At 41.4% G+C, this 121,896-nt stretch overlaps 3 protein-coding genes and 1 long non-coding RNA gene across 12 annotated transcripts; 1 reads left to right on the forward strand and 3 right to left on the reverse strand.

Moving 5' to 3' along the window:
* Positions 1 to 14,478: 14,478 nt before the first annotated feature.
* On the reverse strand, positions 14,479 to 39,732 carry MRPL22 (mitochondrial ribosomal protein L22). The gene is made up of 7 exons (XM_008015112.3): positions 39,656 to 39,732; positions 39,529 to 39,577; positions 29,915 to 30,032; positions 25,038 to 25,103; positions 24,238 to 24,315; positions 21,373 to 21,442; positions 14,479 to 14,764 (listed from the first exon to the last, which is right to left on the reverse strand). Exons 1-7 carry the CDS (start codon positions 39,681 to 39,683, stop codon positions 14,553 to 14,555), a joined length of 621 nt encoding a protein of 206 aa, XP_008013303.1. The 5' UTR covers positions 39,684 to 39,732; the 3' UTR covers positions 14,479 to 14,552.
* A 2,111-nt stretch (positions 39,733 to 41,843) lies between these two features.
* On the forward strand, positions 41,844 to 91,345 carry GEMIN5 (gem nuclear organelle associated protein 5). 2 transcript variants are annotated; one of them, XM_008015111.3, is made up of 28 exons: positions 41,844 to 42,100; positions 42,887 to 43,047; positions 43,734 to 43,915; positions 47,511 to 47,662; positions 48,193 to 48,309; positions 49,664 to 49,796; positions 50,794 to 50,959; positions 52,267 to 52,479; positions 53,488 to 53,573; positions 56,809 to 56,891; positions 58,129 to 58,262; positions 60,224 to 60,297; positions 61,359 to 61,540; positions 66,164 to 66,303; positions 67,294 to 67,465; positions 71,047 to 71,274; positions 73,413 to 73,541; positions 74,246 to 74,368; positions 75,753 to 75,848; positions 76,253 to 76,390; positions 77,451 to 77,598; positions 79,542 to 79,661; positions 80,204 to 80,414; positions 82,843 to 83,094; positions 86,647 to 86,809; positions 87,425 to 87,926; positions 89,749 to 89,845; positions 90,448 to 91,345. In XM_008015111.3, exons 1-28 carry the CDS (start codon positions 41,935 to 41,937, stop codon positions 90,613 to 90,615), a joined length of 4,536 nt encoding a protein of 1,511 aa, XP_008013302.1. In that variant the 5' UTR covers positions 41,844 to 41,934; the 3' UTR covers positions 90,616 to 91,345. The 2 variants fall into 2 exon arrangements, with proteins under 2 accessions (XP_008013302.1, XP_008013301.1); XM_008015110.3 differs by having other exon boundaries at positions 41,845 to 42,100; positions 48,190 to 48,309.
* Positions 91,346 to 95,351: 4,006 nt separating this feature from the next.
* On the reverse strand, positions 95,352 to 100,456 carry LOC119626728 (uncharacterized). The gene is made up of 2 exons (XR_005242884.2): positions 100,250 to 100,456; positions 95,352 to 95,631 (listed from the first exon to the last, which is right to left on the reverse strand). It is a non-coding gene; the product is annotated as an uncharacterized lncRNA (long non-coding RNA).
* Positions 100,457 to 102,181: 1,725 nt separating this feature from the next.
* CNOT8 (CCR4-NOT transcription complex subunit 8) lies at positions 102,182 to 120,750 on the reverse strand. 8 transcript variants are annotated; one of them, XM_073010562.1, is made up of 8 exons: positions 120,107 to 120,265; positions 119,384 to 119,485; positions 115,468 to 115,656; positions 113,778 to 113,971; positions 108,325 to 108,486; positions 107,246 to 107,390; positions 106,487 to 106,597; positions 102,182 to 103,685 (listed from the first exon to the last, which is right to left on the reverse strand). In XM_073010562.1, the coding sequence occupies exons 3-8, from the start codon at positions 115,582 to 115,584 to the stop codon at positions 103,536 to 103,538; spliced, it is 879 nt and encodes a 292-aa protein (XP_072866663.1). In that variant the 5' UTR covers positions 115,585 to 115,656; positions 119,384 to 119,485; positions 120,107 to 120,265; the 3' UTR covers positions 102,182 to 103,535. The 8 variants fall into 8 exon arrangements, with proteins under 8 accessions (XP_072866663.1, XP_072866665.1, XP_008013298.1 ...); XM_073010564.1 differs by lacking the exons at positions 115,468 to 115,656; positions 119,384 to 119,485 and adding an exon at positions 120,733 to 120,750 and having other exon boundaries at positions 120,107 to 120,223; XM_008015107.3 differs by lacking the exons at positions 119,384 to 119,485; positions 120,107 to 120,265 and adding an exon at positions 120,337 to 120,688.
* Positions 120,751 to 121,896: the final 1,146 nt, after the last annotated feature.

The raw sequence follows: 121,896 nt of genomic DNA on the forward strand, positions 1-121,896 counted from the left end.
ACATAGACAGGCCTCTGGACAGCTATCTGAAACTGGCTCTATGTACACTATTCCATACGTTCTGTCATAACCACTTAATGTTGGTCATATACACTCAAAGGTCCTCTTGCAAAAGGGCCTCACTTTTCCTGAGATGGGGATAAGAGTGATGCTTGTCAAAGACAAGGTAATTGCTTCAGTTGTTTCCTGCAATGATATAAATCTGTTGACGAGTGCCACACAGCTGTTGCTGTTCCTTGGTTTTTAATGGCATGCTGCCTTCTGTATTAGTGAACAAATTCCTTGAAACAACATGAGATTGGCAATATAGATGGAATATCAAATTAGGACTATGGTTGCCAAGCACTCTGGAGCGGTCCTGATTCCCTACCTAAGCAGTAACAACAAAGCCCCCAGCTCCTTCCACAGTTCTTCCACCCTTCTGCAAGAGATGTTCCCCTAGGTAACACTCCAACAAACAGTACTTGGGTAATGACCAATGCTACAGTGATTATTATTGTTATTATGGACTCTCTTTTATTTTCATTTAATTAGTAATTATTTTAAATTACATGGCTGAAGAGCTGCTACAATGGGTGTTTCCTGGCAGTCAGTAGCTAATTCTCCATCAATGCAGAAATATGGGCTATTTTGAGTTCAGCCATTAGAGTCTATAGTGATGAACACCTCTCAGGGCCATATGGTGTAGTCTAAACCCAGTGTCTTTTCACAACAGTAGTTTTGCTTCTATTACCATTAAAGAGAAACATGTAAAAACTGTTCTCTCTAGACAGAGCTCTTATGCTGGCAGCCTCTTGAGTATCTGGGAGGAGGAAACCAAACAATTCTGCAACATAAATCAGTGTTCAGTCCTTTCTGTGTTCCCCCTCATGAATGCTAAAGTTCACAGCTAATATTTAATTGCCTATAAAATGCACACCCCTTCTGTTGGGGTTGATGCCTAACAAATCTGGCAGTAATGCAGGGGTGAAATCTCAAATCTGGGTGACTCATAACCTGGCAGTAATACAGAGGTGAAATTTGGATGGTAGGGTATGAACATGAAAAAGACTGGATAACACACTCTGTTTTTGCATTTTAAACATTTAGGGATAGTCCTATTTCTACAAATAAATTTGCTGTCTTCAAATCATTGACTCCAGAGAATGAGTAAGCTGAGCCTGGAACATCTTTTTAAGTCATAAAGTAAGGTAGTGCTCAATGATGGAGAAACATACAAAGGACACAGGAACTAATTTGAAGTGGCACCCACTGGCCAAATATGGGAAATTTTGACCATTAAAATAAATAATGACAGTAACAGATTACAATCCATTAAATAAAGCACGCATGAATCCATACCGATAAGAATAAATGAATAAATACATGAGAGGAGAAAGCTTTTCTTCATAGTAGAAAGACAACTAATAGATGAAGAAGGAATGATAACAGAAAATCAACATTTGGCAACCTCGTTGTAATAATTCAGTCAAGAAAAATCAATGGATGCTAAAACTCTAGTCAGTGAAAAGTTGATGAGGAAATAGATATCTACAGAGTCTCAAAGTCTCTCCTCACAAGATCCTTATTAATTACAAAGAGAGTAAAGAATAATTTTACAGTAGACACCTGGGAGATGCCAGCCTAATAAGTAATCGAGTGAAAAAACCAGCAACCAAATAGACAGCGTGTGCTACCCAGTGGGTTGCAATGAAAAAAATACAGCTCTGTGACATTCTTACCAAAATGCACACCCTAGGTCTAACCAGGAGGACACAGGACAAGACCAAATAGAGGAAGATTCTACAAAATGACTGGTCTATAATCTTCACCCATGTCTAGGCCACGAAAGCCAGGAAAAGGCTGAGGAACAATGCCAGGTTGGAAGAAACCAGAGAAAAGGACAACTGGCTGCAATGCTGATGAAACTTTGGATAGGATCCTTTGTCATCAGGAGTGTCACTGGGACTATTAGCAAAACTTTAATGGCACCTCTAGATGAAGGGTATGCCAAAGTTCTATATACTGTTCTTACAACTTGCCTAAGAGTTTGAAACTGTTTCAAAAGAAATCTTTTGTTTGTTTTTTTTTTTTTTGAGATAGAGTCTCTCTCTGTCACCCAGGCTAGAGTGCAGTGGCACAGTCTCAGCTCACTGCAACCACTGCCCCCACAGGTTCAAGCAATTCTCCTGCGTCAGCCTCCCAAGTAGCTGGGACTACAGGGGTGCACAACCACGCCCAGCTAATTTTTGTATTTTTAGTAGAGACAGGGTTTCGCCATGTTGGCCAGTCTGATCTCAAACTCCTGACCTCACATGATCCACCTGCCTTGGCCTCCCAAAGTGCTTGGATTACAGGCACGAGCCACCACACCCAGCCTCAAAAGAAATCATTTTTCTTTAAATGTGCTCTTCCAATTTCCTTGAAACAGGTAACCTTTCTATTTTTCTCTTTAATAGTGGTATGGCTGTAGGAAATAGCTGTTTTTCATTATTACAAGAAAAGCTGCATCAGCACAATAAAGAATGGCACCTGACACATGACCTCAGTCTTAGGGACACCAGGTGCTAGTGTGGGATGGGAAATGGGCGCTATTACTTTTCTCTATAAATCTGTTAGTAGTATCTCATTGTGTTAACTATGTGTATGCTGATAAAGACATACCCAAGACTGGGGAAAAAATAGAGGTTTAATTGGACTTAACAGTTTCACATGGCTGGGAAGGCCTCAGAATCATGGCAGGAGGCAAAAGGCACTTCTTACATGACAGTGGCAAGAGAAAAATGAGGAAGATGCAAAAGTGGAAACCCCCGATAAGACCATCAGATCTCATGAGAATTATTCACTACTACGAGAACAGTATGGGGGAAACCACCCCCATGATTTAATTATCTCCCACTAGGTCCCTCCCACAACACATGGGAATTATGGGAGTACAGTTCAAGAGGCGATTTGGGTGGGGACCCAGAGCCAAACCATATCACTATGTACATTTGTTACTTTGGTAAAAATTAAATTTCATTAATTTTCCAAATAAGCAGAGGTTAGGAATTTAAGCTTGCTTTTTTTTTTTTTTTTTGATACAGAGTCTTGCTCCGTCACCAGGCTCGAGTGCAGTGGCGCAATCTCAGCTGACTGCAACCTCCACCTCCCAAATTCAAGCAATTCCCCTGCCTCAGCCTCCCGAGTAGCTGGGACTACAGGTACCTGCCACCACGCCCAGCTAATTTTTTGTATTTTAGTAGAGACGGGGTTTCACCATGTTGGCCAGGATGGGCTTGATCTCCTGACCTTGTGATCCACCCACCTCGGCCTCCTGAAGTGCTAGGATTACAGGTGTGAGCCACCGCGCCCGGCCTAGGAATTTAGGCCTTCATGTGAAAAGATGCTCAACATCACTAATCACTAGGGAAACGCAAGTCAAAGCCACAGTGAAATACCATGTCACACCCTTTAGGATGGGTAGTATAAAAATATAAATAAATACAAAGCGTTGTTGAGATTGTGGAGGAACTGGAACCTTAGTGCATTGCTAGTGGGAATATTAAATGGTGCAGCCACCATGAAAACGGTATAGAGGTTCCTCAAAAAAATTAAACACAGAATTATCACATGACTCAGCAATTCCACTGCTGAGTAAATACTAAAAAGAAGTGAAAGCAGTGACTCAAAGAGGTATTTGCACACCCGTGCTCATAGCAGCAATATTCACAATAGCCAAAAGGCAGAAGCAGCCCAGGTGTCCATCGGCAGATGAATGGACAATGTGGTATATACATAAAATGGAATATTATTCAGCTTCAAGAAAGAAATTCTGGGCTGGGTGCAGTGGCTCACACCTGTAATCCCAACACTTTGGGAGGCTGAGGCAGGCAGATCACTTGAGGTCAGGAGTTCAAAACCTGCCTGGCCAACATGGTGAAAACCTATCTCTACTAAAAATACAAAAATGAGCTGGGCATGGTGGTGGGTACCTGTAATCCCAGCTACTCTCGAGGCAGAGGCAGGAGAATCGCTTGAACCCAGGAGGCAGAGGTTGCAGTGAGCCGAGATCATGCCACTGCACTCCAGCCTGGGTGACAGAGGGAGACTCTGCCTCAAAAAAAAAAAAATTCTGACACATGCCACAATATGGATGAATCTTGAAGACATTACACCAAATGAAATGAGCCAGTCACAAAAGGACAAATACTGTATAATTCCATTTATAACAGGTGCCTACAGTAGTCAAATACACAGAGACAGAAGTAGAATGGTGGTGGTCAGGGGTTCTTGGGAGGGGATATGAGGAGTTATTGTTTGATGGATACAGAGTTTCAGATGGGGAAGATTTAAAAGTTCTGGAAATGGATGGTGGTGATGGCCGCACAATGTAAATGTAGTTACTGCCATAGAACTATACACTTTAAAGTGGCTAAGATGGTATATTTTATGTGATGTATAGTTTACTATAATCTTTTTGAAAAAGAATTCAGACTTTGGAGTCACACAGAGGTTTAAATTCTGGCTCTGCTGCTTACTAGCTGTGTGACCTTAGATAAATTATTTAATTTCTTTGAACATTAGGTTTCTCATTTGTTAAATGGAAACAATATTCAAGTATTCAAGCCAACAAGAAAGGATTGTTATGAGGAGGCAGAGCATACATTTAGCAGAGTGCCAGGCACATAGTAGGCATCTGGTAATATTAGCAAGACTGTAAATGCCCAGAGACATGAAATAAGAGACCATAGGTATTCAGAGCTCATTTGGTATGGTTGAAGTATGTGGTAATGAGCATTGATGCTATAATGAAAAGCAGGTCTTCGTAAGACAAGAAGGTTAAACTTTATCCTGACACCTGTGGAAGGCCACTGGAGGGTTTTAACAGTGCAGAAAAATATTAGAAAAGAGGGCAGAGAGGGGAGTAAAAGTCAAGCCAAGGTTTTACGGACGTAGACGTCTATACTCTTCACTTAGTCACTTAGTCATGGGCTTGCAAATCCTCTCCATTAACACAGACAATCAACACTGTTGGCTTATGGGAAAACAAGTCATTAAGAGAAAAGCCGCATTGAACACTCTCACTTTGCACCATCTTATCAGAGCAGGGAACTTGGATATAAAGTAACTAGGCCGTGCGCGGCGGCTCACACCTGTAATCCCAGCACTTTGGGAGGCTGAGGTGGGTGGATCACCTGAGGTCAGGAGTTTGAGACCAGCCCGGCCAGAAATTAGATGGCTGTGGTGGTGCGCTCCTGCAGTCCCAGCTACTTAGGAGGCTGAGGCAGGATACTCACTTGAACCCGGGAGGTGGAGGTTGCAGTGAGCCAAGATCACGCCACTGCACTCCAGCCTGGGTAACAGAGCGAGATGAAAGAGAGAGAGAAAGAGAGAAAGAGGGGAAAGAAAGGAAAGAAAAAAAACTAGCCACATAGAAAGTAATAAAGTCAGTTGAGGCCTAAGCATAAACTCTAAGAGGCTTCTCTTTCCTTCTCTCCCACTTTAAATCACTGGGTGGAGGGTATAAGGGCTTCACTTGCTTCTGTGACTTTACCAAGACTTCCTATTGTGTTCTCTATGCCCTGCCTGTGCCAAGCTTTCTTCAGACTCTTAATATCTGTGATGAGCAGGGATGGGTCAGAAGACAGTTCTGCTCAGGTCACAACCTGCATATCCAAAGATGGCCTGCGCTACAATTTCATCATATTTCAACATTCTAATGTGGTCACATTTTCACCAGCATCCACTTAATGCCACTTAATCAGGTGCTTTCCCCTGGTTTTTCTCTCCACCTATAGAACGTAAGGTTTTATGTGAAAACTCAAGGTAATGACAGCTGCCAAAACGCACACATGTCTCCTGAGTTACCTGCATTCTTCCATTCCTGGGTCTGCTCACAACACTCAAAGTGATATTTATTTTTAAATTTATTATTTTTTTCTAAGTACCTAGGTAATATATATTTCACTTAGAAAACAACAAAAAATATAGAAAACCACAGAAAGTAAAATTAAAGCTTGCCTATAATCTTATCATCCAGATATATCTCTTAATACTCCTAAGGTGTTCATCTTTTTCTTTATGGCTTCTGCCTTTGCTTTATAAAAAGCGTTCTCCATCCCAAGTGAGATAAATTTCGCCCATATGTGTTCATTTTTTATTAAACATCTCATATCTGCAACTTAAGTTCTTTTAAACTGGCCTTGATTTTAAAAGTTCAGAGTCTATTAACTTGTGCTAAAGCATGCGGCTGCTTTAGCTGGCGAGCATTGGATAGGGAATGGAAAATTGAACTGAGAAATGGGAGTAATTGATCTTCACCAATGGACCCAGCCTCTCTGTGCCTAAATTCCCCTGTGTGTAAAAGTGCAGGAAATTACATTTGTACCCCAAATTTACTTTTTCCCTGCTTTAAAATACGGCATATACACAGAAGGCTGCACAGTGTCACGAACAATAATAAAACAAATGCCCACCAATCCACACATGGATTTTGACAACATTTAACAAGTTCCCTGATTTCTTCTAATCCACTTAAAAAGTGGTGGCCCCGGCTGGGCGCGGTGGCTCAGACCTGTAATCCCAGTACTTTGGGAAGCCAAGGCGGGTGGATCACGAGGTCAGGAGATCGAGACCATCCTGGCTAACATGGTGAAACCCCGTCTCTACTAAAAATACACAAAATTAGCCGGGCGTGGTGGCGGGCGCCTGTAGTCCCAGCTACTCGGGAGGCTGAGGCAGGAGAATGGCGTGAACCTGGGGGCGGAGCTTGCAGTGAGCCGAGATCGCGCCACCGCACTCCAGCCTGGACAACAGAGCGAGACTCCGTCTCAAAAAAAAAAAAAAGAAGTGGTGGTGGCCCCTCATGCTGTGCTCTGACAGAGTTAGTTTGCATAGCCCATCTCTCCTTGGAGGAACTTGTCTCTCTTTTAAATTAGCTTACTTGGTTGCCTCAGAAGCTATTCTTTCTCACGGGCTCAACAAAAGTAATGATTTTGTCATTTACCTGTCATTTTCATTGTTAGGGTGAGAGTGATGAGCTTTGCAGCTATATCCTAAGCAGAAGTGTAAGTATATTTCAATTCCACCTTTATCCTGTATCAAATCTATATACTAGAGCCTCTCTGGGAGGCTACATAAGAATCATGCTGCTTTAATAACAAACCTTTCTTTCTAGCAGTGTAAGTCACCCCTCAATCTTCCAAAAATTCTTCATCCCTTTATTAAGCTTCCCAGGTGACTTTAGAATTATATTGTCTAGTTAAAAAAATACTTTTGACATTTTTATGAGAATTGAAGTGGTTGAATTCTTGAGTTATGCCATTCAAGAATAGGTATGCCCTACCATTTATTTAAGTCTTCTTTCAAATCCCTCAGTAAAATTTTGCAGTTCTATTTCTATGGGTCCTGCCTACTTATTGTAAGTTTGTTTCTAGGTATTTTATATTTTAGTTTCAATTTTTAATACCTTTAAAAATTATCTTTTCTTTAGATTTGTTGATTTTGAAAGATAAGCATTAGCTAGGCACAGTGGCATGTGCCTGTAGTCCCAGCTACTTGGGAGGCTGAGATGGGAGGGTTTGAGCCCCAGAGCTTGAGCCTGGGCAACAGAAACAGTGAGACCCCTGTCTCTTAAAAAAAAAAAAAAAAATCTATCTATCTATCTATCTATCTATCTATCTATCTATATATATATATATATATATATTTGCATATTGGTTTTGTAACCAACTGCCTTATTGAACTCTACTTACTTCTAGTATTTTCTCTGTTGACATTGTTGGGTTGCTAGATAGGCAATTATATGTAAATAATAATTTGCCTCCTCCTTTCCAAAGATTTTTCTCTTATTTCATTTGTTTTACTGTTTTGGCTAAACTTTCAGAAAACATTAAATGATCACGGATAGTCAGCATACTTGTCTTGTACCTGAACTTAGCGGGAAACACCAGAGCTTCACTTTAAGTATGGTGATACCTGTGGCAGAAACAATAAATCAGCTTATTCAACAATTCCATTCTCTTGCATTTGAGAAAGAAGAGAAAAGAGCAGCCTTGACATTCAGAAGCTGGCCAGGCACTCACAGCAAGGCCATGCTGCCCTCTCTTGGACATAAACCATGTCACAGAATATCAAAGCCAGACAAAGTTGCTCTGGGATCATGATTCAGTAAGATAAGGCGAATCCACACCATCATTTTGTTGAAGCTCAGGCAAAAATAAGTTCACTGTGCCCCTCACAAAATAGCAAACATTCCTCTCTCTTGGCCAAAATGAGTAACTGTTAACTCTTTACCACTTACCCCCTTTTCACTCTCGTTTGTCCTCCCTATTGATAAAACTTGAGATAATCACAGAATTGCATCTGCTTTCTAACAGCATCCAATCTAGAAAGAAAATCTGCTTCCTTAGCCCCTCCACAAATCACCTAACCAATGCCCAAATCCTATAATAGGTTCTAACACCTCTTATTGAGACACCCCATAGCTCCCCATGGTGTATGTTTTCCCTCGCTGTACTCACCCAACTTGTTCAACTAGAGTTGTATTTGTGGTGGTCTCTGACTGCAGGACATTGGCATGCTTTAGAAAACTAAAAAGTACATTTCTGTACTTACAACTAAGGTTCATTCCTATAATATATGCCAGTCATTTATGCCCACACTGATTCAGAGATGGAAGAGAACAATGACAGGAGGTGGTCACAGAGTAGGAGATTACAGAGTCTGTTATACCCAGACAATACACAGGCATCTGGCCCTTTAGGAGCAGCTATGATGGAATCCTAGCCTTTCCACTAGAACGGTCCTATTGTGAGGAGGTATGGTTTTCCTCCTATGTCATCTGATTGCATTGTTTCTAGCTACGTGGCTTTAAAATCTAGTTCTTGGGCCACTTAGGAATTCTTTGAGTGATCCAATATTCTTTTAATAATTCATTTTTCCTACATTAGTCTTACAAGATGCTAGCATGGGATGCTTCTGCTTTAGCATGGTGTCTTCGACTGAGTTACCACTACAATAGGTATCAGGATGCCAAAATGATTGCGAGAGCATCACTTCCAACTCCCAGATATTACTCATCTTTCAGCCAATTCTAACCCACAACCCTACAGAGAAGGGGATTCTGAGAAATGTACTTCCAGGTTGGCTATAACAACAGCACATTCCTATGAAGGATTTTTTTTTTTTTTTAACTACATAGGATTCTTAATCTTCCTTGTATGCCCTTTTCCCACATCGAATTTTTTCATTTGTATTTGATTGAATTCATAGGTCATGTCCACTTTAATGATCCTTTTCCCCCCAAAGAATCAAGAGTTAGGAGTGTTCAATTATCAAGTAGCTTCAATTATATTTAAACCTTTTTTTAAAGGAACAAATTTCCAGTTCTAAGGCAGTATGAGTTTAAAAAGTTATCTATATAGTTTCTATTTGAAAGAATCTATTAAGGTTCCTTTATGATAACCATATAATCGATTTCATAAATTTTTACAGCGATTTAAAAAGGACTGGTATTTTCTGTAGGGTACAAAGTTTTTAATATTTATCACACCTATTACTGTGTAACAAACTACTTCAAATCTCAATGGCTTAAACAATAAGCAGTTACTATTGTTCATGACTCTGTAAGTCAGTTTATAGTGGGTTTTCTCATCTCAACTGGGCTCATTCATGCTTCTATAGTCAGTTTTACATAGGGTAGGCAGCTCTGTTGATGTAGGCTGGGCTCACTCACATGTTTAGGAGTTGGCTGGCTGTCAGTGGATGATTCATTGCTCTCTTCCATGTGGTCTCTAGTCCTCCAGCAGGTTAGCTTGGGCTTGTGGACATGGCAGAAGCAAAGGCCCAGGAAAAAAAGAGGAAGCAAACAAGACCTCTGAGGCCTAGACTGAAAACTGGAAAGCTGTCACTTCTGCTACTTTCTGTTGGCCAAAGAAATCACAAAGCCAGCCCAGATTCAAAGACTCCACCTCTTAATAAGAGGAGATACAAAGTCACATTGCAAACAGCACCGATATATGAAAAGAGTAAAGAACTGTGACCATTTAGGCCAGGCGCGGTGGCTCATGCTTGTAATCCCAGCACTTTGGGAGGCCAAGGTGGGCGGATCACCTGAGGTCAGGAGTTCGAGACCAGCCTCAACATGGAGAAACCCCATCTCTACCAAAAATACAAAATTAGCCAGGCGTGGTGGTGCATGCCTGTAATCCCAGCTACTCGGCAGGCTGAGGCAGAATTGCTTCAACCTGGGAGGTGGAGGTTGCAGTGAGCCGAGATCGCGCCATCACACTTCAGCCTGGGCAGCAAGAGTGAAACTCCGTCTCGGGGAAAAAAAAAAAAACAAAACCGTGACCATTTAGATAAACAGACAAATAGATAAATCATTTGAATCAGCATTTCTCATATTGGGGTCCACCGTGGACACATGGAATTTACAAATGCTCTTCAGAAGACGTACATTTTCTCAAATTGACTGCAAGTGTAAACAACCTTTGTAGGGTCATTTAACACTTTTTTCTTAAATTACACTTTGAAATTAATATTGCCATCCCTTCCTTTCCAAAGTAGAATTTGTATGAGCTTCCTTGGGCCATATGTGAAAATAATCATTCAAGTCCCTATTGGATAATTTTAAAAATTTTATTTTAGTACACAAGTATAATTCACCTACCAATATTTCCTTGCTTTCATTCAAAGTATTTGTAATAGGTTGGGTGAGTGGCTCACACCTATAACCCCAGCACTTTGGGAGGCCGAGGTGGGAGGATCACTCGAGCCCAGGAGTTTGAAACCAGTCAGGGCAACATGGCAAAACCCCATCTCTACAAAAAATACAAAAATTAGCCATGTGTGGTGGTGCAAGCCTTTTCTCCCAGCTACTTGGGAGGCTGAAGTGGGAGGATCACCTGAGCCTGGGAGGCTGAGGCTACAATGAGCCATGATCGTGTCACTGCACTCCAGCCTAGGCAACAGGTCAAGACCCTGTCCCTAAAACAGTAAGAATAAAATAAAATCCCCTAAGTTGACATTTGATATCATAGCTCTTTACTGATCCATATATTTGTTTTTACCCTTTCTCCTAATTGTATCTCTTTAAGTAAACTCCTAAAGAAGCAGTAACTATTTTTCAGAGCCCCCTGTCCCTCTGAATCCATTGACTCAGCACAATAATCACTTTCAAAGACTGATGTACAGTTGTCTTTCCCATCAGTGAGCTCCACAGGCAGGGGCCGTATTTACTCTGTTCACTGCCTGTATCTTCAGTACCAGGTATATAATAGTTGCCCAATAAATTACATCGAGTTGAAAAAACAAAAGTTGACCTTTTTTTTTTTTTTTTTAAATCTATCATGATTACTTTTTGAGAGGAGAGACGGGGTAATGACTGGGAGGGACAGGTAGGGGCTTCAGGATTGCTATTCATGTTCTATTTCTTGTCCTAATGGGGGTTATTTGTACATGTTCATAGCTGATCATAATTTTGTACCGTATACTTGCAATTGGTGTACTTTCTGAATGTGCTACACTCCAATGATGAAAATTTGGGTCTACAGTAATTCTTTGGAAAAGAAGGAAATTACAAGCATTCAGAGATTGCCATTAAAGAATAACAGATAATGGTTTCTGAATGTATTAGTCCATTTTCACATCAAGACTGTATTTAAAATACAGTATTTTAAATACAAGACTGTATTTTAAATACAAGACTGTATTTAAAAGTATTATAAAATACCCTAGACTGGGTAATTTATAAAGAAAAGACGTTTAATTGAGTCAAAGTTCCGCATGGCTGGGGAGGCCTCAGGAAACTTACAATCATGGCAGAGGGTGAAGTAGGCACATTTTACATGGCAGCAGGCAAGACAGCAGGTGAAGAGGGAACTTTCAAATACTTATAAAACCATCAGATCTCATGAGAACCCACTCATTATCACAAGAACAGCATGGGGTACACCACACCCATCATCAATCACCGTCATTAGGTAGGGATTACAGGTCCCTCCCTGGAAATATAGGGATTACAATTTGAGATGAGATTTGGGTGGGAACACAGAGCCAAACCGTATCACTGAACATGCAAAGTGAAACTTCAAGTGGGGACCACAATGTTTTCTAACATTGATGTTTCTAGAAAGTGCACTCTTAGCCATGAAAACTAGCCAGATGTCACAATGGGATTCACTGAGATAATGTATATAAAGTGCTTAAAATAGTACCAGGTACAGTCAGTGACACAGATTAGCTGTTATTACTTTTTCTAACATACTAGAAGCAGTTCCAAATGAAGGCTTAACCTGCGATCACAAGCAAATTTTCTTCATTACAATCCTATTTTTTCCTTACCTCTTTCAAAATAGCTTTTATAGCCTGACTGAAGCAGTGCCTTCCCTTACATAATTTATATTTATGATGTGCATGGCACCACCTGACTTATTTTAGTCACACCCAAGAAGTCACAAGTCCAAAACCAATTGTGGAGCATCCCCACCAAATGAGAGCCCAGTAACCTGGTGTGGTGATTCTCCAACATGCAAATCACTGGGGCATTTATTAAAAGTGCAAGTTCCATGGTTTCCCACACCAAAGCTTCTGATTCACTTAGTCTGAGAGTAGAGCCCAGGAACTTGCATTTTTAAACAAATTCTTCAAGTGATTCTAAAAAAGGTTGTCTACAGAGAACACTGAGTCTCTCATTTCATAAATGAATGAAATGAAAGCCAGCAAGGGAAGGGACATATCCAGTCTTCTTTCTGGCTACTGAGAATGCGCAGACTAGAATGAAGGTCACCTTTTAACATTCCAGTGTTATTTCCATGACTCCATGCTACAACAGCTTAGAACCCAGAATGAATCTGTCATAAACCTTGGTTTATTCCACTGACCCCTGATGCCTTTTTACCCATGCATTAGGTTAACTGGAGAGACACAAAAACCCAGCGGTATACTCATTAGGTATGCAGAACCAGGTACTTTAGAAACCTTTTTTTTTTTTTTTTTTTTTTTTTGAGACAGAGTCTCGCTCTGTCACCCAGGCTAGAGTGCAGTGGCGCGATCTCCGCTCACTGCAAGCTCCGCCTCCCGGGTTCACACCATTCTCCTGCCTCAGCCTCCCGAGTAGCTGGGACTACAGGTGCGCACCACCACGCCCAGCTAATCTTTTGTATTTTTAATAGAGAAGGGGTTTCACCGTGTTTGCCAGGATGATCTCGATGCCTGACCTTGTGATCCGCCCGCCTCGGCCTCCCAAAGTGCTAGAATTACAGGCGTGAGCCACCGCGCCCGGCTAGAAACCTACTTTAAATCATAGCTCTGATATTTACATGCTGTGTGACTTGTGATAGTTATTTGAATTCTGTGTGCTTCAGTTTCTTCCTTTGTAAAGTGGCAAAACAATACCTACATTTGCAGGATGTTGTGAAGAATTACGTAAAATACTAGCACAGACCTTGCAAATATTAAGTTCCCAGTAAACAGTAACTATTATTAATGCCACCTTAAAACATGGCACTAAAACTACATTCTTCATTCTCCTAGAGCCTATTCTCAAAGTGTAGTCCCCTACAACAGAATTACCTGGAAGTGTTTGTTTACAACATAGATTTCTGAAACCAGCCCCTCATAAGACCTAGTGAACTGAATCACTGGGGGTGGGGCCCAGAAGTCTGCATTAACAAGCAAGCATCCTCGATTCTTTTTTTGCATACAAAAGTTTGACAAACATTGGACTAGGGCTGTAGACAAAGAGTGCTTCTTCTCAATGAAGACGTGTATGAATGAGAGGGAAGTAGTGTTGAACACTCTAATTTGAAACTAACAATTTTCTGCTAATAAAAGGTTGAATGCCACCTACTGCCTCATTTTAGAATGCAATGCTGAGATTGGTTCAATTCCTCTCTCAGTAATTGAATTTACCCTGAAAAATAAATCAATCCTAAACAAGATATCCAAACAATATAAAGCACTGTTGGAAGAAGAAATAAAAACAAGCTTTACTTAACCAAAAGAAAATTTTCAAAGTTAAAGGTTTTTGGAGTTTTAGATTCGTATATCTAATAAACTCCTGTAGTTTCAAGTTACTGCTAAAACAGTAAAGGAAAATATAATTCTTGACTCACTCACCTGTGCCAACAGTGAAAGGAAAAACAGTACCACTGAAAGCCCTAAAATACTGTAATGAAACAACATGCAGCCACTCTAACTTCCCATGTTCCCAAGAGAAAATTAAGTGAAATAAAAACAATTTTCTTACCTCATAACACACTACTCAAGTCCAGTATCAAAACAGCCACCTGCAGAACACTAGTAGGAAAGTTAACATTCCCTTTCAAAGTTACTCAAAAAGCCTCTTGAAATATAGTTTGTTACTATGTTTAAAGCTGACTTGCCTTCCCAAGTTGCAAATGCATACAAATATGCCCAGAGGCTCAAAAGAAATGGGCAAAGCCTTATAAATATTCATATACAACTAGCAGTTATACACTGTTTCAATAATTCAATGAGAAATCATAAAAAGCATTTGTCTTCAATTTGTGTTTATTTTTAGAAAATAAATGGCAAAATATATACACTGTGGAGTCTGAATCTCCTCATCATAGAGTGTGAATGATGGTCCGGTTGCGAAGCTGCTGAATATACTCTTTGGCATGGTCAACTGCTGTCTTTGGTGGCTCAGGTGGAGGTGGGGGCCCTTCCACCAGCTTCACAAAATAATGGCAATAAACCCTCTCCATGATCCCAAAGTAACCTCTGCCATGGTAGCGGATGCGTTTCAGGCACTGGCCTCGTCCTGAGGTAGACTCAGCTAAACGGGAAGAAAAAGAGAATTACAGGAAATGAGTGTTATCCACAAGCCTGATCAGCTGAGCAATTTCTGTCCTTTCCTTGACTGGATTCTGAGATTACATGGGCTCACTGGTTGGCTATAGCAGGCTTGTCTCAAAACAACCATCTCCTGAACATTAAGGACCAGGCACTCTTCTAGTGTTGCAGAAGTAAGAGTGCACAAGACTGGCAAGGCCCCTGCCTCCAAGAAGTTTACATTCTGGAGAAGAAAAATGTAAAATAAAATAATTTCAGTTAGTGACAAGTGCTGTGAATAAATCAGAACCAGATGACAGATAATGGTGGGGTGTAGGGGACTTTAGACTGGTAGTGTCAAGAGGCATCCCTGAGAAAGAGACATTTGATCTAAGACCAGAATGAATCATCTATGTGAATATCTAGGGGCAGGGTATTCCAAGCAGAGGAAAAAGCAAGTGCAAAGGCCCAATGGTGGGAATGTACTTGGCTTGTTTTAGGAAAAGAAAGAAGACGAGCATGCTGAAGCATAGTAAGCAAGGGGAAGAGGGGCACAAACAAGGGAAAGAGATTAGAGATAAAGCCAGGTCAAGATTACACAGGGCGCTGTAGGCTCTGGCAAGGAGTTTTTTATTTTATTTTAATTGTGATGAGAAGCCACTGGAGTCAATGGCTCCCAAATGCTGGTTCTCTGACAAGCCACATCAGACTAACCTAGGGAATGTAATTAAAATGCAGATGCTGAGACTTCACCTCTGTAGATTCTAATTCAGTATATTTGGGGTGAGCCTTGGAAATTACATCCTGGGTAAACACGCATACCACAACTCTCCCCAGAAATTCTGATTCACAGCCAGTTTTAGGAACTCTGGCACAAATGCCCCCTCAGCTCCCCTCCCCACTTCTGTATATCAAAATTTGACCTTGAAAGTTTAAAGAAATCTTTTAAATAGTATGTAAGGGCCAGGCACGGTGGCTCACGCCTGTAATCTCAGCACTTTGGGAGGCCAAGGCGGACAGATCACCACAAGGTCAGGAGTTCAACCTTGGCCAACGTAGTGAAACCCCGTCTCTATTAAAAATACAAAAAATTAGCCAGGTATGGTGGTGGGCACCTGTAATCCTAGCTACTCAGGAGGATGAGGCAGGAGAATTGCTTGAACCCAGGAGGCGGAGGTTGCAGCGAGCCAAGATCCACCACTGCATACCAGCCCGGGCAACAGTGCAAGACTCCGTCTCAAAAAAAAAGAAAAAATTACTTAAGAAGAATTGTTCACCTGTTCACCCACAGTAACTCAAAGTAGTAGCCAATCACCTTCTACAATTTTCTGAATGTATTTAGTCAGCTACTTGTTTAGTTACTAAGCCTTTTAAAAAGGTAAAATCTACAGAATACATATTAAATTATCCATTTCAACACTCATCATTCATATACACCTACTGTGACATAACTTTATAAATATAGGGACTATACCAAAGTATGCACTTGACAACTCTCTAACTACAACGTCCTCTAGTGAAGTGGGTTTCAGCAGAAGCCTGCTAGCTTTGCCAAAGTGAAAGCCAAGAATGAAAGTGAAAACTGCCTAGGATCTAAGTGAGATAGGGAAAGACCTACTGCCCTTTTTTTAACTTCATTTAGTGGGCACTGAAAAAGTGAGTTTACAAATTTCCAGAGACAGCAGCATTACACAAATCACTTTATAAGAAAACACCATCACAGTGCGTCCCCTGGATCAACATGTCTACCAGAAACCTACAAATAAGAACAGTGAGACCAGAAAACTTCTAAAGAGCATTTGACAAATGTGATAGCTGCTTCTATCCCAAATCACTTCTCTATCCAGCTTGAGCACCAATTTCCAAATATTCAGTGGATCACTAGATCACAATGATCAATCCCATCAGGGTCTACATCGGCTCCCATTTCCCTTCTATCTCCCCAAAACACAAACTTACAGAGATCTGCACAAAAGCAGAAGCTCAATGCCTGCTAAATGTCAGTCATGATTCCATCTTAAAGCCATAAAAGATCACCTGCATATCTTAAAGCCATGACGCCATCATTTCTTTATGTCAAAACAAAAACATTAATTTTTCTAAAACATCCTAAGATTCTTTAATACACTGTAATGGAAATACCCAACACAGCCACCTGAGGTGTAAATGAAATCGGGACTTAGAGCATAGCTGCCAAACTGTTTTCTGGTTCCTCTCCTCCACTCTCCTCCACTAAGTCCATATTTAGGGGTTTCAAACTGCTTTTGTATATGGAACCATTTCAAGTAAAATAAAACAATATGTAGAAGCCTGATGTATAAAACACTATAATGCTGATCTGTTCTTATTGAAACATGGGTCAAGGAAGACCCAAAACTGTGCCATTCATTCACTCAACAAACATTTTTGAGTTCCTACTGGGTACCAGACTCTGTCCTGGGCTCCAAGGATATAGTGTGACCAAAATATCAAGGGTCCCACTCCTAGACACCCCACAGAGAACAATTTCAAAATTACCGCTTATCGTTAATAGTTTTAAAACACCATCTTAATAATGTAAATCTCTTACCCAAACCTCTTTGATATAGTTTGAACCAAATGCACAGCCTGCCGTGTTCAGTTCTCTGGAATAGAGGCCCAGTCTACCCTTCTCATTTTATCTACTCGAGGTCAAACTTCTACTTCCTTCACACTGCTCTCCTCATTGAACTACACTATTACTGCTTATTCAAACCTATGTACCTCTGCATGTATGGCTACCCCCCTTTAAAAATCTCCTCTTCTCCTGGACATTCCTCCAGACTCCCAAATGCCTATCTTCAAATGTCAATTTTTTCTAGAAAGTCTCCACAACTATTCTAACCCATATTGATCTTTTCTTGTCTACTCCAACAATACTATTTGTCTGTATTACTCTTTTTGGTCCCAAATCATATGCTGTCTTTATAAGCATCTGTGTTGCATCTGCAAAAGTCACCTCATCAACCAAACTTATACTCTTTTTGTATTGCCCCAAAAGTTCACAATCCATAGGAACAGAAATAATTTTGCAATACATCATCTGCTAATTAATTTCATTTTTTCAATACAGAGGTCTCTGGTAAATCTAATCAAATTCTGAAATAAGTTTCAAAGTTTTTCAAGTACATATAATACTAATGGTATACATGGTATTACTATAATTCAGAAGAACATTGTATGCATTCTTCCAAAGAAATACTACTGTCAAAGAACTACAAGTGTTAAATGTTTTAAAATGACACAAAAGATATAACATCACCTATTTAATGTGGATAGTATGCACACAGAAAGTACTCAAATATTTTTTGAATGAAAGAATACATTAAGATATCTCAAAAGTGAAGACAACCTGTGTTTTTCTATAGATAATGCCCAACAGGTGTAATGAATTTAAAATATTGCCAATATTTTCAGGCCAGGCGCAGTGGCTCATGCCTGTAATCCCAACATCCTGGGAGGCCAAGGCGGGTAGATCACCTGAGGTCAGGAGTTCAAGACCAGCCTGGCCAACATAGTGAAACCTCATCTGTACTAAAAATACAAAAATTAGCTGGGTGTGGTGACGCATGCCTGTAGTCCCAGCTACTTGGGAGGCTGAGGCACAAGAACTGCTTGAACCCTGGAGGCAGAGGTTGCAGTGGGCTGAGATTGCACCACTGCACTCTAGCCTGGGTACAGAGTGAGACTCCCTCTCAAAATAAATAAATACATAAATAAATAAGTATATATACACAGCAAATATTTCCTATTAGTAGTATTTAGGTAAATACAAATCTTGAAATTGTAACATTAGAAGCCCTCCCCTCCCACCTTCATCACTCTTAGCCAATAAGACTGATGTACAAGGTCAGTCATCACTTTCCCTAAAGTGATTCACTTTAGATGCCATGAATCACTAAGCAGAGACATTTTATTAGTCCATGTCCACTTGTTAAGGTCTATTCACAGTGTCATTAGTCATTGTTATAAGTTGGAAAGGGAAATGAACTTCCTAAATCTATGGTCATGCAACACCAGGTATTAGCTTTAGACCAATGACAGGCATTTGAAAGAATTACCATATAATGAGAACACATGCTATCAAAAAATTACTTTCTTTAAAATGCCTATACTTATTTCAGGGTACTGAAAGAACCATTGCTGAACCAAAATAGTAGCCAATAAGTAACTAGTCTTTCAAAACTCTAACAGAAGTGTATGGAATGAAATGTCTAGGCCTTTTCTAAGAACACAGTAAGATAAATTGGTTTCCCACATTTTATGGTTAAGAATCAATAGTTTATTAAACTATTGATTATTATTAAGCTGTTTATTAAATAAACAGCTTCCCAGGCCTCTCCACTGGGGTTTCAAGTCCAGCGGGTCTGTGCCAAGGCCTGGGAATCTGTATTTTAAATAACAACCTCAAGATGATTCTTAAGAAGCTTGACAAATAGAGAGATAAAATGTCTGACACATCATACTCTTCCTGAGGGTACTCATCTCTTTTGATTATGGAATTACGCATCAAAATACTTAGTGAATGAAAAATTTTAAAAATCATAATATAAATCCAAACTTATTAGCCCTACTTAAGTGATCAACACAGAAGTAGATGAAAAGAGAATACAGGTAAGGCAGAGATTTTTCAGCAGAAATATGCAAAAGAACTCTGGATTAAAGGGTCAGACAATGTGGCTTATGCCTGTAACCCCAACACTTTGGGAGGCTGAGGCAGCAGGACAGCTTGAAGCCAGGAGTTCAAGACCAGCACAGGCATCTAAGTGAGACCTCTATCTCTACAAAAAAATTTTAAATTAGCTAGGTGTGCTGGCACGTGCCTGTAGTCCCAGCTACTCAGGAGGCTGAGGCAGGAGGATGACTTGAGACCAGGCGTTCAAAGCTGCAGTGAGCTGTGATCACACCAATGGACTCCAGCCTGAGTGGTAGAGCAAGTCATCTCCAAAAATAAAGATAAAATAAAGGGCTATTTATCTAGGATTGGTTAAGCATGTTTTTGCTTAATGGCAACAATGGACCCTGCTCCTTCATTTGGAACAACAGGATTAAGCTCTTTATCCTATCTCTCTTTACTACAATTATTGAAAAGGATTTAAAGACGGTTATTGAAAAAGGCTTAAAGACAAATCGTATTTCATTTGTATCTGAAGTTCATTAGAAAGTCTATCAGCTAAGAATCTCATATTCCTGTGAAACTGCATAAAATTAATTAAATTTGATTTGATATTCTGAGTCAGAGCAGGAAAAATCACCAAGAGGTTTTTAAGCAAATGGTCTTGCTCCTCATCACTTCCAATGATTCCAAGCCCTCTCTAACATTATTTATTCATAATGCTCCCAGAAGAAAATGCTTATGATTAACTACTACGACCCTGCATCTTCTGAGTTGCCATTTTGATTTCCCTCTGCATCTCTGCATGTATCAGAATAAAATTATACAAGATTCAGCTTTCAAATAAAGCATTTCAACTGAAGATCAACTAATTTGAATTTCAGGAGGTGTGGTGGCCAGCATCAATTCCAGGTGAGTTGAACTGAGATTTTAACCTAACCAGCACAGAGGCTACGTGAAAAAGTAGAATTTAGATAAACATTTTTCACTCTAATTGTTGAAAAATTATAAAATACAACTAATTCACCCTGTAATGATTCAGCCCTTTCTGCTCCATCTGGAGAGTAGCTGTTCCCCATATCTTGAATTTAACATAGCTTTCAGCTAAATACTCCTTAGATATGTAGGTGTGGCAGATTGAGAAAATTTTGCTTCAACATCATCTTTGTTTGATTATAAAACTGCTGAGGTTAGGAGTAATTGCTGCTGTAGTGAGAAAAAAACAGTAACTCCAACCACTGCTCCACTTTCCCATGGTGCTGGGAGGAGGCAAGAGAGCTTTGTAATAAACATTAATCTCCTTCTCGGAAAAGAACTGTGTGAAGGTCTGCAGCAAAACAATTCCTTACATTTGTACAGAACATCATGCTTCCCAAAGCATTTTAACTTACATTAATTTAATCTGATGTGGAACAAGCATGTAAAAGCAGAGATAATGCTTCAGGATGTAGTAACAAGGGAACAAACATATCTGGGTCATCTGAGCCTTCTAAGGCCCCTTGGCTTTTACAGTTCAACAGATCTTCCATTTTGATAGTTGGAAGGTTAAATTACAGGACACCTTTATGGATTAGGTACCTGGCTTGGCACATTATAAATAAACATTTTTTAAATGCACCTGTGATTCTTTACCTCCTTCTGGTTGACAAACAACTTTAAAAATGTGTTACACTATTTGTTATAATATTACAATTAAAGTACCACTCTATGTACCAGTCTTGTTATCTATTATTTAATAATTATTAGCAATTGGTTTTATGATCTCAATCTCATTACAGAACAGGTAAAACAGTACAGTTATTGTCATTTACACTAAATTAAAATTGACATGCATACGGCTGAAGAATAAGCCATTACTAGCAATTTTCATTGACAAACCAAGTCCTGAGGAGCTAGGTATTAAAGACTGTTGTTAGATAAAAAATATGGCATTACTACTGGAAGACATTTTCTAATGCTAAGAATATTAAAAATCTTACCTATATATAAATTGGACCTGAATTCCACATTGTGGTCTCTCACTGCCATATCTTGTGCTTCTAAGAGAACCTTAAATAAGAAAAAGAAAAGCATTGAATTGGCTAACCCTGAAGTAAAATGGAATTAAGTTTCTCATCTCTCATGATCTCTGTACTATGACTGTTTATCACATGCTTCCATAGTCAATTTTAAAAAGAGAATATCAAATGATAAGAGTACAAAGGAGACGGGAGCTTTCCTTCCTTAGACCAAGAATTGTAAATGCACAGAACACAGCCCATCCTACTAAGTTTTAAATGACGTGTGTAAGCTATAAAGGAGATAGCGGCGCTTGTAGGCAGTACCCTTGGGAAGGAACATTACGTCTCTGAGTCAGAAACTTGTCAAAAAGTTCCCAAGCCAGATGCGGTGGCTCACACCTCCGTGATCCCAGCACTTCAGGAGGCCAAGATGGGCAGATCACATGAGGCCAGGAGTTTGGGACCAGCCTGGCCAACATGTCAAAACCCCGTTTCTACTAAAAATACAAAAATCAGCCAGGTGTGGTAGTACATACCTCTAATCCCAGGTACTTGGAAGGCTGAGGCTGGAGGATCACGTGAACCCAGGAGGTGGAGGTTGCAGTGAGCCAAGATTGCACCACTGCACTCCAGCCTGGGCAACAGAGATCCTATCTTAAAAAACAAACACAAAGTTCATGAAACTCAATAGCTTAATCTTACTGAGAAGTCTTAGCTGGGATGGTGGCTCATGCCTATAATACCAGCACTTTGGGAGGCTGAGGCAGGAGGATCGCTTGAGGCCAGGAGATCGAGACCAGCCCATCTCTACAAAAGTAAAAAAATTGCTGGACGTGGTGGCGCACACCTGCAGTTCCAGCTATTTGAGAAGCTGAAGGACGAAAATCCCTTGAGCTCAGGAAGTCAAAGCTGCAGTGAGCTGTGATCGTGCCACTATATTCCAGCCCTGGGCAATGGAGTGAAACTCTGCCTCCAAAAAAACAATAATCTAATTAAAAACTAGAATAAAATAAAAATTCTTAAACTTTGGATGCAGAGTAACCTTTAACATCAGACAAGTAGAGAAAATCACACTTGATATAGTAATTTCCTTGAAGAGGTTATCAAATTTACTCTCCATGGATATCGAATTAACTTCCTCCAGAACACATTTTTGTAAAAATACAAGAACACATTTTTGTAAAAATATGACAATTGGGCCAGGCGCAGTGGCTCTCCCCTGTAATCCCAGCACTTTGGGAGGCCGAGGTGGGCAGATCATGAGGTCAAGAGATGGAGACCATCCTGGCCCACATGGTGAAATCCCTTCTCTACTAAATATTCAAAAATATTAGCCAGGCGTGGTGGCGCACATCTGTAGTCCCAGCTACTCAGGAGGCTGAGGCAGGAGAATCACTTGAACCCAGGAGGTGCAGGTTACAGTGAGCCGAGATTTCGCCACTGTACTTCAGCCTGGGTGACAGGGCAAGACTCCGTCTCAAAAAAAAAAAAGACAATTGTCAGAAATAACAGAAACCAGATCAAAATTTTATGCCTTAAAAGATAAAGAATGTAGTACGTGGCTGGGTACACAATGAATACTTGTAAATGCATTCTGCATTGAATTAAATATAGCAAAATCATAGCATTACAAAGGAACCTTTTAGAAGTCTGAATCTATCAATCTCAACTATTTAACTATTACCACTAAACTGAAAGGTATGAACTGACTTTTGGTGAGAATTAACTGAATATATAGAAAATAATGCTGATATCCCCAGATGGTAAGGCACAATAATCAATACAACTTTTTGTAACAAGACTATTAAAAAAGAAAAATGGGCCGGACGCAGTGGCTCACACCTGTAATCACAGCACTTTGGGAGGCCGAGGTGGGCGCATCGCCTGAGGTCAGGAGTTCGAGACCAGCCTGGCCAACATGGTGAAATCCCATCTCTGCTAAAAATACAAAAGTATTACCTGGGTATGGTGGCGCACATGTATAGTCCCAGCTACTAGGGAGGCTGAGGCAGAAGAATCACTTGAACCCAGGAGGCGGAGATTGCAGTGAGTCGAGACCGCGCCACTGCACTCCAGCCTGTCCGACAGAGCTAGACTCCATCTCAAAAAAAAAAAAAAAGAAAAAGAAAAATATATATGTAATAAAAAAAGAATATTCATGTTCCTAGAATGAGTCACCACAATTACCGTCAGCACATTTATATCTAGTGAATTAGCTACATTTAGAGTTGGAAGGATCTTTAGGAGCCATCTAATCCAATCCCACATAGTTTAGGTGAGAAAAATAGAAACTGACTGGTTAAGTGTCTTGCCCACAGTCACAAGAAAAAGATCAGAGAAAATACTAGAGTCCAAGGCTCTTGAGTTCCAGTCCAGGGCTCTTTCCATTAAGTTACAAAATTATGTAGTTATAAAAATTCTCCTTTATAGGAAAAAAAAAAAAAATCTTTGAAAAAATATACCTTGAAGTTCAGCCTTGCTCCAAGAAATAAAGAATATATATACAAACACAGATACATGCACACAAGTATACACGTATATGTATACACATATATGCACCAAGCCCCAAATCATTAAAAATTAAGGTTCATCACATCATAAGCAGTAAAAACAGATAAATATCTGGTGGAAATAAAAGCATCTCAGGAAATAAACACCTAAAGCACACAACATTCCTAAGCATACATACATTTAATAAACTGAGCACCTTAAATCTGTATTATATAGAGTATGCATTTACAACAGAAAATGTATTCATAATTTAGGCTAAGCTTACTAATAATTGCAAAACAGCTGCATTCCCCAGTTCCCCATTCCCTACCATACCCAAACTTGTAAGTTTACCTCTTTAATTATTTTGGCCCCTTTTTTGTCACTGAATTCCAACTGAGCCAAAGCCTGGTCAATAGACATTCCTCGTATCTAGAATTAAAGGGTGAGAGACAAAAGAAAATAAATTAGTTTACAAAGTCAATGTTTCCTTTTCAATGAAAGCCTTACATGATTTGAGTAACTTCTAAAATCAGTGAATTGAACCCAAGCAAAAGAGAAGAAAACAAGTTTGAGAGGAGATACTATTCTCTAAATGATACTAAATGATACAAGTTTGAGAGGAGATACTATTCTCTAAAATGAAACAAACATTTTAACCATAAAACTGAGACTGTAATCGCTTCAAAAACATTAAAGGACAGCAAACATGACAGAGACCACAGGTTGGTAACGACTACGCTAGGCATTCAAGGCATCTCCTTCTCCTATAGGATAAATGTATTATATGCACATCTGATGCTTCTGTCTCCCCTCATCTATGAATTTCATTTCCTAGGGGAAAAAACATAAAACCAACTGTTTTAAAACAGGTTGAATCAAGTTTACAGATAAATAAGTAGGTTTCCTGGATTCTCTGGTTATAGCCAAACTCCTGATGCCTTTTAGTATCTATCCAATGTGATTTAGTTTCTCAGTAAAAGGTGAAAATTAAGGAAAACCATACATCTCTGAACAATCATTCTTTTGGTTACCTACCAATTGTATCATATTCCTCACAATTTTTATTTTTCAAATCCTGGGGTGAGGGTTGGAGAGGGGAACTCATAGCTTCTTTCCTAAATTATTATATGGTAATAGTCATTGTAGCTTACCAATTTTGCCAAATACCACATCTTGTCTTTGCTATATTTTATTTGTCTTCGACAGTGGTAGATTTCCTTACAAATAGGAAAACAAAGGACAGAAAGAACATTTTAGCAGGTTTATCACAAAATGGCAGTAACATATACTGTTATTAAAGTTTTTACTTTCTAGGCCTAAAGAAAATGCTGCCATAAGAAATAGAAACATTACTAAGAATTTAAAGATTATTTCCCCCTACATAAAGTTGTATTTTTCCAAAGTCTCACTATGTTAAAAGATTACTAAGGGAGAAATAGAAACTATACAATGGCTGGTTTGTGTCATCACTTGCAACATTTCTATCCAAAGAAATACTAAAAGATTTAAATTAAAGTATCTTGAAAACATTTAGCTGAATAAAAGAACAAAAGAAAAAGTACAAGAAGAAAAAGTTCAGTATTAATGAGGAGACAAATGGCAAAATGGACAAAATAAGTGTTTTCATGTGAAAAGCCAATATTCTAGGTGTTTGGTCAACAGCATAGGTTCTAGAATCAGACTGACTGGATTTGAATCCTAACTCCGTCATTTACTAGCTACATAATTTTGAGCAAGCTACTTAACCTCTCTCTAATTTTCCTCTTCTGTAAAATAAATAAAATGATAATTAGAGGGAAATAAAATAACCTATTCCAAGAAACCATTTTATAGTGCCTGGCACATGGTAACTTCTCAGTAAATGTTAGCTTTTATTATCTTCTATTTAAAGTGGTAGGTATGTCCTGTTTAATTACAATGTATAGTTCAAAAAGCACTTTTCGCTCATTATTTCATTTAGTCTAACTCTATGAGTTGAGAGATGAAACATTTTACATAAACTGAAAATCAGAGAAATCAAGTGACTTAAGACCACAGGTTTGCAAGAGACAAAGTTGGAACTCAAAGAACAGAGAAAGTATAATACACCTGATACAATGTCTAGCACATCTACTTTCAAAAGTTCCTCTACTGACTCTAAAACCCACTTTCTTTCCACTACTATACCAAACTGCCACTTAAAAAAAAAAAAATTAGAAAACATGTGTTATGGGAAACTGTAGCAAGGAGGTCTCAAAACTTTCTAACATTCTGACTCCTGCTGGACATTTTCAAATGCCTTAGAAAGAGCAGTTTTCTCAAGTGGCCATCTTTTAATATGTGGCAGATTTCAGCTGCAATAGAAGCAGACAGCCTGAAACTATAGCAATAGCCTAATTACATTTTCAGCAATAAAGTGTCCTGGGGAGACAGGGAAAGAACTGTCATGACTGATAATAATAATCTGCAAAAATTAATCCACTCAACAAAATCTTTTATATAGAAAAGACCCTTTAATTTGTGCATTCTTGTGGTGGGATACCTTTAAACCTTAATTTTGTATGATTACCTTCAAATTTTACACATATAAAAAATTGTAATCCTGACCAGAGGATGGCAAAAAGGAATGAAGTGTTTACAAGAAAGGCGAAAATTACTCAATCATCCTCTTCCAAAACTGAAAAAAAAACCTCAGCATTTACTTTGGGCAGGTGAAATGTCTAAGGGCACTTTCTAAAGAAAAACGAGACAAAGTCTCAGTACGTAAGTATCAAGCAAATAGATAAAGCAACAAAGTTGGAAGTCGGAAGGCCTAGTCATATATCTCTGCCATTAACTGACCTATAGAGCAAATTAGATAAAGTGAGGATAAGAAACGTGAAATAGTTATTCAAACGAAATAAATGTATGTCTAAATTATAAAATGTCTAAATTAATAACTTTTAAATAAATCAATTTATTTTTAAATGCATATAATAATTCAAATGAGGAAAAAGTGTTACCTAATAAAAGTTCTGGCCAGGCGCTGTGGCTCATGCCTGTAATCCCAGCACTTTGGGAGGCGGAGGCAGGCAGATCACTTGAGCCCAGGAGTTTGAGACCAGCCTGGGCAACATGACAAAAACTCATCTCTGCCAAAAATACAAAAATCAGCCGGAAGTGGTGGTACGTACCTGTGGTCCCAGCTACTCAGGAGGCTGAGGTGGGAAGATCTCTTCAGCCCAGGAGGTCAAGGCTATAGTGAGCCATGATTGCACAACTGCACTCTAGCCTGGGCAACAGAGTGAGACTCTGTCTCAAAAAAAAAGTTCTAGGCCAGCTGCAGTGGCTCACACCTGTAATCCCAACACTTTGGGAGGCCAAGGTGGGTGGATCACTTGATGCTAGGAGTTTGAGACCAGCCTGGACCACATAGAGAAAACCCATCTCTACTAAAAATACAAAATTAGCTGGGCATGGTGGCACACGCCTGTAACCCCAACTACTTGGGAGGCTGAGGCACAAGAATCGCTTGAGCCCAGAAGGTGGAGGCTGCAGCGAGCCGAGATCATGCTACTGCACTCCAGCTGGGCAACAGAGCTAGATCTTGTCTCAAAAAAAAAAAAAAAAAAAAAAAAAGTCTTATTAGAGCTTTATGAGATTCCGATTCACATTAATGTATTATTATCAGCATGTTGACTAATTCATAAATTAAAAATATGTCTCATATAGAAATGGTTGTTGGGGGAGTAAAGAAAAAGAGGAAAAATAAGAAATGGTAGCTCAAAGAGTTTTGACACAGTCTTGTTACACTTTTCATTTATTTAACATAGCTTTTTTCAAAGACACTGCAAAAGTAAACTGAAGCCCGAATTAACAATGTGTGACTATCATAAAGAAAGCCCTTTAATTTCTCTCTGGCTCATTTTCTTTATATGAAGCCCCATATAAGATAAAATCTACATAAGAATCTATATTCTTTGGAAATTGGTGCTAGCTAAACTACAAAGTTAGTCTTAAAAATATGAGGACTAGCCTAAAACAACTCTATATTGGTAACATTCATTTTAATTTACTGCTACGGGGTTTGTTTGCTATCCCATCCACTATTATTTATTGACTATATATTCTAATGCAAAAGATCAGACTTAGGTAGAATGGTAGATATTACCTGGCCCTCTTTTCAGCTAGAGATAAAACTGATTTTAATAATGGTTGCAGCTGGCAGAATGGAAATTCTAAGAGACATTGTACATTATAGCACAGTATTATGAACTATATGGCCAGTGAATAAATTATTCCTGGTAAGTTAGGTATTTATGAAGGGTATCGGCATTCCCAGTCATAAAAGGTACAACTGATATACCAATATTAAATTACTAAACACTATTTAAAGTCAGAAAATGAGGCCGGGTGCGGTGGCTCAAGCCTGTAATCCCAGCACTTTGGGAGGCTGAGACGGGTGGATCACGAGGTCAGGAGATCGAGACCATCCTGGCTAACACGGTGAAACCCCGTCTCTACTGAAAAATACAAAAAACTAGCCGGGTGAGGTGGCAGGCGCCTGTAGTCCCAGCTACTCGGGAGGCTGAGGCAGGAGAATGGCGTGAACCCGGGAGGCAGAGCTTGCAGTGAGCTGAGATCCGGCCACTGCACTCCAGCCTGGGCGACAGAGCGAGACTCCGTCTCAAAAAAAACAAAAACAAAAAAAAAAGAAAATGTTCATATTTCCCAAATGTCATAATTTATCCCCCAAAGGATTACTGAAACAAAATCTGTGCAAAATAGAGAAATTAAGATTTTCCAAAGTACTTATATCAAATCGAATCAAATGTCTTCCCACAGGCACTTGTATAAGAAGGATAAACGATACAAAAAAGTTAATCAGAATAGTTTCATTAAATACTACACACAACAAATTACTGAACTGATAGTGTTCATCATTTGCTAGAGTTAAGCAGATGACATACTACCAACTATTTGCGTTTTGCCACTTGGGATATATCCTAAAGTACATTTTTTAGTATTTAAAGATATAAAACAAACACACAACAAAATTGTGCTGTTAGATTCTGGACTTGACAAATACTGTTATAATTTATTTCCAATTAATAACTGATTCCAAAGAGCTCAGGTAAGAAGCAAAAAAAGTTCATTAGTTACAGAAAATTTTTTATTTATGATATTTGTGCAATTATGTAACATTTCATTTAGTAAATTTTGGTTAATTACAAAATGGAGACCAGCCTGGCTAACATGGCAAAACCCCGTCTCTATGAAAAATACAAAAATTAGCCGGGGGTCGTGGCAGGCGCCTGTAATCCCAGCTACTCCAGAGGCTGAGGCAGGAGAATCACTTGAACCTGGGAGGTGGAGGTTGCAGTGAGTCAATATCATGCCATTGCACTCCAGCTGGGCGACAGAGCAACACTTTGTCTCAAAAATAATAAAATAAAATAAAATAAAACTAACAAAATGGAGTTAATACTTAATAGCCTAGACTGACAAATCTTTCAAGTCGTGATGTCATGACAAAATATGAAAGTTGAAAAGTTATTTGTTTATTCTGTGCAGATAACGATAAGATTAATCTCCAGTAGGAACCCAATGATTAAGTTCAAACTTTAGGTTCAAATTGCAAAACAAACAAGCAAAAAACAGTGTGTCTATATTCAAATACATAACACTGGAAAATCATATACACAATTTAAACATTGGCCAATAGTTTAAGTCATTCTTGCCAACTCCATATGCTCCATCATTAAGAGCTCCTCAGCAAGCCTCTCAGAGTCAAAAATCAGTATGTCTTACACTATGAGCTTAGTTTTAGAGTTAAGGTCCCTAATACAGGAAGTTAAGTAAAGACAAATAAGTAAAGAATAACAATCCTTTTCCACTATCAAAGTGATAAATCTAGTACATCTGTGTCAATCAGAGCAAATGGTTGTATAATTTTTTTAAGACAGAATAATAAATCATTACTTATTCACTTAAGATTAAATCATTACTTAATCACTTAAGAGTAAGAGCATTACCAGATTTAAGAGATTAGTTCTACCCACGAACTTACTGCTGGTCTCCGAGGTTCTCCAGGCAGTTGCGGGGGATAGACAATTTTATTCTTCTTCTCCCATTTTCGAGAAATGTCAAGAGAAGCACTTGTGTGGATACACGATTGAGGTAAAACACTGAAATGAAAGAAGCCTATAAAACAACAGACACTTAGGGGACCTTTTTGTAGAGTTTACATACCTTTTGAACCATATCAGCTCCATTTTGATGAAAACAATTTAAGGATCACAAGTGGAAATATTCTAGAGGTATTCATTAATAGAGACTACTTTTAAAGACAACAAAGAGCCAGTTACAGAGGCTAACAAGAGAGAAAGTAAACGCACATAAGTCAAACCGTTAATAGATATTAACCCAAGATTTCTTGCCCGGACTGGCCAATAACACTGTCTTCTATAAGTCACCCACTCCTAAGAAAGATTTAGAGAAGACATAATGAGCTCTCTGACCTGACCTGTAAGATTGCCCAACTTTGTTGAGTAACTAAGACAAATGTACAAAACAATTAGAAGACAATATGAAATCACATAACTAAAATATAGTAAACAGCAGAGGATTTCAGAGGTGACTTCAGGTGAATCTTGAACATCCTTATCGATACGGCTTGGCTCCGTGTCCCACCCAAATCTCATCTTCAATTGTAATCCATACATGTTGAGGGAGGGACCTGGTGGGAGGTAATTGGATCGCTGGGCAGATTCCTCCATGCTGTTCTCGTGAAAGTGAGGGAGTTCTCATGAGATCTAATGGTTTAAAAGTGGCAATTTCCCTGCACTCCCTCTCTCTCCTGCTGCCTTATGAAAAAGTTATCTGCTTCCCCTTCACCTTCCCCCGTGATTCTAAGTCTCCTGAGGCATCCCCAGCCATGCGGAACTGTGAGTCAATTAAATGTCTTTTGTTTATGAGTTATCCAGTCTCAGGTAGTATCTTTATAGCAGTGTGAAATGGACTAATACACTAATTATCAGAGGAATGGGGCAACGACATACATCATCTATGCAGAGGTACAGAGTTGGGAAATAAGAGGAGGTCTGACTGAGTCAGAGAATTTGTTAAGTATTGGAAAATATTGGTAAGGTCACTGAGGCTAGAGTGGTTGTCTTTGAATGCTAAACTAATGGGCTGAGACTTGATGAAGATCCCAAATTCACTATTCCTTGACCTCTTCCCCCACACTTCAATTGCTTTAATAATATACAACTAGTCATTCTCCCTCTCCCATCTTCCCCAGCATCTGCTACTCCCCTATATCACTAAATAAAATCATTCTTGAATGGTGTGCTAGTTTATCTTCGACTTCCCAATGATTTTCATCCTGCCAAAGCTAGTTACCAAGTCTTACAGATGCTTCCCCTGAAATCGTTCTCAAATGCTTTACCTCTTCTCCATTCTAATTGCCACCATCCTATATAGCAATAGCCTCTAGATTGATTTCTCTTCCATCAATTTGCCCAGTTCCAATCCATTTTTCTCTGCTTGAGTACCAAATGAGTTACCCTTCTATAATTCAGAGCTACTCATGTCATCCTCCAGCTTAAAAACCTCTGTTGAAATAAGCAAATGAATAATTATGTAATATTCTAATGCTATCCTTTTTTTTTCAGTGTCACTGAGTACTGGGATTCTTGGTATGGAAACAAGCAGAAGAGGTTCAGCCAAAATCCAGTAAGTACTAGATCTCTCCACTGAAAAGGTGTAGAAGCAATGATCAATCTAGTAGCAATTAGCACCCCTACTTCCCAGATTACGGTCTTGAAATATCATTTCCTATTGAAGAAAACCAAAACTTCTGGGAGAAATGGCTGACTGCAGATCTCAAGCAGATAACATACCAAATCAGCCTAGAACATCTTGTCGTATCAGAAAGCAAAGAAGCCATCAAAGATTACCAAGGTCATCTCAAAGGCACTCAGGAGCCAACTTGTGGATGCCCAACAAGTCAAAACAAGCCAAGCATTAATGAGGACAATAACTATAGTAGTTATTGTCCTTTAAACATGAAATATGTTTAAAGCCATAAGTTCATAATAAAACCAGGAAAAATACAAATTAGTTACCATTAGAAGATGCTAGCGAGCCAACTTGTTATTTTAAAAACTGGTGAATGAAGAAAAAGACAGGACTTATCCTGTCTTTCCTATACAAACTGCACCATTAAGTTGCCAAGTAGTAGATGAGAAAAAGTTTGATTTGTATAAAGTCAGTAATGAAGGAATAGCAAATTATAATAGCATCATCTTGTAATCCTTAATAAACTAATGGATAAAGGAGGTGTTATGTGCCTCCTGATGGAAGAACACACCACCCACCATTCACAAAGTAGTCTTTCCTGCCCAAAATGAAACTGGGGGCTCAAGCCCCTAGATTCAGTATAGGAAACAGAGAAAAGAGAACATGTTATGTAATATCATGGGGATGCACTCGGTAAAATCCAAGGTATGGAAAACACTACAAAACAACCAATTGTCTCCAACAAATAAATTACAAGGAAAAAAAGAGAGGGTTGAATAAAAAACTCACAGAGTAAGAGATTTAACAAAAATACCAATTAGTTTCAATATGTGAACTATTATAATTTAAAAAGTATGACAGTTATGAAGCCATTGGAAGTTTAAATATCAAATGAATATTTAATGCTTTTTAATGAGATAATAGTGAAACATTTATGAAAAAGATACAGTGGGGGGAGTGTTTCAAAATATGATGAGGGAGAGTACAGGTTATAAATAAGATTGGCCATAAGTAGTAAGTGTTGAAGTTGGGTGACAGACACATGGAGGTTTATCAGACTGTCTACTTTTGCATATGTCTGGGCATATCCAAATAAAAAGTTAACACAGCAAACTTTGGTATTTCCCTACTGCCCACAACAGGAAGTCCAAACTCTTTAGTAAGACATGGAAGGCCTTTCGTAATCTAGACCCAACCTGCCCTTATGGCCTAGCCACACAGATGTTCATTGTTCTCTGAACAAGCCTTTACTCAAATTGTTTTCTCCTGCCTTATTATCTCCTGAATGAAATGCTTATCCTGTTTTTAGTTTTAGCTCAAATGTCACCTCAATGTGAAACATCACCTAATCCATTCTCTGATCATGATTCTTGCGTTGTCTTAATACTTTGTTCTTGCCGGTCATACAGCAATGACTTGGACCACTGTACTATCATAAGTGGCTACAACAGAATGAGTTACTGTACTAAGTGCACAGATGTTGTGCATTTAAAGGGCAAGTCTGACTTTCTTCGTATTCTAGCACCAAGAACAATGTCTGGTACGTGGATACTGAGTAAACATTTAACTCAGACTTATACACTCAAAGTGGTTGTATATTGGCATATTCTCATACAAATATGCAATTTGGAAGATTTACTTGGCAAACGAAACCTTTGTTTTTAGTCTTCAAGCCATTTAGACCAAAGACTCAAACAAATCTATTTTTCTAGTGTATTATATTTACCCCAAGTTCACTATCTCCTATCCTAATATCAAGATTAGTGCCATCAAAATACCTAACAAAATCTGTACCTTTGCCTTCCACATTTAGGTTCCAATGTCTTAACTGAAAAGCACAAAATTAGGATACATGATGTATGAAGGTGTATTTTGCTAATGAAATATAAGCCAGGTGGTGACAGCTGAGGCTACAGAGTCAAGCAGACCTGGGTCTAAATCCTAACTCTAATTTACTAGGTGAATGGCCTTCAGGAAGTCACATAACTTTCTGGGTCTCAGTTTTCCCATCAGTAAATAGAGTAATAATAATTACCTCATAGCCTTCTTAAGAAGCTCAAATGTAAGTAAAATACTTAACCTGACACTTAAAAGGGCTCAATAAACTTTAGATATTATTACTTGTAGAATGAGAAGAATAATACCTACTTAATATTATTGATGGATTAATAATTAATATAGTGCATCCTACAATGTCTAACCCACGATAAACATTGATGGCTAGTGTTATTTTTTAAATTAGGCCCTTTGGCCAAGTATGGTGGCTCATGCCTGCAATGCCAGCACCTTGGGAGGCCATGGTAGGAGGACTGTTTGAGGCCAGTTCAAAACCAGCCTGGGCAACACAGCAAGACCTTGCCTCTGTTTTATTTGTTTATTTTGAGACAGAATTTCACTCCCGTCACCCAGGCTGGAGTGCAACGGTGCGATCTCAGCTCACTGCAACCTCCACCTCCTGGGTTCAAACGATTCTCCTGCCTCAGCATCCAGCGTAGCTGGGATTACAGGGGCGCACCACCACACCCAGCTAATTTTTGTATTTTTAGTAGAGATGGGGTTTCACCATGTTGGCCAGGCTGGTCTTGTACTTCTGACCTCAGGTGATCCACCCATCTCAGCCTACCAAAATGCTAGCATTACAGGTGTGAGCCACCATGCCCGTGTTTTTTTTTTTAAAGGGTATAAAAAATAAAACAAAGTTAGGCCCTTTGAACAGTTAATCTCTCCTGTCCCCACTCCCCAAATCAGTCCTGTGAACTGTAAGCTTTAAATACACAATTTCAAAGTTTCTTCTCAAGTTTATAATCATAAACGTTTATGTTTTTATGTAGTTGTAATTAGTGAGTAGGGTAAACTATGTTTGTCACCTCTTTGGACCTTGGTTTCTTTGTCTGTGAAAAGAGGAATTGGACTACATCATCCATAGGGCCTCTCCTAACCTTAATTCTATCACTCATCTCATCACCAACAGCATGACAAAAACATGAACCCCTTTGCTACAAACCAATCCGAAAGATATCTGAGTCAGGCCCATACCTGCTGTGCCCATCAAGCACAGCACCTTGCACTCTTCAAATCTTCGATACATATTTGGTGAACTAAATATGTTGCTTCATAAATTAAGCATACCATGAATTAATAATGTCAAAGCTTTCTGAATTCTTACAATACTTTCAGGACTCAAATAACTCATAAACTGAATTATCAAGCAAAGACCAAACTACCATAATCAAATTAAATTAAAGTATTATTCCAAATGGGGTACTTAATTTAGAAGTACAGAATATTAAATCAAAAGTTCCTATGTGCCCTCTCCTGGCCAATTGCTGGAATAACACTCAATTAAAACAAAATGAAGCAACCTTAAAATAGAAAATACAGACAAATTCTAATTCTAATTCTAATTATCAGTTCTCATCTGAGAGTGACCTAAGTATCTCTGGTCACTTGCTCTTCCTTGAGATGCTTTCTTGAGTTGGGTTCCATGACACTTGGGGTTTTCTTCTCCCATCTCTGGCTACTCCCCCACAGTCTCCTTTGTTGTTTCCTTGTCTCCCTCCCTGGTCTGTAAATGTTGGCTGCCTCAGGCAGGAACTAATCCTTGGACTCTTTCTATCTACACTCCCTCCTTTGGTGAAGTCAACCAGCTTTGCAGCTTTAAATATTATCCATGGATTGATGACTCCCAAATTTACATCCATTCCTTGCACTCTATAAACTCATATACCCAATTGCCTACTCATATCTCTACTTGGATGCTTACTGAACAGCTCAGATTTAACAAACCCAAAACTGAGCTACTAATATTCTCCCCAAACTTGCTCCCCTGGAAGTCTTCCTAGCTCAGTAAACGGTTAACTCTACCCTTCCAGTTGCTCAGGTCATAAACTTTGGTGTCACCCTTCTTTCTCACACCTCACATCCAATGCATCCACAAGCTCTGTCAGCTGTGGTTAACATACTGCCAGAATCCAACCATTCACTTACCTTCACGGCCACTCTAATCCAAGCCACCATAATCTCATACCTGAAATATCCAATGGTCTCTGCTTCCATCCTTGCTCCCCATCCCCACCCCAATCTTTTCTCAACACAGCAGCCAGAAAGAACCACTCATAAACATAAATCAGATATTACCCCAATGCTCAAAACCTTACAATAATTTCCCATCTTGCTCAGAATAAAAGCCAAAGTATTTACAAAAAATACTAAGGCTCTATACGATTGATGACTCCCCCTTCCTCTCTGACCTCATCTCCTATCACTGTCCCTCTCCTTTTCGTCATTGTTCCTGACAACATCAGGTGTGGTTCCTTGGAGCTGTTGCACTTACTGTTCAATCTGTACAGAATGCTGTTTGCTCAGATATTAGCACAGCATGCTTCCTCATTTTCTTCAAATCTTTACTCAAATACTATCTTTTAGCGAAGTCTTCCCTATCTAAAACTACAAGTTCCTCTCTCAAATACACATACTTCTTATTCCCAATCTCTGCTTTTATTTTCTCGTAAGCAGATGTCACTATCAAATATACTCTATATTTTACTTATTTTGCTTATTTGCCCCCCTTACTATATTGTACACTCCATAATGGCAAGGGATTATTGTCTGTTCCTGTTCCCTGCAAAATCCTCAGTGCTAGAATAGTTCCCAGCTCAGAGCAGGCACTAAATACATATTTGTAGAATCAATGAAAGAATACAGAGACAGGTAAGAGGACTGAGTGTAAATAACTATGCCAAAATTTTACACACAGTTGGAAACTGAGGAAAGCTTAAGAGGCTATGCCCCATCTAAAGGGTGGTACAGCTGGACATGGCAGCTCACACCTGTAATCCCAGAGACTCGGGAGCCTGAGGTGGGAAGATCACTTGAGCCCAAGAGTTTGAGACCAGCCTGTACAACACAGTGAGACTCTGTCTCTTAAAGAAATTTTTTTTTTTTTTTTTGGCTGGGCGCGGTGGCTCATGCCTGTAATCCCAGCACTTTGGGAGGCCGAGGCGGTGGACCATTTGAGTCCGGGAGTTTGAGACCAGCTTAGCCAACATGGTAAAACCCCAACTCTACTAAAAATACAAAACTTAGCCAGGTGTGGTGGTGTGCACCTGTATTCCCAGAAAATATTTTCAGATCCTCACTTTGACATTTAACTATGTAACCTTCAGTAAGTCACAAAACTTCTCAAATATATGCATCAGTAAAATAGGAGGCTTGGAATTCAAAAACTGAAAACTGTCAGTCAGCTAACAAATACAGCCTAGAGTAATCCCAGCACTTTGGGAGAATGAGGTGGGAGGTAATTTGAGCCCAGGAGTTTCAGACCAGCCAGGCAATAAAACAGGACTTCGTCTCCACTAAAACTCAAAAAAAAATAGGTGTAGTGGCGCACGCCTGTGATCCCAGCTACTTGGGAGGCTGAGGTGGGAAGATGGCTTGAATTGAGGCTGCAGTGAGCTATGATCATGACACCACACTCCAGCCTGGGTGACACAGCAAGACGTTGACTTTAAAAAAAAAAAAAAATTTTTTTTGAAAAGTATATATATATGTGTATATATATCCTGCAGAAATGTTTTATTTGGTCAGCAGCACTTTTCTTAACCTAATTCAATATTTTTAGATAAGGAACACACTCTACTCACTGCCACAGGCCCTCCTACTCTCTCATTTTACATAGACAACTTTCCTTAGTTTATTTCTAGTCTGGGGCCTATATGCAATTAAGTTTCCAATCACTGGCCAGGTGCCTCATGCCTGTAATCCCTACCTTTGGGAGGCCAAGGCAGGAGGATCACTTGAGCCCAGGAGTTGGAGATTAAGCCTGAGCTACAGCAAGACCCTAAAAAATTAGCCAGGTGTGGTGGCATGCACCTGTAGTTCTAGCTACTCAGGAAGCTGAGATGGGAGCCCAGGAGTTTGAGGCTGCAGTGAGCTATGATCACAGCACTGCACTTCAGCCTGGGCACAGAGCAAGACTCTGTCTCCAAAAAAAAGAAAAAAAAGTTTCTAATCACTGAATCGGATTATATGCTAAGATTTTACATGGTTATCAGGAACATTATTTGTACCTTTCTACTTCGTTTTCTTATGGTCATTTTCCCCACTAGAAAATCCAAAGGAAGGATTCACAAAATTATGTAATAATTTCAGAATTGCAAATAGCCTTAGAGATTATCTAGTAAAATCCAACACTCTTGTATCATGATATAGAGGAAAAGACTAAAGGCAAACTGCTTAAGTTTCTTGCTGAGAGTTTCTTAATACAAGTTGGTGCAAGACAATTCAAATCAACATCAAAATATTTACCTTGTGTAAGACTTTATGCTGGAGCTCAACAATAAATAAATGTCCCTACCTCTCCAAGATACACAAGATACACAAGCTAGTAAAGGGCACAGACACATATACATGAAGCCATCATAGAAGGCACACATGCTAAAAAAGGAAGGAAAAATTAATTTCTTTCAGTTTTAGAGAGACCAGAGAAAACTTCCTGAAGGGAAAAACATCTAAACAGAGGTATGAATAATGGGTAGGACTGCTGTTATAGACAAGATGTAAGGGCATAGGAGGAAAAGCCAAGAAGCAAGTAAGTGCACAGTATATTCCGAAAAAGTAAGTAAATCAGCATGGTTGGGGGGAGAGTGACAGAAGATTACCTAGGAAGATTACAGACAAATCCTAAGAGCTAGTGTTTCCTATTTGCTTCTTTAGCCCACCTCTTCATCCCCCTGGGACCCAAGAACTTAGAAAAAGGTTAAATATAATTGGGAACGCAGTAATAATTTATAATAATAAAAACATTAATGGCAACTAGAATTCAGAGTGGGATTACCACGTGCCACAAACATACTAAATACTTCATATGCATTATCTTGTTTGAACTTCATTTTAAAAATCTACTAGAGCTACACGCATGGCATGTGCTTGTAATTCCAGCACCTCCGGAGTGCTGACGCAAGAGGATTGTCAGCCCTTAGGTTTGAGACCAGCCTGGGCAACATGGCAAGATCTTATCTAAAAAATAAATAAATAAAAATCTTTAAATTTTTAAAAATCTGAGAGGTACTAATATAATACTCATATCATAAAAGTGATAACTGAAGCTTATTAAGAACAAGTAACTTTTCCAAATTCACATTTAAAAAGCAGATTCATATACAACTCATCCGTCTGCAAAGACTATGACCTAAACCAAAGTCAATAACAAATAGATCAGAACATTTACAACCAGATAACCAATTTTCAAATACCGATTTTTTTTTAATTAATTTTTGGGGAGAAACACAGCGACTACTCACCCTAACCTTTAATGAATGCTTTTGTCCTAAGGTTACAGAATGCTCTGGTATAAAGCTTCAAAATTTCCAACAACTGAGTGGCCTTAGGCAAGTTATGTTACGTTTGGGGGCTTCAATTTCCTTGTCTGAAAAACGGGTATTGCAGTACCTACTCGTAGAACGTTACGAGAATGAGTTAAGGCATATAAACCGCTAAACACAACGTCAGGTAGGACGTAAACCAGGGCTGTCCACAACACGATCCCTGCCCACGTAAGCAAGTAACCAGAGAGGTAACTTGAAAAGTTGAACGCGTCCATATGGAGATAGAATAGTCTAACCTTGTCCAGAAAGATCACAGGAGACGTTCAGAAAACGCATTTACAATGGCCTTTGGGTTATGGGTAATCCTGATCCCTGCAAAGCTTATGCAATAAGGTGGCGAAGAAACAGAGTGACAAAGTAGAGGCACAGGCTGTCTCATTCGCTTCAGTAGCCCCAGAGCCTACAGCACAGTTAGGCACGCAGGCGCTCAGTTACCCACTGGCAGAGTATTCAAGATGCCTTGGGCCCTCCTGAAACTCCGAAGCGAGAGACTTACCCAAAGGCGAGCTTCCCCTGGCTCCTCAGGCTCTGTTTCCATAACGCACCTGCAATATCAACACAAGCCGTCAATTCAGATTCCACCTCCAGTCCCTTCTGTCTCATAACCACTAAGAAATCCTTACCCAACTGTCCCAGAACCGCCGCCGCCATCTTCCGCCCGCCCGCTACGGAAGCCTCAAGAGTTCAAGCACCTTCTGGACAGCACGCATGCGCAATACTCCGGATTTCCTGTGGGGCTCTCCCACAAGCAGTACCTACACCTGCGGTGCTGTCACGAAGACCGCGAGCCCTGGGCCGGCGCTCGAGGTGTGGTCAGGCGAGCCTGGCTTGGGAATGAATTAATTAATAAAGGCCGAAAGCGCGTGGGTTTCCGAAAATTCACCTGGATTCAGAAAAACTGCGAAGCCCCACTCAAACTCGAAAGGAGTAGGGGAACAGAATACGTGAACAAGCCACCTAATCTGGTGGCCCTCAGTTTTCTTTTCAGAAATGACTAACGCTAGGGCACAAGCTTGTCGTAAAGATAAGTGGAAATCGTGTGAAAGCTATTTTATTTCATTTTATTGAAACAGGGTCTCTGTCTCCCGCAGGCCGGAATGCGGTAGCAACGACCTAGGCTCACTGCAGCCTCCACCCCGGGCTCAAGCCACCCTCCCACCTCCGCCTCCCAAGTAGCTGGGACTACAGGCGCACGTCACCACGCCCGGCTGGTTTTTGTATTTTTTATAGAGACGGAGTTTCGCCAGATTGCCCAGGCTGATCTTGAATTCCTGGGTTCAAGCGATCTGCCCTCCTCGGCCTCCCAAAGTGCTGGGATTAGAGGTGTGAGCCACCAAACCTAGCCTAAAATCTCTTTTAAAGAGCAAATAGTTCAAATATGATGTATGCTGTCCTAATCTCTACTAATCTGGTTGACCTTCAAGAAATGAGTTTATATTCGTCTGGCATTTACTGCCGTTTATCCGGCAGGTATTTCACTAAATCTCAATTATTCCTCACAGCAATCCAACAAGGCATAGATTATCATTTTCCTTCTTCAAATGAGGAAACACATTTAGGATAGGTTAAAGTCTCTCAGCTAACAACTGACAAACCAGTAATCAATCTACAGCTAGGTGCCTCCAAATTTGTGCTCCTAGACGCATCCAAATATATGTATTTGACTCTCTGTATTAATGACAGGTAGTTCAGATTTCGGTTTGCTACATATGCAGGAGTGCCAGATACCCAGTGCAAACAAGCAACACACAAGTAGTGCAGAATCTGAGCATTTTAGCAGTTTTGAGTTGAAAGGAAACTTTCTTCCACACTATTTACCACATATCGCTTCCTTCACAGAGCTGGCCCTCAATCAAGCAAATCAAGAGTCATTCCATTTGCTTCTCTTTCATCTTTGAGTACCCAGAACCCAGAGCCAGAATTGCCACCCAGTTGCAGAAACTGTTCTTTCCCTTTTTAATTCCAGATTTGTACTTTCATATTTTTATTTTTTTGAGACAGGGTCTCACTCTATTGCCCAGGCTTGAGTGCAGTGGCACAACCACAGCTCACACCAGTCTGTCTCTCAGGCTCCATATTTTTGTTAAGTGGCTTCTTGTGCATATCTTTTCCTTTTCGTTTTGTTCTGTTTTTATTTGAGATGGAGTCTCGCAATGTCGCCCAGTCTGGAGTGCAGTGGCGCGATCTCCGCTCACTGCAACTGCCGCCTCCCGGGTTCAAGCGATTCTTCTGTCTCAGCCTCCTGAGCAGCTGGGATTACAGGCGCCTGCCACCACATCAGCTTATTTTATTATTTTATTTTATTTTTTGTATTTTTAGTAGAGACAGGATTTCAGTATGTTGACCAGGCCGGTCTTTAACTCCTGACCTCGTGATCCGCCCGCCTCGGCCTCCCAAAGTGCTGGGATTACAGGCGTGAGCCACCGCACCCGGCCTCTTGTGAATATCTTTAAAACACCTCCACAACTAGCAAAGTACCCTGGCACATAGCGTTCAAAAAACACTGGACAGGATAGTGGTCGAAGGGATCCAAAGAATAAACTGGTAGCGTGGAGCGTTGGTTCTACTAGTCTAATCCTCTAATTTTGTGCCTTTCTGTGCGAAGTGAGAATGCTTAACCTCGGGGCTGTGCTCAGGAAACATCCGATCCTGGCCAGGGTTGTGGCGCACCTCCTCCCGCGGGCTAGGTACTGAGGGCCAACGCAGCACACGCGGTCCCGCCCTTCCCAGCCTGCCGGCAGCGGGAACGGAACGCGCGGTGCTGGCTGGACCTCGACGCGCACCGTAGCGACTGCCCGAGAAGGCGGGGCTCGGAATTCACCCCGCCCCACTCCCTGTCTAAGGCGTGAGGCTACGAGCGTTCGGTTGTGGCTGCTTCTCTTGACTCCGACGGCTTGTAGTTATGGGGCAGGAGCCGCGGACGCTGCCGCCCTCCCCCAACTGGTACTGCGCCCGCTGCAGCGATGCCGTGCCCGGCGGCCTCTTTGGCTTCGCCGCGCGGACCTCCGTCTTCCTTGTCCGCGTGGGCCCGGGCGCAGGCGAGAGTCCTGGGACACCCCCGTTTCGAGGTAACTCACCACCCTTGAGCTCGAGACTTCCTGCCCTTTCTGCGCTCCCAAGAGGCGCCGAGTGGACGTCTCCAGCCACCCCGTTTTCTACAGCTAGGGAAACTGAGGCCCAGGCTGGGAGGAGAGGCATCCCACAGTCACTAAGCTGAGTTGCTTCTGGTCTCCAGCATGAGCTACACCATGCTGTGGCCGAGCGGTCCCGCCTCCTGGAGCTTCCACGTGGGACCGATTGCTTACTGAACAGTTAGCCTTGTATAGTCCCGGCCATTTATATGGCTCCCCCGCCCAGCCCGGTGCGCGCCAGCCCGCCGGGAGCCTTCCTGGGGTTGGGGTTTGACTACAGCTGCAGGCCCTAAGCAAGATCCTGCAACGTGTGGCCTTCCTTACTGTAAGATGAATGGGTTAAACCAGATGCTTTCAGGCTCCAAACTAGGCTTTGATTGTGCCTTAGGATATGACGTGCCAGGTAATTTATTCTGGCCACATCTAAATAAAAATCACTTTCACATAATTTGAGCTGCTTTCCAGTCTGTGAACTAAGCAGAGCAAAGTATATCAACATTCATTTCACAGTTGAGAAGCTGAGGCACAGAGGCTTGTTCGAAGTCACGTGGCACAGCCAATATCAGCACTTGGGAATTCTGATTGTAAGTCCTTCGGTTTTCAGTTATACCATGGGTTAAGTAACGCCAAAGCATCTGCTCACTCATCATCCAACAACAGTATGATTCTGCCAGGAACCTTGGATAGCACTTGGATTAACCTAGCGTCTGGTTTTGCTTGAAGTCATAGGAGAATTGGTGGGACACACCGAAAGGGTCTCCGGCTTCACATTTTCTCATCACCCTGGTCAGTACAACCTCTGTGCCACCAGCTCCGACGATGGAACTGTGAAAATATGGGATGTAGAGACAAAAACAGTTGTGACAGAACATGCACTCCATCAGGTACCATGGCTTACTGGTTTCTCAGACCGTTTTTATATATCTGTGCTAAGGGTTCTTCTGTTGCAAGCTAGTTTTGCTAGCTCATCTGTGCAAAGTAACTTGTAATTGTGTTCATTAATTAGATAAGAAACCATATTGTAAGATATCTCAACTTTTTTTGAGAGGAGATACATACAAACCGGAGGTTGGCAAACTGCTTTTGTAAATGGGTTTTCTTAGAATACAACCACACTAATTCATTTAAGCATTGTCTATGACTGCTTTCATGCTACAGGAGTTGAGTAGTTGCAACAGGCATGGTATGGCCCACAGGGTCTAAAACAGTTACCCTCTGGTGATTGATATAAATGGACTCCTGATATAGATGGTAAATGCGTGAAACTCATTTCTAAGCTATATAGTTACTTGATATACCTGCCTTTTGAGAGAACAAAGGAAAGGAAAAAGCTTACTTAATCTTTGTAAGAACTTTGCATTAAGCTATTAAAAAAATTTTTAGTGGTTGTTTGATTCCCAGTAGTCTAAATCTTCCTACCATTTTGTTAATATCGTGTTGCTAAACAAGTGCTACTAATAAGTATTAACTACTTTTAATGTATATATGTAGCATTATGCTGGTTTGTGATACAAGTTAAAAATTAAGTAAAACTTCAGCATTGACAACAAATTTTTGTTTTGTTTTAAAGCATACAATATCAACATTACATTGGTCTCCTCGAGTAAAGGACTTAATAGTATCTGGGGATGAAAAAGGAGTAGTTTTTTGTTACTGGCTTAACAGAAATGACAGCCAGCACCTCTTTATAGAACCCAGAACAATTTTCTGTCTTACTTGTTCACCTCATCATGAAGATTTAGTAGCCATTGGGTAAGTACTGTGCCATCTGTATTGATGATTTTTGTTTGTTTATGATCGTGTTTTGCATGTTCTTTATCTTCTTCTGTCCTTTTATTCCTCAAAGAAAACCATCTACAGATGTTAACCACCCCCTGAGCCCTTGGCATCATTTATTCCTCCAGGTCCTTACTGTTTCTGCCACTCCCTCTGTTTTTGTTTCCTTGGTTTCCATGGTACTGTACCTTCTTGGTTCTTCATATCTAACTCCTCCAGTCAACCTTTAAATGTAGGAAATGTCCTCTTTCACCTTTTTCGCTTTCTCTACTGCCCTTTGATATAACATGAACTCCCAGGTGTCAGATGACTTTGCTGGGTCTCTCTAGTTCTGAGCGCTCCGTCTAGATTGGGAAAGTGATATGGCATTGGGATCTGTTTCCTCATTGATCACCAAGGTTGTTTCACACAATCCCCCTTTCCTTCACTATTTCATGTACTTCTCATTGAAAGATGTCTATTTTCTCTAATTTGAAGACTTAAGCAATTTCCCTAGAATGTTGAAGGAGAAATTCTGACTGGAGTGAATTTGAAAGACTGGGGGCTAAGGTAATAGAGGTATACAAAGAGACAACAACTCTTTCACAAAGTTTGTTGTAAAAATGTGCATAGACATGAAGCCAGAGGGGATAGATGGGGTCAAGGGAGTATTAAATGGGAAATACAGGGGACCTGTTTTTATGCTGATGGAAGTAAGGCTTGAAAAGAGGAAGAGCTAGTTGCAGGAGTGAACTATGATAAATGCAGGGGTGATGCTGAAAAGTCAAGAGGGGATTGGATTCAGATGACAAGAAGAAAGAACAGCTGGGAATATGGAAATAGGTGCAGGTAGATTTGTAGATGTGTTTGGAAGAAGAAGGTGTTCCATTCTGGGATTTCTGATTTTCTCAGTGTGGCATAAGTCAGAGTGGTAAAGTCAAGTCACCATGGGGTTGAAACTGGGTATGCAAAGAGGTATGAAAATGGTCAAAGAGAATAGGAAAATGAATGTGCTAAGGAAAATCATAGGCTCGATGTTCACTGTTGAGTGGCAAACAAAGAATCATGACCGTTAATTTAAAGTAAACCCAAACTGTTTGAGAAAGGAGATGGTTGGATTCAGCCAGGTTTGGGGCTTTGTGGAGTAAGTACTCTTGAGGGAGAAGGAGACGGGGAGTACGGGTAGTTTTAAAAGTCGATGATAAGGCGCAGGGGCTCACACCTGTAATCCCAGCACTTTGGGAGGCCAAGGCAGGCGGATCACCTGAGGTCAGGAGTTCAACACCAGCCCGGCCAACATGGTGAAATCCCATCTCTACTAAAAATTAAAAAATTAGGCTGAGCACGGTGGTGCACGCCTGTAATCCTAGCACTTTGGGAGGCCAAGGCAGGCAAATCACCTGTGGTCGGGAGTTCAAGACCAGCCTGACCAACATGGAGAAACCCCGTCTCTACTAAAAATACAAAATTAAGTGTAGTGGCGCATGCCTGTAATCCCAGCTACTCGGGAGGCTGAAGCAGGAGAATCACTTCAACCCGGGAGGCGGAGGTTGTGGTGAGCCAGGATTGATCTATTGCATTCCAGCCTGGGCAACAGGAGCAAAACTCCATCTCAAAAAAACAAACAAAAATTAGCCAGACGTGTTGATGCACACCTGTTATCCCAGCTACTCAGGAGGGTGAGGCAGGAGAACAGTGTGAACATGGGAGGTGGAGGTTGCGGTGAGCCGAGATTGCGCCACTGCACTCCGGCCTGGGCAACAGAGCAAGACTCTTATTTAAAAAAAAAAAAAAAAAAAAAAGTCAATGATAGTGATGGATCATGAAATCTGTGCTGCATTGGGTTGGGGGAAGTATGGAAAGACAGGTGTGGGTGAGTGATAGTGATAGTGAAAATGGAAATGGACTAGATCGGCAGTCTCTTGAAGTGGAAGCAGCGTTGCAGTAGAGTTGCTAGAGAGGATGAACAGAAAGGTAGTAGGCAGGGGTCAGGGGAGGATCTTCAAAATAGTATTATTCCCAGAAAGCTTGATTCAGATTTCTAAATAGCTTAATCTGTTGACAATTAGGTTGCATAACTTGGCAGTTTTCAAAGTCCAGCTCTTCAAAGGTTGACATACTCTAGTATGTCTTTCTTTTTTAAAAAAAGTAAATAAAGCTGTGCTGGTGTTCTTCCCTGTCAAATGCTCTAATGTGTAGGAAGTGTGAATAGGTACAACAACTTTGTAGAATGCAGTTTTGTACTTTCTAATAAAGATGCATGTATCTTAACATCCTGGCAGTTCTATTACTGGGCATCAAACCTGAAATTGTCTTAGACATGTACATGAACATTAATAGCATTTTTTTTGTTGTTGTAAAAAATGGAAGCCCTTCAAAAGGAAAATGAATAAACTTTGATATATTCACACACTGCAGTACTAATACAATAGTGTAATGACTGGCCAGGAACTAGAGTTACTTGTATCAACATGGATGACTTACAAACAGAATGAGTGAAAAAAACAAGCTGCAGGAAAACAGATGATAGCATTTATATGCAGTTTTAAAATATGCAAAATCTATATCTTATTTAGGAATATATACAAAGAAAGGCTAGGAATGATATAACACAATTCACAAATAGAGTTTGACCTCTGGGTAAAGGAAGAAAAGGAGAAGAGATCTGACAAGGAGAGAGGTTTGATTGAGGTGGAATGTACAGAGGGCTTCAGCTTTATTGGTAATTATTTTTCTTAGGCAGGGTGGTAGATTACTTTTTTTATGTGTCTGAAATAATTCATTTTTAAAAAGCTATTAGAATTTCTCAGTTTCTTGTGAGTTCATAAAATGACAGCCTTGGAATATGCAGGTCTAGAGTGTAGAATTCTGCAACTTTTGTTAAGTTCACAGTTAAAAAAGTAGTATCACTTCTAAAAAAGAGATTATTTTCCAGTGCACTAGGACAAAATTATCTCTAATTAGAAAAGTTGGCCAGGTGTGGTGGCTCACGCCTGTAATCTCATCACTTTGGGAGGCCAACACAGGTAGATTACTTGAGCCCAGGAGTTCGAGACAAGCCATGAGCAACATGGTGAAACCCCATCTCTGCAAAAAAAATTCAAAAATTAGCTGAGCATTGCACGCACCTGTAGTCCCAGCTACTCTGGGAGGCTGAGGTGGGAGGATTGCTTGAGCCTGGGAAGTCAAGGCTGCAGTAAGTGGTGATTGTGCCACTGCACTCCAGCCTGGACAACAGAGAGGGGAAAAAAAAAAAAGAAAAGTTGCTGGACACTTGCAAAAACTATGAAAGTTCCCTTAGAACAAAATCATGGTCCACTGTGAGCTTTGTACCAGGCAACGTACATAGAATTACCTAGTGCCAAGAGTTTGATCCTAGAGAGAAGGGTTTTAACAAAACCAGGAGACATAAGGTGAGCACATTTAAAAAAAGGAAAAAACAAAATTATTTTTTGTCCTCTTCCCTCCTCCGCCACCCCAAATGCACCTAACTTTAAGGAATGCGCCAATGGTAACTCTAAGCCAAAATGTTTGCTAGAGACTCTGTTCTGTCTTCATTTTTTTAGTAATATTTCTAACTCTTGTTTTTTAGCTACAAGGATGGCATAGTGGTGATAATTGACATCAGTAAGAAAGGAGAAGTTATTCATAGGCTTCGAGGCCATGATGATGAAATCCACTCCATAGCCTGGTGTCCCCTGCCTGGTGAAGATTGTTTGTCTATAAACCAAGAGGAAACTTCAGGTAGAGATGGTTTAAGGGAAGGTTCAGTACTCTTGAGGCCTGAAGAACAGAGTGGGTACAATTATATCATTTTATCGCTTATTTATTTATTTATTTCTGGAGACAGAGTTTCGCTCTTGTTGCCTAGGCTGGAGCACGATCTCAGCTCACCGCAACCTCTGCCTCCCAGGTTCAAGCGATTCTCCTGCCTCAGCCTCCCAAGTAGCTGGGATTACAGGCATGCGCCACCATGCCCAGCTAATCTTGTATTTTTAGTAGAGACAGGTTTCTCCATGTTGGTCAGGCTGGTCTTGAACTCCCGACCTTAGGTGATCCACTTGCCTCAGCCTCCCAAAGTGCTGGGATTACAGGCGTGAGCCACTGTGCCCGGCTGAATTATATCATTTTAATTATACATAAAACTTCAAATTTTATAGTTCAGACCTATGAAAGAGATAGCTACGTTTTGGGAACTCTTGCAAACTAATTGTTTTATATTAGTGCGTGTTTAATGCAAATTAAAAGCAAAATTGCTACCTATCTCATAGAAGAAGCTGAAGTTACCAATGGGAATGCTGTGGCACAAGCTCCAGTAACAAAAGGCTGCTACTTAGCCACTGGAAGCAAAGATCAAACCATTCGAATCTGGAGCTGTTCTAGAGGCCGAGGTAAGATTGATCTTTCTTTTGTGATGTAACCTGTGTTGATCTGGTGGAAGTAGAGGGTTTTTTGTTCTGTGTTATTGTCCTGTGGATGTGTCATCTATCTGAGAGCAGTTCTTCACTTTTCGGTCTAGAATTCTGCTTCCTCGTTTGAACCTGGGCTAGAACTGTCTATTCTCTCAGCATCTGGCCTTAGAGATGAGTATTTCCCATGCATTCCAGAAGAAAACAAGGACCTCTTGGTTTATAAAAGGGTCACTGTTTGGCATGGAGAGCAGAATATTTGTAATAAAAATGGGAATATTAGAACATGATATGGCCTAGGGCAGGAGAATGGAAAAGATCTCAAGAGTTAGAGCTTTTAATGCACAAATGCAGAATAACATACCCCCAGCCTGGAATTATGTGTAAAAGCTCATTTTATCCAAATTATAGAGCCCCTCAATCATTTAGCGTTCCCAAATTTCTCTTTGAACAGAACTTTTCTCGTTAAGTTTAAAAATTAAGAGAAACTCTAGGCATAATGAATATTTATAGTATATTAGGGAATATAACCTTTATAGTAAAAATCTTTTCTCTTTCTAGCGGGCTTCTCCATTTTATTTTTTTTCTCTCAGTTTTTTAAACTGTGGTGGAAAATATAATATTTGCCATTTTTATCACTTTTAAGTGTACATTTAAGTGGTATTAAGTATACCCTAAAGTTGTGCAACTGTCACAGCCACCTGTCTCCAGAATTCTACTCTCCATTCTCGCCTCCCCCGGGCCCTGGCAACCATCATCTGCTTTCTGCTCTATGATTTTGACTACTCTTGAGTATTTTCTTTGAGTGAAATTAGACATATGATATGTCTTTTTGTGATTGGCTTATTTCACTTAGCATATATCCCTGAGGTTCGTTGATGTTGTACCGTACATCAGCATATCCTTCCTTTCTAAGGCTGAATAATATTCCATTGTATGCATGTCCCACATTTTGCATACCCACTCATCCACTCCATCTCCTGACTTCATGATCTGCTTGCCTCAGCCTCCCAAAGTGCTGGGATTACAGGCATGAGCCACCGTGCCTGGCCAAAAAAAGAAAATATACTCTTAATATGTTGAGGTTGTCAAGATAGCTTATGGAAGCTTATTTGACCTAAATGTAGCTAGACTAGTATTAACCACTATTTATAGTGGTTAAAAATATAACCATTATAATGGTTATAATTGTAACTATTGGAAAATGAGATCTGAATTCTAAGTAACCAAACTAACAAGCTTTTACAGCTCAGACTGTGTATTGTGAACTGCCAGCAATGTCATGCATGTAATTTCACTATTTTGAGTGCCCATTGGCCTTCCTTTTAATCTGCAGGGGTGATGATTTTGAAATTGCCCTTTCTTAAGAGAAGAGGAGGGAGTATAGACCCAACTGTTAAAGAGCGCCTTTGGTTGACACTCCATTGGCCCAGCAATCAGCCAACACAGCTGGTATCTAGCTGTTTTGGGTAAGTCTTTTATGGTCATGCTTTCTTAGATATGTTTTGTTTTTCTATTTGGCCTCAAGGACTCCTAGGTTTCTCTTTGTAGATGGAGAAAATAATGGCCAAGGCTTGTATTATGATGGACCTCATTTGAAATGGAAAAATTATGAGACTGATGCCTGTGCTGTCTACTAACAGAGCTGTAAAAAGATCAAATAAGTATAGTCTGGCAGTTAGGAATATGGACTCTGAAGTCAGAACTAAATTTCAGAATCACTTTGTCACTTACTGCCTTGTATTCGTGAGCAAGACCCTTTACTTTTCTGAGCTTCAGTCACTTCATGTGTAGAAAGGGGAGATGGTTATAATATTTTCTCTTAGGGTGGATGGCTATGCCCATTCAGTAAACAGAGTTCATTGACTACCTACTTCTAGTGACTGGGGATAAATCTGTTTAAAGGGTAGTCCAGTATACTCACATGGTTCAAGAAGAATGAAATTATATCATAAACTGTCCTGTCTTCCCTGGCTACTTGGTTCCCCTTTCTGTGGCTAATTTTTTTTTTTTTTTTTTTTTTTTTTTTAAACAGAGTCTTGCTCTGTTATCCAGGCTTGAATGCAGTGATGCAAACACAGCTCACTGCAGCCTCAACCTCCTGGGCTCAAGCAATTCTCCCACCTCAGCCTCCCAAGTAACTGGGACCATAGGTGTGCACCACCATGCCCAACTAATTTTTTAATTGTTTGTAGAGACAGTCTCACTTTGTTGCCTAGGCTCTTCTTGAGATCTGGGCTCCAAGCTATCCTCCTGCCTCAGCCTCCCAGAGTGCTGAGATTACAGATGTGAGCTACTGCACCCAGCCTTCCCAGAGATATTTTGTGCGTATTTTCAGAATATGTAATTTTTCTCTCCTTAAAAGACAAATCATTTTGCAGCTATGAGCCTAGACTCTGTGACTCAACAGTCACTTGTTTTCAGATTGTTTGTAAAAGAACTAATGCTTATGTTTTTCCTTCACAGAGGTGAACTGTTGCAATGGGATCTCACTCAATCTTGGAGACGGAAATACACCCTCTTCAGTGCCTCATCAGAAGGGCAAAATCATTCAAGAATTGTGTTTAATTTATGTCCTTTACAAACAGAGGATGACAAACAGCTATTACTTTCCACATCAATGGATAGAGATGTAAGAGCTGCTTATTTTCACTCAGCATTGTAGAGCAGCAGTTTACAACTTGGGTGGGATTAGAGGGCTTTTTCAAAGCACCTGTCAAGTCATAATACCCCACCCCTGACTCCAATTTCAGAGTTACTGCTACAGATCAGCACTGAATATATCAATAGCTCACATGTAGGGAGAATGTGAAGACCCACCAAAATGGTTTTTTGTTAAAGCAGACATGATAAAGAAGGGTAGTTTTGCCCAGGGAAGGATATATTAGGTCAAGCTTGTCCAACCCATGGCTCAGGATGGTTTTAAGCTCATCAGCTGTTGTTAGTGGGTTTTTTTTCTTTTTTTTGAGATGGAGTCTCGCTCTGTCTCCCAGGCTGGAGTGCAGTGGCGCGATCTCAGCTCACTGCAAGCTCCACCTCCTGGGTTCACGCCATTCTCCTGACTAAGCCTCCCAAGTAGCTGGGACTACAGGCATGCACACCTGCACCCAGCTAACTTTTGTGTGTGTGTGTGTTTAGTAGAGACAGGGTTTCACTGTGTTAGCCAGGATGGCCTCGATCTCCTGACCTCATGATCCACCTGCCTCAGCCTCCCAGAGTGCTGGGATTACAGGCAGGAACCACCATGCCCAGCCTAGTTTTAGTGTATTTTATGTGTGGCCCAAGACAATTCTGCTTCCACTGTGGCCCCAGGAAGCCAAAAGATTCGACACCCCTGTGTTAGGTCCTCATGCTATGGTTTATCCTGGTTTGTAGTTGAGCAGAATAGAAATCTTTCAGAGACTATTGACTTTATTTGAAAGCCTATTACCTTACTGTTTTGCAGTTAAACTGGGATTATTTGGTAGACTTCGTTTTCTCCCAAGCCTGTCTCTTTTTAATCATCAAGTGATGATTAAAAACTTACCGCACCTCCTTCCCGGGGTATGATAAGGTGTTTTGCCTTTTGAGAGAGCAGTTCTTTGATTTTTCCACTGTGCTGAGGCCGTCTTCTTAGAGTTTGCCAAATGAGGAGGTTACCAGTGCTATAGTAGGACAGAAAGACCCCCGAACTTGGAGACAGGAGGTGTGGGTTCTGGTTTATTAATTGTGTAACCCTGAATTCACTTGACATCTTTGGAAATAAATGTATTTAAAGATCCCTGTAAGCAACATAATTTATTACTAATTTTTTTTTTCTTAGCAGTGCTTTCTTCGATTCCTACTGGAAGACATACGTTATCCTTACCCATTCTTTGAGCCTATCCCATTTCACGTATCAGATTTTTCTTGTTTCTCTGTTCTTTTTTATGTTTAGGCCCTTACCATTAATCTTTGCAGGTAAAATGCTGGGACATGGCCACCCTGGAGTGCTGCTGGACCCTGCCTTCCCTTGGTGGGTTTGCATACAGCCTGGCTTTCTCTTCTGTGGACGTAGGCTCTTTGGCCATAGGTGTTGGGGATGGCATGATCCGTGTATGGAATACACTCTCCATAAAGAACAACTATGATGTGAAACATTTTTGGCAAGGTGTCAAGTCCAAGGTTACAGCGGTAAGGATTTTTTTGAGCTTGTTTTGAACTTTTTTTTTTTTCAAATAATTCTCTTTTATGCCTGTTCATTTAAATGAGCTCTGTTGGTAATCAAAAGTTTTAAAGTATGTTGAGTGAAGTTTGAAACTAGGAAAGCAGAAGGATCCTGTAACCAAACTCATTATCCTCCAGAGTTTAAATTTATTAAGACTTTTCATCTCAGCATTTTTTCTCATAGTAAGAAGTTAGAAATAGCCTGACTGTATATTCATAGAAAATACATTAAGTTATAAGATAACCACATGTTGGAATGGCATCAAATTATTGAAAATGATAATGTAGATTCTTTCTTCCTTGATATGGAAAAGTATATAAATGATTTATGAAAAATGTCAATTATAAAACATGGAAAGCAGGTTACAAAACGGTATGTGTAGATTTTTTGGTTTTCTCTAAAATGATACCTTTCTTTTGGCTACTGAATCTAAAGGTAATACAGTCCTATGGTTTAAAAAGAAAATCAAAAAAATAATAAAAAATAAAAAGAAAAACAACACAAAAATGGAGAAAGGAAACATTTTTTTCCTACTTTACCCTCCACTCCAGTCCCCTACTTGAATAATCCAGAGAACTACTGTGGACAGTTTATGATCTATCTTTTCAAATTTTGTAAACTATTTAATATTAATAGAACTGTATTTTCTAAATTCTTCCAGAATCTTGTATTCCCACTCGACAGCGTATAATGCACATCATTTATGTATTTGAACTCATTTGGTTTTTTCAATTGTGTATAAGCTTATTCACAAAAATATCTGGAAAGAGAGATACAAGATCTGCAGTCAGTTTTTTGGATGAAAGATTACAGATGACATTGACTTTGTTTTTAATAACCTTTTTCTCCTTTAAATAATGAAGAAATCAGAGCAAGAATGTTTTCTCTTTGGATACTTAAAGGGTAGTGTAAGGATTCCTTTAACTATATGCCCCATTTCTTATATTCTCACTTGGGAACTCTTTTTTTTGTAGCTGTGCTGGCACCCAACCAAGGAAGGTTGCTTAACTTTTGGAACTGATGATGGAAAAGTGGGATTGTATGACACCTACTCCAACAAGTAAGAAATGGGTGATTCTTCTTCCATTGTGGCCCAGGGGAGCCAAAAGATTGGACACCCCTACTCAAGAATAATCCCTCAGTTTCCTTTTCATAGCATTGCCTTTTCAATTTAAAGACTACAAATCAGTTGTTTGGTAAACTATTCCACATTTTGCACTTGTCAGTTATCTCCTTGTGGTAGCTTCTAACTCATTTCCCTGTTCCCTATATTTCGTATGAACTAGAAGTTCTGTGTAGAGCTACATTGTCCACTACAGCAGTCATTAACTACAGGTAATTACAGAGCACTTGAAAGGTGCCAAGTCCAAACCGAGATGTGCTATAAGTGTAAAGTACACCGGAGTTCTGAATCTTAATATTTGAAAAAAGTTAAAAGTCTCTTAATAATTATTTTATTTTTTATTACATTTTAAATAATATTTTGAGTCTGCTGAGTTAAATAAAATACATTATTAAAATTTCACTTTTTTTTTTTTGCTTTTTTTAAATATGGCTACTAGAAAACTTTAGGTTGTATATACCGTTCATATTTGTGGCTTACGTTGTTTATTTTTGTACGCTGCTGCTCTAGAGGCTTGATTAGAATCCAAACCTGTGTCGTTCAGTTTGGTAGCTATTTCACATGTCCGTGTGAAGAGATCACCAAACAGGTTTTGTATGAGCATCGTGGCTGTTTATTTCACCTGGTTGCAGGTGGGCTGAGTCCGAAAAGAAGTCAGCAAAGGTGGTGGGATTATCATGAGTTCTTACGGGTTTTGAGATAGGCGGTGGAGTTAAGAGCAATGTTTTGGGGGCAGGGGGTGGATCTCACAAAGTACATTCTCAAGGGCAGGCAGAATTACAAAGAAACTTCTTAAGGGTGGGGGAGATTATAAAGAACATTGGGCCAGGCACGGAGGCTCACGCCTATAATCCCAGCACTTTGGGAGGCCGAGGCGGGCAGATCATCCGAGGTCTAAAGTTCGAGACCAGCCTGACCAAGATGGAGAAACCCCATCCCTACTAAAAATACAAAATTAGCCGGCATGGTGGCACATGCCTGTAATCCCGGCTACTCAGGAAGGCTGAGGCAGGAGAATCGCCTGAATTCCGGGAGGCGGAGGTTGCAGTGAGCCGATATCGCTCCATTGCACTCCAGCCTGGGTAACAAAAGCAAAACTCCGTCTCAAAAAACTAAAATAAAATAAAATAAAGAACATTGATCAGTTAGGGTGGGGTAGAAACAAATCACAATGGTGGAATGTCATCAGTTAAGCTATTTTCACTTCTGTGGATCTTCAGTTGCTTTAGGCCATCTGGATGTGTACGTGCAGGTTACTGGGGATATGATGGCTTACCTTGGGCTCAGAGGCCTGACAGTAGCCACATGTGGCTATTTATACTTTAAGTAATTGAAATAGGAATTCAGTTCCTCAGTCTCCCCATTTTAAATGCACAAGAGGCATCTATGACTAATGACTACCTTATTGGACAACACTGTTCTAGACCAGGCATTGGTGAACCATGGTCCATGAATTAAGAATGGTTTTACCTTTTTAAGTGGCTGGAGAAATATCAAAAGAATATTTTATGACATATGAAGATTAAATCAGATTTCAGTGTCTGTAAGTAAAATTTTATTGTGACATGGCTACACTCCTTTGTTTACATTCTGTCTGGCTGCTTTCATACTACCAAAGCGGAGTGGAGTAGTTGTGGCAGGGACCACATGGCTAGCAAAGCCTGAAATATTTACAGAAAAGGTTGGCCAGCCTCTGTCTTAGATCATTCATTTCTGAGTGAAAATCATTTACTGCAGAGCTGTCCTTTTTTTTTTTTTTTTTTTCTTGAGACGGAGTTTCACACTTGTTGCCCAGGCTGGAGTACAGTGGTGGGATCTCAGCTCACCAAAACCTCCACCTTCCGGGTTCAAGCAATTCTCCTGCCTCAGTCTCCGGAGTAGCTGGGACCACAGGCACCTGCCAGCACGCCTGGCTAATTTTTTGTATTTCTAGTAGAGATGGGGTTTCACAGTGTTCGCCAGGATGGTCTCGATCTTCTGACCTTGTGATCCGCCCACCTCAGCCTCCCAAAGTGCTGGGATTACAGATGTGAGCCACTGTGCCTGGCCAGAACTGTCCTTTTTATATGCGGTTCTCCAAGTACTCATGTAGAACCTACATGCAGTTGACTATTTTCCTTTTTTAACTCTCAAATAAAACACTATTTTAAGGCCTGGCACGTTGGCTCACGCCTGTAATCCCAGCACTTTGGGAGGCCGAGGCAGGCGGATCACGAGGTCAGGAGATCAAGACCATCCTGGCGAACACTTTGAAACCCCATCTCTACTAGAAATACAAAAAATTATCCAGACGTGGTGGCAGGTGCCTGTAGTCCCAGCTACTCCGGAGACTGAGGCGGGAGAATAGTGTGAACCCGGGAGGCGGAGCTGGCAGTGAGCGGAGATCGCGCCACTGCGCTCCAGCCTGGGAGACAGAGCGAGACTCTGTCTCAAAAAAAGAAAAGAAATATGCTACAGTATAAATTAGCCTGTTTATAAAATATAAATTTCATTTAGAAATTTTGATTTATTCTCTAGCATGCTTACTATAAATTTGTCAGATTAGTGGAAGTAAGTCAGCTGCTAATTATTCATAGGCTCTGGAATTCTAAAATCATACAAAGAATGTATGATAATTTATGGTAAAAGAAATAACAGTGCTGCCTGGTTTTTTCCTACAAAGTTAAGCATTCTCTACTGACACATCACATACTATTACCACAACCTTCGAAAATACTCTTAGGAGTATGCCTTCTTTAAAAGACAATCACAAACTGAAAATCTCTCTACCCTGAAATCTTGTCTCAGTTTAAGAAATGTTAATGGCACAGAGTAAGTCTAAAATGACTTGTCATCTTTTATATGACTGTAAAGTGAATACATTTGGGTGTTGATAATATATGTTCTGGCTAGATGGGTAGGAGTAACATTTTTTGTGGGGGTAAGATATGTTTGGGACTTAATCGTTTTGGTAGTAAATATCATTATTTGATATTTAAATATAATTTAAATGTAAATATTATAATTAACTACTTTACAATCAACTATTTGGAGCAAGATATCATTGAATTATTTTTCTCCAATTATTGGTAGTTACGTTTATAATGGGGACCTTTTAGAAAAAGATGGTCTGTTTTTCACTATGCCTTTTTGTTTAAATCTCCGTTTGTTCTCTCTCCCCGCTCTTCTAAAGGCCTCCACAGATTTCTAGCACATATCATAAGAAGACTGTATATACTTTAGCCTGGGGGCCACCAGTACCCCCCATGTCACTTGGTAAGTGTCTGAGCAATTCCGTAACGAATATGAGAGTATTCTTCCTTCAGTTTAATCTTAAAATATTAAAGATGGAAAGAGTCATAAATGGTCTAGTGCACTGACTGCTTATGTGGGCTGCTTACGTCCCCAGGGGTTCATGAAGACAGTAGTGGCAGACGATAAGTCACAGTTCCTGGGAGAAACCATTTACCCATAACAAGCTTCCCCAAACTCACTAAAGCATTGTTTCTTCTATTTGATCTGAACTTTTTCATTGTATGTGTAGTTATCATGCTGGATCCTGATACCCAGTCTAATATTCTTCACTAAAACTTACTGTCACTTTTTAATTTTATCAGAATTAGAATGATACTTCAGTACATTAATGGAATAATATCTGTTTTCACCCACAGGAAAAGCAAACTTAGAGTTTCTGAAATGATCTCTTGCCTTTAATTCAGCATTCTACTCCTTTCCCTCTTCTAGCCCCTAAGCCTTGTCTTTCTATTTCTTATTCCTAAAGTAATGAGTCTTTTCTATTAGCTTTTTAAATGAATATATTCATCAAAAGTCTCTGATAAACTTTTCTTAACCATCTATGATGAAACATCTGTAAATTTCTATAGGAATTGCATTACATAGAGAGGATAAGTAGATTTATCATAACTCAAGTAGCATTGGAATTTGTAGTTCATTTATTCAACAAATGTTTACTAGATATTTGATTTGTGATCTACCGGTGGTAAAAGTAAAACTTGCACTTACAGAAACCCACCAGAATCACTGCTTGTTAAAAATTAAGAGGATTGCTGTGATACTAAGGAAATCACTGCTTTGATGACATCTCATTGTTATAAGACATAGAAAGTCCTACTGTGCTATATAATTCCCAAAGAGTACTCATTTCTGGAAGAAAAAGCAAATTCTCAGAAGCCTTGCTTTGAGAACATATCTGTTTGTTTTCTGATCCCAGCTTTTGGACCCCTATTATTATGAATACCAGAAGAATGTTTAAAGCAGATATGTTGCATCACATAAATTAACCTAGAATTATAGTAGCATAGTTTTTTTACTTCTGTTCCCAACAACTGTGTTCAGATGGAAAGAACAGTGATTTTATTCCAGTGTATTAGAATGTTTCAAACATATAGTTCTTTTAAAACAACTATATAGTATGATATAGTCACACTATAGCAACAAATAGTTAAGCTGGTGAAGTACAAAACTGATAAGTTTCTTTTCTTATTTCATACAGGAGAAGGAGACAGACCTTCCCTTGCTTTATACAGCTGTGGAGGAGAAGGGATTGTCTTACAGCATAACCCCTGGAAGCTTAGTGGAGAAGCCTTTGACATCAACAAACTCATCAGGGACACCAATTCAATCAAAGTGAGTTCTTGTGGTCCTAAAGTCTTTTCTTTCTATATCACAGATCCCTCTGGGTTTCCCATCCTGCAGAATAAATGATATTAGAGATTACCATCATCATACTAAGTCAGATTTCTTAAATATTCTTATAAGGCTGTGCGTGAATTTGTGAGTTATGTATCTTAGGAGTCTTTATCCTTGAATAAAACAAAGAAGTACCTCTCAGACAGTGAGTATGAGGCAAAAAAAAAAAAAAAAAAAGACGGAAACAAAAAAGGTTTGTCTCAATTGCAACAATGATTTATTATAAACTTTCAGGGGTTAGGTGTAGAGCATCCTTTTCAGGCCAACTACTTTCACCAAAGTGATGCCGTGGTAAAAATAACATTAATATAGTGTCCAAATGCAACTGCGTGGTGTTTTACTCAAGACAAAATTGTCATTTTGTTTTTAATTTTCTGGTAAAATGATTTTAGATTTACACAAAGCTACAAAAATAATACACATAATTTGCTTATATCCTTTATCCAGATTCCCACGTTTAATTACATTTGCGTTATCATTCTGTCAGTATGTGCCAGAACTGTCTTTTAAAGTCATACCTTAAATGTTGAAATTTCCTTACCCTTTCTTTTCTTTTTTTTTTTTTTGAGACAGAGTCTTGCTCTGTCGCTTAGGCTGGAGTGCAGTGGCGTGATCTCGGCTCACTGCAACCTCCGGCCTCCTAGGTTCATGAGATTCTCCTGCCTCAGCCTCCCAAGTATCTGGGACTGCAGGCATAGGCCACCATGCCCAGCTAATTTTTGTATTTTTAAGTAGAGATGGGGTTACACCATGTTGGCCAGGCTGGTTTTGAACTTCTGAGCTCAAGTGATCCACCTGCCTTGGCCTCCTTACCCCTTTCGAATGAGTATTTTTATTTATTTACTTATTTATTTTTTGAGACAGAGCCTCGTTCTGTCACCCAGGCTGGAGTGCAGTGATGCGATCTTGGCTCACTGCAGCCTCCACCTCCCGGATTTACGTGATTCTCATGTCTCAGCTACCTGAGTAGTTGGGATTACAAACACGTGCCAAGCCTGGCTAATTTTTGTGTCTTTAGTAGAGACAGGGTTTCACCATGTTGACCAGGCTCTGGTCTCGGACTCCTGGCCTCAAGTGATCCACCCACCTTGGCCTCCCAAAGTGCTGGGATTATAGGCGTGAGCCACCATGCCCAGCCCCAGTGAGCATTTTTATATTGTTGCTCATTACTTTTATGGCTAGTATAAAACTAACATTTAGTTATAAATTGAATTGTCTATATTCCCTCATTGTCTTTAATTTTATCTAAACATTAACATTCAGCAATGAGTAAAAGAGACAAAATTCCTGTTCCTAAGACTCTTAGTTTATTAACACTTGAATGTGTGGATCAGAAGTTCATACTAGGTGTCTGAACTGGAAATAGAAATTTGGAATCCCTTCATAGTAATGATAGATGAAGAAGCTGTGGGCATGAATGAGTGGGCTAAAGAGACAATTAACAAGAGAAGGCGGCCCAGGCAGCCTTGGGGAACACCAGCATATAGATATGTGAGGGAAATGATTCAGGGAAAGAAGCTTTGAAAGGATAGAAAACAAGGAGAGTCTATATAGCTTTCTTTAAGGACCCATGGTCCCCATGTTGTCAAAGCTGATGGGCACAGATCAGTTTAATTAAGTATATATTTCACAAGGTTAAGCATTGTAAACATTTAGTACTTATTGGCCTTGGGGGTTTTTTGTTTTTTGTTTTGTTTTGTTTTTTTGACCCAGTTAGGAAATGAGAATTAGAATGCGTGTTCTTAGTAATCCTTTGACTAATTATGTAGATTATTTACAAGAATAGCTGTTGTATAATTAAAACGTTTTTAAACTCTAGGGTTTTTTTTTTTCTCATGCTGTCATTGTTGATTTGTGAGATATGTTTATAATCAAGATTGGTTTGTTCTGCTTTCTAGTACAAATTGCCTGTACACACAGAGATAAGTTGGAAAGCAGATGGCAAAATCATGGCTCTTGGCAATGAAGATGGGTATGTATTTGCTTCTTTAAGATACAAAAATTTGCGATTGCACATATATTTGGTCACAAGCTGACTAATGCCGTCTGTAACGTTAGCTGGGGAGGCCCAGTTGTATTTGGTATTTTGATTTATTCTTGATATCCTCTGCTGATCTGAGAGTGCCCTGTGTCTTTGAGAACTACAGAATTATTTAGATATTTTCAGTCCATTGAGAGTATTTGACTACATTGTATTTTGGCTGTCTTGTGCCTCACAAAACGGTCACCTCCTATGTTGAACTGCCTAAATCTCATTCCATTTGTTTAAAGTAAGCCTAGTCAGAAATGCTTTTTAGGTCTATGTCCTGACCAATGTTAATCATAGTAACACAGTCCTAATTCAGCCATTGATCTGTTAATTCTTTTAGCTTCTCCCTATCATCATTTGTCATAAAGGCCTGATGAACACAATTTTATCAAGCATCATTAGAATGCTAGGAGATTGTTACACTGAGGTAATGTGGAAAGTTAAAATTTTTTTTTAATTAGTTTTTTTTTTTTTTGAGAGGGAGTCTCGCTCTGTCACCCAGGCTGGAGTGCAGTGGCGCGATCTTGGCTTGCTGCAAGCTCTGCCTCCTGGGTTCACGCTATTCTCCTGCCTCAACCTCCCAAGTAACTGGGACTACAGGTGCCCGCCACCTGCCTGCCTAATTTTGTTGTATTTTTAGTAGAGATGGGGTTTCACCGTGTTAGCCAAGATGGTCTCGATCTCCTGACCTCATGATCCGCCCACCTCGGCCTCCCAAAGTGCTGGGATTACAGTCGTGAGCCACCGCGCCCAGCCAAAAATTAATTTTTTTAAGAAAAGAATTGTTAGGATATTGCTAGAATTTTTAAAAGCTGAATATACTTTTTGGAGAATAACTTTTTATACTTGATTTTTTATGAGAGAATGATCTTTGCAGTAATAGAAAGGGTTATCCTTTTCTACCTCATCTTTCCTTGACTGATGGAATGAGGGAGCTACTGTTTGCACTGTAACTTGTAATTTGATCATCCATCTTTCTTGTTTTGATGTGTTTCTTATTCCAGATCAATAGAAATATTTCAGGTTCCCAACCTGAAACTGATCTGTACTATCCAACAACATCACAAGCTTGTGAATACCATTAGCTGGCATCATGAGCATGGCAGCCAGCCAGAGCTGAGCTATCTGATGGCCTCTGGCTCCAACAATGCAGTCATTTATGTGCACAACCTGAAGACTGTCATAGGTAACTTTGGTTTCTTTCGTACTGGGGATGATACCGTTTGTTCAGCTACGTTCCATTCTAATCTTTGTCACTTTTTACTTTATTTTTGACATTATAATAAATATTATTCTTACTACGTTTTCTGTTTCAAAAGTAATAGATTCATCTTATTTTAAAATTCTTTCAAACATGACAAAAATGGTGACAGAATCTGAAGTTGGCCAGGCACAGTTGCTCACACCTGTAATCCCAGCACTTTGGGAGGCCACAGCGAGATTACTTGTGGCCAGGATTTTGAGACCAGCCTGTTAAACAGTGAGGCTCTGTCTCTACAGAAAATTAGAAATAAAAAACAAATTTGCCGGGTTAGAGGTGCACGCCTGTAGTGCCAGCTACTTGGGAGGCTGAGCTGGGAGAATCATTTGATCCCAGGAGTTTGAGGCTGCAGTGAGCTATATTTGTACCACTGCATCCTAGCCTGGGTGACAGAGCATACCCTATCTCAAAAAAGAAAGAAAAAACATGAAGTTTAAAAAATGATAAGATAAAATCTTATTCAATAACCAGTGTTACTAGTTTGCTTCATATTTTCTCTAGATTTTATAAAGTCATAGCCTACATATGTATATACGTTAGTATATGTTAATAGGTTTGCCCTCCTGTGTACTTGTGTGAAAGAATAATCTTTGTTCCTGGCTAAAAAGAAATTACTATATATAATATATACTGCTTGCAGTTTTTTCCTCTAAATTTATAATATTTATCATGGACATATTTTTATGTCAGTACATGAGGATCTATTTTGCTATTATTAACAAATATCTGTCGGCCAGGCACGGTAGCTCATGCCTATAATCCTAGTACTTTGGAAGGCCATAGTGGAAGGATAGTTTGAGACCAGGAGTTTGAAACCAGCCTGGGCAATGTAGTGAGACCCCATCTATACAAAAAATAAAAATTAAAACAAAAAATTATCTGTTCACTCCATTATGTGGGCATACCATAATTTATCCATTCCACAATTGAATGACCTTCAAATTATGTATTTATTTTTTTACAATTTAAGTACTATTACAATAAACTGCCTTATACATATATCTTCATGAACATGATTGAATCATTTTCGTACAGAAAATTCTAGAAGTGGAATTGCTAGGTAAAAGAATGTAGTTTTTTATAGTTATTGTTAAGCAGCTCTCCAAAAACATTATGCCATTTAATACTTCCTCCAGCAGTTTTTGAGTGTTACACACAAACACAGGACATATTCTTCATTCCCGTGTTTGATTGCACCTGATTCTTAAAATCCTGTGAGGGTGATAGGTAATGTTATCCTCATTTTCCCAGTGATTAATTAAACTGAGGCCCAGAAAGGTTAACTAACTTATTCGAGCAAGTATCATCGCTAATATATGATAGAGCCTAGTTTCAACTTTAGAGTGTCTAATTGCAGTGTCTGTATGTGTTCTAGCAAGTACTATTCCATGCTTAATGAGTTAACCTTTTTTTTTTTTTTTTGAGACGGAGTCTTACTCTGTCACCAGGCTGAAGTGCAGTGGGACAATGTCGGCTCACTGCACCCTCCACCTTTCAGGTCCAAGCGATTCTCCTGCCTCAACCCCCCAAGTAGCTGGGACTACAGGCACACGCCACCATGCCTGGCTAACTTTTTGTATTTTAGTCGAGACATGGTTTCGCCACGTTGGTCAGGCTGGTCTCAAACTTCAACCTCAGGTGATCTGCCCGCCTTGGCCTCCCAAAGTGCTGGGACTACAGGCCTGAGCCACTGCGCCTGGCCTATAATGAGTTAATCTTCGTATGAGTATGATTTATTCCATAAGGAATCTTAAGTTTCATTGAGGCCCCTTCGGCGCCTGGGAAAACCATAGTAGGTGGTCATAAGAGCCATTTGTAAATAAGAGTGAAGTGGGATTACTTTTTATTCTAATATGAAGAAATTATAATCTGACACTAAACTGTTTTCAGAGTGCTAGAAAATATGTGCTCTCAGCCATAGTGAAAATAGTTACATTTTTTATTTCTCTAGAATTTACTTCAGTAGTTTTCTAAGAATCCTATGTGTAACAAGAAAAAATATTTTTGGTTCTAGTAGTGACTGTACTGAGTTAAAAGCCATATGGAAAATGATTTAAAATGTAGATGTATTTTCCTGGTAATAAATAGTGACAGTATATAACTAATGAACTTAGGTTAGAAAGCTGATTCTGGGCCGGGCACGGCGGCTCAAGCCTGTAATCCCAGCACTTTGAGAGGCCGAGACGGGCAGATCACAAGGTCAGGAGATCGAGACCATCCTGGCTAACACGGTGAAACCCCGTCTCTACTAAAAAATACAAAAACCTAGCCGGGCGAGGTGGCGGGCGTCTGTAGTCCCAGCTACTCGGGAGGCTGAGGCAGGAGAATGGCATGAACCCGGGAGGCGGAGCTTGCAGTGAGCTGAGATCTGGCCACTGCACTCCAGCCTGGGTGACAAAGTGAGACTCTGTCTCAACCAAAAAAAAAAAGAAAGCTGATTCTGGTCCTTACAACTATTATTGGAATTCTAAATTAATCATCTACTTCATATCGTATCTACTAAATAATAGAGAAAGGAAGAAAACTGGCAGAATCTATTTCATTTAATTTTTACCTTCTTATTTTGAAATAATTTAGACTTAGAGGAAAGTTACAAAAATTGTACAAAGAAATGTCATATTTTTTCCTGTTAATAGATGCAACAATTTTTGATGTGTTATCATATTGGCTTTATTCTGTGTGCGTGTGTGTATATAGTTTTTCCTACCCATTACCGGTTTGTTAGTTTAATATACAAGAGTTTCATCTTTCCCTTAAAATATATACACCTATTATTTGTCAATTTAAACAAATAGTTTAGGCTAGGCGTGGTAGCTCATTCCTATAATCCAAACACTTTAGGAGGCCATGGCAGAATGATCACTTGAGGCCAGGAGTTCGGGACCATCCTGAGCAATGTAGCAAAACCCCATCTCTACAAAAGTTTTAAAGCTGGACATAATGGGTACCTATAGGCCCAGTTACTCACAGGCTGAGGTGGGAGGATCCCTTCAGCCCAGGAGTTGGAGGCTGCAGTTAGCTATGACTGTCACTGTACTCCACCCTTGGCCATAGATAGAGTAAGACCTAAGCTCTTTTAAAAAAAATAAAATAATTTAATCGGCCACCCATATCCTAGTTGTGTCAGTTGATCCAATAATGTCCTTAATAGTAGTTCTTTTTTTCTGCAGCGCAAATTCAAACACAAGATCACCTATTTGCATTTTGTTGTCATATCTCTTTAGTCTCCTTTCATCTATAATAATTTCTCAGCCTTTTAAAAATTATTTAGGCCAGGCGTGGTGGCTCACGCCTATAATCCTAGCACTTTGGGAGGCCAAGATGGGCGGATCGCCTGAAGTCAGGAGTCCGAGACCAGGCTGGCCAACATGGTGAAACCCCATCTCTACTAAAAATACAAAACTTAGCTGAGCGTGGTGGCACGTGCCTGTAATCCCAGCTACTCAGGAGGCTGAGGCAGGAGAATGGCTTGAACCTGGGAGGCGGAGGTTGCAGTGAACCGAGATCACACCATTGCACTCCAGCCTGGGAGACAAGAGTGAAACTCCGTCTCAAAAAAAAAAAAAAAAGTATGTATTTATTTTTTAGAAACTGGGTGTCATTGTATTGTTCAGGCTGGAGTGTAGTGGTGCAGTTATAGCTCACGACAGCCTCCAACTCCTGGGCTCAAACCATCCTCCCACCTCAGCCTCCTGAGTAGCTGGTACTACAGGCGCACACCACAATGCCTGGCTAGGTTGGTTTTTGGTTTTTGTGTTTTTCCTTTTTTTTTTTTTTTTTTTTTTTTGGAGACAGTCTCACTCTGACACCCAGGCTGGAGTTCAGTGGCATGATCTCAGCTCACTGCAACTTCTGCCTCCCAGGCTCAAGCAATCCACCCATCTCAGCCTCCCATGTAGCTGAGACTATAGGTGTGCACCAACACACCCGGTTAATTTTTGTATTTTAGTAGAGTCAGGGTTTCTGCAGGCTGGTCTTGAACTCCTGAACTCAAGCAATTTGCCCACCTTGGCCTCCCAGAGTGCTGGGATTATAGGCGTAAGCCAACACGCCTGGCCAAGCCAGACTTTTTAAAATCTTACGTGACGTTTTTGAGGAAGATAGGGCACTCGTTTTGTAGATGCTTTCTCATTTTGCATTTGTCTGGTATTTTCTCATGACTGTATTCAAATTACACATTTTAGCTAGAATATCCTATGAGTGATAATGAGACCTAACACATCTGATGGTAATCTGTATGCTAAGCACTGTGGATGTGCCCACACTCTTAATAACTAACAATGTTGCCTGCTAAAACTCACCTAGACTTGGGAGGCTGAGGCAGGAGAATTGCTTGCCCGGGAGGCGGAGGTTGCAGTGAGCCAAGATTGCACCATTACACTCCAGCCTGAGCAACAAGAGTAAAACTCCATCTCAAAAAAAAATCACCTGGAAAATGTATGGCAAAATCTTGATTCTTGCCATGGGAATGCCTTCCTGGGTGTACTTTTTGTTTTGTTTTTTTGTTATTATTAGTAGCAGCAGTGACGTCTCTCCCTTGCCTTTTAGAGAGCAGCCCTGAGTCTCCAGTGACCATTACGGAGCCCTACCGCACCCTCTCAGGGCATACAGCCAAGATTACCAGTGTGTCGTGGAGCCCACATCATGATGGAAGGCTGGTATCTGCTTCCTATGATGGTACAGCCCAGGTACTATTGTGTCCTTGTCCCTGTGGGTCCCTCACTGTGTACTCTAACAAATTCTTTCTTCTTTTCCCCTGGTTGTGAACAGGTTTTCCCTCCCCCATTATCATCTACAGAAGGAGATTTTCTGGCTTTAGAGGCATTTTAGTTTCTTTCATTCCACATAGCTGGGCCGTCAGCAGGCTAAGACTGGGGTTTTTTTACTTAGATGGAGGGGAAAGTATTGATAGGAACTAGCTAACTCTAACATTTTTACAGATTTCATTCTGACTCCCTGTCAGTATGGTGGACTAATATGTATGCAAAGTACTCTCTTCTGTTCAGACACTGAAATGTTGGCTAAAAATCACAAAACAATTTTTAATAATAAATTGTTAAGTCAGAAATGTCCAAGTTCTAAATAAATAAAGATGAAATGCCAGGCCAGATCTATGAGGAGGACTTCTGGATATCAGAACTAGAATAGGTGTTAGGAGCTGGAGACCTAACACCTGTGATGTCTCTCTGTCTCAGTGTTGAGTTGTAATTGAACTATCTGCACAAAGGTAAGAGCTGCAAAGGGCTGCCTTCTGTGAAACTGAGTTCAGAATAATTCAAGAAATAGAAAGGAAGTTGGCCAATTAAGAATCATCTATGAGAAATTAGAACTCTAATTTCTGTACTAGATGTGGGTTATTTTCTTCATGATACCAAAATCTCAAGCCCAAAAGTTAACATACAGTTTTGGTTCAAGACAGTGGAATCCATAGGACACCAGTAGAAGCTCATTCAAAATCATCCCCATAGGAATGTCTATACATCTCCGAGCACAGAAGTCTCTCACAGGAAATAGTACTCTTCTGAAATTGAACTTCTTAGAGAAAACTCCAAATCATGTGAGGAAATAAGAGGCTGCAGATTGTTTTTTGTTTGTTTTTGTTTTTTAGTTAGAAAACATACCCCCCAAACAATAGAAAACCAGAAAATGTCTATTCAGCCATGTGCTTTTGGGTTTAGGTGTGGGATGCTCTCCGGGAAGAGCCCCTGTGCAATTTCCGAGGACATCGAGGTCGACTGCTTTGTGTGACGTGGTCTCCTTTGGATCCAGACTGCATCTATTCAGGGGCAGATGACTTTTGTGTGCACAAGTGGCTCACTTCCATGCAAGATCATTCCCGGCCTCCTCAAGGTCAGTCAGAGTCTAGAGCTTATTTAATTCTTTTTCTCCCTTTCTTAATAATTGAGTTGATCAGGATTCAGCAAGGAAGACATTCGTGTAGGGCGTTAGTGTCATTATGGCAGGTATCTGAGCCTAAGCAAGAAGGCAGCCACAAGGGCTTGAGAACACCACCACCCACAATAGGAAAGAGCATACCTGGCACTCAGTCTTGGTTTCTTTTTTGAGACAGAGTCTCGCTGTGTTGCCCAGACTGGAATGTAGTGGCGTGATCTTGGCTCACTGCAGCCTCCATCTCCTGGGTTAAAGCGATTCTCGCACCTCGGCCTCCCTAGTAGCTGGAACTAAAGGTGTGCACTACTACGCCTGACTAATTTTTTTGTATTTTTAGTAGAGGTGGGGTCTAGCCATGTTGGCCAGGCTGATCTCAAACTCCTGGCCTCAAGTGATCTGCCCACCAGCCTCCCAAAGTGCTGGGATTACAGGCATGAGCCACCGTGCCCAGCCCAAATCTTGGTTTCTAAATGACATTCTCCACTAAAAGTGTCCGTGGTTTCTTGGATAAGTGGCTCTTTCCGGGCTGGGACAGGAAGAATGCAAACTGAACCTGGAATATTCTTATGCCACAAAGGAAGGCAGTACTCAAAGAATTCAGGAGACATGTCAAAAGGATAAAAGAAACAGCTTCAAGAGGCTCCCACTGACCAAATCTGGGACAATTGTTGAAAATAAAGTAAGAGGAAAATTCCATTTCTGGCTAAGAAAGATTAATTGGTATCAGATTTGCCATAAGCAACTAGAAAGCTAGACAAAATATATTAAGCAACTGCTGGGCACAGTGGCTCATGTCTATATTCCCAGCACTTTGGGAAGCCAAGGCTAGAGGATCACTTAAGGCCAGGAGTTTGAGACCAGCCTGGCAACAGCGCGAGATCCCATCTCTACCAAAAATTACAAAATAAAAGCAAATAGGAAAAATTGGCCAAGCATGGTGGCTCACTCCTATAATCCCAACACTTTGGGATGCCAAGGCAGGAGGATGGCTTGAGTCCAGGAGTTCAGGACTAGCCTGGGCAACATAGGGAGACATTGTCTCTGTGAAATAATTTTTTTTTTTTTTTAAATGAAAGAATATATTAACTAGAAATTTACACCCAAAGAAATGAAATGATATGTCCACATAAAGACTTGTAAAAGAATGTTCATAGTAACTTTATCTGTGATGACCAAAAACTGATAACAATCCAAATGTCCATCATCAGATAAATGAATTAATTGCAGTATATTCCTACAGTAGGCTTCTACTCCACAATAAAAAGAAGGTAACAACTGATAAAGAATAAAATTGATGAATCTAGAAAAACATTATGCCAAGCAGAAGCAGCTAGGCACAAAAGACTATATACTGTCTAATTCTGTTTATGTGAAATTCTTTTTTTTTTTTTGAAACTCTGTCACCCAGCCTGAAGTGCAATGGCACACTCTTGGCTCACTACAACCTCCACCCCCCAGGTTCAAGCAATTCTCCTGCCTCAGCTTCCTGAGTAGCTGTGTCTACAGGTACGTGCCTCACACCCAGCTAATTTTTTGTGTTTTTAGTAGATAGAGGGATTCACCATGTTGGCCAGGCTGGGATTGAACTCCTGACCTCAGGTGATCTGCCCACCTCAGCCTCCCAAAGTGCTGGGATTATAGGCCTGAGCCACTGCACCCCGTGTATGTGAAATTCTTCAACAGGCAAAACTAAACCACAGTGAGAGCAAATTAGTGATTGCCTAGGGCTCAAGCAGGGGGTATGTCTTACCACAAAGAGGCTTGATGGAAATATTAGATTGGTACAAAGGTAATTGTGGTAGGGTGATGTGACTACATACATCTGTCACAACTCATCAACGTATTAAAAAATGGGTGTATTTTATTATATTACCCCTCAATAAAGATGATTTTAAAGTAAGCAAAGGATAAAAACCTTAAAATGTAAATGTAGAAACCTTAAAAATGAAAATAGAATAGTAATGGAAGAATTCCTGAGTCCAGACTGATACAGTAAATAAATGGGGAGGAGCACAAGCTCTTCCTCATGGTAGGATGCCAACTGGATGTCAAGCTCTTCCTTGTGGTAGAATGTAGAGTGAAGTCCTGGAATTAGAAGTTCACCCTGTGGGCCAGGCGCAGCAGCTCACATCTGTAATCCCAGCACTTTGGGAGGTGAGCTGATCACTTGAGCCCAGGAGTTTAATACCAGCCTGGCCAACATGACAAAACCCCGCCTCTACAAAAAAAAAAAAAAAAAAAAAAAGTTCAAAAATTACCCAGGCATGGTATTGCACACTTGTAGTTCCAGCTGTTCAAGAGGCTGAGGCAGGAGGATTGATTGAGCCTGGAAGGTCAAGGCTGCCGTGAACTGAGATTCTGCCACTGTACTCCAGCCCAGACAACAGAGCAAGAGCCTGTCTCAAAACAAAAGAAAAAAACAAACTCACCATTTGGCAGTCATCATGGTAACAATTTTTAATCAAGAAACATCCATGAATACTAAAACTAGTAGATGCAAATACCTAGTAGTTAAACAGGGGAAATACCCTTTTAGGGAGTAACTTGCAAGACACCCCCTTAATCAAGTGATCAAAGTAAACCAAATGGGACAAATAAAAATTAGCTGCTACCTCATAGATTGCCCTGGATGAACACAGCAGCACTAATGTGCATTCCAGCTAAAGATGCATACCCTAGATCTAGTCATGAAAAACATCTGGCAGACCTAAATTGAGGGAAATTGGACAAAATAACTGTCCTGTAATCTTCAGAAGTTTCAAATTATGAAAGTCAAAGGAAAACATGCAACTAACTGTTCCAGGCTGAAGGGAACCAGAAAGGCATGACAACCAAATGTACTGTGATCCTTGACTGATTCCTTTTGCTATAAAAGACATCTGGGTAGGCCGGGCGTGTGGCTCACGCCTGTAATCTCAGCACTTTGGGAGGCCAAGGTGGGCAGATCACCTGAGGTCGGGAGTTTGAGACCAGCCTGACCAACATGGTGAAACTCCGTCTCTACTAAAAATACAAAAATTAGCTGGGCGTGGTGGCGCGTGCCTGTAATCCCAGCTACTCAGGAGGCTGAGGCAGGAGAATCGCTTGAACCCGGGAGGCAGAGGTTGCGGTGAGCCAAGATCACGCCATTGCACTCCAGCTGGGGCAAGAAGAGCGAAACTGTGTCTCAAAAAAAAAAAAAAAAAAGACATGTGGGTAAAATTGGCAGAACTTAGAGTGTACGGAGTAGATGGCAGTAATGAGCCATGTTAATTTCTTGATTTCCGTGGTTGTACTGTGGTGATGTTGGAGCATGTCCTTGTTCTTAAGACACACACTAAAATATTTGGGTGTTGTTGGGCATCATGTTTATGATTTAATGAAATCTCAAAAGCGTTTAGTTAATATTGTGATAATATAACTCTAAAAGTTCATTGGGAAGAAAGGGAATGGGTTAAAATGCTATTAAAGAATAATGAGATATTGGAGTTTACCACCTAGAGTGCTTTTTACCAAGAATGTATACTGTAGTCTGTGCTTCTTTATTGTGATTCTTGTAGGCAAAAAAAGTATTGAATTAGAGAAAAAACGGCTCTCTCAACCTAAGCCAAAGCCCAAAAAGAAGAAAAAGCCCACCTTGAGAACTCCTGTAAAGCTGGAATCGATTGATGGAAATGAAGAAGAGAGCATGAAGGAGAACTTGGGACCTGTGGAGAATGGTGTGTCAGACCAAGAAGGGGAGGAGGAAGCACGGGAGCCGGAATTACCCTGTGGCCTCGCTCCAGCGGGTATATGGCAGAATCCTGTGTGTCACTGGGATTTCGTGGTCATGTCTAGGAGACTAAGCTAGGTCCTTACTCAGTTTGAAACTTCGCTGTTCCCATTTTTCCAACTCTTGGAAACAGCATTAGTTTTGTTTTTGTTTTGTTTTGTTTTTTCCAAGCTTTATTCAAGTCTCTAAAATAAACATCTTTGAAGTTTTAAAAGGGTTCTAGTGGATGTTTGCAGTGGAAATAGTAAAGTTCTATAGAGAAAACTTCTTATTTACCTTGAGCGAGGTAAAACCATGGGACAAAGTGAAGCTTGGGTAGTTGTGTACATAGGAACTTACATGGGAAAAGTTTTAACAGTATGACATCAGTGGCCACATTTGGTGAAAGAAACCACTGTCCCTGTTACAAATGTCTGACCTAGAAGCTACCACCACTGTGGGAACTTGCAAGCTCTCAAACCCTCTTACCTGGAGTTTGTACGTGGCTTTCTGTCTTCTCACAGAAAAAATGTGGAATGGTTATTAGTTTCTTCTAGTGAGTTAAGCTATAGTGGTGGTTCTCAGATTTCTCACAAAACAGTGTTCTATCACTAACAGAAAAACTGTTTTTAGGTAAAAATTTTAGCACTCTTTTTATTTTGTACCTTACCTTAAAGTATTACCTTAAATATCTGGTCCCTGTTAAAATAAATTATTAAATAGCAAACATTGTAAGCAGAAGCAATGACTCATGCTTAATTCTAAAACAGAATACATTGATGTGACAGAATTAAAATGACTAGAATATAGGATACAAGGCATTCCTGATGCTCTCCATCCCAAGGGATAGCTGTTAGACACATAGTTGGGGTAAATAAAGAGCAAAAGCCTAATGGATTTATTATTTTGGCTCATCAAAATGCTTTTCTAGTCGGGTACAGTGGCACATACCTCTAGTCCCAGCTGCTCAGGAGGCTGAGGCAGGAGGACCGCTTGAGGCCAGCCTGGGCAACACAGCAAGATCCTACATCTCTTTATTTTTCTTTTTTTAAAGAACCTTCCTTTCACAAAATGGCTATACAAAACATGGATCAACAAGTTGTTCCTAAAAAGTTATTGTGCTCCGGATTGTGATACCATATTGCATACACCTAGTATTCTCTATTATTAAAGTTACTCCTTGTTAGTATAATGAAATACGCAATTAGTACTTTATGACCTAAAAATGTAAAAAGTGCTTTGTCACTTGAGCAAAGTATAGGAACTCCTTGGCTTATGGTGTAAAGTTGTTGAGGGCTGGAAGCTTTTTCCTTAGTCAAAGTTCAAAGTAAGGCAGGCATGGTGGTTCATGCCTGTAATCCCAGCACTATGGGAGGCTAAGGAAGGAGACTCGCATCAGCCCAGGAGCTTGAGACTAGCCTAAGCAGCATAGGGAACCCCCATCTATGCACAAAATGTAAAAATTGCCAAGATAATGGCTTATGCCTATAGTCCTAGCCACTCTGGGAAACTGAGGAGGGGAGGGTCACCTGAGCCCAGGAGGTTAAGGCCTCAGTGACTGTGATCACACCACTACACTCCAGCCTGGGCAACAGAGTTATACCTTATCTCTAACCAAAAAAAAAAAACAAACAGTTCAAAGTAAGCCGGGAGCGGTGGCTCACACTTGTAATCCCAGCACTTCGGGAGGCAGAGGCGGGTGGATCACCTGAGGTCAGGAGTTTGAGACCACCCTGGCCAACATGGCAAAACCTCGTCTCTACTAAAAATACAAAAATTAGCCAGGCATGGTGGCTTGTGCCTGTAGTCCCAGCTACTGACGAGGCTCAGGCAGGAGAATTGCTTGGACCTAGGAGGCAGAGCTTGCAGTGAGCCGAGATCGCACCACTGAGTTCTAGCCTGGGCAACAGAGTGAGACTTCGTGTCAAAAAAAAATAAAAAATAAAAAAAACCACAGTAATAGACATACAGATTCCTGAAAACAGCTAGTTTGGGAGATGGGGAAGGGAAAACTATCCCTACTTCCCTTCCAATGTATTTTATCTCAAAAGTTTTGGTAATAGATGAATTGATTGTATTGCTGAGCTTGGAATGGCTCTTAATTTTTAAAAAGAACTGAAATTCTGTATTATTTTTATCCTCAACTTTTTTTTTCCTTTTTCCTCCATGATGTAGTTTCTAGAGAACCAGTTATCAGAGAACCAGTTATCTGCACTCCGGTTTCCTCAGGCTTTGAAAAGTCAAAAGTCACCATTAATAACAAAGTCATTTTACTGAAAAAGGAGCCACCAAAAGAGAAGCCAGGTTGGTATCTAGTAATTTAAATACAGTATTTTATTAAAGCAGCCCAAAATATTACATGCAACTGTCAAAAAACAGTGTGGTTTCTTGCTTGTTTTTTTAGGTTCAAAATATTTGTGGGTTTTCTGATTATGGGTTTTTTGTTTGTTTTTTGTTTGAGATAGATTTTCACTCCAGTTGCCCAGGCTAGAGTGCAGTGGCGCACTCTCGACTCACTATGAACTCAGCCTCCCGGGCTCAAGCGATCCTCCTGCCTCAGCCTCCCAAGTAGCTGGGATTATAGGCACCTGCCACCACGCCCAGCTAATTTTTGTAGAGGTGGGGATTCACCATGTTGGCCAGGCTGGTCTCAAACTCCTGGCCTCAAGTGATCTGCCCGCCTCAGCCTCCCAAAGTGCTGGGATTACATTCATGAGCCACTGCACCCTGCCTTCCATTTTGGGTCATGCTTTTGAATTTTTTTTAGCACTTGCTGAAATGTTTTGCAGTTGTTGATATTACATCATAAATGTTAGCAAGAGCGTTTTTGTGTGTATTGTGAACAATGCCCCCAGCAAATTTATTTTGAAAGCTTCTTTATTAGGAGGAGGAACTTTCTGTGCCTGTGGCATCATCCTGCCAGTAGGTTACATTCACACAATAGGCATTCCGTTTTATGTTTCTGATCAGCTCTCCTTCAGATAGTGTGTACTTTTATTACATTTCAGAAGCCTTAATCAAGAAGAGAAAAGCTCGTTCCTTGCTTCCCCTGAGTACAAGCCTGGACCACAGATCCAAAGAGGAGCTTCATCAGGACTGTTTGGTACTAGCAACTGCAAAGCACTCCAAAGGTACAAAAATGTACTCCCTTGGCCCATCCATAGTCTTCTGGGACTGACATATAAGGGATGTTTACTTAGCTATTGAATGAATGCCCAAAGAAATGTCTAAAATTGTTTTCTGTATTTTTATGTTCTCCAGCCTTCCCTTCCCTCCACATCCCTACACCCCTACACCCCTACACCCTGCTGCCAAACTCCCCATTGTGATCCACTGTCAGCACTGCCATGCCTTTGAGATGTAGTGCTCTGCTTTTATTCTAAATCTACTTCCTCCCAGCCATCTGTGTGCCAGAATTGGTATGTTGGCCTAAATATCTCAGCATGAATAAATTCCTTCAACTATTTTTCCCCATTGAACAGTATCCTTATGGAGAAAAAAATTTTTCTTATTGGAAATATGCCCATAATATGGCAGTTTCTTAAAAAAAGCTTTTGATGAAAGTTTTGAAAGGTTTTTTTATTTTTGTTTTTCAAAGTCTTCATTTAATGTCCACTATTTTGATATTTTAATAACTTTATTTTTTTAATTTGAAGTTTACATGTGGAAAAGGGATGCACATAATAAAATGAAATGGAAACAGTATAAAAAGAAAGTAAATCTCGCCGGGCACAGTGGTGCATGCCTGTTATCCCAGATGCTTAAGGGGCTGAAGCAGAAGGATCACTTGAGCTCAGTTCAAGGCCAGACTGGGCAACATAGTGAGACCCTGTCTCTACTTTAAAAAAAACAATTTAAAAAAATTTTTTTTTCCAAAGTAAATCGTCCTCCCAGTCCTCTGTTTCTCCTCCCCGGGAATGGAGGACCATCCTCCCTCTCAGTTACTGTCTCCCCCTACCCTAACAAGGGTGGTCACTATCCTGGGTTTCCATTTCTTTCTTTCTTTTGAATTTTGTACTGTTTTGTCTGTATTACATAATCAAACTATTATCAGTTTCTTGTGTCTTAATGGAGATGTTTTGTGCTTTTATTATATGCATAGCCTTCTCTTTGGAGCTTTGTGATGACTTCCTATAACTTACGTAGTTAACCTTCTAGTTTCACATTATTTTCCTTACTGGAAAATTACTCAGTTGACTTTTTTTTTAGACAAAGGATGAATATTGAATCCCCTTGTGGTAAGTCCCAGTGAATATTAAGGACTTTCTTTTACTTACTAATATTGTTTTGCTTGCTTTTTACTGCACTTAAATATGTGCTGATTTTGGGTTCACTTTTAACATTTTAAGTGTTTTTGTGTTTTGCTCCCTTTGTAACTGCAGGAGTGTCTGTTAGAGCTCTGATTCTCTCAGTGTCTGAAGTGGCTGTTCCAACATATATTCAGAAGTTATTGGACAGAAAACTGTAACCAATTTAATGACGTCATCTGAATTTTTTTCCTTTTTAAATTAACAGAACCGAATGAAGATGTGTCTGCTGATCTTGAGGAAAGATTTCATCTGGGGCTTTTCACAGACAGGGCTACGCTGTACAGAATGATTGATATAGAAGGTGAGGCAAATCCAGTCAACGTAATCCCATCCATCTTTATACTTTCCCAATAATTTGTGTGCACCTCTTTGATGGCTGCCATCCTGTGATATTATAATGGTTAGTTTTACCTGTCAGCTAACTAGGTTTTGAGCTCACTGACTTACATATTGATACATCCCTTGCATCATCATAGGATCCTAAACATATAGCATTCACTCTGAGTACATATGAAGGTGGGTGAGTGGACAGTGACCGAGTGGGCTTCACATCCTTTTGTAATCACTCTGGTAGGTGACACCTATCAGAGAATGACTGCATATTTTAGGAGCTCACTTTCTCTTCTATCTTGCCTTATCTTTTTCTACAAGTCAGTAATAGATGTTTCTGAAACACCTTCCAAACATTATCTCTCTTTCAAACAGGAAAAGGTCACTTAGAAAATGGCCACCCTGAGTTATTTCACCAGCTTATGCTTTGGAAAGGAGATCTCAAAGGTGTTCTCCAAACCGCAGCGGAAAGAGGGGAGCTGACAGACAACCTTGTGGCTATGGCACCAGCGGGTATGGTTTTCGTGTTTGTTCTTTTCATTAAAAGCTCTATCATCTCTGGGATACATCCACTAAAGATGGCTCTTGGCAGGACCAGTCTTAAGCTTGAAATCACTTACAAATAGATACAATGCTAATCCTGTTTGCAGCAGTAGACAAACTCATAAATCCAACCCAACCCCTGTGAAAAAGAGCAAGTCACTGACACTTTAATGGCAAAAGCATAATTGGTGAGAACTTCTTGAAGGACAATTTGGCCGTGTCTAGTAAATTTTAAAGATACAATGGCACAAGTCTGTAGTCCCCAGCTGCTCTGGAGGCTGAGGCAGGAGGATTGCTTAAGGCCAGGCATTCAGACCTATAGGGCACTGTTAATTGTGCCTGTGAATAGCCACTGTACTGTAGCCTGGGCAACATCATGAGACCTTGTCTCTTTAAAAAAGAAAAAAAAAAGTGGGTGTGGTGATTCATGCCTATAATACCAGCATTTCGGGAGGCTGAGGTGGGCAGGCCACTGGAGCCCAGGAGTTTGAGACCAGCCTAGGCAACATGGCAAAACCCCATCTCTACAAAAAATAAAAAAATTATCTGGGCATGGTGGCATGTACCTGTAGTCCCAGCTACTCGGGAGGCTGTGGTGGGAGGATCACCTGAGCCCAGGGAGGTTGAGGCTGCAGTGAGCCATGATTGTGCTACTGCGCTCCAGCCTGAGCCACAGAGCAAGACCCTGTCTCAAAAAACAATAAAAGGAAAGAGAGAAAAAAAAAAAAGCACATAAGCATGTTACCTTTGGTTTGTCAATTCTAATTATAGGAATTTATCTAACTGTGCTCACACATTCCTTTCTGTATCTTTTCAACTTTGTACTGTTTTGTTTGTGTTACATAATCAAACAATTGATGTTTCAGAATGTGTAGATGAAGCAGATCATCCATAGTGGTGGCTGAATTGGTATCTAAATGTTCTGCTGAATGCATCGACTGAAAACAAGGCTTTTCAACCCAAATATACTGGGTTTTGTTTTTACTTTCTCTTCAACGGTTTTTTTAACCACCATCTTTTATTTTTTCAGCTGGCTACCATGTGTGGCTATGGGCTGTGGAAGCTTTTGCCAAACAGCTGTGTTTTCAGGATCAGTATGTCAAGGCTGCTTCTCACCTACTTTCCATCCACAAAGTGTATGAAGCTGTGGAGCTGCTCAAGTCAAACCATTTTTACAGGTATGTGTGGTCACAGAGTTGGGATAATACTTGGACATAATGTGAAAATAATCTAAACTTCTCTATTGTTAAAGTAACATAAATAGAAGAAACAGTCCTCCTGCCTCAGCCCCCTAACTGGGACTACTCAGGAGGTGTGTGCCACCACATCCAGCTATTTTTTTAGTTTTTTGTAGAGACGGAGTCTTGCTGTGTTGTCTAAGCTGATTTCCAACTCCTGGGCTCAAGCGATCCTCCTGCCTCAGCCTCCCAAAATGCTGGGATTACAGGCATGAGCCACCATGCTTAACCAAGATTTTCTTTTTGTCCTACCCTGCTTTGGTTTTGTTGTCTTCCTTTAGAGAGTGTTGAACTTTGTTTTGGCAAGTAGTAAAGTTGTATATCAGCTTGATCTTTTCATGGCTTGTTTTTAAACTTTGTTAGGGCAAGTTTATCATATTCTAGAATTAGTTTGAACCTCCTACATTCTGATATCTTTATTGAATGCCTTATGCATTCAACAAGTCAAAACTCAGATGTCTCCAGGTCCTGAGTAAGCTCTGGTAATTGTTCAGCTTACAGTTACCTAGTCATTCTTTGTTTAGACTTACGGAGTTTCCTTTACATACGTGGCTTTGAATTTAGCCAAAGACTCAATGTGGATGTCTTTCTCTGGACAACTTCCTCCTTCCTAGTATCCTGCCCCTCAGATTGCCATTGTTTCCTCTTCTCAACTCAGAGACTGCTGAGGTTTTGCTTGGGTTTTCCTTAGGAAAATGGCTTTGGGCAGAAAGCCAGTGCCAAGATAGGGCTCCCATCGTTTATTTCTGTTCTCTTAGGGGTTACTGTCCTGTGCTGCCTGTTACCCAGTGTCTGAAAACAGTTGTTTCAGACATTTTGTCCAGTATTTTAGTTTTATGGCAGGAAGGTAGGTCTGATCCCAGTTATTCCATCATAGCTGGAAGTAGAAGTCCCAAAATACTTTCAAAATATTGCTCTGTTTAGATCACTTTAATAAAACACTTTTTTCCCCAGCTACAACTTTATGTTGGCTACAACTCAGCAGTTGTATGTCATTTGAAAAATATTTGTTTACTGAGTTGTACAGATCCAAATATTAACGTATCTTATTATAAAATACCCAAAAATGTCACATTCCTTACTATCACCGTCACTCTCATCAGAAAATTCTAACTTATGGGAAACTATCAAGCATACAAGTGGTATGTACAAGTTTTCTAAAATTCTAATTTTTGCTAGAAAACTCACATTTTATCATTAGTAACAAATACTGTTGGTTGTTTTTAATGAAGTGGTTAGTCTTTTTTTTTTTTTTTTAGAAGAAAGGAAGTTCTATGAAAAAAGCAGCCAGTTTAGCTTGTAATTTGTTCATACAGGTTGTTTCCTAGAGACAACCATCCTACTTTGGAATGCAGCAGAGAAAACAAAATGTTCTTCCCATTTGTCACACAGAATATATTAAAGTGTTTTGGACTTGAGGGATTTAGTAAAATTCATGATTTTTACTGCTTCATTAAGGGCATTCTCCCTTTTTTCCCACTATAAGAGCTACTGCCTTCTTTCTTAGATGCCAGAATTTACCAACCATTACTTTTGCACAATCAGTGCAAATGTCAACACAGTTTTTTTTTTAAATAAACAACGCATAACTGACTCTTAGCATTGTTACAAAAATAGTTATAACTTCATGAACCCTCTGAAAGGTTGTTGAGGACCCCCTAGGAATCCACAGACCACAGATTTAAGAACTGCTGATCTAAGTGAAGAAACGAATGAAGCGTGTGTTTGTAATTTGTCTATATAATGCAAGTGCAGTTTTTTAAAGGAAGTTGAAACAATAAGACAACGCAAAAGGGACAATCTGTCCTGTCTTACAGCCCCTCCTAGGGCCATACACAGAGGAGCCTTTTCAGATTGGCTAAAGTGTCTATTCTTGCCTTTAGGGAAGCTATTGCAATTGCCAAGGCCCGGCTGCGCCCAGAGGACCCAGTCCTGAAGGACTTGTACCTCAGCTGGGGAACCGTCCTAGAAAGAGATGGCCATTATGCTGTCGCAGCCAAATGGTAAGCCTGAGGAGTGGAGGGATGCATCCAATGTAGAAGAGCTTCTGCCAGAAAGGGGAGGACAGGAACACAAGTAATAAGTTTAGAGGTGGAGGTAAAGCAGCGAGAAATTATTTAAAAGATATGTATATTCAACTTAGTTTCATAAGACTTATCAGGATCTACCTCCTGATTTATTTATGTAAATCACTATAACTATTCAAGAAAAACCTCAGTAGCAGATTCAGAAATTATGCATTTTTCTAATGGTCTCTTATAACATCAAGTAAAGGAACCTCAACCCATGCTGGATTGAACCCAAACAGAGGAGTCATTCCCTCTCATTTTCCTGATGTCCTCAACCTAGATGATACTGTTTCTCATACACTCCGCTGAATTGTGCTGGCCTCAGCCTTCACAGGAACAACCGGGGCAGTGACATACCTGGGACCACAGGAAGGCACATGCAGCAAAGTGGATAGAAAGAAGTGATTCCATCCTCTAGGAGTGGGAATAAAAGATCTGTTTATGACCTTTTCTTCACATTTTTATTCATATTATAGCTATTTAGGGGCCACTTGTGCTTATGATGCAGCCAAAGTTTTGGCCAAAAAGGGGGATGCAGCATCACTTAGAACGGCTGCAGAGTTGGCCGCCATCATAGGAGAGGATGAGTTGTCTGCTTCCCTGGCGCTCAGATGTGCCCAAGAGCTGCTTCTGGCCAACAACTGGGTGGGAGCCCAGGAAGCCCTACAGCTGCATGAAAGTCTACAGGTCAGTCTGTTATTTCATCTCCTAGTATACAAGAGGGAAGTGTCCCAAATCCTCTTCTAGTCAGATCTGAGTTAATAACCCAGTTGCACAAGCTGTGCCAATTTGGCAGGCCCAGCAAGCCCTGGCCATGCTATCTCACTGAAGTACTGTGACTTGTTAGTTGCCATATTCAGAGTAAGAGATAATATGGTCATTGACAGTAATTCCCATTGCTTAACTGTTTGTACAAAACACCTGTGAGCCAGGTACGGTGGCTCACACTTGTAATCCCAGCACTTTGGGAGGCTGAGGCGGGCAGATCAGTTGAGGTCAGGAGTTCGAGACCAGCCTGGACAACATGGTGAAACCCCGTTTCAACTAAAAATACAAAAATCAGCCAGGCGTGGTGGCACGCTTCTGTAATCCTAGCTACTTGGGAGGCTAAGGCAGGAGAATCACTTGAACCCGGAAGGCGGAGGTTGCAGTGAGCCGAGATCCAGCCTAGGCGACATAGTGGGACTCCGTCTCAAAAAAAAAAAAAAAAAAAAGTGCCTGCGAACAGACTAGTCAGCCCAGGCCTTGGGTTGGCAGTCTAGGGTTTCTTCATTGATGTTATCAGCACTGTCTTCCTTGAAGAGGGAATGGTTGGCCTCTAACAGAAATCATGGAACTCTACCTGTAAACGGTCCTCTTAACTGTAAGCTATGGAAAAAACTGGGCCGGATGCAGCGGATCACTTGAGGTTAGGAGTTCGAGACCAGCCTGGCCAACGTGGCAAAATCTCGTCTCTACTAAAAATACAAAAATTAGCCAGGAGTGGTGGTACACGTCTGTAATCTGGCTACTTGGGAGGATGAGACAGAATTGCTTGAACCCAGGAGACAGAGGTTGCAATGAACTAAGATTGTGTCACTGCAATGCAGCCTAGGTGACACAGTGAGACTCTTCAGAATAAAAAAGAGAAAAGTGTGGGAAAATAGAAATGTCTTATTTCTTAAGTTTTTTTGGTTCCCATCTGGTTAAAAATGAGTAACATATCACTGCCTTTTTGACACATCAAAACAGATTAAAGCATTGGCACTTACCTAGTTTCTAAAACATGTAAACATTTGATTCATTTTAGATAACTTTGTCAGATACTAACAGAGGTTTTTTGGGTTTTTTTGGTTTTGTTTTGTTTTTTGTTTTTTGTTTTGAGACGGAGTCTCGCTCTGTTGCCCAGGCTGGAGTGCAATGGCCAGATCTCAGCTTACTGCAAGCTCCGCCTCCCAGGTTTACGGCCTTCTCCTGCCTCAGCCTCCCGAGTAGCTGGGACTACAGGCGCCCGCCACCTCGCCCGGCTAGTTTTTTTGTATTTTTTTTAGTAGAGACGGGATTTCACCGTGTTAGCCAGGATGGTCTCGATCTCCTGACCTTGTGATCCGCCCGTCTCGGCCTCCCAAAGTGCTGGGATTACAGGCTTGAGCCACTGCGCCCGGTCTACTAACAAGAGTTTTTTTAAGTTCTTTGTTCCCTAGCAGAGTACGGGGACTAAAGATGGTTTTTAGCTGAATATTTAGAGCCCAAGGAACATGGTACATGGGGAGGTAGCTTTCTGGGAACAGCAGAATAAAAATGGAGGCGACAATAGGACACCCTAAAAGATAATGCCACTGAGCATTATTTAGAAAATGACTAAGTCCAGAGAGATTTTAATTTATCCACAAAGTTTCCAGAATGACTGTTTAGCGTTTTAGTTTTTCTCTTAAACAGCATCCTTAACAAAGCAAGAAAACCTAATAAGCATATGCTAAATATTTTGATAAGGGCTGTTTTGGCTTTGTGGAACAGAGACTCTTCCAAGCTTAACTGAGAAGATACTGTTATAGGAGTATACAAGGAATCTCATGGCAACTAAAAATGTAGTGAAAATAAATTTTCTAGGCCTTTTCTCTGTGCTTCTGTTTTCTTCCCTCCCAGCCGATTTCCTCTATTAAAACTATTTGGACATGGCTCCTAATGCCTGTCCCAGCTCTTGGATCTACAAAGCTTGTCTATTCCAGCAGCTTTGGCCCATTATGCTTTTATTCCTGAGTCCAAAGTTTGGTCAGGGAGAAAGAACCTGATGAGCCCAGCCCATCTTTCCTCAAACTAGGCTACAGACCTTAAGTGGCTGGTCTGTGTGTGCTTAAGTCATTGTGGGTAGGGCTACAGTTGGGATTCCGTGTCATAAAAATGGTTTCTTGAGCTCCAAGGATAGATTTCCCCCAAAAAGGGACCTGGGAAGTGTCTTTCAGATCGCCCCCTTTGTCCCTTTTCATGCATGACTCACAGGGGCAGGTAGCTCACTAATGTGCTTTGGTTGCTGCAGATACAAAGGGAAATACTTCGAAGGACTCAGAAGAGCTCTCGAGATCCCCCGAGTGCCTTCCCTGTGTAACAGTTCCTCTTCCTTGTTGTTGTGTTCCAGGGTCAGAGGTTGGTGTTTTGCCTTCTGGAGCTACTGTCCCGGCATCTGGAGGAAAAGCGGTTTTCAGAGGGCAAAAGCTCCTCCTCTTACCACACTTGGACCACGGGCACAGAAGGGCCTTTCGTGGAGAGGGTGACTGCAGTGTGGAAGAGCATCTTCAGCGTTGACACCCCTGAGCAGTATCAGGAAGCCTTTCAGAAGCTGCAGAACATCAAGTACCCATCTGCTACAAATAACACGCCTGCCAAACAGGTAAGCCATCTGTACCAGCTTTTGACATTTATCACTCAGTGGTAAGACTTCCTTAATTCCATGTCTGTCGTAACAGGGAAACAAGCAGAATACCGGATTGTGTTTCAGAAAAGGCTAAGGCATGCCCACACCACCTGGAAAGATCCCTTCAGACTAATCAAAGCCCTTTAACTTTAAAGTTAGTATTAGATCAGTATTCCCTTTTATCGTTTTCGTTTTTTTTTTTATTATTATTATTTGTTTTGAGACAGAGTCTTGCCCTGTCGCCCAAGCTGGAGTGCAGTGGCATGATCTTGGCTCACTGCAACCACCACCTGCTGGGACATGGGGTTCAAGAGATTCTCCTGCCTCAGACTCCCAAGAGCTGTGATTACAGTTGTGCGCCACCACACACAGCCACTACTTTCCTTTTCTAAAAAAAAAGTCTAAAAAATATAGAAAAGCAGAATAATGTAATAACCCATCAACCAGAACTAACAGATGTTCACATTTTGTCATTTTTACTTTGTTAGGGTTTTCTGGTTTCATTTTGTATTTTGATTTGAGGACTTTATAAAATAAACACAGTACAGTAAAGTTGAAGTCCTTTCTTGTTCCTTTCCTCAGCCCTTCACTCCTTCCCAGCTCATAATAGGCAACTCCTGTGTCAGTGCCACATGTATTGTTTTGCAGTTTGCTTATTTCAGAGGCTGTTGTTTGTAAAATCTATCCATGTTAATAAAAAGAGATCAGTTGATTTATTTTAACTGCTGTGTCTGTTTTGTGAATATATCTACTTCTTTTTTTTTTCTTTGTAGAAACTGGGTCTCACTGTTATCCAGGCTGGTCTCGAACTCCTCAAGTGATCCTCCCGCCTCAGCCTCCCTAAGTACTGGGATTGCAGGCATGAGCCACTGTGCCTGGCATAATTCTTTCCCTCATTTCAAAATGAGGGAACATTATGATATTTATGAGGAACAAGACTTCTCAAATGGTATATACTTTGAAAAACAGTTGGACAGTTTCATTATTTTTTTTTTCTTTTTTTTTTTTATGAGACGAAATTTCGCTCTTATTGCTCAGGCTGGAGTACAATGGCATGATCTCTGCTCACTGCAACCTCTGTCTCCCAGGTTCAAGTGATTCTCCTGCCTCAGCCTTCCAAGTAACTGGGATTATAGGCATGCGTCACCACGCCCAGCTAATATTTTTTAGATTTTTACTTTTTTTTTTTTTTTTAGATGGAGTCTCACTCTGTCACCCGGGTTGGAGTGCAGTGGCATGATCTTGGCTCACTGTAACCTCCGCCTCCCAGGTTCAAGCGATTCTCCTGCCTCAGCCTCCCAAGTAGCTAGGATTACAGGCACCTGCTGCCATGCCTGGCCAATTTTTTGTATTTTTAGTAGAGACGGAGTTTCACCATGTTGGCCAGGCTGGTCTCGAACTCCTGACCTCGTGGTTTGCCCACCTCGGCCTCTCAAAGTGCTGGAATTATAGGCATGAACCACTGCAGCCGGCCTATTTTGTAGATTTTTAGTAGAGACAGGGTTTCACCATGTTGGCCAGGCTGGTCTTGAACTTCTGACCTCAGGTGATCCACCTGCCTCGACCTCCCAAAGTGCTGGAATTATAAGCGTGAGCCACCACCCCCGGCCAGGCAGTTTCTTATAAAGTTAAACATGCAAATGCCCCATGTCCCAGCAGTTCTACTACCTAGAAATTCCACTAAAACAGTGAAATCAGATGGCCACACAGACTTGTGCACAAATGTGTACAGCAGCTTAGCGCACAATAGCCAAAAACTAGAAACAAACCAAATGTCCATCAACTGATGAATGGATATGCAAACTGTTGTGTCTATGCAGTAAAATACTATACTGTGTAACGATAAAAAGGGCCAGGCTTGGTGACTCACACCTGTAATCCCAGCACTTTGGGAGGCCAACGCAGGTGGATCGCTTGAGCTCAGGAGTTCGAGACCAGACTGGGCAACATGGCGAAACCCCGTCTTTACTAAAAATACAAAAATTAGCCGGGTGTGGTAGCACAAGCCTGTAATCCAAGGTACTAGGGTGGCTAAGGCAGGAGAATCATTCAAATCTGGGAAGCGGAGGCTGCAGTGAGCCAAGATGGCACCACTGCACTCCAGCCTGGGTAAGAGAATGAGACGCTGTCTCAATAAAAGATCAAAGTGAAAAGGAACAGCTGGGTGCAGTGGCTCACGCCTATAATCCCAGCACTTTGGGAGGCCGAGGCGGGCAGATCACGAGGTCAGGAGATCGAGACCATCCTGGCTAACATGGTGAAACCCCGTCTCTACTAAAAATACAAAAACATTAGCCGGGCATGGTGGCACACGCCTGTAGTCCCAGCTATTTGGGAGGCTGAGGCAGGAGAATGGTGTGAACCCGGGAGGCGGAGCTTGCGGTGAGCCAAGATCACACCACTGCACTCCAGCCTAGGTGACTGAGCAAGACTGTCTCAAAAAAAAAAAAAGGAACAAATTACTGCCACACAGATAATATCGGTGTTAGCTGGGCGTGGTGGCAGGCATCTGTAGTCCCAGCTACTCAGGAGACTGAGGCAGGAGAATGGCGTGATCCCAGGAGGCCGAGCTTGTAGCCAAGATCATGCCACTGCACTCCAGTCGGGGCGACAGAGCGAGATTCCATCTCAAAAATAATAGTAATATCGGTGACTCTCAAAAGCATTAAAGATACAAAAGACCGTATACTCTGTGGTTCCATTTATGTGAATTCTAGAAAAGAAAAAATTAAAGTGACAAAACAAACAGTTCAGTGGTTGCCAGTGGGGTGGGGCTGGGAGATGGCCTGCAGAGGGGCCGGAGGGCATATCTTCAGTGGATGAAAATGTTCTGTCTTGATTTTGCTGGTAGTTATGGAGCTATATATGCTTCTCAGAACTTACCAAACTAAATACTTAAAATTGAGTACATTTTTCTTAGTTGTACTCCAAGCTTTGTTTTATTTTGTTTTGGGTTTTTTTTTTTTTTTTTTTTTTTGAGGCAGAGTCTCACTCTGTCACCCAGGCTGGGGTACAGTGGCACAATCTGGGCTCACTGCAACCTCCACCTCTCCAGTTCAAGCGATTCTTCCGCCTCAGCCTCCCGAGTAGCTGGGATTACAGCCTTGCACCACCATGCCTGGCTAATTTTTGGGTTTTTTTTAGAGATGGGGTTTCACCACGTTAGCCAGGCTAGTCTTTGAACGCCTGACCTCACGTGATCCACTCGCCTCAGCCTCCCAAAGTTCTGGGATTACAGGTGTGAGCAACTGCGCCCAGCTTTTATTGTGCTTTTGATTACAGCTTTTAGTTCCAGAAGCTAAATATTAAATGCAAATGTAAAGGTGTTTTCTCAGTGTGAACAGACTTTAACACCGGGACGTAGGTGTTGCTGTGCAGCTAGACATGGGTGGCGGAAACAAGAGGAACTTTCTTAAGTGTGAATTGTGTGTACTTGTTTCCAAATGCGGTTCACAGGAACAGTTTGGTGGCATCCTCTGTGCCTACCGTGGGAGGATGTTTACCTCAGACTCTGGCTTCTCTCTCCAGCTCCTGCTTCACATTTGCCATGACTTGACCCTGGCAGTGCTGAGCCAGCAGATGGCCTCCTGGGACGAGGCCGTGCAGGCACTCCTTCAGGCAGTGGTCCGGAGCTATGACTCGGGGAGCTTCACCATCATGCAGGAAGTGTACTCAGCCTTTCTCCCTGACGGTAAATGACTCCCCCCTGCCTGAGGCACACCCTTTAGTGGACAACTTCACCACCACTAGTGGTGTGGCACTGGGAGTACCTAAATTCTTAAAAGATGGAGATTGGCCAGCTGTGTCATTTCAGTAGAAAGTTTGGATTCTCTTACCCAAGCTTTTAAGAATAACTATACTGTTTCCTTTACCTGGCCCTACCCTCTTACTGCCTCCTGTCCACTTTCCACACAGTTTAAGGGAGAGAGAAATAGGAATGTAGTTACATGTTAGTAAGAACAGCAAAAAGATTTACCTTCCTTGGGCTGCACAGTCACTGAACTAAATCATTGTGATTTTTCAGAGAGAGGGTGTGATCTTACTTCAGTCATTGTGGCCCCAGAGCCTTCAGTAGGACAAATGGACTCTATCATGCTTTGAATGACTCCTAGGATGTAGTAATGAGAACATTGTCCCAAGACAGGAAATGTTTAGCCTCCAGTTGGCTTTTGGTGGAAAGGCATGTGGCCCCGTGGATCACACTGTTCTTTTTCCTGGGGTCTGCTTCTTGGGTGATAGGGCAGGAAGCCAGATTTCTGGCAACTAGAGAAATGCATGACCCAGTATCTTTTTTCTCTTTTCCTAGGCTGTGACCACCTAAGAGACAAATTGGGTGACCGTCAATCCCCTGCCATGCCAGCTTTCAAAAGTCTGGAGGCCTTTTTTCTTTATGGGCGTCTGTATGAATTCTGGTGGTCTCTCTCTAGGCCTTGCCCAAATTCCAGTGTCTGGGTAGGGACTGGTCACAGAACACTCTCTGTTGAGGCAAGCCAGCAGTTAGACACTGCCAGCACTGAAGAAACTGACCCTGAAACTTCTCAGCCAGAGCCAAACAGACCCTCGGAACTAGACTTGAGACTCACAGAAGAAGGTGAGCGAATTCTGAGTACTTTTAAGGAGCTCTTTTCAGAAAAGCATGCCAGTCTCCAAAACTCACAGAGAACTGTTGCTGAAGTCCAAGAGACCTTGGCAGAAATGATCCGCCAGCACCAGAGGAGTCAACTCTGTAAATCCACAGCAAATGGTCCTGATAAGAATGAACTGGAAGTAGAAGCAGAGCAGCCCCTCTCCAGTTCTCAGAGCCAGTGGTAAGTACTGAGGCAAGTGCAAGATGGAATGAAAAATGACCCTGCTGGCTAGGAACAGTGGCTCGTGCCTATAATCCCAGCACTTTGGGAGGCTGAAGCAGGAGGATCACTTGGCCCAGGAATTTACCACCAGCCTGGGCAACAAAGTGAGACCCTGTCTCTACAAAAAAAAAAAAAAAAAAAAAAAAAAGGCCAGGCACAGTGGATCACGCTTGTAATCCCAGCACTTTAGGAGGCTGAGGTGGGCGGATCACTTGAGGTCGGGAGTTTGAGACCAGCCTGGCCAACATGATGAACCCCATCTCTACTAAAAATACAAAAATTAGCCAGGTATGGTGGCACATGTCTGTAATCCCAGCTACTTGGGGAGCTGAGGCCAGAGAATCACTTGAACCTGGGCTGCAGAGGTTGCAGTGAGCCAAAATCACACCAATGCACTCCAACCTGGGCATCAGAGGGAGACTTCATCTCAAAAAATACAAATAAAATAACCAGGTGTAGTAGCATATACCCTGTAGGTACTTAGGAGGCTGAGGCAGGAGGATCACTTGAGACCAGGAACTCAAGTTCAGCCTGGGCAACATATTGAGACCCTGTCTCTAGAAAAATTAATTTTTAAAAATTAGCCAGTTGTGGTGGCATGCACTTGTAGTCCTGGCTACTCAGGAGGCTGAGGTGGGAGGATCACTTAAGCCCAGGAGTTCGAGGCTGTAGTGAGATACGATTGTGCCACTCACACCAGCCTGGTTGACCCTGTCCGTACAAAAAAAAATTAAATTAAATTTTAATAAGCCAGGTGACAAAGGAATTTTATTTATAAAATGAGAAAAAAGTTACCCAGGCAGTGGCACATGTTCTCAGGACCTCCTGGGGGCTGTGTCATGGGCAAAAGTTTAAATTTTAAAAAAATTTAAAAAATAAAAGATAAAAGTTACCCAGGCATAACAAAAGATAATTTGTTATTCAAGGGCAAAGGGCTTGAATAGATATTTCTCTAAAAAGCCAGTAAGCACAGGAAATGATGCTCAATATCTGATCATTAGGGAAATGCAAATCAAAACTACAGTGAAGTAGCACTTCATAGCCATTAGACTACTATCAGAGAAGCAGAACAAGTATTGGGGAGGATGCAGAGACGTTGGAACCCTTGTGCCTGTGAGTGGAAATGTAAAATGATGCAGCCACTGTGGAAAACAGTATAGCAGCAGTTCCTCCAGAAATGTAAAATAGAATGACCATAGGATCCAGCACTTCCACATCTGGGTATATACCCAAAAGAATTGAAAGCAGAGTCTGAAATATGTGCACACCTGTGTTCATAGCAGCATTATTCATAATACCCAAAACATGGGAGCAACCTAAGTATCCACTGACAGGTGAATGGATAAGCAAAATGTGCCGTATCTATATGATGGAATGTCATTCAGCCTTACGAAGGAAGGTCGTTATGCTGAGTGAAATAAGCCAGTCACGAAAAGACATACACTATATGACTCCACTTGTATGAGGTACTCAAAATAGTTAAAATCATAGAGACAGAAAGTAGAATGATATTGACAGGGGCTAAGGGAAGCAGAATGAGAAGTTACTGTTTAATGGGTATAAAATTTCAGTTTTACAAAACGACAAGAGTTTTGGAAATGGGTGGTGAAGATGTTTTTCACAACATTATGAATGTATTTAAAACCGCTGAACTATATATTTTTAAATGGCTAAAATGGTAAGCTTTATGTTATATACATTTTACCACAGTAAAATCAATGGGAGAAAAATGTTACCCAGGGCAAGACAAACAACTTACACCTTTTATTTTTTTCACTAGTAAAGAAGAAAAAAATGAGCCACTTTCTCTGCCTGAATTAACCAAAAGGCTTACAGAGGCAAATGAGAGAATGGCGAAATTTCCTGAGAGCATTAAGGTAAGAGTTAAAGAAGTTCATTTGGTAAAGCATCACTTTTTGTGTTATCACTTGACTATACCACATTCTTATAGGTCAGCTACCTCTCTGTTCAGTTTCTAAAATCTCTACCCATTCATATGAGCTTAAGAATTTAGAATCCAATTACTTTGGTTAGCTAGGATGTTTTGTGAGAGTAGAATTATTGATCATACAAGTAATTTTATACCTCAGTCTTCAGAGAAACTAAATAAATGTAATAGGTAAGAAGTAAAATTTAGATTGGTGCCATGTATTAGACAGCTTACAGATGGACAAGTCTTTTTGGCTGTGGGCCCAAATAGTAATAGAAGCACCATTTTTAAGGGTTGATTTGCATAGTGCTGTAGAAAGAGATTGTGCCATTGAGAAGGACATCCCAGCAACCATCCCAGTTTTGAGTGTCATTTCTCCTTGGAGTAACCATTGAAGAGAAAGACAGGACATTGCCTTAGGAGAGAGCTGGATCAGCTGTGTCCAAGAAGTGTCTATAGATGAACCTGAGTCACTGGTGCCTTCTGTGAAGGTGTTTGTGGCTCTTTTGCAAATGCTTCCTTATTCATCCTCATGTCATCATATTTCAGGCCTGGCCCTTCCCAGATGTGCTGGAGTGCTGCCTCGTCCTGCTTCTCATCAGGTCCCACTTTCCTGGGTGTCTGGCCCAGGAAATGCAGCAGCAGGCCCTAGAGCTCCTTCAGAAATACGGCAACACGAAAACTTACAAAAGACACTGCCAGACCTTCTGCACGTGAATTTTTACACACCTTGAAGAAACTGCCAAATTGAAAATGTTGACACCTTTCACCTCTGCAGTTCCACCTCACCAGACATTCACTCTGGTCCCTAGCTGTTTTTGCGGTAATCCAAATGAATACAAACGAGGATTAAGTTTGAATCAACCCTGCCTACCCACAGACACAGTGGATCTGACTTTAGACTCAATTGTGGTCTCCTGCTGGAGGGAAGATCATGTAAAGCCCGCAGTAGTTATTCAGAACTAATACCTGCAGAGTGTTGGTCATCTCTACAGCCTTAGGCAGGTTTCATCCAAAGAGGAGAAACTTCTGTCATCACCCAAAGTGTTACATGCTTAAAACACAAGCTACCTTTATAAATACTTCATCTGATCAGAAATGTGTCATGCTTGTTTGAGATGGAGTTGCTGCATTTTAGGACTATTGATACTATCTTTTTTAAAATTGTTTTTATAATATTTAATTTGAAAGCGGAGACCCTTCTCTCTCTCCTCTTTCATAGATTGAAGTTTGAATATGAAATAGGCCTTAACCATCATGTTGACTCTCCTGTCAGAATTTTAGGTTGGAAATTTGGTTTTATTCTTTTATGTAATTGCTTATTTGAACAGATCATTTACTAAAGCTTTAGAAGAAGTGATTCAAATGTGTGTTTTCCCTTCAGTTTTATAACAGATGTATCGATGGCAGTCAAATAGCTCAGGAATAAATTACTGTTTCAATGGTTTTTAAACTTTTCTTGGATCATAGGATCCTTTTGAGAATCAGATTAAAGCCAAAGATACTCTTTGGAGAAAAATACTTGTTCCTAATTTTGCATAGATGACCTTTGGATTTTTGGACTCTGACAATTGGGACCCTAAATACTATTTAATTGTAAATCTTTTTTTCCTCCTCCTTGGTTATTTAAACAGTTGAACAGTATCAGGAACAGATGTTTCTGTAATGTCGCAGTTGCTAGGATGGGAAAATCAGAGTCTGGCATGGGTGTGGGAAGGAATACGCCTTTCACATAATTGAACTGTTTTATCTAGGATTCATTGTGAAGGCTTTTCTGCTCACGTTTGTAGTTTATTTTTCAGTTAATTCCTAGGATTGGGATTGGGACAGCAAGAATGAAATTCATTTACAGGGAGTCCCAGGAAGGAAAAAGTTTAAGGCGGTTTTCAAAGATGTGTATGTGCCTAGCATTACAGTTTAATAAACTCTACAAAGGGAAATACTGTAGAATTTAGATCCTCACAGTTCTTCATACAGTTAAGTGAACTTTAGGAAGATGATGCTTTGTTACTAGAGGTGGAGAATCTTTCTTGATTGCAAAGATATAAATAGGCATGGCTAGGTAGAAAACTGGACACCAGTTCTACAAACTGCTAAAATGAACTTTGCTTACAGAGGTGGAAAAAATATATAGTCCGTTCCACTTGAGTAAAGAGTGATATTGTTAAACTAGAATTCTAAATTCCTTTATGATCTGTCGGAAGCATTACCTGTGGGTAGAAGGGTCCTGCTCACTCCTCAGTTACTGCTTTGGTAAGAACAAGATTTACTATTTGAGTCCGGGCGGGGTGGCTCATGCCTGTAATCCCAACACTTTGGGAGGCCAAGGCAAGTGAATCACTTGAGGACCGGAGTTTGAGACCAGCTGGGCAGTATATATGGAGGCAGTATATATTTGAGACCAACATTTGGCAGCATATATGGAGGGGCCGAATTGCACTCAGTTGCCTGGTGCTATGGTGCAAACCTATACTCTAGATACTATGGAGGCTGAGGCAGGAGGATTGCTTGAAGCCAGGAGTTCAGGGCCAGCCTGGGCAACATAGCAAACTCCCATCTCTATAAGTAATAAATAAAATTTTTAAAATAAATTATGGCCAGGCACAGTGGCTCATACCTGTAATCCTAGCACTTTGGGAGGCCGAGGCAGGCAGATCACGTGAGGTCAGGAGTTCAAAACCAGCCTGGCCAACATGGAGAAACCCCATCTCTACTAAAAATACAAAAATTAGCTGGGCGTGGTGGCACATGTCTGTAATCCCAGTGTTGGAAATAAGAGCTCGAAGTCGCAAAGAAAACGAGCACTCAAAAGACTTCTCAGCAAGGCAAATTTACTTCTGCAGAAGGGTGCTGCCTGCACCAGTCACAGTCGCAAGAGCACACTAAACAAAGGAGAAGGCTTTTTGTCCCTAACGCAACTTCTGTTTCTGTGTCCCTTCCCCATTGGCTGAAGTTGGACCACACAATTTAAGCTAGCCCGATTGGCTAAAACTTGGAATTTTTCCAAATAGGGTGGACAGGGGAGAAGGGGTAGGAGTGGTAAAACTTTTCCAAATAGGGTAAACTTAAACCTTTAAACACATAACTTGTAAAGAAAGGAGGGGAGGAAGGGATTGTCCATTAAGGCATGTTTGGGCATGTTTAGGCACAGCAAAGATGGAAAGGCTTGTTTAGGGAACAATAATTTATCCTTTCTAGCAATGTGAAACATTAGTTGCTAAAAGGAACAAGGAAGTTTGAAGAGGAATTGATTGATTGGCAAATTTCCCCCTCTTGGTAGTTCTTCCTCTTCAAGTCTCCTTAACATATCTTGACTTTATTGTTCCTCTTGTCCACTTAGGAATAGGAGCTTATCTGAGTAGGGTGGGGGATAAGCAAGAGGGGTTTTGGGAGAGCGTTTCCTATGAGTCTTTGCACTAATCCACAAATACAGGGTATAATGCAGCAACCTAAAAGAATAAATATACCTATAACAATGGCAAGGGGGGTAAAGATTGAGGTTATGAGTCCCTTCCATTTTCCAAACCATTTCTTCATGAGGTTAGAGAAGGGGTCATACTCCAGAATTTTTGGCCAATTCGTTTGCTAGGGTGGTAAGGCCTTTTATAGGGCTTTTGTAATTGTTCCATTGGGGGCTATATTGTTGCAGATAAAAGTACAGCATTAGACTCCAATCATGATACAGACCCCAACCTTCTCAGCTAATATCATGTCCAGGGCTATTCAGTTTCCCAGGCCATTTGGCTGGTAGGGCCTAATTGTTCAGCTATTCCTTTAATGGCATCCCTAGTATAATTAACAAACCATTGTTGATTATAGTTAATGTAATTTATCCAGTCTACATTTTTGTTTGCAGTTACCATGAGAACAATATAGATTCAAATACTGTGGCTATTTGATTTTGGGCTTTAAACTAATTTGGTAGCCCTCATGGAACTCCAATGGCATCTATATAAATGTGAGGGTCAAAGGACCCGTAAGGGGCACTTCTGCTCTTACAATTGTTCTTTTTGTTTGGTGAAACGCCAGGGCGAAAGGGATGGCCAATGGGATTAGTGCGTGAGTGTCCCTCCAGTTACTTGGCAGAGTACCCAGTAGTGGCCCACCACAATACCACCATACATCCGCCCGGGGATGAACAAGGGCAGACTGATTGGTTAGCTCCTGAAAAGGCTTGGACTCACTGCATCCCACTAGGCTTCCAAGGAATGCCAAATTTTCCCCGTCGTGAGAGACACGAGGTAAAATTTACATTGTCAACCGGAGCTGACCTACAGGGCCTTTGACTTCGAGAATAGCAGTGAGCGAGTTTAGCATGCCGTATTGCCCCAGGCTGTGGGGTTTTGGAAGAGAGCTACCATACAGCTCATGCCCTGTTGGTTGGAGGTCCATCCAAGTGGAAAGGGAACAATTTGGGTTTCTGGCCTGCCTGTTGCACAAGTGTATCAATCGCTTTTATTTAGGGTGTGAACAGAATATTTAATCCATTCCAGCCAGGCATTAACATCTTGATATCTGGTTTCTATGGCTAAGGTTTGCTTTAGGTCCTTGACTTCTACTATGGCTACTTTCTTATTATTAGGTAAGAAACAAAAAATGATTTGATTTGGTGGGCGTGGGGGAGGCGAGTTGGTAGGAGATGGAGGAAGGTTAAAACTTTTTTTTGTTTTTGTTTTGTTGTTGTTTGTTTGAGGCAGAGTCTCTGTCGCCAGGCTGGAGTGCAGTGGCACGATCTCGGCTCACTGTAACCTCGGCCTCCCAGGTTCAAGCAATTCTGCCTCAGCCTCCCAAGTAGCTGGGACTACAGGCATGTGCCACCATGCCCAGCTAATTTTTGTTTTTAATAGAGATGGGGTTTCACCATGGTGGCCAGGATGGTCTCAATCTCTTGACCTTGTGATCCACCTGCCTCGGCCTCCCAAAGTGCTGGGATTATAGGTGTGAGTCACTGCGCCCAGCCAACAAAATGTATTTTAAAGGAGCCTATGGGTTCTTTTCCAGTGACATCCACTCCTAGGCCATAAAGACAAGTGGGGTTAGGGTCAGTGGAGGTGGGGATAAGAATAGAGAGAAGTACTGGGTTGCACTGGTGGATTTGGCAATTTGAGCAGGTGGTTCCTTTGGTGAAGTGGAGGTAGGGTTTTAGGGTGGTGCAGCTTTCTGAGGAGGTCCAGCCCTGCTATTTGGTAGTCCAGATAACATCTCCCAACTATATCATAACCCCTGGAAGGCTCATGGTTGTTGATGGCAACGGTTATAGGTGGTGCTGGGTTTGGAAGGGGTGGATGGGCAGAGCTTTTCTAGGAGGCTAGCTGTCTCTGACTTTGGAGATCCCCACAGGGCATGGCAAGACAAGCATTGAAAGTAATGCTTTGGGTTTGGGGTGAGCTTGACCTAGTTACATTAATAATAAGATGAGAGGTAGCTAAGGGAAAGAGAAGAGGAAAAAGAGATTAGGCTTTTCTCTTTAATGTTACTCTGGTGGGAGTTGGCCCTGGGACGACGGTCCATAGCTTCAGAGAGGGCAGCGACTTTCTGACTTGGGTACAATGGATCCACCCCTCTTCAGCAGTTCAGACTGCTGTCTCAGTTGTTAGGAGCACCAGGTAAGCTTCTTCAATGGTGGGCTCGAGCTTTCCCTCTTTCCAGATTTTGACAAGGACATGATCTCCGGGTTGATGTTGGTGGACTGGGAATTTGAGGGGTGATGTTTGCGCTAGGAAGCCTTGAATCCTAAGGGAGGAAAGGGTGGAAGACAAACCAAATACAAAGTTTTTGAGAAACTGATTTTTCGTTTCAAATGTAGAAAGGCCAATAGTGGAATTTAGGTAAAGCAACCCATAGAGTGTTTCATAAGGGGACAGGCCAAGGTCCTTTCAAGGGGCAATCTGGATTTTGAGTGAGGCAATGGGAAGACATTTTGTTCATGGTAACCAAGTTTTCAGGATTTACTTGATTAGGTGATTTTTTAAAGTTTGACTCATTCTTTCTACTTACCCTGATGAGGCCAGATGCCAAAGAATATGATATTCCCATTTTGTTTCTAATGCCTGGGTTAGTCCTTTAATGATGTGTGCAGTGAAGTGGGTCCCATTGTCTGAATCAATGTTTTCTGTTAGTCCAAACCTGGGTGTGACGTGTTCTAACAGGGCTTTGACCACATTACTGGCTGTTGCGCTTGGCAAGGGGATGGAATCTACCCAGTGGGTAAGGTGGTTTACTATTACTAGCAAATACTGGAGGTGGCCTATTGGGGGCATTTCAGTATAGTCAACCTGGGCACTTCGGAATGGCCTTAACCGTGGGTTCCTTCCTCCTGGAGGTTGCCTCTTTAGGGTTTGCTTGTTAGTCTTTCTGCACACTATGCAACCATCGACTGCTTGCTTAGTGAGGGTATATATTCCTATGCATTCATAGACTGGAAGGACTGCGTCACACGTAGCTCGAGGACCCCATTGAGATCCTTGATGAAGTGACAATATTTTCCTCATAAGAGGCTTGGATAACATTTCTCTTCCATCTGGTAATACCCATTTTCCTTCTGAATTTTCCTCAGCTCCTAATTTCTTTAGTTTTTCCTGGTCTGCATGGGGGAAGATGAGGGGCTAAATGAAAAATGGGGGTAGCTTGGGAAGAGGCAGCCTGTTTGGCTATTTGGTTGCCTAGATTATTTCCCCGACTTTCAAAGGAGAGGGTTTTTTTGGTGTCCTGGGACATGAACAATAGCTATTTCCTCAGGAAGCTGGAGATTATCTAATACTTGTATTAGTAACTCTTTGTGGACTAGGTTTTTTTTTTTTAGAGACAGCGTCTCTGTCGCCCAGGCTGAAGTGCAGTGGTGTGATCTCAGCTCACTGCAAGCTCTGCCTCCCGGGTTCACGCCATTCTCCTGCCTCAGCCTCCCGAGTAGCTGGGACTACAGGCACCCGCCACCTCGCCTGGCTAATTTTTGTATCTTTAGTAGGGACGGAGTTTCACAGTGTTAGCCAGGCTGGTCTCCATCTCCTGACCTCATGATTCATCTGCCTCGGCCTCCCAAAGTGCTGGGATTACAGGCACAAGCCACCACACCCGGCCTTGTAGACTAGGTTTTGACCTTTACTGTTAGTAAGGCCTCATTCAGTCCAGATTTTTCCAAAGGTGGCTGGGCGCAGTGGCTCAAGCCTGTAATCCCAGCACTTTGGGAGGCCGAGACGGGCGGATCATGAGGTCAGGAGATCGAGACCATCCTGGCTAACACGGTGAAACCCTGTCTCTACTAAAAAATACAAAAAACTAGCCGGGTGAGGTGGCAGGCGCCTGTAGTCCCAGCTACTCGGGAGGCTGAGGCAGGAGAATGGTGTGCACCCGGGAGGCGGAGCTTGCAGTGAGCTGAGATCCGGCCACTGCACCCCAGCCTGGGCAACAGAGTAAGACTCCGTCTCAAAAAAAAAAAAAAAAAAAAAAAAAAAGATTTTTCCAAAGGTATGTAGTACTCCAAAGGCATATTTGGAAGTATAAATTGTTCCCTCCTGATTTTGTAAAAATTTTAAGGCTTGATTTAGAGCAAGTAGCTCGCACATCTGTGTGGGCCATTCAGTAATCTTCCTGATTTTGTTTCTGTGAGGGTATCTTTGTCAACTACAGAGTATCTGTAATCCCTTTTTCCTTCTATTGCCGGAGAGGAACTGTCTACAAAAAGATGTTTCCCTGTTTGAAAAGGAGTTTCACGTAAGTCTAGTCTTAACTTTGGTTTGGTAACTAATTAGGTCTAAACATTTATGCTCAAGTTCCTTTGGTTGTGGGTTCCCTGTTACCTTTTGATTTGGATTCCCAGTTAGAAAAGCAGCTGGATTTAGAGAATTGTCAGTAGTTAGTGTCAAGTCATCTCTCTAACAGGATAGCTTCATATTTTAAAATTCTTGAATCAGCGAGCCACCTTTCTGCCTTTTGGTTGAGGATAGTTCTGACTTTGTGAGGTGGGCTAACAGTGAGTTTTCCCCCAAAGGTTAATTTTCTGCTTTCCTCACTGAGCAAGGCTATTGCTGCTACAGATTGGACACATTCGGGCCATCCACGGGTAACGGGGTCAATAATTTTTGACAGGAATGCTGCGGGCTGCCAGTGGCCCCCATGCTCTTGGGTAAGTACCCCTAAAGCCACTCCTTTGCTTATACTGACAAAAAGATGGAATGGCTGTTCTAGGGAGGGTAAAGCTCGAACAGGGGCAGTCACTAGTAAATGTTTTAATTTTTCTACTTGTTTGATTTCTGGTGGAGTCCAAAGAAGGGGGTCTGGCTCTTCTTGGGTGAGTCTTTGGTACAAAGGTTTTGTTTCTGAGGCATAAGAGTCAATTCATAGGCAACAGTATCCAACCAATCCCCAACATTTTCTGAGCTCTTGTTTTGTTTCTGGCAGAGGGAGGGATATGATACCTTCAATCTGTTCAAACCCAATTTGCTTTTGCCTTTCCTCATCCCTTCATACATATACCTTTTGGGCCTCTCTTAAAAGCTCTTCTATGGGACGGTCTTTCCAATTTTCTATCTTTTGTAATTTCTTTGTAATATCTGGTGACAAAGTGGAGCTTTAACATTCCTCACCCAAGGGTGTCTTCTAATTCTAGGCCAGCATATTTCCTCATTTGCTCTTTAAGCCTCTGTAAGAATTCCATAGGTCCTTTATCCTTTCCTTGTTGTATATTAAAAGCTTTGGTATATTTTGAGTTCAAGGAACTGATTCCCGAATCCCTTTAATTATCATATCTCTGAGATCTCTCATATTCCTTTGAGGGTGTTATTCCATTGAGGATCTTGGGCCGGGAACTTTTGTTCAGCTGCAGGGACGTTAGGACTGAGCATGTTCCCAAACCGTCATAGTAGCCCTGCGGATCATGCTTCTTTCCTCTCCCAAAAAGAGGATGCCTAGGATGGACATTAACTCAGCCCAAGTATACAACTGGGGTCCTAGAAATTGATCAATTTGATCTGCTACTCCATAGGGATCATCTAAGAGTGGTTTGAGTTCCCTTGTTAGGCTTTGGATTTCTGAACTGATTAACGGGGCGTTGACGGAACCAATGCCCCCTCCTCCTAGAGGCACTTCCCTTAAGGGAAAGATCGTTGGAGCACATTCTTTGGAGGTAGTGGGGAAAGGGAAGTTTTGGATATCTTTTTTACATTGTGCTATCTCACACTGAAGTCTTCCTGGGGGAGGGCATTCAGGCTGGGGAGACCCCAAGAGTCAGGATTATAAGGGGGAGAAACAAAGTGAGCTGGGGAAGGGTCTGGGGCAGTTGCATCTACTGGAGGGGGAGGGAAGTTAGTGGTGTTTGGCAGGGAAGGTGGTCTAAGGGGTCCCACGTGTTGGTTGACTTATTGGGGTAAGGGATATTAATTTCTTGAGAAGAAGTAGCTTCTGGCTTGTCTCCTGTATCCTTTAGGGAATATAGGACAGGCCCCTGCCACCAACACAGGGCATAGTCTTATTTCCTCCTGGGACACAGGACTTTTGTTATTGATATACCCTATTAAAAGTGGACAAATCCAGTCCTCACTAGACTGAAACTCTTGGCCAAAAGACTGAAGGTTTGAGGATAGGTTCTTTGGTCCAAATACAACAGCAGTATTTTATCATTTGTTGCTTCTTCTTGTGTTTGGTCCTCGCATTATCCTTCTAACATGTTAACATGAGACCTAGAGGGCTATCAGAGGGAAGTGTATTGTCTTGTCCTTTTTATTTCCTGTCCTGCTTGAGGTACTTCCCATTCTGGAAGTTTTAGAAGTTTCCCTGCGTTTCCTGAGTCTGTGTGGCTCAACCTCTTACTAGAGATTTCTTACCCCCTTTTCTCTGGAGGTTCAACCCCTCCCCGCCCACTGGAGGTTTCTTGCGCTCCCCTACTTTCACTTCGTACTTCTCCAGCTACTTCCCTCACGGGAATTTAAGCCTCTCTAAGAATTCCATAAGTCCTTTATCCTTTCCCTGTTGTATATTAAAAGCTTTGGTATATTTTGAGTTTGAGGAACTGATTCCCAAATCCCTCTAATTATCATATTTCTGAGATCTCATATTCCCTCGATGGGCTACATTGTTATTCCATTGCGGATCCTGGGCCAGGAACTTTTGTTCAGCTGCAGGGATGTTATGACTGAGGGGGTGTTCTTAGCATTGGCAGGTTGGTATAAGCCTCACAACAGGAAAGCTGCCTTAAGCCATATGAGGTGACATGGAACCACAGATCCAGACTCCACACTCGCTTCACACTCAATTGTGTATCTTATTCACACACTTTCAACCTCCAGGATGTCCTGACCACCAAGGAAGTACTTCACTGCCCCCACAGCTTTTCTGACCTTGGTGTGTGCAGAGTTACCTGGTCGCTGCGGTATTTGTAGGCCTTTTCTTCCTTCATTGTTGAGAGTTCAGGTTTGTTCCTCACACCAGTGGTTCTCGATTCCTTACTCCTGAGGCCATCGCAATGAGGCAGCGGGACGCATCTCCTCATGAGAGGTGATCAGAGACCCTTCCCCGGAGGAGAATGGGATACCAGACGAGCCCCCAAACAGTTGGAAATAAGAGCCTGGAGTCACAAAGAAAACAAGCACTCAAACAAAAGACTTCTCAGCAAGGCAAATTTACTTCTGCAGAAGGGTGCTGCCTGCACCAGTCACAATCGCAAGAGTACACTGAACAAAGGAGAAGAGAAGGGTTTTCATCCCTAACGCAGCTTCTGTTTGTGTCCCTTTCCCATTGGCTGGAGTCAGACCACACAATTTAAGCTAACCCAATTGGCTAAAACTTGAAATTTTTCTAAATAGGGTAGATAGGGAAGAAGGGGTAGCAGTGGTAAAACTTTTCCAAATAGGGTAAACTGAAACCTTTAAATGTGTAACTTATAAAGAAAGGAGGGGAGAGAGGGATTGTCCATTAAGGCATGTTTGGGCATGTTTAGGCATGGCAAAGATGGAAAGGCTTGTTTAGAAAACAAGAATTTATCTTTTCTAGCAATGTGAAAGGACGTTAGTTGCTAAAAGAAAGAAGTTTGAAGAGGAACTGATTATTTCTGGCACCAGCTACTTGGGAGGCTGAGGCTGGCAGGAGAATTGCTTGAACCTGGGAGGCGGAGGTTGCAGTGAGCCAAGATCACGCCATTGCACTCCAGCCTGGGTGACAGAACGAGACTCTGTCTCAAAAAAAAAAAAAAAAGAATTACAAGCCAGGCACAGTGACTCAAGCCTGTAAGCACTTTGGGAGGCCAAGGCAGGCAAATCACTTGAGGTCAGGAGTTTGAGACCAGCTTGCCCAACATGGTGAAACCCCGTCTCTACTAAAAAATATATAAATTAGCTGGGCATGGTGGCATGCACCAGTAGTCCCAGCTACTCAGGAGGGTGAGGGTGCAGTGAGCCAAGATCATGCCACTGCACTCCAGCCTGGATGACCGAGTGAGACCCTGTCTAAACCCCAAAAGAATTACACCTGAAGTTATTCTCTTGGTTACCCTACAATGCCATCACTTTTTGAGGATGAGCACTCACATAGCCTTATACGCACTCATACACACAAAGTTCTTGCCAGTTCTAATAGACTTGTGCTCTTTCTTGCTGAAGCACTACTCTAAGCTCTTAACTCTCACGTGCAATTACCAAACCCCACACTCAACACTGAGTTCCTCAACTCTTTATCTCAGCATTTCTACTGACATGTAAGACCTTAATGGTAGAAAATATTAAATGCCTTGTTTTAATTCAAATTTGGAAGGGTATCTGCATAGGGTTCAGTCACCAGCATGTCAGGGCATCCTGGTTGAGAACCACTGACTGCTGTTTCACCACAAATTACAGTGATAAATCTCTTGCTATGTCAACTTCTCAGTCACAATTCTGTATCTGCCCCTGTACCAGACTTCTTAAAACCCCATTTTGTGTCAACAGAAATGGCTGGAAACAAAGTCTTGAGGCAACTCTAGGATGTCCAAAGTTCAGGTTGTTTAAAAGAATCCCACTAATTAACCAGCTAATCCACCATATATAATGGAGTGAGGAAATATTAGACTGGTTTAATTCTATAATATTAAGACTCAACAATCTTGAGCATGAAGAGACAATTCCATTTACACAGGTGCTCGTGAAAAGCTTCCTACCAAATGATATATATTTTTTTATTCCCGCACCCCCCCTCCCAAGTGTTATTTTGTATGTAAGCCAACTTGGGGACAATGGAGGCAAGATGCTCTTATTTCACTGATGGCAAATGACCATCTTCCAGAGCCAGCAATTCATAGCTATGAAAGACCCAACCTCAATGCCAGTGGTTAAAAAGAAATCTTTATTTTACAAAATTAAAAACATAAATAATATTTACAAGCATCTTAAATACCAGCTTATAATACTTGACATTTTTTAATCATTTCAAATTGAGTTTCCCATAAGCTTTTAAAATGCAAGACCATTCATTCACTTGAGTGAGTTACCAGTTTTTATTTCCACCAATCCAAAGGGAGTTTTGGTTTTTGAAATTGTCCATACTGTGGTCATTCAAAAAAATATAATATACTTTTGAAATGACTAGCTTTAAAAAAAAAAAAAAAAAAAAAAAAAAGTCCTGAGCTTCCTATCCCAGTTGTGGGATATTGCTCCAAAACAACTCAAGAACCCAAATTATCTTACTGCCTGATTAAACGTAACCACTCTAGCTTTTTAAAGACATTCCTGGTACTCACATTAATCCATCTCCCTAATGTTTCAGGTTTGCTGGAAGGAAAAGTAGAGAAAATAGAGAAGTGGGAGAATCCAGATGACTATCTGAAATCACATTACTGAAAATACAACAGACATGACCCAAAAATCTGATCTTACTAGTTTCATTTGGGATCAAATCCAGGATATTTTATTGTACAAAAATTTCAAATGATTTCAGATGATGCGTATGCAACGGCAAACCTGAGTGGCACAATGGAACACAGACTTAAAAGATGCTTCAGTGGTGAACACTCATTCTGGAGTTCTCATGAATGAAGGGTACACAGATTCAGTAAAATTGTTTGCTTTTAAGTTTCATTTTCTGGTCTTCAAATTTCAGCACAGAGCAATTCATTTCCATATAGTAATATGTAAAGAAAGACTACAAAAGTGTGAGGAAAGCAAATGTCCTCAAGAAGGGTCAGAAAAGGAAAGGAAGACTCAGTATCTACAACCCATTACATAAGAACACCATTTTGTTCCATTTTCCCTGGAAGCCCTCACAGCTCAGCTGAGAATCAGAGTAAGAATCTTCATTATCAGAGATTAGCAACAAATTTAAAAGAAAAAGAATGACAACAGGTAAGAGTTATATACATTTTACTAGTTTGTTTCAGACTTGTCCTGGATATTTAAAAAGGTGTCAAATGAGCCATGGATGCTGGTGGCAGGAGGCAACCAGAGAGGAGAGGCTCAGGGATGAGGAAGGGGGAAGACTTACTTACAAATTCAGAGCAAACTCCTCTCTTCTGGGTCTAAAATAAAGACATCTTTTGTCTTCAGTAAAACAAAAGTCTTTCTGCTCAATGCAGATGGTAGGTACAGTTTGCTCAAAAGAAGCATTTTCTCTTGTAAGTACACAGTCAGCACAGTAAGCACCACTCTGGGATCAGGCCCAACCTGCAGAGCCTGGCGCCATCACTGCTGCATGTTGTTGATAATCGCCAGGATGCTCATCTTCTCCTGGGCAGAGTCCACATCCTCATTCTGCTTCTGGGCCACTCCTGTGCCTAAGCCATAGAGCCGTCCACAGTACTTGGCATCATCAATGCTGTCCTCAAAAAACAACTGAAGAATGGGACAGAGAACCATGGTGAGAATTATGCTAGAAGTCATGACAAGTATAAACACTATCACATCTGGCCAGGCACAATGGCTCATGCCTGTAATCCCAGCACTTTGTGAGGCCGAGGCGGGCAGATCACTTGGGGTCAGGAGGTCGAGACCGGCCTAGCCAACATGGCAAAACCCCATCTCTACTAAAAATACAAAAATGAGCCAGGCATGGTGGCGCACGCCTGTAATCCCAGCTACCTGGGAGGGTGAGGCGAAGAATCACTTGCACCCAGGAGGCAGAGGCTGCAGTGAGCCAAGATCGTGCCACTGCACTCCAGCCTGGGCAACACGGTGAAATTCCATCTCAAAAAAGAGAAAAACCACTACCACATCAGCACCTCCCAGCCTTGCTAAAGCCCTGAAAATATACCAAACTAGAAAAAAAAACCTAATAGTATAGAAAGGCTCAGCCAGGCACAGTGGCTCACGCCTATAATCCCAGCACTTTGGGGTGCCAAGGCAGGTGGATTACGAGGTCAGGAGTTCAAGACCAGCCTGGCCAAGATGGTGAAACCCCATCTCTACTAAAGTTACAAAAAATCAGCCAGGCATGGTGGCGGGCACCTGTAATCCCAGCTACTTGGGTGGCTGAGGCAGAGAAATGCTTGAACCTGGGAGGCAGACGTTGCAGTGAACTGAGATTGCGCCACTGTACTCCAGCCTGGGGAACAATGCAAGACTGCATCTCAAAAAAAAAAAAAAGCAGACACGGTTTTACTCACTGCAACCTCCGCCTCCCAGGCTCAAGAGATTCCCTTGCCTCAGCCTCCCAAGTAGCTGGGATTACAGGTGCATGTCATCATACCTGGCTAATTTTTGTACTTTTAATAGAGGCAGGTTTCGCCATGTTGGTCAGGCTGGTCTGGAACTCCTGACCTCAAGTGATCCACTTGCCTCGGCCTCCCAAAGTGCTAGGATTACAGGTGTGAGCCACCATACCCGGCCTAAACCTTTCCTTTTAATGCAGTCTTTTCATGCTCCTTTCTCTGCAGGAGAAAGGCTCTCCTATCTGAACAGACATACTTTCCATGTATTCTTTTACTGCCAGTATCTCTGTGCTGCTGCTGCTGCTGCTGCTGTTTAATGCAACTGCTCCCTTGTCTTTAACAAGCAAAGCAATGGTTAAGAGCTTGGGCTCTGGATTCAGACGGACTCACTTGACCTTGGCAAAGTCATTTAAACTCCTTTTAAGCCATAGTTCCCTATCTATCTATAAACAGGACAATAGGGTTATTATGAGGAATGAGATAACAAACAGTAAGCACTCAAAGCAAGATCTCTCCATTGTGGCACTACTGGGGCAAGATAATTATTTGGGGGAACTTGTCCAGTGTATCATAGGATGTTTAGCAGCATTCCTGACAGGTAGCACACCACCCTTCCCCACCAGATTGTGACAACCAAAATCATGTACAGATATTAACAAATGTACCCTCCAGGGCAAAATCATCCCCAGTTGAGAACCACTAACCTAGAACATTTACCAACACATGGTAACAGTTGTTTATAATTAAGAGTAACAAAGAGGAAACGTACTCTCCCTCTCTACAATCTTAGCTCTAAAAGGAGATCCATGTCTACAGATCAATTAATCTGATCCGTTCCTCAAAAGTGTCAACAAAATCGACATTTTAATTTTTCCAAGCAGCGTCTTACTCCTTCTACATCTTCAAATACATTTTAAAACCTGAGTCAGTGAGTAAAGAAACTAAAAGAAGAAATTAAGAGTCTTTTTACTAAGGGGTTATAGTAAACTCAATATAGTATTTATTTAATAGTAATTGACAGAACTTACCATAATGTCAGTGGGTGGCCTAACAAATATATTTGTATTACAGGAATCAAAAAAAAGCAAATAACTGAAAATTAGAGTTACCAGGAATACCAAGTTCTGGACTTGGGTGTGCTCAAGAATACTTGGTTACTAGAAAGTGGCTCTCATGTCAGAATGCTGCTTTTGCCTCTCAAACATGTGACATGCTGAACACCATAACAAAAAACAACCACTTTCAAAGTGGCCATCAACTTGCTAAAAAAACAATCAGTGTGACCGGGCGCGGTGGCTCACGCCTGTAATCTCAGCACTTTGGGAGGCCAAGGCAGGTGGATCATCTGAGGTCAGGAGTTCGAGACCAGCCTGGCCAGCATAGTGAAATCCTGTGTCTACTAAAAATACAAAAAATTCAGCCAGGCACCATGGCTCACGCCTGTAATCCCAGCACTTTGGGAGGCCAAGGCAGGTGGATCATCTGAGGTCAGGAGTTCGAGACCAGCCTGGCCAGCATAGTGAAATCCTGTGTCTACTAAAAATACAAAAAATTCAGCCAGGCACCATGGCTCACGCCTGTAATCCCAGCACTTTGGGAGGCCAAGGCAGACGGGTCACCTGAGGTCAGGGGTTTGAACCAGCCTGGTCAACGTGGCAAAACCCTGTGTCTACTAAAAATACAAAAATTTGCAGAGCACGGTGGCGGGCACCTATAATCCCAGCTACTCAGGAGGCCGAGGCAGAAGAAAAGCTTGAACCCGGGAGGTGGAGGTTGCAGTGAGCCGAGATCACACCGCTGCACTCCAGCCTGGGTGACAGAGCAAGGTTTCATCTCAAATAAATAAATAAATAAATAAATAAATAAATAAATAAATAAAAATACATGTTCAGCAAATCTCAGCCCACACAACAGACCATCCACTACCTCCTTAGTCTTCAGTAAGTTACTGCCAAGAGGCCTGTGATCACATTCGAGGAAGTTTACCTCTTTCATCCTAAAGAAAGCCATTCCTGTCAGCAGTGAGTCTGAGCCTGCCTGGTGCTGCCTTCCAATCCTCTGCAAATCCAACTGATCAGCAACTTCCTGAAGACCTCCCTGGAGATATATGAAAAACAAAGATAGTATTACAGACCCAACATGCCTCTACTGAAGTCAACTAAGTGCAGTTATGAGTTCACTAAATTCTAGCAAGAAATGGGGACAGGCCATTTATTTAACAGGCCTTAATAACCTCTTTTTAGCTCTTTTCTTCCCTTTTTCCAAACGCTATATTGTGCTACATCCTATATTTTGCTCCTTTCCATGTTGTTAATGTTGCCAGACCTCTGCCTTTAAAATCAGAATTGCGAGGCTGAGGAAATAGTAAATCCCACTCTAATTCTAGACAGCAAAGCTCTGTGTCAACAATTTATTAGGGTACCAAGTTCTAAAACTTTCTAGAGTTAAGAACCCCTCTGAGAATCTGTTACATCACAGACCCCATCCCTAACAAACAGCATTTATACCTTTTCATTAGGTTCATGGGCCTCGAGTGAAGAATGCCTGCCTTAAGATGACAGAAGCAGAGGGTTCCCTTCATGGCCACACAAATATTTGTGCAAATCAGCTTTATATTATACCCTGTCTACCACCACACTGGCATCTAGTACTCAATAATGCATGCTAAACACATAACAATAAAGCAAAGTCAGCTTTTTTTCTGTCCTTATTTTTGTTACTGGTATTAAGAAAAACATCATATACCTTAAGATTTTTGCAACTCTTCATCAGGTATTTCACATCATAAATGGATGGGAAGAAAAGGTTCAGAATATGAAAGAATTCATGTTCCTCTTCTGGCAAACGAGAATCTGTAAGCAACTTTACCATATAGCCAAAATCATAGCCACTACAAGGAGAGAATAAACCACAGAGGTTAAAAAAGCAGCAGTTATCAGGCCCCAGTGGCAGTGGCAATAAAATGGCAGTGTTCAACCATTTTATTTCTCAAAGCTTGTAAATGCTACTTCGTGTTAGGAACTTTCACTTTTTCTGAGTAGTTTATTGTACTATAATCTGAATCTTTTTTTTTTTTTTTTTTTTTTGAGACAGAGTCTGGCTCTGTTGCCCAGGATGGAGTGCAATGGCACGATCTCGGCTCACTGCAACCTTCACCTCCCGGGTTCAAGCAATTATCCCTGCCTCAGTCTCCCAAGTAGCTGGGATTACAGGCGCCCGCCACCATGCCTGGCTAATTTTTGTATTTTTAGTAGAGATAGGGTTTTGCCATGGTGGCCAGGCTGGTCTCGAACTCCTGACCTTAGGTGATCCGCCTGCCTCAGCCTCCCAAAGTGTTGGGATTACAGGTGTGAGCCACCAAGCCCGGCCTATAATCTGAACTTTCCAATAACAACCTAACAGGCTAATATGGGAGATATAAAAAAGTACCCAAAGGTTTTAACTGTGGATTTGATTCACCAAAAATCCAAAAGTACTGAGAAGTTAAAATAAGGAGAATCTGGCTTTCAAGTACCTAAGAAACTCTGGGGACAGCCATTTAAAAGATAACCAAGTACTGTGACCCTCTCCACCCACCATATTCCCACTTGGAATTAAACCCACTGATAGCCACATGATAAAGCCAAATACCGTGTGAAACAAACCAGTATATAAGCCCCAGTATTTTCTGAAAAACTGAAACATGGGCAACAAGTACCAATTCAACTTCTTACTGCTGCTGATGAACACAACAGTCACTAGGACTTCAAAAATGACTAAGAATTCAGTTCCCTGCTCCAGTGTAGCCCAAAGTGAGAGAGAAATACACATTCCCTAGGACTGACCTATGAAATGAAAGCCATTTGACATTGTCACAGAGAACCACTCCTGATGTCATAAGCAGTTCTGCAAAGTGCAGTGTGTCAATCCCTTCCTCTTCATGCTTCTGAAACTGTAGTCCTGAGTTAGCAAGGAGATCTATGGAATCCTGGGAGTACATGTCCTCTCTAAAAAACAAGGTGTTTATTTATTAACTGGTGAATAAAGAAACAGAAGTAGTGGCCACAATATTACCACCACCTTATACTTATAGTACAAGTATTTTTGAAATGCTTTTCCTAACTTAATAGATCAATTCACTCTTTCCAACATTCAAACAAGCATGCAGAGTAGATCATCATATTTCTGTGACAGATAGAAAAATGAGATTTTCCTCCATAAACTAAATTTCCTAATTATAATGGGTATACATTTGCTCATTATTTGGAGGAAAAAAAAAAAAAAAACCTGGCACAGTGGTGCACGCCTATAATCCCAGCACTCTGCAAGGCCAAGGCAGGAAGATCACCTGAGGCCAGGAGTTCCAGACCAGCCTAGGCAACAGACAAGACTGTCTCAAAAAAAAAAAAAAAAGAAAAGAAAAAAAAAAAAACACCACACACACACACACACGCCAGGCATGGTGGTATGCATCTATAGTCCCAACTACTCTAGAGGCTGAGGTGAGAGGATTGCTTGAGGTCAAGAACTGGAGGGGGCTAACACCACTGCACTCTAGTCTGGGTGACAGAGCAAGATCCTGTCTCAAAAATAAAATAAACAGGCTGGGCATGGTGGCTCACACCTGTAATACCAGCACTTTGGGAGGCTGAGACAGGCGGATCACTTGAGGCCAAGAGTTCGAACCAGCGTGGCCAACATGGTGAAACTCTGTCTCTACTAAAAATACAAAAATTAGGCCGGGCGCAGTGGTTCATGCCGGTAATCCCAGAACTTTGGGAGGCCAAGGTGGGCAGATCACAAGGTCAAGAGATTGAGACCATCCTGGCTGACATGGTGAAACCCTGTCTCTACTAAAACCACAAAAATTAGCTGGGCATGGTGGCATGCACCTGTAGTCCCAGATACTTGGGAGCCTGAGGCAGGAGACTGCTTGAATCCGGGAGGCAGAAGTTGTAGTGAGCCAAGGTCATGCCACTGTGCTTCAGCCTGATGACAGAGTGAGACTCCATCTCAAAAACAAAAATTAGTCAGATGTGGTGGTGCGCCCCTGTAATCCCAGGTACTCAGGAAGTTGAGGCATAAGAATCACCTGAACCCAGGAGGCAAAGGTTGCAGTGAGCCAAGATGGCACCACTGTACTTCAGCCTAGGGAACAGAACAAGACTCTTTGTCTCAAAAAATAAATAAATAAATAAACTTAAAAAAAAAAAAAAAAAAACAAAAAAACAAGACCGGGTGCAGTGGCTCACGCCTATAATCCCAGCACTTTGGTAGGCCAAGGTGGGCAGATCACCTGAGGTTGGGAGTTCAAGACCAGCCTGACCAATGTGGAGAAACCCCGTCTCTACTAAAAATACAAAATTAGCCGGGCGTGGTGGCGCATGCCTGTAATCCCAGCTATTCGGGATGCTGAGGTGGGAGAATCACTTGAACCTGGGAGGCAGAGGTTGCGGTGAGCCGAGATAGCGCCATTGCACTCCAGCCTGGGCAACAAGAGCGAAACTCCATCTCAAAAAAAAAAAAAAAAATTAACCAACAAAAAAATACTGAGGCACAGATGGTGGGCAGCCAGCTAAGATGACCCGATGCACCTTCCAGCTGATTCAGGCTGCTTGCCTCAGTCTCAGAGTCACCACGACCATGGCCAGTCAGTCTCAGGGGTTCCAGCACTGCTGTGGGCCAAGAAATGTGCCACTGAGAAGGTATCCAAGGCACATGAGCAAAAGACCCAGAGGCTGAAGCAGATCAAAGGAGCAGCTGAGGATGAAACTTAACAGTACCACCTGCAGAAAGAGGAAGTGGTCCAGGTCAAGGAAGCCACAGCCCTGGAATCCCAGTAGCTGCAGCACTCAAGTGGCATAGGAAGCCCAGAAAAGGACCAGCCACCAGACCTACTTATGGCAGAAAAAGGCTTGGGTAGCCTCTTGGCCTCTGTGACATTGGCCAGAAATCCATGAAAACTACAGCATAAATGGAAAGGAGTGGGAGAAATAAGTGCCTGTTCCATGAACCAGCATTTTAGATAACCTCAGGGAACATAAAGCTTTGGCAAAGCTCGTTACATTCCTACGAAAAAGAAGTAAATAGATCGGGTGCGGTGGCTCACACCTGTAATCCTAGCACTTTGGGAGGCCAGCGTGGGTGTATCACAAGGGTCAGGAGTTAAAGACCAGCCTGGCCAAGATGGTGAAACCCATCTCTACTAAAAATACAAAAATTAGCCAGGCATGGTGGTGGGCACCTGTAATCCCAGCTACTAGGGAGGCTGAAGCAGAGAACTGCTTGAACCTGGGAGGCAGAGGTTGCAGTGAGCCGAGATCGCGCCACTGCACTCCAGCCTGGGTGACAAAGCGAGACACCATCTCAAAAAAAAAAAAAAAAAAAAAGGCAGTAAATAGGTGAAGCGTGGTGGCTCACACCTGTAATTCCAGCACTTTAGGAGGCCAAGGCGGGCGGATCACAAGGTCAGGAGTTCAAGACCAGCCTGGCCAACATGGTGAAACCCCATCTCTACTAAAAAAACACAAAAATTAGACAGGCATGGTGGTGGGCACGCCTGTAATCCCAGCTACTCGGGAGGCTGAGGCAGAATTGCTTGAACCCAGGAGGCACAGGTTGCAGTGAGCTGAGATTGTGCCACTCCAGCCTGGGTGACAGAGCAAGATTCCGTCTCAAATAAAAATTTTAAAAAATTTAAAAATTTTTTAAAAAAAGGAAGTAAAAGATTTCTGTATATTACATAGCAGGTCCCTTCACTTCTTGGAGAGTAGCAAATCTAGCTTCTTTGTACAGACTTACAACTCAACTAAAGCTCTTATATTTTAAAAAGGACATTAAAAAAATTTTCTCTTTACCTCATATTTCATAGAAATATAATGGGTATGTGTTGTCTGTTTTCCTATGTCTTTTAGCTCAAGCAATACATGTATCATTGTTGACTTTTTCTTTCTTATATCTAGTGAAAGGAAAAAGTTCTTTGAAGAAGGAAAGAAATTAAGTTTTCTTTTTCCCTAATGCTTCCATGAAGGTCAGGGGCTTTATCTATGAAAAAGTAGCAAATAGTTATTTGTAACCCATGTGAAGCAACAGCCAGTCTTAAAGTAGTCTACTCCTGTTAATGGTTCAAACAATGAATACTAGTGTAATTGCTTGAGCTACTCTTAGTTTCTCTTAATCAAAATTACTAGATGACAGAATTAAATAACTTGTAACATGTTATTACTTGGTATACAGATGATTATCTGAAAGACTCTGTTATGAAAAAAATTGAAAAAATTAATGTTCTTATAATGCTACCCCACAGGTACAACACCTTCGTTTACAGCTCTTTCCAGACTATTTTATCTATCTACACATAGACACCTACATCTCTTACATCTCTACATCACAGACCATCTTTACAAATCAGTACTCATCCATTGTAACACTGGCATAATATTCCACTGTAAAGATATATCCATTAATTCAACCACATGAATTATTTACAATACCATGTAACACAAAAGTAAGGAAATAAGCTAAACAAATCCTGTTCCACTAGACTTTCACTTGCTTTTCATATAAACTTGGGTTAGGCAATAAGAAAACCACTGCAATCTTGATTTTTTTCCACTAAATTAAAACCAGTGTTGAATCACAAGTTTCTTTTCCACTTAAATAAACATTATTTTTTTGTTTTATTATAACTAGGCTTCAATCCCAAGTAAACATTATTTCTTTTTTCTTTTTATTGAGGCAGAGTCTCACTCTGTCACCTAGGCTGGAATGCAGTGGCACAATCTCGACTCACTGCAGCCTCCACCTCCTGAGTTCAAGTGATCCTCCCACCTCAGCCTCCTAAGTAGCTGGGATTACAGGCACCCACCAGCACACCTGGCTTTTTGTATTTTTAGTAGAGACAGGGTTTCACCACATTGGGCAGGCTGGTCTTGAACTCCTGGCCTCAAGTGATCCATTGATCCACCCACCTCAGCCTCCCAGAGTGCTGGAATTACAGGTGTGAGCCACCACGCCCAGCCGCAAGTAAACATTATTTTAAATCCAAACATACTCAAACCACTCTGAAATAACTCATTTTTCTTCCTTGTATTATATTATTTTTATGGTACGAACTCACAGGCTTTGACAATAAACTAAAAAATGTAGCTAAAGGAAAGATCCAGATGATCTCCCAAAATTACTTGAACCTCAAGGAAATTTCCAAAACATACGAACAACAACAAAAAAAGTTGTTCCTTGCAGGCACAATGGCTCACACCTGTTATCCCAGCACTTTGGGAAGTCAAAGCGGGCTGATCACTTCCCACAAAAAATTAGCCGGGCATGGTGGCATGCACCTGTAGTCCCAGCTACTTGGGGGGGCTGACGTGGGAGGATCACTTGAGCCTGGGAGATTGAGGCTGCAGTCAGCCATGTTCACACCACTGCACTCTAGCCTGCGTGACAAAGCAAGACCCTGTCTTCACAGGAAGAAAAGATTACTCCTAAGTCATGAAACACTCCTGATGCCCAGTTAAACAAAGCAGGATATGATAGGAAGTACACTAACATCACTTCATGCAATCAGCAAAATGACAGTCTCCCCCAAATTTTCCTTTAAAATTCCTGGGTATTTAAAAAAAAAAAAAAAAAAAAATTTAAATTCCTGGGTATATATCCAAAAGAACTGAAAGCAAGACCTTGAAGAAATATTTGCACACCCATGTTCATAGCAGCAATATTCACAACAGCCAAGAGGTAGAAGAAACCCAAGTGTCTATCAACAGATGAATAAACAAAATGTGGTATATACATACCATGGAATCTTCCACTGCCTAAGAGTGGAATTGCTAGCTCATGTGGCAACTCTATGTTTAACATTTTCAGGAACTGCAAAACTATTTTCCAGAATTTCCCCCAAATTCTATATTCCCAGCAGCAATGTATGAGGGTTCCAATTTTCTCCACACCCTCAACAACACTTATTATGTCTTTTTGACTACAGCCATTCTAGTGGGTGTGAAGTGGTATCCCAATGTGGGTTTAATTTGCATCTCCCTCATGACTAATGATGTTGAGCATCTTTTCATGTGCTTACTGGCCATCTGTACATTATCTTTCAAGAAGTCTATTCAGATCTTTTGCACATTTTTAGTTGGGTTATCTTTTCATTGTTGAGCTGCTGCAGTTCTTTAAGCAGGACTTCACTTGCTGAGATTCCCTATTCCATCCTCTGCTTGACCACTCTATCCAACACCTACCTGGATTCAGTGAAAACAAAACTTAAAATTAACAAAATTATTTAGAAATCACTTACGTAAGGTTAAATTTGAAATTGAACTGCCAAGTATTGATTCCAGAAGGATATTCTCCCTTCTCATTTGTGAATGTAAGGCCCAGCTGGATAATTTTTAAAAGGTCAACATTGCACCGCAGAAGCTGATACTGGTAATCTATGGAACTACGAAATTCACCAATTGGTCGCACCACAACACCTGGAAATTCTGTGTCCTGGAAAAGGAAAAAGTCTCTCATCACAAGGTTTCAGAAAACAGTGGATGCTGAATTGGTAATTCATAAATAAAATTTTACCTCCATTTATAAAAGTTATGTGACAAGCCCCAAACTTGGGCACAAAATTCTTTTTGTGTTTTTTTGAGATAGGGTTGGTCTGTCTCTGTCACCCAGGCTGCAGGGCAGTAGCACAATCACAGCTCACTACAGCCTCAACTTCACAAGTGCAATCAATCCTCCCCCCTCAGCCTCCCTAAGTAGCTGGAACTACAGGTCCATGCTACCACACCCAGCTAATTATTGTATTTTTTGTAGAGATGGGGTTTCACCATGTTGCCCAGGCTGATCTCAAGTGATCCACCTGCCTCGGCCTCCCAAAGTGCACAGATTACAGGCATCAGCCAACACGACCGGCCAAAATCCTATCTTAAAATACTGATCTTGTTGATATCTACTAAAGAAGCACTAGAATCATGAAGCTTCGCACAACAACTTGATCCTAAATAAGCAGAATGTCAATAGAAAGAGTTGAGTAACTACAGGTAGATATGCAGTCAATTAAGAACATTCTAGGTTGAGAACAATATATGAATAAAAATACAAATACAAGGAAGTGAAACAGCCATTCAGAAAAAAATATAAAGAGACAGGCTTAGCTTGAGTGAAAAGACTGGAAGGAGCTCTGAATACCAAGCTACAGACTTAACTCTATAATTTCTAAAGCAAGAGTCACAAATTCCAAGCAGCTAATGTAAAGGAGTAAAGTCAGCTAGGTATGAAAATGGTACAAGTAACAGGGACTGGAGTAAAACAGAGAGCACATGCCTCTCTACAGGAGGCTCTTAATATTACCACAATACTCATCTCTTTCTCCAGCCAGTGTCAAGCAGGGGTAGATAACATATATTGCCAGGTCTTCCTATTTTTTTTTCAGGGATGCCAGAAATCTGGAATTCAACTGAGTTCTACTGACTTTTAAATGCTGGCAATAAATTTTTAAAATTTTGAATAAACATTGTGTAGTCAAATTCACCGTATCTGTAGAACAGATGGGCCCTGGGGGTTGATGTAACTTCTGCTTTAAAGACTTTCAAACAGAATAATGTTACAAAAAATCTAAGATACTAGAGGTTACATCCTTCTCAGAGACACTGGCTACCTTGATATTTCATAAAGCAACACAACCTTCCGTCAGGTTTAATTCACAATGGCTTTAGTGGAACATACTCATTCTTTTCAAGATCTCAAATTAAACATTCCCTCAACCCATCCATATAAGAAGGTGAGTCAAGCTGGGCATGGTGGTATGAGCCTGCAGTCCCAGCAACCTGGAAAGGTAAGGTGGGAGGACTGCTTGAGCCCAGGAGTTCAAGGCTGCAGTGAGCTATGATTGATTGCATCTGTGAATAGCCACTGCACTCCAGCCTGGGCAACAGAGCAAGACCCCATCTCTAAGAGTAAAAAAGGAGGTGAGTCAGAGTAGAGCTCCTTACCATGGCAATATAACTGTAACTGAGCACGATTTCTCGGATCTTCCTCATCTCTTCTTCTAGATTACTGGCCCATACTTCACAGATAACCTGGCTATTCTCCACAAGTGCTGCAGGCATCCTGAAGAAACCTGAGAAGTCGCCGTCAGCTAACTAGTTTTACAGTGCAAGCCAGACAATGTTTGATCTGATCTAGATTTTAAAACATTTTAAAATCATGTAAGTTTATACACACATAAGATGTCAACAAAACAAAGACATCAAAACAATATTTTACAATCACTTCATTAGTTTAAAACATTAAGATTATTCTCCATTTTATATGATGGGGAAACTCTTATCAACACACACAAACACACGCAAACACACGCACACACACACGGTTCTTTCCTGAAGAAACTGAAGTTACTAAAACTTCTGCCCAGCAGTCCTCTGCCACAGAAGTGAAACCACTACCCTAGTTTTTCAGCTCTCTGTAGACTAGACCAAAATAATCCCCAGTTACCACAAATATGCCCTTATCCATGACTTTCACATCACTTTGCACAGGGACCAAATCATGGAAACAGTCCTAAAGGAATCACCTTAGCCATTTTCAATGTACCTGAGATCTCTGAAAGCCTGAAAGAACGTCGACCTAAACTCTCACACTCAAGCCTTTGTACCCATATGATGAATACTGGCATGGGATTCTTCCCCCAACCCACAAAAGGAAATTATTTTTCTCTACAATCCAAAAGTCAAATATAACTAGAGGCAATTAACAACACCAGTGCCTCTTTAGATATACCAGTGCCTCTTTAGATTTGTGCAAACAGAGCATGAAGTGAGGGATTTAAGCGGTAGAAAACAATCCCACTTGTTAATCTGAACCCTAAAAACCACAACGAAAATCAGAATTTGAGTTAGTATTTACGTTTTTGTTTTTTTTTTTTTTTTTTGAGATGGAGTCTCGCTCTCTCGCACAGGCTAGAGCGCAGTGGTGCACTCCTGGCTCACTGCAACCTCTGCCTCCTGGGTGCAAGCGATTCTCCTGCCTCAGCTACCCAAGTAGCTGGGACTACATGTGTGCGCCACCACGCCCAGCTAAGTTTTGTATTTTAGTAGAGATGCGGTTTCATTATATTGGCCAGGCTGGTCTTGAACTCCTGACCTTGTGATCCACCGGCCAGTATTTACTTTTAAACACATAAATTAAAAAGAAACTATGCAGCAATTCAACAGTAGGACTAAAGATGGCTGGTATAAATCATTCAGCCAGAAACAGAATGATTCATGGTGTATTTTTCAAGAGAAAAATTAGGGAGGGGAAAGTATTCTGTGAGAAAAAAATTCATCATGATTGGGTCTCTGACTAATGCTCTTATTATTATGGCAAACAACATATGAGGCCTGGTTATAAAAATACAAAAAAGTCGGCTGTGGTGGCTCACACCTGTAATCTTAGCACTTTGGAAGTCCGAGGCGGGCGGATCACAAGGGCAGGAGATTGAGACCATCCTGGCTAACACGGTGAAACTCCGTCTCTACTAAAAATACAAAACATTGGCTGGCTGTGATGTCATGCGTCTGCAGTCCCAGCTACTCCGGAGGCTGAGGCAGGAGAATTGCTTGAACCCAGGAGGCGGAGGTTGCAGTGAGACAAGAAGTGCCACCACAATCCAGCCTGGGCGACAGAGCGAGACTATGTCTCCAAAAAAAAAACAAACAAACAACAAAAAATAAAGGCATTTACTTCTAAGGCAAGCCCACTGCATGGATCCACAACACAATAGTGGACTCTAATGTATATATTTAAAGAAAATTTCCTAGAAACAGTAAAACGAATGTAAGTGGTTCCCAAAGGACAGAGCAAGGAATATCTTTGCTTCCTACTTTCAAGATTGGCAGATGCAACAATGAGAATCTGGAGCAAAACAAAACTGGCATCATTTCTCTAAGAAACTTCTAAGAAATCAAACTGTTGGTTTGCCAGCAACCCTTGAAGATTCCATTTATTCAAGGTATCCTATACTTCTACAGATTTTTCTCTGTAATTATAGTAGTTAAACTTAAGTAGACTATGTGGTATCTCCCCACAAAAACATAGTAGAAATTTCTTAAAGCCAGGATATATTTCTTCTCTTGTTTTTGTTCTATTACAGGCTTGCAAAAGAACAATAAAGATCAAGAAAAGAGAGAAGTTCAGAATGAATGTGGAGTAAATTCCACTATCTGACCATAATTCAGAAAATGTTCCAATTCAGAATTTTAGATTCCTAAACTTGCTTAAGATTTCTCCCCTGCAAAAGGCCTTAAAACCATTTTCTATACCCATATAATGTTAAATCAGTGGTACCTCCTTATTTCCCTAACTGAAATAATATCCTCCATTTTTGGTGTCATTTCAAACATAACCATAACTACTTTGGAGGAAGTGGGTGTATCACTCCCGAGTTTCTGGGAGATGTTTCCATAAAAGCAAAAGCAACAACAACAACAACAAAAACCCCAAACAACCAAAAGATGCCTTTAACCTCCATTTAAAAGAGAACTGGTTTTTAAAAAGTTAACCACTGTTATACATATCTGGCATATATATGGGGACTGCAAAAGCCAGACAGCTGGCAAAAATATGTAAGCCATTTTTGCTCCAAAGTTAGCTAGGATCTGTGGGGAAGTAAACAATAGCCTGCAAGCCCCTGAATGTAGTGCCACTCAAAAATTAAAGAGGAATCACACTACGCACATTTAATTTAGCAAGTCAAATTACTGACATATGTTGGCCAAAAAATAAAATAAAATAGCAACTTAAATACCAGGAGGACGAGGGCAGTAGCTCACACCTGTAATCCCAGCACTTTTGAGAGGCTGAGGTTGCAGAATCACTTGAACTTAGGAGTTCGAGACCAGCCTAGGCAACAAAGTAAGAACCCCCCGTCTCTACAAAAAGTACAAAAACTTAGGCAGGCACGGTAGTGTGTGCCTGTAGTCCCAGTTACTCAGGAGACTGAGCTGGGAGGATCACTTGAGCCCCAGGAAGTCGAGGCTGCAGCAGTGAGCTGTGATTACGCCACTGCATTCCAGCCTCAGCGACTGAGCAAGAGCACGTTTCAAAAAAATCATCATCATCATCATCATCATCCCAGCAATTCAGCCTGCCACTTTCCACTTCATAAGCACATGCTCCAAAATGAGCCTAAGATAGGGGTTTGTCTTCCTCCTTTTAAGCCTCCTCAGTGCAAGCATCTCACAGCACATCACAACTCTACGGCTTTCAAATACGCTTATTTGCACAACACAGCCCCTAAAGGTAACCTAATTACTTATCCGGGTTACAACCAAAGCAGCAGTAACAAGTTTCAAAACTGAAGGAAAAACTGTCCAGCATGTAGTCACAAACAGGATGCTAATCTCAAGCGTTGAATGTTTCTAAGAAATTGTTAAGGATTAATTTTTATTACATACAATGTTTGCCTCACGGGCTGACTTAAAAACTTGACTCCCACATGAGCTACAGAGAAAACTGTGCAAGAGGGAAAGGTTTTCACAAACACACACACCCCTATGAATTACTGAAGTCCCTGCCCTGTGCTGACCTGCAGGGCAGTATGTTCAGATAGCTCCCGTTGATCTACAGTGTAAACTTCTCCAAAACATAACTCCTTATTTACACAGGAAAGCTCTGAAGGGCAACTAATGATAAAGCCACCGGAACGTTTTCTCTGCAAGCAATCAAGGCCTTGCTCGGGAAAAGAAATGTTGAGTCTGATTTTGTTTGTTTAAGCCCAAGTGTACAAGGAAACAATAAACATCACTTCCCTATTCGAGAGGACTACACAAAGGCTTTGCCGTGCCTAGATAAGATAGAAAAGGAAGTGGCACGTTTGAAGAAATAAATAGCAGCAGCGTTTAAGAGGATCCTCTGACCCTCCCCTACCTCCAAACACAGTGTCTCAAGGCACTGTCCTGGACTGAACCGCAGTTCAAACTTCTTAAAACCACCCGAACGGCCCAGGTCTGTGAGTTGGCTCCTCCATTCCTAAAGCCATAGAATACCAAGAAAAAGTTGTGGGGCCTCAAGAACTGAGGAGGAGGCGGCGACTTAGAAGGGGGAGGCCCGCAAGATTCCATATTCAGGTCCTCCTCCCCACTACTCTGTCTCCCATCATCATTCTCTTCTCGTTTATCATCATCTGTCCACTTCAAATCACACTCAGTCCTCCTCCTTCTGACACACCATTCTTCTTCTGTGTTTGTTCGGTAAAGCAAAGTTAAAATTACGGGCCTTAGGACTAAGAGAACTAAGTTCGAAGCCAGGTCAAGCCACGTAGTTGTGCGTCCTTGCATAAGCTACTTAACCTATTTCGTGCCTCAGTTTTCCTATCTTGTAAAATGGGTTTGATAACAGTACGCACCTCGGACGATTGGAGTAGAAGTTAAAATGAAGCATATGAGGTGCTTTGTAAAGTCCCCGCACATATCACTCGAATATTACCGTGTGGCGGTGGCCATTATTATTACTACTCTTTGCTGGGTTTTCTCTCATCATACACCCTGCCCCTTACACACACCCCCACTTCCCTTCCCCCACAGACCCCCCATGGTCTCTCACACTCTTCCATCTTACGCTCCTCTTTCCGGTAAGCGCAGGCCCGCTTACCGTGACCGGCAGGGCCCGCGAAGCGCTGGCTAGCGGGCTGGCGGGCTGACTCCCGGACGGCGGCGGCGACAGCAGCCCCTGACCCGGAGCTCTCTTCCCTCTACCCCGGATCTGCTCCTAGAACCGAACGAGCCAGCGAAATGGGCGCCCACGTGCCCAGAGCGGCCTTACGTACCTCCCACCAAACAACCGGACGGCACCACTCTACCCACCCGATCCGCCCGACTCGCCTGCTCTCTAGAGTCACTCCAGACGCGCGCGCGCCTGGTCACGCCCGCTCCTCCCCCTTTGCGCGCCCCTGCGACTCTGTGCGTGTTCGCTCCGCCCGTGAGCTCGCGGGAAGCAGCGCGCAGGCGCAGAAACAACAGGGCGCCGCCGAATAGGTGGGAAGCGGAGGTCTCGAAGCACGCTCGCGGAAGGCGGCCCTCCCGCGGCCCTCTTCGCGTGATTAGTTGCGCTCGCTCAATTTAATCATGATTATTACTCCTCCATTTTGGTTCTCTTTCCGCGCGAACAAGGAAGGGGCGTGCTCTAGAACAACCCCTCCTGCCGTGGGCGCGGCCTGGAAAAATCCGAAGGCCGAGGAAAGGGCGTGGCCCTTCGAAAAAACCCCCACCCCGAATTACCACGCCTCCTCCTTCTGGCTTTGAAGGACCGTTAAAACCGTTGGCACGAAGGGATTTGTGGCGAGGTTGACGGAGAAAAAGGCTGTCCTGGTTTTCTGTTCTAATATGGCCCCCTAGATGCCTCACTTACAAAGCATCTATCTTACGGTTCCTTTCTGGCAAACAGTTAGTTGGGGGTGGGGCGGCTCCCGAAAGGCGAGGGTGGGTGACGTCCGCCAAGGCCCGCCTACCTCCCGGCCTCACTCAGCCGAGCGAGGAACATTGCCATAGCAACTGGCCTGCCAGGGTCTGCTCCAGTTACAAAGAGGACGGCGCCTCCCGTGGGCACGGCGCCTGGCCAGCGCAGGCGTCGCCCGGCTCTTAAGAGCTCCAAAACCTTTGCGAACGCGCAGGGAGCTCGCCAGATTTTAGTGTCGAGACCCACGGGCTCAGGCCTCGCCCAGGAGCTTCTGAGGCCCCTCGGCCAGCCCTTTGGTTCCCTTTTAATCCTGCTTGGAAACAGGGCTCTTGACCGACGCCCGCCCTGGGCAGCGTGTGACCAGCTGGGGCGCGCCTCCGCCTCGTGTTCTCCGCGGTGGGAGAGAAGACAAAGCGCCGGCTTCCTGCCCACAGCGTCGGCGGCGGGCCGCCCTCAGCCACTCTGGCCAGCCCTCCACCCCTGTTCCCTAGAGGACGTGGGGGCTGCCCCAGGCACGGTTCTAGTCCTTGTCCCAGATGCTTCTACTTGAGGTGCTGTTGATAAGAGAACGGCAAATGTACCCCTAGTGACCGGGAGAGAGGCTTCTACTATTCACTTTGCACTTTTAAACATTTCTTCCTAAGGGGATTCTCCAGAATCCTTCCAATTCCTAGGCTGGATGCCGAGCTGGCCTTGAGCGGCAATTTCAAACGGGATTCCCAAAAGCTATTCTCCAGGGAGGTGAACTCCTAGCTCCAGCCTCCAGGATAAGAGCATCGAATGCACTTTCTGAACTCCAGTCCTCCTCTTCTCCCCTCCAAATGAGTGTTTAGCTCCTTATCTGCAAAATTAGGATACCAGTGGTTCTCATGAGCTTGTGAAGATTAAATAGTTAATAATTGGAAAAACACCCCGCACCAAGGAAGATATAAAAGAGCGTTCGATAAACGGCATGTCTCAGTTTGCTCTAACAGTCGATTTGGGGC

Source organism: Chlorocebus sabaeus, chromosome 23 (genome assembly GCF_047675955.1).
Source record: "Chlorocebus sabaeus isolate Y175 chromosome 23, mChlSab1.0.hap1, whole genome shotgun sequence".
NCBI classification, from domain to species: domain Eukaryota; kingdom Metazoa; phylum Chordata; class Mammalia; order Primates; family Cercopithecidae; genus Chlorocebus; species Chlorocebus sabaeus.

Bases quoted from the DNA above. Each gene is read 5' to 3' on its own strand.
- MRPL22 (XM_008015112.3), bottom strand. From the start codon at position 39,683: ATGGCGGCGGCGGTTCTGGGACAGTTGG. The intron at 25,104-29,914 runs GTAAGTTCGTGG...CCTATTTGTAAG, and splicing joins GAGAACCTCGGAGACCAGCA to GAAATCTACCACTGTCGAAG. The intron at 21,443-24,237 runs GTAAACTTACAA...TTCTTATTTAAG, and splicing joins GGGCCAAAATAATTAAAGAG to GTTCTCTTAGAAGCACAAGA.
- GEMIN5 (XM_008015110.3), top strand. From the start codon at position 41,935: ATGGGGCAGGAGCCGCGGACGCTGCCGCCCTCCCCCAACTGGTACTGC. The intron at 42,101-42,886 runs GTAACTCACCAC...TTTTGCTTGAAG, and splicing joins TGGGACACCCCCGTTTCGAG to TCATAGGAGAATTGGTGGGA. The intron at 61,541-66,163 runs GTAACTTTGGTT...CTTGCCTTTTAG, and splicing joins CAACCTGAAGACTGTCATAG to AGAGCAGCCCTGAGTCTCCA.
- CNOT8 (XM_008015107.3), bottom strand. From the start codon at position 115,584: ATGCCTGCAGCACTTGTGGAGAATAGCCAGGTTATCTGTGAAGTATGG. The intron at 108,487-113,777 runs GTAAGTGATTTC...CTTGTTTTTTAG, and splicing joins AATTTCAAATTTAACCTTAC to AGAGGACATGTACTCCCAGG. The intron at 103,686-106,486 runs GTAAACTTCCTC...CCCATTCTTCAG, and splicing joins CTTTCTTTAGGATGAAAGAG to TTGTTTTTTGAGGACAGCAT.